General features: G+C 30.7%; 13 protein-coding genes and 2 long non-coding RNA genes across 20 annotated transcripts; 9 read left to right on the top strand and 6 right to left on the bottom strand.

The window, feature by feature from the left end:
- Positions 1–3,352: 3,352 nt before the first annotated feature.
- Positions 3,353–6,254, bottom strand: LOC126665761 (uncharacterized methyltransferase At2g41040, chloroplastic). The gene is made up of 8 exons (XM_050358659.2): positions 6,001–6,254; positions 5,779–5,879; positions 5,561–5,701; positions 5,198–5,279; positions 4,782–4,975; positions 4,586–4,697; positions 4,286–4,390; positions 3,353–3,697 (listed from the first exon to the last, which is right to left on the bottom strand). Exons 1-8 carry the CDS (start codon positions 6,169–6,171, stop codon positions 3,569–3,571), a joined length of 1,035 nt encoding a protein of 344 aa, XP_050214616.1. The 5' UTR covers positions 6,172–6,254; the 3' UTR covers positions 3,353–3,568.
- A 1,784-nt stretch (positions 6,255–8,038) lies between these two features.
- LOC126668491 (protein CHLORORESPIRATORY REDUCTION 6, chloroplastic) lies at positions 8,039–10,471 on the top strand. The gene is made up of 4 exons (XM_050361685.2): positions 8,039–8,294; positions 9,295–9,426; positions 9,625–9,833; positions 9,925–10,471. The coding sequence occupies exons 1-4, from the start codon at positions 8,105–8,107 to the stop codon at positions 10,120–10,122; spliced, it is 729 nt and encodes a 242-aa protein (XP_050217642.1). The 5' UTR covers positions 8,039–8,104; the 3' UTR covers positions 10,123–10,471.
- An 18,557-nt stretch (positions 10,472–29,028) lies between these two features.
- LOC126664673 (uncharacterized) lies at positions 29,029–30,753 on the top strand. 2 transcript variants are annotated; one of them, XM_050357179.2, is made up of 5 exons: positions 29,029–29,283; positions 29,377–29,423; positions 29,543–29,633; positions 30,210–30,277; positions 30,389–30,753. In XM_050357179.2, exons 1-5 carry the CDS (start codon positions 29,214–29,216, stop codon positions 30,572–30,574), a joined length of 462 nt encoding a protein of 153 aa, XP_050213136.1. In that variant the 5' UTR covers positions 29,029–29,213; the 3' UTR covers positions 30,575–30,753. The 2 variants fall into 2 exon arrangements, with proteins under 2 accessions (XP_050213136.1, XP_050213135.1); XM_050357178.2 differs by having other exon boundaries at positions 29,041–29,283; positions 29,377–29,438.
- Positions 30,754–34,837: 4,084 nt separating this feature from the next.
- LOC126653844 (ubiquitin-like domain-containing protein CIP73) lies at positions 34,838–45,959 on the top strand. Its single transcript, XM_050347817.2, has 16 exons — positions 34,838–35,047; positions 37,272–37,415; positions 38,197–38,314; positions 39,086–39,166; positions 40,287–40,396; positions 40,482–40,556; positions 40,944–41,096; positions 41,191–41,260; positions 41,377–41,552; positions 41,821–41,985; positions 42,079–42,150; positions 42,250–42,379; positions 42,474–42,893; positions 44,031–44,422; positions 45,013–45,090; positions 45,617–45,959. Exons 2-16 carry the CDS (start codon positions 37,293–37,295, stop codon positions 45,623–45,625), a joined length of 2,172 nt encoding a protein of 723 aa, XP_050203774.1. The 5' UTR covers positions 34,838–35,047; positions 37,272–37,292; the 3' UTR covers positions 45,626–45,959.
- Positions 45,960–48,610: 2,651 nt separating this feature from the next.
- Positions 48,611–50,878, top strand: LOC126677947 (40S ribosomal protein S11-like). 2 transcript variants are annotated; one of them, XR_007640655.2, is made up of 7 exons: positions 48,611–48,761; positions 48,863–48,963; positions 49,269–49,413; positions 49,484–49,573; positions 49,691–49,800; positions 49,919–49,983; positions 50,313–50,878. XR_007640655.2 is itself a non-coding variant. In XM_050372771.2 (6 exons), the coding sequence occupies exons 1-5, from the start codon at positions 48,709–48,711 to the stop codon at positions 49,779–49,781; spliced, it is 480 nt and encodes a 159-aa protein (XP_050228728.1). In that variant the 5' UTR covers positions 48,612–48,708; the 3' UTR covers positions 49,782–49,800; positions 50,313–50,878. The 2 variants fall into 2 exon arrangements, 1 of the variants encoding a protein (XP_050228728.1); XM_050372771.2 differs by lacking the exon at positions 49,919–49,983 and having other exon boundaries at positions 48,612–48,761.
- Positions 50,879–52,144: 1,266 nt separating this feature from the next.
- On the top strand, positions 52,145–55,741 carry LOC126665900 (uncharacterized). Of its 4 annotated transcripts, none has more exons than XM_056104330.1 (8): positions 52,145–52,347; positions 52,704–52,803; positions 52,901–52,936; positions 53,044–53,181; positions 53,413–53,499; positions 54,461–54,508; positions 54,588–54,664; positions 55,405–55,741. In XM_056104330.1, the coding sequence occupies exons 1-8, from the start codon at positions 52,313–52,315 to the stop codon at positions 55,553–55,555; spliced, it is 672 nt and encodes a 223-aa protein (XP_055960305.1). In that variant the 5' UTR covers positions 52,145–52,312; the 3' UTR covers positions 55,556–55,741. The 4 variants fall into 4 exon arrangements, with proteins under 4 accessions (XP_055960305.1, XP_050214792.1, XP_055960307.1 ...); XM_050358835.2 differs by having other exon boundaries at positions 52,148–52,347; positions 52,704–52,799; XM_056104332.1 differs by lacking the exon at positions 52,145–52,347 and adding an exon at positions 52,459–52,565 and having other exon boundaries at positions 52,704–52,799.
- Positions 54,074–55,407, bottom strand: LOC126665901 (uncharacterized). The gene is made up of 2 exons (XR_007637721.1): positions 55,122–55,407; positions 54,074–54,974 (listed from the first exon to the last, which is right to left on the bottom strand). It is a non-coding gene; the product is annotated as an uncharacterized LOC126665901 (long non-coding RNA).
- A 6,727-nt stretch (positions 55,742–62,468) lies between the features above and the next one.
- LOC126665421 (probable protein phosphatase 2C 27) lies at positions 62,469–65,451 on the top strand. Its single transcript, XM_050358229.2, has 4 exons — positions 62,469–62,831; positions 63,196–63,396; positions 64,231–64,442; positions 64,662–65,451. Exons 1-4 carry the CDS (start codon positions 62,682–62,684, stop codon positions 65,218–65,220), a joined length of 1,122 nt encoding a protein of 373 aa, XP_050214186.1. The 5' UTR covers positions 62,469–62,681; the 3' UTR covers positions 65,221–65,451.
- Positions 65,452–65,984: 533 nt separating this feature from the next.
- On the bottom strand, positions 65,985–68,520 carry LOC126665462 (putative glycerol-3-phosphate transporter 5). The gene is made up of 2 exons (XM_050358283.2): positions 67,014–68,520; positions 65,985–66,692 (listed from the first exon to the last, which is right to left on the bottom strand). The coding sequence occupies exons 1-2, from the start codon at positions 67,987–67,989 to the stop codon at positions 66,190–66,192; spliced, it is 1,479 nt and encodes a 492-aa protein (XP_050214240.1). The 5' UTR covers positions 67,990–68,520; the 3' UTR covers positions 65,985–66,189.
- Positions 68,521–69,220: 700 nt separating this feature from the next.
- Positions 69,221–74,594, bottom strand: LOC126653677 (110 kDa U5 small nuclear ribonucleoprotein component CLO). The gene is made up of 11 exons (XM_050347619.2): positions 74,504–74,594; positions 73,467–74,246; positions 73,065–73,133; positions 71,786–72,982; positions 71,558–71,656; positions 71,275–71,433; positions 71,078–71,163; positions 70,798–70,996; positions 70,538–70,648; positions 69,863–70,069; positions 69,221–69,656 (listed from the first exon to the last, which is right to left on the bottom strand). Exons 2-11 carry the CDS (start codon positions 74,217–74,219, stop codon positions 69,558–69,560), a joined length of 2,979 nt encoding a protein of 992 aa, XP_050203576.1. The 5' UTR covers positions 74,220–74,246; positions 74,504–74,594; the 3' UTR covers positions 69,221–69,557.
- Positions 74,595–85,811: 11,217 nt separating this feature from the next.
- Positions 85,812–87,766, top strand: LOC126679554 (uncharacterized). The gene is made up of 2 exons (XR_008789912.1): positions 85,812–87,297; positions 87,383–87,766. It is a non-coding gene; the product is annotated as an uncharacterized LOC126679554 (long non-coding RNA).
- A 744-nt stretch (positions 87,767–88,510) lies between these two features.
- LOC126664543 (uncharacterized) lies at positions 88,511–93,871 on the top strand. The gene is made up of 6 exons (XM_050356975.2): positions 88,511–88,723; positions 90,467–91,468; positions 91,877–92,050; positions 93,095–93,237; positions 93,319–93,429; positions 93,563–93,871. Exons 1-6 carry the CDS (start codon positions 88,607–88,609, stop codon positions 93,645–93,647), a joined length of 1,632 nt encoding a protein of 543 aa, XP_050212932.1. The 5' UTR covers positions 88,511–88,606; the 3' UTR covers positions 93,648–93,871.
- Positions 93,872–94,373: 502 nt separating this feature from the next.
- LOC126666195 (uncharacterized) lies at positions 94,374–96,690 on the bottom strand. The gene is made up of 5 exons (XM_050359194.2): positions 96,174–96,690; positions 95,363–96,091; positions 95,199–95,278; positions 95,049–95,120; positions 94,374–94,927 (listed from the first exon to the last, which is right to left on the bottom strand). Exons 1-5 carry the CDS (start codon positions 96,495–96,497, stop codon positions 94,597–94,599), a joined length of 1,536 nt encoding a protein of 511 aa, XP_050215151.1. The 5' UTR covers positions 96,498–96,690; the 3' UTR covers positions 94,374–94,596.
- A 4,827-nt stretch (positions 96,691–101,517) lies between these two features.
- On the bottom strand, positions 101,518–103,317 carry LOC126667742 (probable E3 ubiquitin-protein ligase RHY1A). The gene is made up of 3 exons (XM_050360806.2): positions 102,988–103,317; positions 102,760–102,875; positions 101,518–102,126 (listed from the first exon to the last, which is right to left on the bottom strand). The coding sequence occupies exons 1-3, from the start codon at positions 103,153–103,155 to the stop codon at positions 101,814–101,816; spliced, it is 597 nt and encodes a 198-aa protein (XP_050216763.1). The 5' UTR covers positions 103,156–103,317; the 3' UTR covers positions 101,518–101,813.
- Positions 103,318–116,194: 12,877 nt separating this feature from the next.
- Positions 116,195–116,689, top strand: LOC126675115 (uncharacterized). Its single transcript, XM_050369701.1, has one exon. The coding sequence runs from the start codon at positions 116,195–116,197 to the stop codon at positions 116,687–116,689; it is 495 nt and encodes a 164-aa protein (XP_050225658.1).
- Positions 116,690–121,530: the final 4,841 nt, after the last annotated feature.

Here is a 121,530-nt window from a genome sequence, read left to right on the forward strand (position 1 = left end):
GTATAATTTAGAGGGTTAGTTTGTTATATATGTATAATTTAGAGGGTTAGTTTGTGATATATGTATAATTTAGAGGGTTGATTTGTTATTTTATATTTTTTAGTTAGAAGGATTAAATTGTTTTTTGTTTTAATTATTAGGTATTAATTTATAATGTTTTAAAAGAATTAGGACCATTTTAAACTTTTTTCCTATCAAAAACCACTTCAGAAAACCGAAACCACCATTGAAATCAGATAGTGTATTTCACTCTCTTAGGTGAGAGTGGAGAGGGGGGTTTTTGTACCCATTTTGCCAAGTTCAGGGTAAAAGTGATCTCATTTTGCTAATTTGAACGTTTTTGATACTTTGTGCCAAATTGAGGAGGTAAAGTGATCCTTCAAAAAAAATATATGTCACTATAAAATATAAAAAATATATCATAGATCTATTAGTAGAATATATTTTAATTTTATTAGACTTTATTATTTACATATTAAGATTTTTTCATATCTTTTAATTATAATAAAAAGTGATAAATAGCAATACATGGTAAAAAAAATAAAATTCATTAATTTTTAATTAATTCCGCGCAAATGCGCGGGAATACGACTAGTTGTTAGAATAATTGGTATGCACCAGAATATACAGAGAGTTTGAGTCAGCGTTTGAGCCGCACGAGGGGATCTTTTCTATTTTATACCCAACCAAATACTTCCATCATCCAATTATCAACCTTTTTTTTAAGACAAAAGGCATATTTAGATATTTTATATTTATTTTATTTACGGTGTTTAAAATAATTTATTCATTTTCACCGTTAGATAATTTATTATCATCTATTAAAAATTAAAATTAAGACAATCAGTCTCTCAATTATTAAGACAAACAATCTCTCAATTATTTAATTTGTTCATTTACAGTCTTTTTACAGTTGAAACTACCAAAAAATGTCATCGTTTTAATTACATTAAACGACGATATTTTATGCCTAAAAGAACCATATGTGTACAAAATAAATAGTTAAAGGATCACTTGAATATTAAAAATTTATCAAAAATCAAGTGAAATAAAAAGTTGTAGTGCAAAAACTTCATGATGAATTTAGCCTTTTTTTTCGAACCCTTTTCACTTGTTCACTAATTACTATCAATTTCTAAATTTAATTTAATTGCTATTTTTTGTTTAAATTTTTTAAAATCAGTTCTTTACATGAAAAATTTAATTTAATGTAATCGAAACTCTATGTCAAATGTACTAATTTCACTTATCTAATATCTAATAAAAAGATTAAAAGATAAATAATAATTTTAATCTAATACCAAAAGTTGATAGTACGTAATTATCTATTTTTTCTTTACATAAACTTAAAGTCATTATTAGCCCTTACCGATCAACATCTCTCTAGTTTTTCAGTTATTCTTTTGTACCCTATTGTCAAATTCATGGCATAGCACATATTTAGATTTGTGCACTTATTCTGCTTTTGGCATTTGAATTTCTGCATTTTTATTTGTCGACATAGACTTTTTATATTTTAAATTTTATAAATATTGGGTCCCTCTATCACAAAAAGCATTAACGGGAGACCAAAAAAATATAATTTTGGACTTAATAATAACAAAAATAAAAGTGTAGGGAATAAATTTTAATAAAATTAAAGTATAAAAACATATACAAAATTTATCTCAATTGCTCTAACGTGAAGTAGACCTACTTCATTTCCGTGATATAGAGGGGCCTAAGGCCTACAAAATTGAAAGTGCAATGATTTAATGTTAGATAAATAAAAGTGTAGGGATCCAATGCCAAAAGCAGAATAAGTGCATGGAGTCAAATATGCATTCTGCCCAAATTAATGAAGTACTAATACTTAACCATGTGAGGTTATTACCTAATGAATATTTATTTATTTGTATGCATGCCATTTCTATTTCAAGATTATCTTGCTTCTGTTCTTGCTATTATTAGACATTTCTCAAGAATGACACCTTAAATTACTAATAAACTTATCAAGATAGGCATATTATACACGAAATTTTGTCTTCTATTCCAGCTTGCACATGATGGCACTTTCTAGTTTTATCGGTTCTAAGACCCAAATCTATCATAGTCATTCAGAGTTGTGCATTCGATTTAAAGCGATTAACTTTTTAGTTCGGTTCAATCTTTTTTTCATTCGATATGACTCATACAAAAGTGAACTGAAATTTGTTGATTCCTAATGGAATTGATTTTTTTTATATATATAATTTTAAACCATACCAAATTTATCGATTCAGTTCGATTATTGGATTTGATTCGGTTTTTTGAACACCCTCGCATGCAGGGCTGAGCATTCGGTGCTTTCGGTCGGTTTGGTTGACCGAACCAAATAAACCGAACACCGAATTCATCCAAAATCCAAAACCAAATTGAACCGAACTTAAGGTTCATAAAAAATCAAACCGAACCAAATTTTTTTGATTTGGTTCGGCTCGATTCGGTTGAAAATCAAAATTTTTTCATTCTTTTATTTTAAAAAATAGAAAATTATCAACTAATATTTTGTGTATATGTTTATTAGTATTTTTTTTCTATTGTAAAAAAATTATTAACCTATATTGTAAGTATAATTAGAAAATAAAGAATGAAAAATATAAAAAAGTATATATATAATAAATATTTTGAAAAAAAATATTTTTTTAATTCGTTATTCGGTTTTGCGGTTAAATCGGTTTTCAAAAAGTTAAAACCAAATTAAAAACCGAATATCAAATTTCTATGTTGGTAGAAACCAAATCAAACCATATTAACCTAAAAAACTGAACCAATATTAAAATTTCGGTTCGGTTCGGTCGGTTTTATTTGGTCGATTTGATTTTTGCACAATCCTACTTGCATGATGGAAAAAGCTTGTAATTTCTATTGCGGTGTAGCTAATGATGTGCATTCAGTGCAAACTGAAGAAAAATTCTACTCTCTTTTTTCAAAACTGAACCGAACTGAATTTATAAAAAAAAAAAGATTTTTTGAAATCAAACCAAACCATACCAGTCAGTTCAATTGGTTTTTCTGGTTCGGTTTGTACTAGAATTATATTATATCTACTACGGAAGCGAACCAAATTTGATTATTCACCTTGGTTTGATTTTTGCACACCCCTAGGTGTAGTCTTTAAAGAACATGAATGATGCGGATTAATATGACGGGAGGAGGATATAAAAAGCTTAACTAGTGTTGCCAACCTGATATCTGGTGTTAAGATTCAAGTTGATCCAACTTGCAGAACGAACCAACGATTCATTCCATGTTTGCTGAAAAACTTACAATGATTGTTTACTGATTTCATGTCATTTTCAAGTTGATCTACAGTGGAAAGCCTGGCCAGATGTCAACGAACATTGATTCTGCTCTTAATTTTCTTCTAAAAATTACAACCTTTAGTAATTTATATATTTATAGTAACCACGGAACATTACATTTCTCCAAGTTCTCGACTATTTTAAATGTCTATACAATTACTGTGTGTATTATAGACAAATTTAGTAATTAATATGTGATCGCGAATTCGTTCACAGAATGTTAATGAAATGTCATTCAACTAGTCTCAAGGCTTCTCTGCAGTGAACATGATGAAGTTTTTCTGAACATCGCATTTGTAGTTCGTAAGACCACATGATGTACACAGGTCCGCAATTTCCGGTTCGGTGTAATAGGTATAGTTCCTCATAACAATCTGCCATACATATTAAACAGATTTAAATGCAACTTATGGAATACAAGTATACGGAATCATGGACAAAAATATACAGACTGTACACGCACTTAGAAGTTCATATGCAGTTTTCCGAATACAACGCGGTATGCACTATTTTTTCTCACATTGAGCTTACATTAATTATTCGAGTTTTATAACCTGATTTTCAACAAACAAGTAAGCATTTTTCTAGTAGCTCATCCAGAGAAAAAGTTAACAGAAACGAACATCAGTTTATGGCTTTTCCTGTGTAACTTCATGACAATGTTAACATAATTAATTTCTGGCATAAGATACTGAAATTACAATGGCAATAACTAGGATTTTTAAGTTCAATGGGAAGTTTATCGAGAATACAAAAAAAAAATAGTTTCCGAGCCAATCACACAACATTTTCCCTGCTGGGGCATTATTCAACAAGTTAAAACTGTCGGGTAGCTGAGGTTAGTGCTTCAGATTTAGACATTCAACGGTGTGATCCTTATGTACAAAAATCATTCCGAAGAAAGTTTTATATAAAAGGGTAGCATTAATCAATGGAAATTTTGCTTAAAAAAGGACTATTACCGTACGGAAAGGCCGCTCTATCCATGGAGTGGTTGCACTGTATCGAAGAAAAGTGGTTCCAACAAAAACTCCACCACTTCGCAATACACGGCAGATTTCAGCTATCTAAAATGGGTATATGAAGTCATTAGTCTAGAAACAACCTTGCAAAAATAGGTATATCCACCTTGCTCACCCAGTACACAAAGTGCTCCCCCGCCATTGCTCGGGGATAGGGGAGAGTGGGTTCTATCAAACAGTGAGAGAACATAAAAATATTCCAAACATAAGGAAATTTTTGAAGGAAGAGACGTAACTTACAGCATTTGAAGGTGATGGCCAGCAATGTAAAGCAGCACCTGCGTGAACCGCGTCAACTGAACCCGACTCGAAGGGTAGTCTTGAAACATCTGCTCGGACAAGAGCGAGACTCCTTCACATCAAATGAAGAAAATTGAATTAGTTCTTGCCCTGCCCTATAAGAATTGCAAATATTACAAAAGTTAAATAAGCTCACTTGTTTGAGATTTTATCATCTTTCTTAATGAAATCATAGCACTGGCGAAGCATGTTTTCAGAAAAATCAAGGGCAACAACTTTTGAATAAGTCCCTGATCCAGCAAATTTTCTTGAGAACAATCCACTGCCGCAGCTAACATCTACTAGGAGGCCACCTTCTGCTGGTTTGAAGTACTCCTGGGCCATTTTGAACTGCATATAACAGAATGCCACATATCAAAAGAACTTAGCATTACATCAATTTCCTTAAAAAAATTCCATCTTACACAAGCATGCTTTCAAAATTACTACAGATTTCATTTACCGTACATGATAAACTAGTCTAGAGCTCGTAAATTTTATGTCCTTAATGAGATTTCAACCCTAAACTAAAGTATTTGAACCATTAAACAAAACCAAGGAAAGACCACTTGCCTCTTCATCCAGACCAGGAAATCCACTTCCCTTAAAGTTTTGACGCCATCCTCGTTCATATAAGAATGATACTATTGGACTCCTATAAGGTCAATAACAAAAATAAGACAAGGTAAATTATAAACAATTTGGAAAAAACAGAAATTGTATTTCGAAAAGCAATGGTTTCTAAGCTATTCGAGTTCAACAAACAACAAGCAACTTCCGCTCTGATCAACAAACAATCAGATTTAACTTAAACCGCAAAACAAGTTATAATCCATGAGGTTTAGTACGGAAGGTTTTTTTTTGTGAGAATGCAATTCATCCAAACAGTGCCTTGTCTGATATCAAAAGAACATTAGGATCAATCCAAACATATACCTGAATAGCTCCGTTGAAGCAGGTTTGACTTCCGTAAACTCCTTCATGGAGGCAGTAATGGTAAGGTCCAAATAGTTGTCCTTGCTGGAGTATGTTTTGTCGCAATTCTTACACTTGAAACCAGACCTATAGATTGCTGACCTGCAGGTTATAATGTTAAACCCTAACCAAAGCTTACAAAAACAAGAATCATACAAAATTAAGAGCAACCAACTTACAAATTAAAACCTGAAGGTCCTTTTCTAATGAGAGGCTCATAACATACAGGACATGCAAATACATCATCTTCAATAGTTTGAATCTGTTGTGTTCCTAATTCCTGCAATAGCAATTTAATTATTTCAGATACTCACTGTTCTCAGTTAAATTCAAATATATAAGATTTTTAAGCAATGAAAACAGAAAAAGAAATGCAGAGAGTATTATAGTGGAGAGTGTACAGGTTGAAGAGCAACTGAAGAAGAGGCGCGAATTGAGGAGGGAAGCCGGGAAGAGGAGAACCTGAGGAGACGAGGATGGGAAGTGCGAGAATTGTGAGAAAGAGGAGGGTATTTTGGGCAAAACAAAGATTTATGAAGTGGGTATTGAAGAGAAGTGGAAGCCATAGCCATGAAAGATTGCTGAGCTCTTCAAATTCAAAGCTTTTTTTCTCTTTTGAATTCTTTTTTGTTAGTTGGCCTCTGTTTGTCCGTTAGTTTTTGCGGTTTATTTATAATGAAATTTTTCAACTTTTTGTGGAAATTGGAGGGACAACGTTGCCATCAAATTTTCATTCTATTGTTTTTCATTTTATTTGAGAAAGGCTATTTAATTTCTTTTCTTTTTTATATAATTTTAACTATTTTTTGAATAAAAGGCAAAAAAAAAAAAATCACAATTTTAGGACTAGTAATCGGTTGCTGTCTTTGGCAAAAAAAAATTGGTTGCTGTCTACGAAATGATACTTAAAAAATTATATTTTTATAAAGTATAACAATTAAAATAAAACATTAAAAGATAAAGGAAAATTTGGTTAAATGGAATTTTTAAATATTTTAATTTCTAGCATCAATTGTTTCCTAGCCATATGAGTACTTTTTGAGCAGTTTTTAACTGACACATAGTGTTCATTTGTGTAAGTTTCATTAAAAAAATTAAAAGAGAAAATTTTATCAAAATTTTAGGTTATTTTCTTTAATGCATATATGCGTAGAATTGTTTTATAATTTAAATTAGCTTATGTGTATAATTTATACATGCATTAAGTAAAAGAAATTATAAGTGACAAATAAAATGTTTAGTTATGCATTCAAACATTATGTAATCATCAGTTAGATTGAAAAAGAAAAGGACTTTTATACGGCTGAAAGTGTACATATAATGTGACAAATTAAGTTTGCATGATGAACATAACATTGAGTGTTGGTAATTGGTATGTTTATGTTTGATATGAAATTCATCAAACTGAGTCATGCAATTGACAGAAAAGTTGAATGAAAAAATAAAATCAAAGTTTTAGTGTTATGTATAGTTTTCTTAACTTTCACCATATATCCTTTTAATTTGATACAGTATAAGATTATGGCTATTTTTCTTATAAGTAATTAAAACTTCATTAGCTTGCTTCAACATTTAGACAATCCACAATAATATTTGTTGCTACCATATTCGTAGCTCCGAATTTTTTTTGTCCAAACAGTGGATAAGCAATTGTACATAACAAATATGCTACCATATTATCAGATCAATGAACAAAATACACTAGAACATGTTTAATAGTAGATAACATATGATAAAAATTATCCATAAAGAATATTAAGTAGTCAGAGTATAATCAAATTTTATCATCTCCCCCATTTGAAGGCAATCAGTCTCCACTGCCATTCAAGAAAAGCCACGAGAGGGCTTCTTTGAATCGCCAGGCTTCTGCAACGAACGATGATTAATAATATGGTGTTCGACAGTCCTCCCCGCTAGCGACCTTCTACTTCTCTAAGAATAGCAGCCATGCCTGTAACCTTGCAAGAAGAAGAAAAATTTTATATCTAACGTGTATTATAACTTCACTTTTTTAAAAAAATATTAACATTATTTTGCACAAGAAAATCAGATCTCAAAAACATGTAAAGACATTTCATACACATCTCAAAAATTAAATAATTGAATAGGAATGTATCTGAATTGTTTATAAGATGTATCCAAGATGTATTCAAGATATATCTCTAATGTATGTGGCGTGCTGAAAAAGCTAGGGCGCTGATGCAAGACTGACACTTATGTAGGACTGACGCATGCCACATGTATCATTTTTTATTAAAGGAATACAAATGTAAAGTAAAAAAGATAATGAGTGAAAAGAATTTAGAACTTAAATTTCTTTCAAAAAATTAAGCATATCTAGTAATTTTTTGTTAATTGTGAATTGTATTCCATATTAAGGCCTGTGTCCAAAGCTGAAGCCCATGAAAAGGCCACACAATAAATAGCAACCAAAAAACAAATCCAAAAAAAAGCAAATGGCCACAAAAGAGTAACAGATAAACCATACAACACAGATTGCCTGCCATGGCTGCTACTATAATTAAAACTTTAACTCCACATTTTGTTTCACCAAAACAGATTCTACTCTCAAATTATCGGAAGCCCATTTCAGATTCAGTTTCATACTTTGGTAGAGCGCAAGGACAAGTTTCAGTTTCTGTTTCTTTCAATCCGTCGGGCAATTTTGACGTTTCTTTATTTGATGATGAAGAAGGTAAGTAAGTAATTATGGTGTTTTATTCATTTAGCATCTTTTTTATGCTATTTCTTAATGGTTGGTGACGAACATGAAATTCTATAAGAGTCTTGTTACAGCTAGAAATTGCTCATAATCATAATATGTTAGCTTTTGCCTCATATTTATATATATATATATAGAAGTGGAATTGTCCGTCAGTTGTTGAACAAGACCTTTTCAATTTGCTTATTTATCTGACTCGCATGGATTCTGCATTTTAATTTATTTAATAAATGTTTATGGTGCCTTTTCTTCAAATAAAATATGTATAATCTGGTAGGGATGCATATAGTTCTAGGAAGCGCCCATATGGGCAGGGGCGGAACTGAAATTCTACAGGTTGGCTAATTTGTACAAAATAAAATTTGATGGAATAATTGTATAAATATTAAAATTAAGTAACCATATTCTTTTAAAAAAATGAAACTTGAAGGGTAATTTTACAAAAGAATAAAATTTGCGGGGACGGTGGCTACCTCAGCCAAGGGGCTGGTTCCGCCCCTGGATATAAGTACGTGAAATGGCATTTTTGGAAAAAAAAAAGTAGGACTTGGGTACAGCGGGAACACAACAAATTCATTTTCAATATATATATATATATATATATATATATATATATATATATATATATATATATATATATATATATATATATATATATATATATATTATTCATATGAAAGCTTTAAAGAAGCAAAACCTATGAATAGATTGTCATAACTTGCATATTTTATCAAAAAGGAAATTTTTTTTTTTTACATTCGTAAGAAATGCCGGAAAGTTGGTAAACCATTCACATAGAACTGTTCTATTAGAACGGTTAGCTTGCGCAAAAGAATGCAATTCCCTTGCTAAGTAGCAGTTCTGTAGTAGTGCAGTCCGGTTTTTTAATTAGTGGTTTAAACTTTGCCTTTCTGGTTTTATTACAAATTTAATTTGGGTTTGCCCTGCTTAAATAATCCTTCTTAATCTACAGATTCACCAACTATGGAGCCTCCAATGCCTCCAACTCAGGGTAGATTGGATGTTGTTATTGATAATGATGTTATTCGTAATCTCGATTTATCCCCATTTAACAATGCAACCGGAATTACTTCACCCGCATCAGGTAAGATCATCAAAGCTACAAACGTTTAAACACATTATGTAATTTTCTATTTCATAGCCTAAACTTAGTGACATCACTTCGGATCTGATAGTATCATGTTCGAACCATCCTCTTCCGGTTGTATTTGACTGATTACGCCGTGCTAGCTGCATTATTAGCCCGAGTGCCTGACAAAGTTTTATCATAACTGTGATGTAGCCGAGCCTAAAGATTATCTTGAACGAACAATCGGATTTACCATAAATTACACGAGAGAAGATCCCCGTGATCCTCGAGAATTATCGGAATTCCCTGATATAAGGCTTTGGTTCGTGAGGCTTGATGCTATGTATCCTTGGTTGCCGGTATTGTTAGATTGGAGAGCAGGGGAGCTTGCTCGTTACGCAGCCATGTTAGTACCTCACCAGGTAGTAATTCACCTATCGTCCGATATATATAGGTTATCGAGAATAATTTGATTGCCTGACTAATTTTGGAATTTGTTTGTGGAATGAGCAGATGAATATGAAAATGGGAATCGTATTTAATCCTGAGGCAGTGGAATTGTTTATAATGAAGAAAGTGTTCATAGTGTATAATTGGTTGAAGCAGAATAATATTCCAAAGGCTAGATTAAAAACTAGTGACATGGCTAGGATGCTTGGATTTGGGATTGGAGATGAACTTTTTGACTTGATTGATTCGAGAGCTGAGTGAAGCCGATCCGAGTTAGCGCGTAAAGATATCATATTCTGATGATTGATGAGTGTGAATTGAAATTAATTTAGAGAAGGAGCTGCAAGCAAAATGTTTCATGTCAAGACTCTGAGAAGCTGCATTGAAAGGTTTTTCTGAAGAAAATTCAGTAGACTTCAGAGCCAAATTGTGCTTCAATATAATTAGCAAGTTTAAAATTATGCTTTCTAATATCCATATTTTACTGATCAAAACACATTAATACCATAATAAAATATTAATATTGGCATGAACATAGAAACTAATAAAATTGCATAATGTAATGTCAGTTATCCTTGCTTCATTAATGTTAAAATTATTTTGTTTATTATATTGACTTTTTATATTCTCTTAATTGATTAAGTACTATATTTTATAATACAAAATTAAGATACATCAAATATTATTAATTCTTAATTATTTTTTTAATTTTTATTGAATCTGAGTCAAGCTCGAGTAGCTTGCTTATTGTTCGAGTTCGGAGTTTGTGTAACACGCTCGAGCTTGACCTAACGCAGACTCGGCTCGGCCCATTTACATCCGAATTCTAATAAATTTTAGGAATTAAACATTTAAACATTCATTTACTCAATTGAATTTCAAAATTTGAAAAATAAATGCAAAAATGCACTTAACATTCAAAAACTCCTTATCCCAGTTCTTAACTTACATATAAATATCAAAAATAATAAAAGTTTAATCTGAAAATAAAAATAAATCATATGTAAAAATAATAAAAAGCAAGCTTGGCCCAAAAGGGACGAACATTTGCCATTTTCAGTTAAATTAAATCCAGAAATCGTCTAAATAGCAGACTTCGTACTTCGGCATAATTGCAAAACTGCCGATATCCAATAATCAATACATGAAGAATTTCTGTTTAACATTCTCTATTGATATCAATGTCATTATTGTTGGAACCATTTCAAAGTGGTTATCTTTCTCTCTCATGCTTTCACTCAAATAGAATATCCTAATCGTCAATAAATTTTTTTCTTTCTCTTCGACTGCCATCAATATTGTATTCTTGTCGTTAACAGTAGCCATTTTTTAATTGCTTTATTTATATAGAATAAAATAAATAGCCGACTCCTCTCATCTTTGTTTTTGGTTGTAAATATATCAACGGGACACATCAATTTCAATATATATACGAATCAAGAATTAGACATAAATTAAGTAGATGAAATCATTTAGAGATTATATTAGTTTTTTTTTTGTTTTTTTATTAAGGTTGTCTTTCTTTTTGAAAGTTTTGTTGCTCTTTTTCCATGAAAGATTTTTTGTCCCCTTTTTATGAAGGGTTGATGAGTCTGTTAGACAACAAAGAATTGGATTCTTATTATGGTAGAGCAGGTATGTAATTTTGATTTTTATTTTTATAAGACGATCTGCGAATAAGGATTTGTATATTTTTATTAGAAAACGGTTAAACCATTTCCAAATTTTTATATTTGTTATAATTGTTCGATATTATGTAAGATTATTTTTATGTCAAAACAAAAATTTGAAACCATTTCCTGTCACCTATCACATAGTTTGCATATAATATTATTTATGATTTTTTGCACATAAAATTCTAATCTTTCATTTTTGCGATTTAAATAAAAAATTAAAATTTAATATAAAAAGTTCAACTTTTATTTGACAGTTTCTATCAACAAAACATTTTTCTTCATTAAACGATTTTGTTTTGGCACTTCCATTGAAACAACACTGGATTGGATGATGACTTCGGCTATACAATATCAAAAAAATAAAAAGTTGAACTTTTTTGTTTAAATTTTAAACAATTTACTTAAATTGCTACAAAGGTACTTCGCAAACACTTTGGGGTATTCAATTTTATTATTATGGATTTCAAGATTCTGGAATATGATGAACAAGATTTTTCCCTTATGTTATTTTATTCATTACATTCTTATTGTAAGTAATTTTGTAAACATTTAATATTTGATCAAGATACGCTTTCTATTTGGGGAGTTAAATCTGCCCTCTTTGCCAAGGAATTTATGGACAAGGAACTTATGCGAAATGCTAGTCAAATTTTTAATTCTGCCTTTAGAATTGATACTAGCATGAAGAAGAAAAATTATGATAACAAGAATTTGAAAAAAAAAAACTCTTCTTATAACTATTGAAAAAAGAAGGGGCATCTAAAGGTTGATTTATTGGAAAAATCTAAAAAGTAAAAACTATCAAGAGCATACTGTTAAAGCCAACATTCTTGAAGATGAATCAAATGAGGACCATGTAAAAATTTGGAATTTTCAAGTGTTTACAGAGTGAATTGAAACTACAGCATGTTCTGCTTAGAGAATTGGTCAGAAAACCCAATAACAACTAAAACTGGCAGAATGGTAAACTGGTTCTATAGCCGGTTCAACCCGATGACCCGAATGCAAAATCGATCAAGAGTAAAGATAAGAAAGTTCTACAACTGATTCAGTCTAGTGAACCGGCTGTATAACCGGTTTAGGTATAAACAAGAGTACAATATTTTTTATTTGACATTTTAGGCAGATACATGTTGTTTATATCACATTTGTGCCAATTTTGATTAGTTTTCTCACTACAATAAAGTTGATAGTTGAGTTGTAGCTATGGGCAACAGTTGTATGTGTAAAATTTAAGATATTGGTTTAGTTAAGATTTAGATGCATGATGGAAGAGAGAAAATTTACCGGCGTTTGACATTTTCTGAAATGGGTAGGAACCTCATCTCTCTATTTATTTTAGAAATTTATGGGTGTGAATTTTATGACATGAATAGGGTTTTTTGAGATTTTGAAAGACGATGTGGTGATATTGAAAGCTCATAAATTTGGTTGCTTATATGAGATTGATGGACCTGTTACGACTTAGTCGTACTAAGGTTTTCACACCGAGTTGTGGTGCATGGTTGATCGATTTGTTTAAGTAATGATATGACTCATTGTAGCGTATAATTTGCTGCGGAAATAAGGCAATGTTCTGCTTCAGTTGATGATTTAGCAACCATTATTTGCTTTCTTTAGCCCTAAGTTATCAAATTTTAGCTGTGACAGATGCAAAAGCTTGTTCTAGATTGATCACTAATGGAATTGGCCTAGTCACTATCACTATAAGTGGAGATTAGAGGTGAACTTTCTGCCCGGATGTAGATGTCATAACTAAAACTTGTTTGTAGGTCTCGCGATATTCCTTGATAGCACCCTGATGTTCATCAAGTGGATTGTGCATGAATATTGATACCTTATTAATTGGGTATGAAATACCATGCGAGTCAACAATAATTATTGCATACCTTTCACGAGTCTAGAGTAAAGAAATGAGTTTGACAATGCGGTTTTGAACTAGAAATCCATGTTTAGAGTTCGCCGGTGTAGAATTAATTCCTTTTGATGTGTCTGTATGCTTTTGTCCAAAATATCACAAGGGGCATTTCTCTCTCATGCGGATAGGAAAAAATTTGGAACGAAAGAGCGACCAGTTGGAGAGGAGTGGAAAGTCAAGATCGTTTAGTAAGCAAGCAACCAGGCACGCCAACATGGTCAAGAGCCTAGCTTTCGAGACAACTCCCTTCTTCCAAAATTACGTGAAGACCAAAGGAGCCGGAAACTCCAATTAAATTCCATTCAGGTCATACTTATCTTTATCGAAAAATTAAAAAAGTTATACAAAGATTTTGTCAAGTCGGCTCAAATGGTATTCATTCATAGAGATCTAAACTAAGTTATTCTATAACTGGGGGCCATAGCAAGTTAGGTTAGGGTATAGAATTGTAAGCACGATAGGAGGTATTTGTTGAACTTATATTATTAAATATTTTATTAGTTTGTTGTACGAATGATTTGGCGTAACCGTTAAAGAGCGGACTAATATCTAACTAATTAGGCAAATTCCATGGTCGGCTATTGGTAACAATAACAATTGCTGCTTGCCGGACCATTCTAACCCTAAAACAAACATATGTCGACCATGGTAGGAGTACTCATGCCCATGTGACGATGTACACCAACGCATGTGAGAGCCTCATAACACGCAAGTATGGGAAGCCATTTATAGATGGAGCAAGAAAATGATGGTGGACACCACATTTCTAATTTTCTGTCTACTATGTCTATACTTTAACACAAATGCAAAATTTATATAGCGATGACAAATTGCAAGAACTTTCAATGTCTGTTATGGATTTTGTTTGTATTACTTTGTTTTCATGACAACATGTCTTTCTAATCTATGCGTTGACAATCTTGTTCAAGTTGCATCTCCTTCGGGGACCTTTGCTTGTTGCTTTTTTAGAGGTAAAGCTATTTAATCTATAAATTTTAGGTTTAATGCAATTTAAATCACAAAATTTAATGTAGAAAATAAAATATATTTTTTAGAAATTAGTGAAAGTAGTTATTGATTTTCAAACTTTGACATCAAAACACTGGCCTATTTTTTATTTAAAAAAAATGCCAATTTGAACATAAAATATATATTACGGCGATAAATAAATAAGACAATCGAGGCTATTTTTTTATATATAGTATATACATAACTTTTTGTTTGAAAGGTGCATGTACATAATTAGGAGTGTGCAAGACATGACCGTAACCGATTTTATAAACTGAACCGAATTGAAATAGTAGTTCGGTTATTATTGTTATTCTATTGGGTTCGATTTTTTATTATTAAAAATCCGAATTGAACCAAACCGAAAACCGAAGTTAGTTTATATATGCTATCTGTTTGAGATATCTTCATACTTAATTTTATCATGATGGTTAAATGCCTTGTCAACGCGTCCGAAGACCTACGTTCGAAATATTAAAGTAACGGTAAATTTGACGTACTATCCACTCCTTTCGTCCCAATAGAATTGTCCATTTTGAGAAATTTTTTTATCCCAAAACTCTTGTCCACTTCTAAAAAAATAACAATGTTTAAACTTAATTTTCTTATATTACCTTTATTTAAAATCCACTAATAAAATTAGTAAGTAAATTGAAAGTGAATCCTACATTAAATAAAGATACGATAAGAAAAGTAGAAAAAAATTAGAAAATTTGTAATAATAATTATAACTGTGCGATAAAGGTAAAGTGTACAATTCTATTAGCACAAAAGTAGTATCTGTTTTTAAAAACTGCAAAACATAAAACTGAAATCTTTGAGTTTCAAACCCATGAACTTTCTTAAAGATGCTTGGCGCGTTTCCCACTGACCAAAAGAATGCTAATCTATATTTTTTTTACATTATCTGTATATTTATATAATTAAAATAATCACATGAGCATTCTTACAACTCAAATAAAATACTACATAACTATTAATTTGAAAGATAATTTTTGTTAGTTTTTCAACTTGAATAAAATATTTAAATTAAAAAAACATTTTCATGAGTTTTAAATTTAAATAAATTGTTTATTAAATTTTTAAAAGTTATTATTAATATATTTTTCTAATTAGTTTTCTTAATTAAATAAATTATTTATTTAACTAATTTAATTTTTAAAAGCTTTTTGACATTTTTTTGTATTAATATTCAAAATTAAATTATTATTTAAATTAAATATTTACTTGATTCCGCGTAATTGCGCAGACTTACGACTAGTTTATTATAATCTATTTTCCAATAATTTTGATTCCAGAAATCCGATTAGTTTTAGATTTTATGGTTGGTTCAGTAACCGAACCGACTAATTGTAGTACATAACTTCAACATTCTCAAAAATGAATAATACAACTTGAATTACTTTTAGGGTACTTGGATATTAATTTTTTTTGAATTCCGATCAGGTAAAAGAATTAAAATTTCAAAATTATTTTGTAGGTCAAACCCATCTTGAAGTTCCTGAATATTTACAGTTTGTTTAATTGACCCTTTTTGAAATGGTCTCTATTTAATTCCTAAACTCAATTTATTTTGCATTTAATTGACCGAGTAATTTGCATTATGTTTTCATTTTCTCTCTCATAATTCTCCTTGTTTTATATTTTCTCTCACTTAAAAAAGTTATCATCTAGCTAGCGATTTGAAAGAAAGATCAATCAAATTAAATCTGTTTCAAGTTTATGATGTTTATTTCAACTCGTAATTAATTCTAACCAATTAATTCAGCTATAGATCTAAAATATTTGCAGTAAAATAGATTTCATCTTGATAACTGGATTTCTAAAGAAAAAATATGTAAAGATATTATCTACTATATATCTTTATTCTATTTATTATTCTTCTTAATATAAGACTAAATTATTAGTTTTACATGCAGTAGTTATATGAATATCTTTCATAGTTGTTTCATAATAAAGTTTTATGAGACAGTTTATATGAATGCATTTCATAATTATTTTTATAATTGTATTATAAAAGTATATAACGCATGTTTAATGAGACAATTAGATAAATTTATTTGGGATATTATATTGGTACAATTATAAATTCGTCACTAAATTAGTTTTTCATCGCTAAAAGGTTGAAATCCATTGCTAAATCGAAATTTTTCCTTCGGTAGTTTGTTGTTTTCTAGTAGTGAGATGGGGATAAAATTATAAATTTTTTGGACAACTGAATGGAAATGATAATAAATTTTAATACTTGAGTGGAATAGATTGAAAAATAATTTGAATTTTGTGTACTTGATTTAGAGCTAGGTTTCGTTTTAGGGTAAAAGGGAAAGAGATGAAAGAAATAAAAGTGAGGCTGTTTTAGGTTGTTCCCACAACAAATGAAAAAACCTAGGTTGATGTTTCTTTTACTTTGGTTGGTTAGGGCCAATTTTTTTCGATTTTTTGAAAATATATTCAATTCATTTAAAAGTTATAAATTTATCCAAATTTGACATCGTAGTAAATTTATCCATTTTATCAAAATTGATTTAATTATACCTACAATAGCAATTGAATATGTAAAGTATTTTCAAAATTGAAAAGAAAATTGTCAATTACGATGCCATATGATTCTGATAAATTAATTTCGAAAAAAATCAAATCGATTTTAAAATATTTGATAGATTTTCAACGAATTAGTCAAATTTGGATAAATGGATAATTTTTTTAAAAGGTTTGAATTTATTCCCAAAAACTCAAAAAGATTGATCATTTTAATACCATTTGGCCTAAAAAGAAAGGTTTATATCTAACATTTTGAGGTTTGAATGTAGCAATTCATATAACACATTTTTGAAATGCACATTCATGCTTAATACATGCATGTAAATCTGTACCAATCAATACATATATATTAATAGATGCTGCACACTTTTGAACTAATGAATCTATAGTTTATCATGAGCCGCAATTGATAGAACTGCAGTGATTTTCAGTTCTGAGACATAGAAGTCGTAGCATTAGAATGATGAATAATTAAATATTTATGTGAAGTTAAAACTATATATTATATCAAGTAAACACAAATAAAGGGAAAAGTGGCCATTAAGAGATTGCATTGTTTAGTTGTTACCAGACATAATATCATAAAACGTGTATATATCAATCTTAATTACATTATATTAATAACTGAACTGGTCCACCTTCCTCTAGAAAAATGTGGTGTCCATATGTCGGTCCATCGATTTTAATTTCTTCACTTTTAGGTATATGTCTTTTAGATTTATTCAATATTAATACAGTTTGTTAACCCAGAACAAAAACATGCACTTTACATTATGAAAATAACACTTAGCTTTTTGTTTTATTATTTTTTTTAAGGCCAGAAATCTTATAAATAGATACGATATAGATTCATAATTGTTTTTAAATAGTAAAATTCTCCAAGACAATTTTGTTTGTATTGATATCTGATTATCTTCTCTTTAAATATAAAGGACAAAGATCATTGACATATTCCACATATTGCTCTAAATTCACTATGAGGAGCTTCCAAACATTAAATTATGTAGTTCTAAACTTAAGTGATATTGTCTAATTTAATTATTAAGTATAATTAGCAACATAATTAAGTGGCTCTAAAAAATGTTTTAAAAAGGTGAGTTAGCACTGTTTTTTTTATTTAATTATCCAATATCCTAATTATATTAGATATGGCCAAATGTATGATTTATCATATTAGGCTCGGTTAACTTGAATTTAAAAAATATATTTAAAATAAGACCTAATGCCTTAAAAACTCCGACCTTTTAACCCCTTTTCAATCCTACCATTACGTTGAAAACTGGTCAATTTTACCCTATTTCGTATTTTATCGTTCAATTGTACCTCAATTTTTTAATTTTTGTCAATTTTTGTCAATTTTTTTACCTAAGTGATGAAATCATTCAATTAGCTAAGTCTAAAGGTAAAATTAACTTCATTTCCATTCAAAAAAGTACAAATAAATCTTTTATTTTAAAAACTAACTAAAAAATCATAATCAAACTAAAACTAATTTAAATTCTTAATTAATTTAACTAAATCTAAATAAATTTTAAACACGTACAATTAATATATGCTAGACATGGAAAATGTTTTTAAATTTTTTCCAAATGAAAAATACGTCAATTTAATATTTTAGGGTACAATTAAAATACAAAAATACGAAATAGGGTAAGATTGGTGATTTTTCAACATCAGGGTAGGATCGAAAAAAGACTAAAAGGTCGGAGTGTTTTAAGGCATTAGGCCCCAAAATAATAACTTACATTGTTAAAAATAATAAAATGAATCATTCTTACTAATGTGTGCGACTTTTGATATATATGTGACATTTTATTCACGTTGAACAAATATAAACTTAATGTTATAAGAAAATATATATAAATTGAATCTTTTATCAATGGCATATTGTGTTGTCTACGTCAGCACGTAATTGATAACGAAACAATTAAAATTTATTAAAAGATAATCTATTTGTCATTTTTAATGACGTAGGAATCATTTTATTAAAATAAAAATATTTCATTAAGCCCTAAATTAAAAATCGAATCAAATACAAAAATCTTATTCCATTATATACTGATTAACTGGCGCATCAGCAAATTTGATAGCTCATTTGTTAGCTCGGGCATCGATTTCTTACCCTGATTATTTTGTGTGGGATGTTTTACCCCCAAAGTTTATTTGTAACGCTCTTATAATTTCTGAAGCTTAATATAATATTCTTCAGTTTCAAAAAAATTTATTGGTTAATCTCTATTTGAGCATGACAAAATTATATTATTAAAAAAATTAATTAATTTTTGATTAAATTATAATAATTTTGTAATTTTAGTTCTTGGGGATAGTCATATCAGTTTTTAATTTAATTCCAGTTAATACATAAACATATCCATGAAAATTTATGAGTTTGTTCCAAGATTATGATACTGATCATACGAGCAAATTGCAATCCAGTTGATAGTTACAAAAAGTGTTTCAAAAAGTAACATCATGATGTCGGTTTTGTATTGCATTTGTTTTATCATATACTGCTACAATTAGCAAATACTCAACCTAGGATATTATAAATTAATCAATCTCCAACTTCTTTCCTCAACCTAGGCATTAAATGATGGATTAATTAAGGAAACGTCCAAAAAGTTAAAAAAAATTAACACGAAATTAGTAGTATGATTTTTCAATATATGTACTTTGATAAAATATCCACATAATTAGGGGTTATTTCATTTTATAATTAAATTAAGATCAAATCTCAAGAAACAATTGTTTAATCAATCTAAGCTAGAATATCTCTTCATGTTTAAGAGACATTTGCCATGACCAATAATAATATAGCACAGAGGTGAAACAACCTTGACAACTTGAAAAGTTACTATGTCCAACAGTATTAGAATAGAATAGAGGCTATGTTTGGTTCATGGAATGAAATAGTATGCAATAGAATAGTCATTCCATAAGTAATGGAATAGCCATTCTTTAGTTTTTGAGAGGAGTACTTATTCCACAAAATCATGGAATAGCAATTCCGTGAAATACCTATTCCGTGAACCAAAGCAAAGAATTTTCTTTCTATACGGAATAGCTATTCCATTCCGCACCTATTACATGAACCAAACATGGCCAGATATCTAAGAATACCTGAGATATCTATAATCGAGTTTTTATATTGTCGGGATACAAACACCTAAAAATAAACAGACCTAGGATTGTGTTAAGAAGTCAAACCTACACTTCAACTGAGATTAAACTACACCTCACCGAACTAAAATAAAATCAAAATAAGAATAATCAGACATTACTTATCTAACAAAACGACCTGATAACATATACAAAGTGTTTGCACCATTCATATCTACAATGGCGTAGCCAGAAATCAAAATTAAAGGGGGCAAAATATAATTTTTTTTTTATATAATATACAAAATTTGAAAATTTGTTAAAATTAAGAGGGTCGATATATAGTAATTGTCTAAATAACATGATAATTTTTTTTTAAATTACTTAGAAAATCTGTCTTTTTGAGAAAATAAGAGAGGCAAATGCCCCTCTTACTCTTTATGTGGCTCCGCCACTGCATGTCTATCACAAATTTTTGTGTGAACCAACTTCGCCACATAAGATTATGAACTATACACTCATCATGTGACACGTGATAATAATAAATATGATAACTAATTACTAAATATTATATTAACTAATCATATTTTAACTATATATTAATGTAGTATTTAATGATTAGTTATCACATTTATTATTACCACGTGTTATACAATGAGCGAATAGTTCATAATTTTATGTGGCAAATTTGGTTTACACAAATATTTTTATTAAAAAAATAACACAATTATACGGCTCGATAATCACTTTGAAGATTGTAAAAAAATAATTGTGAGTTATAACCATATTATATAAAATATAAATCCTTCCTAAAATAAGATTCTAACTATTTTTCTTTTTTATATTAAATTTTTGTCTTTTTTTTCCTCTTATTGACATGAGTGTTGAAGTGAACGGCTCGAATTTTTTCGGTATTTTTATGACCTCTGTTTCTTTGTCTTTCAGATTATTCATTAAAGCTTGGTGATTTATAACCAAAAGTAATTAAGACATACTTAGGCAAAAATACCTAATCTTGACCTAATTGCTTCTAGTCGACATGGTAAATTACTGTGGTTCTTATTGTCTGTATTCCGTGACAGGGTAAATATTGTTTTTGAGTAATTATCTAATGCATTGGTTGTGCCATATCATACTTACAACAAGCCAATGAGCATTTGCGATAGAGAATTTTTTAATTATTGTTTAATTTTTTTATCTTAATTTTTCCACATGGCTAACGCATCATTGGTTTGTTGCACGGATGACATGCCGCATCGGTTGTGTACAATAATTTTTCATTGTTTTTTCTTGCTCGCCGACGGTTAAGCATACCTCGTGGCTAGTTGCAATTGGGCCTTGGCTAGTTCAGTTATTGCAAATTAACTAAATCAAAAGTCAAAACCTTTTAATTAAATTTATAATCAAAATATTTATATAATTGAATTTAACCAAACAAAATGGAGTAATTGTTAGAAAAATAATACGAAATAGCTTTGAGGCGTACAAGATTTGCACTATCTTGAGTGTAATATTGCCCAATGTGAAGCAATTTACCCCAGGATACAACAAAGCACAAAACTCTCTCAACGAATATGTGAAGCGATTATTTTCAGTAATTAAATTTGCACAAAAGCGTTTGCTTCTTATAGACAATGAAGAGGCATTATCAAAAGTTATCTTTTATCATAAAAGGTTACGTTGTTTGATCGTAACTTTTAACTATGACAGTTATTTATTTCAAACAAATAACTGTTATAAAAAGAGATTAAAAATAAATAAACAACGTTTATATGCCAAATCAAAGCACAAGATGCACTAAAGGTCCAAGTGCCTAATTATAATTGAACTATCAAAATAGTTTATATACAAACTATCCAACAATCCCCCACTAGTTTGTATTATAAACTCAGCTTCACTATAAATATAGTGCATAAAAGAAGGTATCTCATCGATTTAAACCTGCTCTTAGTGAAATTATTTCAAAAAATTCTAATGAAGTTAATGGTGTCCTTAGATTAAACCATTACTCCTAATTATTAGAATTAAAAATATTTCACACACTATATTTAATTTACTCAAAAGAGGTTTTTTAACTGCCTTAGCACTATTATGGCCATGTGCTAATCAATCCCAGTTTCGTGAATATGTACAAGAATAAAAACCCTTAAATTCTTGTTGAAGCGGCACCACTTTATATTCATATAGGTAGAGTATCTCGACTAAATTGTGTACTTGAAACAAAACACATCTTATCAACTCTATTAAGAGTGTTATATACTCATCCTCAAATGTATTTGAAACACTAACCTGTGCGTTACAAATGGAACTCCTTTAAATTAGTGTTTAAAACTAGTACACACCAATAACTTGTTATTACCCCTTAAACTTTAAAATTACTCATGATAATTTAAAGTAGGGTTGCTGTTATTTGTACTTAGTGGGTTTGAGTTAGTCCCATTGCACACGTTGTTCTCCAAACTAAGTCTCTTGGAAGAGGTTTAGTAAGGGGATCGGCTAAATTATCTGCAGATTTAACATATGTAATTGTCACTACACCACTAGCGATCAATTCTCTGACATACTCATGTCTTAAGCTTATATGTCTAGATTTTCCATTATAAATGTTACTATAAGCATTTGACATAGTAGCTTGACTGTCACAGCGTAAGGAAATAGGTGGCATTGGTTGTGGCCACAACTCAATTTCTAACAACATATTTCTTAACCACTCTGCTTCCTTACCTGCAGCAGCCAAAGCAATAAATTCGGCTTCCATTGTGGAATGCGAGATACAAGTTTGCTTTTTAGAAGCCCAACTAACAGCACCACCAGCCAATGTAAAAATCCAACCGGTCGTAGAATTATTATCACTAGCACTGGTAATCCAACTTGCATCTGAATATCCTTCCAAAACAATAGGAAAATCTGAATACATCAGATTTAAATTTATAGTCCTTTTTAGGTATCCGAATACCCTTCCAATTGCTTTCCAATGATCAACATTAGGACTACTTGTAAATCTTGAAAGTTTGCACACAGCATAAGCAATATCAGGTCTAGTACAATGCATTGCATACATTAGACTACCTATAACACTAGCATATTCTAATTGTTGTATTTCTCTTCCATTATTTTTTATAAGTTTTACACTAGAGTCAAATGGAGTGCTAAATTCTTTGAAATTTAAATGTTGATTTTTACTCAACAATTTGTCTATATAATGCGACTGACTCAGCATATATCCTTTATGATGTTTGGTAACTTTAATTCCCAAAATTGTATCTACTTCACCCAAATCTTTCATTTTGAATACTGAAGTTAGATACCTTTTGGTTTCATTTATACCTTCCATATTTGTACCAAAAATGAGCATATCGTCAACATATAGACAAACAACAACTCCATAATCTCTTGTAAACTTAGTATAAATACATTTATCAGCTGTATTATGTCTAAAATCAAAAGACAAAATTGCCGAATCAAATTTCTCATGCCATTGTTTAGGAGCTTGTTTTAGACCATATAATGATTTAACCAGTCTGCATACTTTATTTTCATTTCCATGTAGTATAAAACCTTCAGGTTGATGCATATATACTTCTTCTTTTAAATCGCCATTTAAAAATGCAGTTTTTACATCCATTTGATGCACAAAAAGTTTAAAAATGGAAGCTAATGCAAACAAAATTCTAATAGAAGTTATTCTTGCAACAGGTGCATATGTATCAAAATAATCAACACCTTCTTTTTGTGTAAAACCTTTAGCGACTAATCTAGCTTTAAAGGTTTGTACACTACCGTGTGTATTGTGTTTTTTCTTAAAGACCCATTTACAACCTATAGGTTTAGATCCCTTAGGCAAGTCAACCAACATCCATGTATTGTTAGACATTATTGAATCCATTTCGTCATTAATTGCTTCTTTCCAAAAAGCTGAATCTCGTGAAGCCAATACTTCAGAAAATGTTTTCGGATCACTCTCAATGTTTAACAATAATGGAATTTTATTAACTACTCCATATCTGCTCCCTTCTACAAGAAATATTAATGATTGAGAAGATATAAAGTTAGGATCAATTATTTTTTCTTTTCTAGATCTTTCACTTCTTCTAGGTTCAAAAGGTTCACTTGGTTCTTTTCTTTTTTCTTTCTGGACTAGAGTATCTGTTACTTGAATATTTTGATGATATGAATCTTGTCCAACATTATCATTTATGAATCTGTCTTCAATAAATGTAACATGAATTGATTCTACAATAACATTAGTTTCCAAGTTTAGAAGTCTATAAGCCTTTGAATTTTGAGCATATCCAACAAAAATACTCTTAATTCCTCTAGGACCAAGTTTTTCTCTTTGGTTTGGCATTTTATAGAATGCTAGACACCCCCACACTTTAAAATAATTTAGATTAGGTTTCCTTCCATTCCAAACTTCGTATGGTGATATATGATTTCTCTTTGAAGGAATTCTATTATGTATATAACAAGCGGTAAATAGAGATTCACCCCATAAATTTAATGGTAATTTAGCATTCATTATCATTGAATTTACCATATCAACTAGAGTCCTATTTTTCCTTTCCGCCAGTCCATTTTGTTGAGGTGTAAAAGGTGCAGATCTTTGATGAATTATTCCATGTTTTTTACAAAATTCATCAAAATCAGTTTTAAAATATTCGCCACCTCTATCACTTCTAAGTATTTTAATTTTCTTATCCTTTTGGTTTTCTACAACAGATTTGTATTCTTTAAATTTTTCAAAAGCTTCATCTTTTGTTCTTAATAAGTATACATAGGTGTAACGTGAATGATCATCTATAAATGTTATAAAATATCTTTTTCCACCTCTTGTTAAATGTCCATTTAATTCACATAAATCTGAATGTATTAAGCCAAGAAGTTTTGTTTCACGTTCTACCTTAGGAAAAGGTTTCTTAGTCATTTTTGCTTGAATACAAATTTCACAATTTTTAACATAATCACGTTTGCACAAAATATAGTCATTATGTGACATGAATTTAATCTGTGCATAATTTAAATGACCTAATCTAGCATGCCATAAAGATGAAGACTCAACAATATAAACAGAATTCATATTTATTTCATTATTAATACTAAACTTGAACATGCCATCACAAGAATATCCTTTGCCTATAAATACACCATTTCTAGAGACAATAACTTTATCAGATTCTAAAACAATTTTCATTCCCCTCTTGCACAACAAATTTGCAGAAATCAAATTCCTTCTAATTTCAGGAACATGGAACACATTTATGAGAGTTAGTTTCTGTCCAGAAGTAAACTTAATCTCAATAGTTCCTTTTCCCACAACTTTTGCAATATTTTGATTTCCCATTAGCAACTCTTCTTGATCTTTCAACTCTTGGTAGATTTTAAATAACTTCCTGTTATTAGAAACATGAACTGTTGCACCGGAGTCAAGAAACCAGTCCACATGTTGTATTGCAGCAGCCATGTTTAACTCAGTAATCATTCCAATATGCAATTCTGAAACCATAGCAACAAGTTCCTTTTCGCTGTTGTCTACCAAATTTACTTGACCAGAATTTCCAGCACCATTTGGTGTTTTTGACATGTTTAAACCTGTGAGTCTTGTTCTGCATTCTTTTGCATAATGACCTTTCTTACCACAATGAAAACATGCCCTATCTTTTTTCTTATTCTTTTTAAAAACACCAAATTTTTTCTGAATTTTAAGATTATTATTTTTTCCAGAATTGCTACTAACAAGATTCACATCAGAATTCAACTTTGAATTCACTTTTGAATTCAACATCAAAGCATCACGAATACGATTTTCACTTTCAATTTGAAGATGTGTTTGAAACCTTTCAATTGTGAAACTTTCCGGAGAATGTAAAATTTTCTTTCGAAATTCATTCCACGATGGAGGGAGTTTAGACAATATAGCACCCACTTGAAGAGAATCGGAAATTTTAATGTCTAAATCCCTCAATCTGGAAACTAAAATCTGAAGTTCATGTACTTGATCAATGATGGGCATGTTGTCAAACATCTTAAATTCAAAATAGTTAAGAGCAAGAAATTTATCTGTACCTTTCTTCTCATGTTGATAATTAGTTTCCATTGCAGCCCATATTTCTTTTGGTGATTTCAAAGTTGAATACAGATCATATAATCTGTCCGTAAGAGAATTTAAAATATGACCACGACAAACCAATTCATCCTCTTCACGCTTTTTCCTTTCTGCCTTAATTTCTGCAGTGTCATCTTCCTTTGATTCTGGCATTGATTTCAATTCAGGATCCAGAACATAAAAAATCTTCAAAGCAGTCAATAGAAACACCATCTTATCTTTCCATCTTGTAAAATTCGTTCCATCAAAACGACTCAATTTCACATCTTGATTGTTGAATAGTTTGATAGCAGCACTTGAATCCGCCTCCATTGAATATTACACTCAAATTGTTAGAAAAATAATACGAAATAGCTTTGAGGCGTACAAGATTTGCACTATCTTGAGTGTAATATTGCCCAATGTGAAGCAATTTACCCCAGGATACAACAAAGCACAAAACTCTCTCAACGAATATGTGAAGCGATTATTTTCAGTAATTAAATTTGCACAAAAGCGTTTGCTTCTTATAGACAATGAAGAGGCATTATCAAAAGTTATCTTTTATCATAAAAGGTTACGTTGTTTGATCGTAACTTTTAACTATGACAGTTATTTATTTCAAACAAATAACTGTTATAAAAAGAGATTAAAAATAAATAAACAACGTTTATATGCCAAATCAAAGCACAAGATGCACTAAAGGTCCAAGTGCCTAATTATAATTGAACTATCAAAATAGTTTATATACAAACTATCCAACAGTAATTTTAGCTGGTCTGGTTATCCCATTTTTCCAATAACTAAATAACTTTTAAACAATAAAACAATGATTTATTATTAATTGCTCATTATATACAAATTTATAAAAAAGTTTAACATTTAAATACTATAAAAAATTATAAAAGTATTTTTAACTCCTAAAAAATTATATATTATGATTTGATTAGCTTAAAAATTTAAATTAAAAATCAAATCTAAACAAAAATAAACTAAGTTTAAATTTTATTTTATTTCAGTAAAATAAATTAATTTAGTTATACACGAACATTTCACAACCCTAACTATAGTTCACAGGCGGTGGCCGACGTGGCGCAGTATACATGTCATCTGAGGTTAAAGTAGGACCAAAGATGTAGACGTCCACGTGGAATAGCCGACCAATAAGACAATTGGGCGACAGAAAAAAATAAGCAAATGGCAATACATTACACTCCGTCATGGAGTGACCTTCAACGTTGTTTGTCATCAACATCATATTTACTCTTCTTGTTCCCCTATGGTCCCACTTTTCTCTCAATCATTTTGCTGATGTGGCGGCATCCTATTCCTCCTTCTCATTTAATGCCACAACTCCCTCTTCTACTACTTGTTTTGTTTTTTTTGCTTCATTTTCTTCTCAAAACCATTTATAGTAAATTTAATATTGATTTTATACTTGAGATGAACTTAAATACAATTATTCTAAAAAGAAAAAAGAAAAAAAAAACTTTAAAAGTAATGGATCTGAATGTGGTGCTTGTACATATATAACTTTAACATAGTTATGATCCATGCAATGTTTTGAACGTATAATGTGATCAAGATAATATGAGAAAAATTACTAGGTTAATTACATCTTCATGTTTTTGTAAAGTAAAAAGTTGACAAGAAAACAAAAGGGGCAATTGAGAATTTATTGGAGAAACTATATGCATATCAATGATTAAAGAACCGGATCGAACCGGCAAGTAATTCAATTGATTGAACCTATGACGGACACTTGTACGGTCCGAAAGTGATATAAACAATCAAAAATTTGGTCCAATCAGATTGGACCGGATTAAACTGATGATTGAATGCAAGTTGCGCCATGAACCATAAAACTATATCCAATTTAATCTTTTTTTCATTTTACTCAACCAGTGATCAACTAGCGGTTAAACTAAATATTGGCAACCACACACCAATTTGGTTTTCACTATACTGATATATATATCAATGCATATAATAAAATGGGAATTAAAAAAAAGACGACAAAAGGGAGAAAACAATCAGTAACATAAAGAAGAAAGACGATATGAGACAATTAAAAGTAAAAAATTAAATAACGCTAAATAAAATTAATAAAATTTATGGTTAGAAGCACCCGTCCATTTATTATTTTGGTTCCATATATATAAGATTTGATTTGTCAAGGAGTCCCATCTCTCCTTTTACAATCTGCCCCACCAAAATTCACATGCTATATCATAAGAGTAACAACATAAATTTATCTAATAGCAGTCTGAATTTGATTAATCAGTAAGAAGGTAAAGACCCTATATATATATATATATATATATATATATAATTGTAGCCATATATATGATATGCTTAGTCTTTTAAGCCAAAAATGGCAATTAGTCAAGAGAAGAGACATACAAAATCCAAAAGGTTGATGGTACATGAATGCATATAACCAATAAAACTTTGATAGGTTTCATATCAATTGTCTAATCCAAACCCAAACCCAAGACCTAGTATCTCTTATATAATGTTGAATCAGACAAACTAGACATTGCTCGATCTCTCTCAACTTCTAAAGTTGCTTTTGATAAGAAGTACAAAAAGAGAAGCAAATGGAGTAACTAGCTAAAAATATTTCTGTATGTTTTTCAATTAGAAATCTCATGATAGCCTTTTTTGAACTGCAATCTATTCATTAAATTAGCAAAGACCCACAGAACTCTTTTTCCATTATTGAATAATAAGGAAACCCTAATGAATGAATGATTAGTCATTTCTTATGGACAAAATTAGAAAGACAAAGGAGAAACACAAGAAAGTGGAAGCAAATCCCCCTCTTCTTAAAGTTCATGTTGGCTGAGAGTGGGCCCTATAAACCCTACTCTTATTCTTATATTTATAAGGGTCATCACCTCATTCTAATACATTCATATTCACAATCTCAATCTCCTCAAGATTCAAATTTTTCAAGAGAGTTACAGTCAGAAGCATAAAAAAAATAGAAACATATTAGAGTACCTTTGTAAAATCTTTTCTTCAAATGAAGCCTTCTTTAGTAGTTTCTATAATCTTTTTCTCCATTCTTCTTCTTCTCCTTCACCAAGTTAAAGGTATGCTATAAATTTATACATTTCAAGAACATGCAAAAAAAAAAAAAAAACCGTTTCGGGTTCTGATATGTATGTTTTGATCTTTTTGTATAGGGATTCGATTCGAAAAGGGATTTATGCAAGTTGATCATCAGAAAGAAGTACCACTCAATAACGTTCGTATTATATATATACTTTCTTGAATTTCTTTATACTAATTTCATTTTTTCTTGTTCTTGAAATATTGATGGAATATGGTGCTTGTTTTCTATCTATGCAGGATGTGGAAGAGAAGAACTCGTTAATAAAAAGAAACAGTGGTGTTATTAGTGGAGAAGTTACGATCTGCAAAGACGGACATTGTAGTACAGGTAGCTTGAAGACAAAAAGCTTATCAGTTTCTAGAATTTCCAAGAAACCTCATCACCATTGGTTACATGAAGATTACTATGGACCTAGACACCATAAACCTAAGCACCATTAATATAGTTTTTGATCCAGTTAGCTAGGATGATTGTCTAATTACTAGATTAATTAATGTTTCTGGACCATGTTTGGTTGTTAGAGAAAGTTAGGAACTGATCCAACAGTTAAAATAAAAAAAGTTCAAAATGAAACTATTAGAATAGTTGTTGTATTTCATGCATGTAATACCAGCAAGAAAAAAAATTTGTTCCCAAAGAAACTGATCCTTATTACCATTCTTAACAAGTTTTTAATCACTAGCGGATCCATAATTTTTTTTAACTCAGGCTTAATTTTTAGCTTAATTTTTTACCTTTAAGCAACCCGGAATTAACCTTTATCTACCTCTGAATTCACTCGTAGTTCCGCCCCCGGTTTTAATAGATAGTTAAAAAAAATTGGGACTTTGTTTTTGGTTCGCTTTTGAAGTTCAAATATAAGAATCAAGAAACTGAAGTGGTTTTTGATATCTATGGTTGCAGGAATTAATAGAAAACTTACTACTCTGACTGCCTCTTCTTCTACTTCTACTTCCACTGATTCCTCGAAGGTTGGTTACTTATAAATTACTACATTTTTTAAAAACAAAAGACAGAAAATTACTGAAAAGCTGTAATTTGTTCAAATTAATTAATCAATTAATTTTGTGATTTACTTACAGAATGGGGAAAATGGAAGAAATATTAAAGCTAAGCCAAAGAGCAAAGGAATTCATGAAGAAGAAGAGAAATTAAAAATAAATTCAGCATCAAATGGTGAGCAACAGAAGGTGAGTGATCATGATGGTAGCTTTGTGGATATTATGGATTACTCTCCGGCAAGAAGAAAGCCACCAATACATAACTAAAGTTGGAGACAAGGAAGCTATAATAGCTATAGAGAGACGGGGGAATTCTTTTTATTATTTTAGGAGAATAAGAAATGAGATCAACAAAAAGTTGAACAGCATTACAGAAATGCTGCAGGTTTTTTTGTACATACTTTATTTTATTTCCATAATCTCTAATTTTGATGGTTGATTACTAAGCTTTTTTTTTTTGGAGTTCGGTAGTTGCTTTGGCGAACAAAGAATCAATTCACCCCCTCAACTTGTCACGAAATATCAAATGAATCATTTTAGAAGAGTTTGGGTCAAACGAGCCCACAAATTAAAAAAACCGGATCAATTCAACCTGCAACTTAACAAAACCGAATCAAATTCACCCTTCTGACACAAAAAAGGAGAATGAATTACCTAATTATAAATAATTAATCCTAATTTAATACTAATTAAATTTAATTAAAATTCGAATTAAATCTAGTTATTCTAATTAACAAATAAACCCTACTTAGAAACATATCTTCTCTACCTCACCACCACCATCATTCCTCTACCTCACCGCCACTGGCGGCTCTACCTCACCACCGCCGCCGGTCCTCTACCTCCACTACTAGAAAACTGTGTTTTAGCAACGGATAAATCCGTCGCTAAATGTTTTTAGCGACGGATTTTACTAAAATATATTAAATTTAAACAAATATTAATTTAAAAAAATATTAATTTTTTTATTTTAAAAAATAATTAGTTAAAAAGAAAAATAAAAAAGTTTATTACAAATATTTTTGAAAAAAATCTATTTATTATGAAAAAAATAATTATTTTAGTACGCAAGAGTAAATATTTTTTCTTTTTAATTATATTTAAATATAATATATATAGATACAAAATAAGAATTTTAGTTGGTTAAGATGGAGTTATGCGTGGGGAAATTTCAGGGTTAAAGAGGATTGAAGGGGAGCAATGGAGGGGATGAGTGACCTACTGGAAAGTTTGCGAAAATCATAGGGTAGTGACGCTGGGTGACCTATCGCGGGTGGATGGATGACGGTGGCGAAAGATTAAATAATATAATTCGATTTACGATTTAATTAAAAAATTATTTTTTTATTTTTTTTAAATTTTAAAAAATTAGTGACGAATTCAAATCCGTCGCTAAACTCCATCACAAATTTTTAAAATTCTGTCGTTAAATTATTTAGCGACGAAGAATTTAGCGACAGATTTAATTTGTCGGTAATCTGTTGCTAAACATATTAGCGACGGATTTTGGTCATTTCCGTCGCTAAATGACAAAATTTTAGTATTGCTCCACCACCATGAAAGGTAAAAAAAAATAATATCAAAAACAACATTTGATTAAAAAAAACAACATTCATATCCACAAGCTTCCACTTAAACATTCAAAATCTAACACAAACTTAAAAAATTCGTAATTGATTTGAAAAGTTTAAAATTGTAAAAAATTAAAAGTTGGTATCTTAAAATTTCTAAAATTATAAATTTGAGTTAAATTTACGAAACACACTAAAATTTATATTTCTTTTAATAATTAAACATTCATTTAATATTATGAAAATATAATAAATTTATGTATTTATAAATATCGTAAACCAAAAGAGACAAACTCCTTTTATCATTGTTAAAATGTAAAAAAACATTTGCATGTTCGAGAAGTAATATCATTTAATTATTTGATCAACTTTAAATATTTTTTATTTATTTCTACCCTTTTATTTCTAATTTATATTGTCGTCAACAATTTACGAAAATATTATTAAAAAAATCATGTCATTGTATATAAATTAATTTATATACTTTTAAGCATTTATTCTAGACATAATATGGTTGAAAATTAAATAGTTTTATTTTTGAGGAGGTTAAACGGGTAAAAATTAAAAGTTTAAATGTGCAATAGGCAAAAAAAATAGTTAAGGGGTTAAATAAAACAAATAGTATAGTTTAAGGGTTAAATTGAATAAAAAATAGTTAAAAGGTCTAATGGAATACGAAATTAGTTCAGAGATCACAAGGAATAAAATGGTAAATTTTAGGGGTTAAATAGACCAAAAAAATAGTTTAGAGGTCCAATGGAACAAAAAATTAGTTTAGAGGTCGCATGGAATAAAGTAATAAAATTTAGAGGTTAAATAATATATTAAGCCGTAGTTGAATGAATGTCTAGTAGAGTTCGAATAGGAAAGTGATTCTTATTTAGTAGAGTTTGAGATTGAATAGGAAAGAGATCCCTTATTGAAGTAAAAGTCTTATTCAGAAATATTTTCATGAATAAGTTTATATTCGTAAATTGGAGTTTCTGTCCGAATAGGAAAGATCTTCCGTAGATTCGATTTTTGGACGAATCCCTCATGCAACGCGTTTTATCCTAGTTTTCAAGAATTCTGGCTCATCCTGAAAATTCGAATGATTCTTCTTTTGATCTACCGCCGATATTGTTTGACTCTTACCCTTTGGACGAGAGCTGATATTCTCTTGGAGGTGTATCTCGTGCGACTCATATCCACCGTAATTATGACAGGATTTGGTATCTATCAATAATTATTCAAAAACTTATACTCTATAAATCTTTTTAAATGAATTTAAATAATTTTATTTATATTTATTTATAAATTTTAAAGATCTCATTAATTTTGAATGAAATTACTACATTTATTCATTTTAGTTTTTTGTTGACGATAAATTCATTTTAGTTTATTAAAAAACAAATCTACGCAAACTGAAATCATAATTAAAATGGAAACAAAACTGTAAAGAAATGTCCCGATTCACTTGAAACTTTGATAGCATTCATGAGACAGAATATAATTCTACTATACGTTTTTTTTTTGTGGAAAATAATGCTACTATTTGTTGATTTCATTCCATTTATAGATTATTTATCTAAATATAGCTGGGTCTATTTTATGTCACAATACTCTATATATAGTAAAAATTGTTCCATCAATACATTTGGATCTAAGCAAATTTAAGTTTTTTTTTAATTAAAAAAGTTAATGAGTATTACATAAGGTTTATTTTTTATTTAATTTTTTTTCATTGAAAGCGTGAATTCATGAATAAAAAGAACCGAGAAAAAGAAAATGATACTCGGTTTAGCTCATTATTTGAAATTTGTTGCTACGAATTAAAACATTATTTAAAAAAAAAAACTTCTTTTGTTTCACCATTAAAAACACTTTCATCATCGTATTTTTTTAATTTATAACAATAATTATACAATTTTAATTATGTTATAATAAAAATCAATGCCATTAAAACTTTTTTATGAGACACTCCCAACTATTTGTTAAACGATTAATTATTATACGCTCTATAATTAGTAAATAGTATTCACCAAATGCTGAATGAAAATCTATTGATTGACAAATGGGGGATATTAAACTCTCTGGGTCACTGAGTTATTCCAATATTACAAAAAGGGTATTAAATTTCAAATCGTTAAAAACTAGTCACTAAGTTATCGAATTATTTCTCAAGAAAGTCACTGTCTTAAAAGAAGATCATTAAATTTATCGCAAATTACAAAACGGATACTGAATTATACTATTTTGTTAAAAAATGATACTGAATTATATATCTTTTTGTAATTATGGATGCCACGTAGGATAAAACGCAAAACGTTTGGTGCGTTTTGCCTCGAGTGACATTTCGTGAAATAATTTTATAACTTAGTGACCATTTTTTAACGATTTGAAACTTAGTACCCTTTCTGTAATTTTGAAATAACTCAGTGACCTAGGGAGTTTAATATCCACAAATAGGTTCAATTGACAAATTTCAATATTGTTATTAATTTTTTAATCAACATTTAATAACATATCATTTTTACTTTAAAAATTCATTATTTTTATTAAACCGAATTAATATTAGTTATGATCATAAAAGGTAAAAAATTATATAGGATCATTCTCGATGACTTGACAAGAAATAAGAAACACTTGTCGGAATATGTGCGGCCTCGTTCGCGTATGTTGTCATATATTTATACCACACAACGCCACGTGATATAATTTCGACATCACAACCAGCGTAACGTTAATACGGGAATCACCTGATTTTAATATGTATCAATAATATTATATAAATTGAAAAAAAAATTATTTTGCTATTTAGATAGATGTTCAATTAATCGTCATACAATTAAAAATTAAATATTTTAAACCAAAAGAAATAGAATTTTTTGATGCAATAATTAAAATTAAAATATTTTATTTTTTATAAAATATAAATTGAAAATGTTAAAAAAAAGCAGAAATTTGACATTTGCCTCCTCCTCGTCGTCTTACTTTGAAAAAAGCAGTGGTATACACAAATCAGGAGTCAGGTCCGTTTGTCACCCAGAGATAGAGAGAGAGAGATAGAGATCAAAATTCACAGCACAGTCAAAATTTCTCTACTTCACCATCAAATACCTTGCTTCTCTCTCTCTCTTCTCTCCTATTCAATTTTTACTGTTTTTACATTTGTATTTCTTGATTTCAGGTAATTCTTTTTTATGCCTAATGTTCTTCCGATTCTCTCAATTCGCACTGAATTTTGCAACTTTTTGGTATTTTGTTTTATGTGATATTGATGATTGTTTAGGTTATATTGTTCAAAGGCTCTGGCTTGTTTTAAATAGTTTGATTGTGATTTCTTGTATGCCCTAGAGTTTTTATGGAAAAGGTTTCATACAATTAAGAACTTCTGTATCATTGTTTTTCTGTTTTTCTTGATAGTAAATTGTGAAAAGTTGTTGTTTTTTGGGTAATCATTGTGTAGTTGAATTTTTACTTCTTTCTGTTTTTATCACCTGTATGTAGGTAGCTAGTCTTCTAAGTCTACAGTATCACTTCATGTGTCTAGTAAAATTCTAATGTTGCATTCTACATAATTTAGTTGATTTTTGCTGTGTGGAGCAAATTGCAGTTTTGTGTTCATTCTTTTGATGTGAAAGTCCCCAAGTCATTGCTAGACTCTTTTACTGGAGTATCCAAAGAAGGAGAATAATGGAGTTGTAAGCTTATTATGTAGAGCTGTTGGGATTTTAGTTCATGAGAGAAATTTATGTATGCGTGGGAACTTAACCTCATATGTGTTGGATAGAGGAGTTAACATTAGGAGACTAGAGAGCGGAACAAATCTGTTGACACTTACTATTGCCACTACAGGAAAATGGAAGTTATTTGTTTTCATTGGCAATTAGTAATGATACCAAGCTGCAGAATTTTGGATAATCGTCGTCTGGTGGTTATTTATACTCACACATTTAGTACTTTCCGCCTAATGAATTTATAACTCTTGTTTGTTTGTGCCTCCTTGAGTTATGATTGCGATTTTATAAGATTGATCATCACATATAAATTACAGTGATTGCAGCTGCCAATTACTTGTTGATTGCTGAAGTAAAAAGATACAATATTGTTGTTAATTGAGAATTTAATTGACATATGGTATTAATTCTTCCAAGACCTTGTTGAACAAAAATATGCTATATAAGTTAGTTATTGGGTAGTCACTGCCAAATATCAGCATTTTTACCTTATTCAGCTGATTCCTCAATCTGCATGCTTTAGAATTGAAGATAAGTGAGAATCTTGTTGAAGTTAAAATTAGATGATGTATTTTGAGTTATGAGGTATGGGAAGTGAGTGGATGTGTTTGTTTGTGGTATGGTTTTGCGTACAGAAGCTATCCTATATCTGCTGGAAAATGCCCTTTAAAGATGCTCATTTTAAATAGATTGGCCAAATCATCTATATTGATTGTGAAAAAGCTGTGTCAGCTTCATAGCATATTGTATCTGTTAGCAGTGGCCAATTTTAGAATCAATATGCAGGCAATATGCACGCCGATGCTTTTGAAATGTTATCAGCATGTGTCATTTTTAGGAAGTTAAAAAATTGTTACATATTGTTAGTTAGCCAGCATGTGAGACCATGTTGGATTAGGGTACTGTTTGACGAATTCATTCTCGCAGCCAACACTTTGTAATCTATGGCAACTTTTTCATCCTCGTCTCTTACTAATTCTGTCTATTTATCTTTACAACTTGAACAATAGTATCTTAAGAGTGCAACATAGTAAATTGCATAACCTTTTTTGTTTGGTTTGATGCACTTTTGTTTCTTGACAAAGAAAAGAATTTAATTATGCCCTCATTTTAACTCTGATAGTTAATCTATTCCACAAGACACATCTATATATTACAGCAGGATGCATTTGCCTTTCTAGGAAGTCGTATAAATTATTTTGTAATTTAGTGAAACCTTATTAGGTAGGTTTCTTTTAGTTTAATTACTTTCTTGCGGTTGGTTTAGTTGTTTAGAGTGCTTATCGACTGCTACCTCATGCGAGTATTTGTTTCCAAGACATTTATGGATCATACAATATTTTTTTGACATATAAGTCGATATATTCTTGTAGAACTTAAATCTTAATTGAATTTCTTACATTAATCATATTATGCGAGAAGAGGAAGTACGTATTTATTTCCCTTCATATCTAATTTTTATTTCCCTTTCATATCTTTAAGCAATATTCTTATAACTTACCTTTTGTTTCGAAACATTTCCCCTTTATATTTCAGTGCTATACATCTTATTATCTTATTATTTTTAATCATTTACCAAATTAGATATGTTTGGCTTGACAAGTTTTTTGTCTCCACCCTGGCACGACCCCCTGAAATTAAAAGTAATTACTGCCTTTTTATCTTACTATGCAGTCAGTTATCATTTAAAGGAGAATGGATAGTGACGGCGCTCAGAAAATTTCTGGGGCAGATCTGGCTGAAGGTTCAGAGACGACTATTGAAATAAAATTAAAAACTTTGGACTCACAAACCTATACTTTAAGGGTGGATAAACAGGTGACTCCCCTGATGTTCCCTTTGTCAATTCTTTACACTTTCTCATGAACCAAAATTACATCTTATAGCTAGTATTTGAACCGGAAAGGAGGATCACTATTAAATAGACTGCATTAAAAGAAAAAAGCTTGCCAATGGAGGAAGTAGAGAATTTTGACAGCCATGAACTCTTTCTCGATAATGGCTGGGAGAGTTTATGACCTCTAGATGCTGTATTTTTTCTTTCCCAAGGCTATGGAGTTTTACTACTTGCAACGGCAGGTCTTCTCTTATTATAAACAAAGAATAAAAGATGCAGCATAACCAAATAATAGAGAAAGACAAAATGCCCTTGAATGCTGTTGAGCAGTACTTGAGGACACTCTTATGAGATCCAATCTAAGAAAAAACCATCCAAAACCTCCTTGATTAAAAAAAGATAATAAGATAGTTCCTAAAAAGCTTGTAATTTGAAAACCCAATTGAATTCTGTCGTCAAGCATGGAGAAATGCTTCTTTCCAATTCCCTTCATCTCTTGCTTCCCTTCTTTTCAGCTAGGTCTTAGCTTAAAATGTTGGTAAAAAATAGTGAAGAATGTATCTCGAGCAACTTATTAGAGCAATAGTAAATAATGACAGATCTATTTATTCAAGCTATATTCTTGTTTGCGATATGATCATTTCTTTTATTACTTTTGCAAGTCAGCATGTATAGTTAAGAATTTATATGTCAAAGTTCAACCCTTGTCGTTAATGCATTAACTTTCATACCTATTCTTCTCTTGGTATAAACTTCCTGCAGATGCCTGTTCCTGCTTTAAAAGAACAGGTTGCCTCTGTCACTGGTGTGTTATCAGAGCAACAACGTCTAATATGCCGCGGAAAAGTCTTAAAGGATGATCAACTGCTCTCTGCTTATCGTATCCTTTAAAGTGCTCAATTTTTTGAGATCTTTCCTTATGATATCAAGTAGGATTGAAAGGCTTTGTGTGTGTGTGAGCAAGTTTTTTCTCTCATATTTTTCATCTCTTTGGACATATATTATATATTTTGAACTTTTTCTTTAAAATTTTATTCCTTGTATTGTTTCTGATCATCATGTTGTGTACTGCGACTTAAAACAGATTTTTTCCCAGAGCATTTTCTGGTTGAAACTATGAATGCGGAGATATAAAGGAAAGAAAGACCACGAGGAGGTCAACTGATATGTGATGTTAATTTTTTATGTCGTTCTTGGCTTTGTGCTAGCTGTTATGGACATACATGTAGGTTTTATTGGTAAAGATTTGTTTTTAAGATAATTTGTGTTCTGAGTAGAAACTTTATCATCCATTTTGATATTTTGATATATGTTGCATATACTGATATACATAATCCTGCCTCTATCGAACTAGTCTTTGAGGCAAGTTATGTCATGTGTCTTTCTTGTTCAACAAATGGTTCATGTTAAAGTGCATTTTCTTTCTAGTAGACACCTTTAATTGTGATTAAAGGTTTCTAATCAAAATATATATCAATTTTTTTACCTTTTACTGAAAAAAGTCTACAAAACTAGGCTGTTCAGGAGTAAGAATTTGGACGTGTTCAGGCCTTCGCTCTATATTGCAGCATAATTTCTGTTGCACATCTCAAGCTTAACTCATATTCTACTGTCTCTAGCATCCTCATTGTCATACTTAAATATGGTTTAGATGTTGAAGATGGGCACACCTTACATCTGGTGGTCAGGCAACCTGCAATTGCATCATCCGATGGCTTACCCAACCATTCAGGTTTGCTTCGCTCTATATCTGTTTATCTCTGCTTCTTGGAATTATACTATTTATTTACAAATCATGTGTTTGATTTAGTATGTGTCTCTGAGGGGCAGGGTAGTGTTTAAATATTGTAGCCTGAAGTTTGCAGCTTCTTAACTAGGTACTAGCAGGTCTATGATTTGAGTATTCTGGGAGGTATATCCAATTTCACTAGCAACAACTGTTCCATCCTTTTTACACTCAGAAAATTTGAGTTCAACCTTCTTTGTGTGCTTTTGGTGGATTAGGGTTCATTTGGGATTTGAAAGTGTGTTTGGATCAATGTGGTTGTTAATTTTTCTTAACAAAATTTGAAAGAAATGAAGAAAAAAGTTTAAATTTGCTCTTAAGAAAAAAAATACAAGAAGAATAAGAGCAGTTAGGATAGGCAGTGGTGTTGGCAATATTGTCTGTGAAACAAAATTAAGTATCCACATCTGCATTATAATAAGCCAAAAAAGAAAAAAAAGGCTGTGTTGGTATTTAAGATCGCAGAAAGAAACCTTGGTGGCTTATATCAGCAATGTCAAATAGGAATTCCTTGTTGAAACCTCAAATTTCAAACTAAAAAGTACTATTTTTTTTTATTTACAATGTTAAGAAATCTGAAATTAGATTTTGCTATGACATTGAACACCTCAATTAACAACTTCACGGAGTAATTTTAGTTTTGTTTCTTTTCATGCATGATTATAACACTTCCTGATGAAATTTTTACCTTCCTTTTAAGTAATGTGATTTTTTGAGATGGCATGGTGTTATTCTCAAATCTAGTTTCCTTTGTATGCTTCAATTTACTTGTTTAACTGATAAAAAACATCAATGAAGGATCTATTAGTTCATGCGGGATGAATATACTGCAGTGATGGTGGATCTAACAAATCATTATGCAGTAATGTTGCGTACTAGCTGAGTTTCTTTGCCATCTACGGGACCTAGGAATCTCCTATAACTTTGTACTTCATCTTAATCTCATGGCTGCATCTGATTGTGAACATTCTGGATTTTCCATTTTTAAGTTTATCCATATCATGCTTGATGTTTATGCACTCACACAAAAATCGGGAAGGTTAACAAATGCTTACTGATGCTGCAGCAAGTGATCCTGCTTCAAATGCAAGCCGCGGTCATGTGGCCCCTAGTGTTGTTATAGAAACTTTCAGCATGCCTGACCATGGAGATAATGTTCCGCCAGAAATCAGTAGGGTGAGGCGACAACTGGATGTTGAACTGAGTGTTTTAGATTTGCAGAGTTTAAAAAGGTCGTAATTTATCCTTGTATGTGGATCAGATTGTTTCTGCTGTTCTCGGTTCTTTTGGATTTTCAAATTTTGGAAGTGGCAGCGAAGGCATTGATCTCTTAAGGGTAAATCTCAACTTGAATTCCAGAAGCTATTAGCAGTATGTTGTCTAGTCATCTTGTACAGCTTACTTTTGGCATGGCAAAGAGGAATTATTTTATTATAGCCCCCATATGTTTACCATCTTCCCTTCTCTCTTGGCATGCACACAATGAAAAATAGATACATTAAGAAAAACATCAGACTTATATGTCCTTTACACTTGAGGATGTTAGATAATGTGTTGAGATTTGATGCTTCCTTAGATATGGTAGATAAATTTGGTGATTATACATATACACACTCTTAGGGCGTTCCTTGCCGAATTAATAATGTCACTTTTTAGAGTCTATCTAAATCTTGAAACATATTGACTTATTCTTTGTGGTGGCGTTGGAAATTGGATATGGTAGGAGCGTGCCCAACATAGATCAACAGGTGCTGGTGGTACACCAGAAGTGGCCCAAGTACAAACTGAACAAGCTGGCAGCAGGGTTCAGTCTGATGGATCACAAAGTGCTTTTGGCCTTCCAACGGCAGTTTCTTTGGGGTCTCTACATCCACCTGTAAGTTATATATTTTGCTCCTTGAAATGGGATTCTGGCTCTTGTTTATTTTTCAGGTTTCAAAGGTTAAATATCATAATCATGGTCATTGCAGGTCATTCTTGATTCCTTGACAACTTTGTCACAGTACCTGAATCATATGAGACGCGAAGTCATTGCTATTGGTCAGTTTAATTCTTAATACATAATTTGTAACAGTGTAACTTGATGTGTATTAGTTGCTTCTTTAATACTGGTTGCTTGTTTCATTGATGTAATTTTGAATCATGATTTATGGCAGAGACAGGCGGAGAAAATATTATTCAAGGAGATGCCGCGCAGAGGACTGAGCAAAGAGATAATTCTACATCAAGATCAGGAACCGTACAAGAGAGGCTACCAACCCCTGCATCCTTGGCCGAAGTGATAATGTCCAGTAGACAATTCATGAACGAACAATTTGCAGAGTGTTTACAAGTGTGTTTTAATAGTTACCTTCATGTTATCATTATTTTCATTCTGCTCTTACTTATTGTTAAATAGTAGCCTATTCTAGATTATGTTTGCTATTGAAGTTTAGTTTTTGAATGCCATAGGAATTTGGATTCTGTTTTTAGTTTATTGGTTCTTCATTTTAATACAGTTGCCATCTTTACCTTAAAAGTCTTATGCCCGCCTTTTAATTCTTCCCGAAGTTAAAATGCTGTGTCTGTCATCACCTCTTATGTGTTCTTTTTATTGGCAGCAACTTGCGAGGCAACTTGAGAATGAGGTAAATGTTACTGATGCAGCAACACGGTTGAGCACTCAGTCTGATGCTTGGAGGACTGGAGTTCAACTTCATAATCTAGGTGCATTTCTGCTTGAACTTGGACGTACAACGATGACTCTACGATTAGGTCAAGCACCGGTATGATTATCTCAAATTTATCATCTTTGACGTTTTATTTCCATCGTAAAAAAAATCTGATGTGTATGTTTCACTATGGTTAATTTGGAACAGTCAGAAGCTGTGGTTAATGCTGGTCCGGCAGTTTTCATAAATTCATCTGGTCCTAATCCTCTTATGGTTCAGGTAATAATGTCAGCATTTTTTTATTTACTTTGAAATTGCTTTTTTCTTTTTCCTACTTTTACTTATATTTCTAATGCTGCTGAAAATCTGTGCATGCAGCCTCTCCCTTTTCAATCAGGAACTCACTTTGGTGCCATCCCTGCGGGATCTGTACAGACTGGTTCTGGTATGGTTAATGGTATAGGTACTGGGTTTCTTCCAAGGCGCATTGATATCCAAATTCGAAGAGGTATGCTGCAAATATGTTAAGTCAGATTATCAGTAAGCATGATTTCCTAAATGTAAATCATGGACCTTGTTATTAACCAAAGTTCTTGCTAAAGGTTCTTCAATGGCTTCACCAAATATTACTCGTGATGAACGGGGTGATACTCAGCAGCCTTCAGGGCAGAGAAATCCAGGAACAGATTCTGGCGGTGAAAATCTTGGTAATCAAACAACATCGAGGGCCACCGAGATTTCATCTCTTGCTGGAGAGTCTGGAGTAAGGGTTGTGCCAATCAGGACTATGGTTGCAACAATGCCAGGTCCATTCAGCCGCCTTCCTTCTGATTCTTCAAGTAATTCTATAGGATTATATTATCCTGTTGTTGGAAGATTCCAACACGTGGCTTCACAAGTGACTGGTGCGCGGGGATCTCAAGCACCTGGTGAGCACAATCCTGCTGGTGTCCAAACTGAGCTGCAGTCAACTACTGAACCTGCTGTGCAGCTGTCAAATGCTGAACAGCGCACAAGAGATGGTAATATACCCGAATGTTAGCTTTTCCACCAGGTCCCATCAGTTTATTTAGAAGTTATATATACTGTTCTGGTAAAAAGCTTAGGAGGCTTTAGCTCATTATTATGTTAAATTTTTATATTATTTTTTCTTACCTCTCTTCCTCCCTTTTTGACCTTTTTAATTGTCAATTTTAAGTCTCTAAATTTGCTTATTTATCTGGTTGCTCATTGATAATCTGCATGTTATCTGCTCAATGCTTATGAAGCTCAAATTGAGCAAAAGATAATATAATTTTTTCCCTTCGAAATATATGACTTCAAACAAAAGCTATATTTAAGAAAACGTTACAATACACATACATTTATGCACGCATCCACTTTGACCGGAGATGAAAAGTTAAGAATTTATGTTTAGTGCTTTAGCCAAGTGATGATGCTTATTACTGCTTCATGAATCATAACTTTATTGGCTTAACTCCTGAGTTATTTCTCGTTAGAGATAGGATTCTCCTAATTGAGCAAAAGAATAGTTTACTATTTACTATTTGGCATTGTGATAATGTTTTCATGTTAATGCTTTAGGTGCATGGGCTGTATGGTTATCTTGAAGTAAAAACAATTATTTGATCAATGTCATTGATCTCTAGTTCTCTATCATTTCTATCTGATTAACAATCCCATTGAAAGTTTAAGAAAGATCCATCTTTGTGAAAATTTTCTGTATGAAGTATATGGTTGTTATCTCTGTCTCTGTTTCATAGAGAGGCAGGAAAATGATGTCTGTTTTTGTGTTTTTATTCTCATTTAAAAGTTCTTTCAGGCTTTTTTTCATTGAGAAAATTGTCAATCTACTGATGTATTCAAGTATTTATCTCTTCTCACTATCTAATTTATTTACTGATATTTGAAGTTGAGTTGGGGGACTTGTTTGGGAAGGATTCCTTGGCATCCTCTTTCTCTGCCTCAATCTCATCCATTTCCCTTCCTTTTTCGCTTTGAGATTTTTTGCTTTGAGATTAAACATGACGTTATTGCATTGTTCTATGTGAAACTGATTCGGGATATTATGTTAGCCGGTCATTATACCTTATTTTAATATTTGATACAGAATTGGACATCTGCTATCAGTTGACCAGTTAATCTTTCTATTCTTCTAGGATCATTGCCAAATTCCAACTTAAGACAACAGGGACCTTCTAGTACTCGCAATATAAATATCAACATTGTGGCTGCTGGTGGGACTCAAAACAATCCTGAATCCGAGAGACAAAACAGTATTTTGCAGCTTCTAAGGAATCTCCTGCCAGGTGGGGAAATCAATGTGGAGGGAGCAGGTCTACAGGGAGCAGCTGCCGGTTCAAGCCCTGGCAATACAGAGGCATTCACTGCTCCTGCAGAATCACAATCAGCCCCTACTGATGAAGGGATTTTTTTGTCTAATTTACTTCGTGAAATTATGCCCGTCATATCTCAACGTGGAGTTGCAGAAGCACGTGCTAATTCTGAACATGCTTCTGATCATCAAATGGTTCAAGACTCTTCTACCCAGGTAATGTGCTGCATCCCCTGCTCTTCCGCTCGCTAGATACATTTGTCTTGACAAGTTCTGGATGTATCTTGTGGACTATAAACTAATATTTTAGGACTTTATGAGTATAAACTAATAGGGCATGGAGTTATAAATTGGGCAGTTAGCCTTATACTCTCTCCAGCCAGCTAGGGGTGCACAAACGGTCAAACTGAATTAACTAGTTTAACTGATCTTTTTTGGTTAATTTGGTTAGTTCTGTTAATAAAAATTTCGGTTCTGTTATGGTTAAGAGTTTTAAAAGTTCGAATTAACCAAATTTTTATATAATTTTTTAATTTCTGTTTATTTTCAATTTTTATTCTTTATATTTTATCGGTTTAATCAAATCAACCGACGAATTTGGTCAGTTCAATTTTGTATTTTTAAAATTTCATTCAATTCAGTTAAATTTGTTTTAAAATTAATAATTTAGTCGGTTCGGTTAAAGAAATATAGCAATTTGGTTAATTCAGTTTTTATTAAATAGGCTGGTTCCTAACCAAATCGACCATTTGCTCATCTCTACAGCCAGCAGTCATAAAGGCTAAAAGGTGTATTTTTTTTTGCAGGCTGAAGCCTCTAATGCTGGGTCAACTCGTCGCCATAGTGATACTGAACCTACCTCTCCAAATTCAAAACGCCAGAAGGTAATTCCGTTTTCATTACAACTGTTGTGAGTTGAAATTTATGGATAAACTTTGAACATATTATTAAAATATATATTGTTCTTGAATCTTGATAAACTCTATTATGTTTTAGTTCCCGTCTTGGCAAGAGAGTTCTTACTGGGATACATTACTTTGCTTTCGTGGATTATTTTGTACATCCCACTTTTGAACAATTATGCCAATTATTACATGGCATCTGAAGGGTCAGATGAGACATTTTGCAAGTGATTTTGACCTTGTTGGAATTTCGGAAAGCTCCCAAGAGTCTCTTAGTCTTAGGAAGAAGGCACAAAAAGTTATCACAAACATGCATGCTGCGCTAACTATTGAGAAACCTTTTGTTATATCTTGTGTGTATTTATTTGTTAAATTATAATTCATTTACGCATGTCCAGATTCTGAAAATGCTGTCATTAGGTTTCAGCAGAAGCAATTAATTTATGAAATGATTCTTCCGCTTCACATGCTTTAATATTTTTTAATATCGCTTTCTTTTGGAATGCAGAGAGAGTAAGTTGACATGAAGAAAACAAGTTGAACAATACTTTTGTGATTAATGATGGCAGAGGGCTCTATAGATAATGCATTTGTTCTACAGGTGAATACCAGATTGTCTTATATTGTCAAATGTAGTGTATTCTGTTTACTGGTTTTCATTTATTTTTTAAATCATCGCAAACAGGAAGGCGTGAGATATCATAAGTTAATAGGCATTTTCTTTGAGAGGAAACGATTGTTTTCTTCTATAAATTGTATCATTCTAGGCTTTTAGCACTTGCATTGCGTTTGGACTGGATTCTATCTTCTAGAGGTTTACATATATTATATTGAAGATTGCTTCTTTCTCCTGTTTACTTCTGTCAATACGAGCTCAATCCATGGAGTTTGGTAAAATTTAAAGTTAACCAAACATTGCTCATATCCTTTTTGATAATTAGAGAGGGGGGAGCGCTTGTGGGGAATGGCTGTGAACGTTCTATAAATGTGGCATGTAGAGTTTGGCATGGTTTTACTTTAAAACTATTCTAGATTGAGTGTAACAGTGATATTTCTTATTAGAAATTATCTACGGAAACTTGTGGAGTACTATGTTTTGGCATTTTTGTTTCCTCGCAACATGGAAAATTATCAGAAGTTTTCCCTTGATTGTGATTAGCTCTTGAACATTAAGGAAAAGACGGAAGACATGTATTATTTTACTTCGGCGCAAGTCGAATTGAACTGCATCTGAATGCATCGAGTGACTGCAAAGCAATCAAACTCCAGGTTGCACCTTTTTGTCTTTCAAGTCATTGCTGTTTTCTTGCTCTCATTTTGGCTGTAAACATAACATATGAAACTCAGCTCAATTCTGCAGGTCTTTTATTTTTCCACTTAAAAACAAATCTTCATATCATTGATGCTTTTTTTTAATAAAGTAATCTAACAAGGGATAGGAAAGTGGAATTATTTATTTTAAGTAGCGGTAAAAGGAATATCATAATATATTTTAAAAATAGATAAGATAGAGGGTCATTTTGCCCATTTTCAGTTCTCATCAGGATTGTAGAAGTCACTGCTTGCTAGTTGCTACAGAAGAATTCCTTTATGCAAAGCTATATAAAAATGCCCTGTGAACAAACGGGAAGAGCAAACACATTCGTACACGCAAGCTAAGATGTGAAACAGTAATACAGCATTTTCCAGTTTTATTTATTATATACTGCTTTTGAGATTGCAATAAACTGGGGAGATTATCTTCAAACTATCTTATTTTCAGAAAGTTATTATAAAATTTTGGGTCATTAATTGATAATTGCATTCGTTACTCAGTTCCGTAATTTTTTTTATAAAAATATATTTTTTTACCCAGAATTTACTCACTGTAAATATATCATAAGTATACTATATAAATATTATGAATACACCATAAAATGCACTATAAATATTCTGTAACTACATAAAAACACCTACAAAAATAAAAAGCATTTTTAAAATTAAAAAGATAATTTGGAAATAAAAAGATATGTGATGCAATTCTTTTTAAAAGGTGGGTACCGTACCGCTGTAATTAAAGTTTAAAAAGAGGCGTCTTAGAAAATTTCCCAAAATTGAGTATTTGATTCATACAAAAAATACGGAAAAAAAATACAGCCATAAAGTATTTCTCATCATTTAAAATATATTAAAAAAAGGCTTAATTACTTTAAAAAAACCCACCTTATAACATTTTTTTTTTCGTTTATACCCTTACCTTACAAAAACTTCATTTGTATCCTATTTTCGATTTTTTCGTTTTCAACTGTACCTCAAAATTAATTTTTTGACAATTTAATTAAAAGATGAAAACATTAAAAATTAAATAGAAGGGTTACATTATACTTTTTTCTATTTGATTTCAAATACAAACAAATTCTTTGACTTTAAAAATATTCAAATACATATTTAATTGTACTCTTTCGATTTACGAATCTGTTACCAAAACCTGATAAATTTTTTTACAAAAAAAAAATATTTAATTTTTTCGGGATGTCAGGCGGGGAGGAGGAGGAATCCTCATCCTTGCCTGAGAAGAGGAGCACTCCTCCTCCTCGCCTGAGAAGAGGAGTTACTGCTTGTTGCTCCGCTCCTCGCCTGAGTCAGCCGAGAAGCAGCTGCTCCTCGTTTTTCCAAGGAGTAGTGCCTGACTACTCGAAAAAATGAGGAGCAAATCTGCTTCTCAAGCGAGGAGCAGCAACTCCGAGGAGCTGCTGATCCTCCTTGAGAAGAGGAGCAGTAGCTGCTCTTCTCATGCAAGGAGGAGGATTTCCTCCTCCTCCTCGCTTAAGATCCAGAAAAAAAAATTTAAAAAATTAACGTAATTTTTTTATGTAAAAGATATTTATTTTTAAATTTTTAAATTTTTAAAAATTATTGATAATTAATATAAATTAAATTAAATAAATTATTATTTTTTTGAGAAAGGAGAATGTGTTTTTGTATAATTAATAACCTTAATGTTTAATTAGAATATAAGTTAAAAGTAAAGGATTATTTTAAACTTTTTTTTCAAATAAAAAGGTCATTTTAACTCTTTGGGTACAGTTTAAAACAGAAAATCGAAAATAGGGTACAAATAAACTTTTTTCTAGGTGATGCTGTAAATGAAAAATGTTACAAGGTGAGGGTTTTTTAAATAATTAGACCCTAAAAAGAATTACTTCAATATTGTTATTATTTATACTTAATTTGAGATCATTAAATTTTTTTTAATAATATTTTCAATTATCTAATTTTTAAATACTAGTAATAAAGAAGAAAATATTTTAAACTACAAAAAGCAAGTAATTGTTCATATTATATATATATATATATATATATATTTTTGTCAAAGATGGTAATCGACTATTTAGAGTCTCAATTGTTAGTTTGTTAGTTACCGAGACGTGATTTGAACCCACGACCTTTTGATGCACTTATAGATGTCTTAGCCCTCCAAGCTAGGCCCACATTGGCAATTCACATTATAATTGACATTTGTGAAATCAGCAAATCTAGGGTTTAAGAGTTATCTCCTGCGCTGACTTAACCTTTCTCTCTTAATTTGTGTTGCGTTCCACAGAAACAGAGGTTTGAAGCATGGCAGAGCAGACTGAAAAGGCATTTCTGAAGCAACCCAAAGTCTTCCTCAGGTTCCTATTTCAAAATGGATTCATTCTTCTAATCACGGGATTGAATTCTTTATTTTGGTTTTTTTGTGAGCTTATTATTATTGGTTACAATTTAAATGCAGTTCCAAGAAAAGTGGAAAGGGGAAGAGACCTGGAAAAGGTGGCAATCGTTTCTGGAAAAGCATTGGCTTAAATTTTAAGACTCCAAGAGAAGCTATTCAAGGTTTTTTTTTTTATGCTTTAATAGTTTTATTTCTAGTTTACTTGTAGTGTTGGGTTTTATTACAAAATGCACATTCAAAGTTGTATGCTTATCGAGCGGTTAATCCAGTCTCTGTATTTGGTTTTGTTGCTGCTAAATACTCTCCAGGAGTGATCTTGGTGAGCCATGTACTTGAAGCATGTCTCTATGCTTATTTTGTGCTCCACCTTGACTTCTAAAGAAATGGGCTCTAGTGCTCGTAATATTTCTTTTTTGAGTGAAAATTGATGTTTACTTATTCAGTTCCTTGTAAATGTTTCTTGCAGGAACTTACGTTGACAAGAAATGCCCCTTCAGTGGAACTGTGTCCATCAGGGGACGTATCCTAGCCGGAACTTGCCACAGTGCCAAGATGATGAGGACCATCGTTGTTCGCCGGGATTACCTTCATTTTATTAAGAAATACCAACGGTATACTCTGTTTTTAATGCTTTACATTTCTCATATGGAAACTCACATTTTCTCCTTCCTCTGCCTTAAGATACGAGAAAAGACATTCAAATATCCCAGCACACATATCTCCATGCTTCCGTGTTAAAGAAGGAGATCATGTCATTATCGGGCAGTGCAGGTAATTTCAAAGAAACTAATGTTCTGATTCTTTTTTCTTTTACTATAGATTTAATATGTGATTACCAATTTGATCTGTATCCTCAATTTTTCCGTAATTATTTTCTGACAATCCCAGGCCATTGTCCAAGACTGTGAGATTCAACGTGCTTAAGGTGGTTCCTGCTGGCTCTTCCGGGGCCGGGAAAAAGGCCTTCACTAGTATGTGAGACATTCCTAGGTTACTGGGTAAGCTAGTTATGCCGCTAGATGCCTCCTTTTTTTTGTTCCAATTCAGATCATTCATTCAATATCAGATTGTTCAACAAGCCCTGTTCTTTGATTTGTTTTCTTTTATATTCAATAGTGGAAATTCAATGCTTTAAGCATCGTGTTGTGTTCCTGAAGTGCGATTACCGTTTGGTTGGAAAGGTATTGATCATTTAGGTTATGTTTAGGAAAGTCTTTAGATGTGCAAAATCTGTCAATCTTACGGTTCTCTCACGGGGTTTTCATAATTTTTTTTTTTTTTGGTAAAACTCTATTGGATGCAATTTTACCATCAGTTGAGTGCACATTTGCGAAATCATAATCTTTGAATTCACTTGCAATCAATTAACCATTCCGATTGAAATTTGTCAAATTAATGATTAAATTATGCTGCTATGTTTCTCTTTAAATAATTATGTTTTCCTTTTTTTTTTTATGCTTTCTGTTTTTGAGTACTACGATCTTGTCTTTCATTCTTCAATTAAAAACAGAAAGCAAACCCTAACATAATCAGCCATGCGGCAACCTCCGACGCAATAGCTCCGCCATCAGTGAAGCAGACAAGAGGCAACCACTAAAGCAGCCACCGTCTGACTCAGTGTAGCCGCTCTTCGCTCCGTTTTTGCTTCCGCTCCATTCCACCCCTTTTGCCGCTTCTGTTGCGTTACGTCGTAGCCGCTCTCCTATTTGTGTTTATTTTGTTCAAGTTATTGTTGTGGATTTGCAAGCTGCCGTGAGTCTTGAAGGAAAAACGGTCGTAGATGGAGGACCTGCTGCCGCCATGACGAACAATTCGAAATCCGAGATAGAATCAATATTTTCGGTGTTGGTTAATCCATTTTTTGTTTTTCTTTTATGAACGACGGTGGTGATATGATGGTGGTTCGATTTTTTATGTTACACAGTCTGCACTCTTAAGTGTTTGAAGAAATGCTTATGAGAATTGTAATGTTTTGGGTGTTGGGTAATCAATAGTTAACATTAGGTAAACCGTCAGGTAACTTGTAATAAATTTTATTTTGAATATAATATTAATAAAATAGTTAATTAACTGTTAGTGAATTTATTTTGTTGCTATTTAACCAATGGTTTACTAATGGTACACTAATGACTTTGTTTTTAATACACTATTGGTTAACGAATGGTTAACTAATGGTTAATAAATAATTTTAGATTTAAAAAGACGATTTAGGTTTTATTTGACGGTTGCTCTTGCGGTGATGAAGGCGGGGGGTTTTATAATAGAATTTTCAACTAGTTTAATAGAAATGGAGGTTTGAATTTGTAATAGTTTGTTGTTGGTTAACCAATGGTGTTAGTATACCGCTGGATAATCAAAATTGTATTTCTGAGATTAAAAAAAATATGTTGAGAATAATAAAAGTTATTTTTTCAAAAATAAGTACACATTGTATTTAAAAAAAAAACAAACTTTGAGGTAGTATTCTGAAAAATATTTTTTTTTTAGGAAATTGCACCATTTACCAAAAAAAAATGAAAATAATTACAAAACTACATGTTGATTTTTTTTATTTACAAAAATCTTAATTTTTTTACAAAAGTATCAAAAAATTAAAAGTAATTACAAACATACGGTGTATACTGTGAGTATAATGTCAGTATACTAATAAACTAACATTATATCAACATTATACCAACATTATATCAAAATTATACCAACATTATGCATACTGAGATTTCATTTAATAAAAATTTACCAAAATTACATCAAATTGTATCCTAAAAATTAAATTAATAATATACTAAAATTATACCAACAGTATACCAAGAGTATACACATCAAAATATACTGAAAATTTTATTATTACACCAACATTACACCACATCGTATACTAAAAATTAAACTAACAACATACTAAAATTATACCAAAAATATACAAATTCTCTAGTTTATTACCAATTATACTGAAAAATACATATAAAACAATTATACATGTTATCAACTAGAAAATATATATAAAATTTTATAATCGATATACCGAAAATATACTGAAAGTATACCAATAATAAACCAAATACTATTTTTAAATTATCCGATTTATAGTTTTAATATTCTGAAATTATAACATAATTATACCGACATTATACACATCGTACTTTTGTAAATAATTTTCATTTTTTGATAGTTTTGTAATTAATTTTAAATTATCGTCTTTTTTTTTTAATATTTATCTAAAAAGGCCTTGCTCTAATTTTCGGAGTCAGCCCGTCTACTCAATTAACCCAAATCCAATTCCACTCATTTCTCTACTGACAGTATTCTACTTATTTTTCCCGATAAAAAATCATTTTTTTTCCTCTTTTAAAATTTTATTTTCTAATTGAGAGTTCCGGTCTAGAAGATATTGAAACATCATAAATGCATAAACTTATATGATGATTTTTCTCAGTTTCTCTGCGATAATTCTTGTTCATTTTAATGGGTTTTGGTGATAATTTCAAGCGAAGAAAACAAAAACAATGAAGATTGATGTTTTTTAGAGTTCAATCCGCTCCTAACCTAAGGTATATATATATTTTATTTATTTCAGTTTATTATTACTTTTTATTTATTTATTAATTTTTCAGTCGAGGTGTTTATTTTATGTTGTAAATCTTGTTTCTTTTCTTGCGGAGGGAATGGTTGGTTAGGAGTTTTGTGTTACAAACTTAAAGTTGGATAATTTTTGTGGTTATGATTAGAAATGAAGGATGATTATATGAGAGAAGAAAGTTTAGGAATGGTTAATGAAATTTACCTATATTATATATTGCCATATACTATAACAGTAGCTTCATTTTAAAGCAGACGTACATGTATATAAAAATCCGCAAGTTCCTTTGTCAACACACTAATTTCTAGCTTAAAATTCTTTGATCAGCCATTCATTCATTGTTAAAAAATGCAGCAAGATTTTCACACTCAACGCCCTCTGTTTGGAGGTGCAATCACTAGCAGTTTCCCTCTTAGATTTCAGGTTGGTGAGTCCTTTTTTATACTTGTTTGTTTCACCATTTTATTAACTTATTTGTATAGACAGACTCCTCAATTCATTCAAATTGGTCACCAAATGTGCAGGATGTGAGCAATATACGCCAAGTTCCTGATCATCAGGTTTTTTTTTACCTGATTTTCTTAAGTAATAGTCTGAATTTGTTAATAATCTTAGTATACTTCTGTACAAGCAGTGTTGATTAATGTTGTATTGACTGTGTGTGAAGGAAGTATTTGTGGACCCTAGTCGCGATGAAAGCTTGATCTTTGAGCTTTTGGATTATAAACATGAAGTTGGAGATAATGGAAGTGCCACTTGGTTTCTTCAAGACCTTGCTAATGAACAAGATGCTGAAGGATGCACGGTAATATATATTATATCCAAGTCTTGTGATTTTTTGATTATTTATAAATCTAGTGTTCACCATTCATTTTGATTACTGAGGAGGACGGGAGTGCAAACATTTCTCCTAAAAGATCTATGCTTTCAATTCCAAGTGGTGTTGCCTTGTTATTTTTAGCCAGCATCCATCCGACTCTTTGTGGGATTTTTTGTTTCTCAATTTTATCCTTTTTCCTGTTGCTATAAAATGCAGCAGTTTGAGCAGTCAGAAGTAGTTGAGACCCCTGGATTTCATTACAGGAATATTCCGAGTGTTATTTCTACCGCTGTGGGACAAATGGTACGTGTGTCAAATCCAGCCAAATAATTTTGCTGCTTACCAAATCTTTGCTTCATGTTTTCTCCATAATTTGCCTCCTAGTTCTGCTAAGAAAAGCGTTTTAAATTCACTGTACTGTTTATATGTTTTTTTTTGGTATTGTTAGACTGTTAGTTGCGTCCTTCATATGCTCAGCGTATGTTCATACAGTTTCCCTCTTTGCAGTCTGTACTTCCACAAAGTATTTGGCTGGTTCATGTCGACACTAATCTTAATGACAGACTTGAATCTTCTGAAAGTGTGAATCTTTTTCGTACTATGACTTATGAGCATGAATCTTCTTAGATGAGTTAGTTTTTATTGGGCTACTAGGCTCTTAGTGTTGTGAAGCTAAGAAATAAATGTTATGTGGAGGCAATTTTATCAAACAATATGGAGAGGGGGAATTTATTTATATTAAACCAAAATGAACAATTTAAAAAGGGAGATTGGTATGGCGGGGTAGCACTGTAGCGAACTGTCTGTAACTCCAATACTGCTGAGATAGTACATCATGTTCAAGTTACCTTTGGTTACAAATGTGAGAGTCACTGAGGCTGTGGAAGTAATATATTTCTCTGCTTTACAATTCATCACTCTGGCTGTAATCGATGAAACATTGCAGTGAATCTTTATTTGTTTCTGAAGCATATGTTTGTGATGATGATGTGTATGCTTTAACACCATGACCATTCACATTAAGCATATGAGTTTGTAGTAAGGCTAGCGATGGTTTTGTATTATAGTTGGGTTCCTTAACTGCCTTATTTAAGTTGGTAAAAAGTTTCTGGTGAAGGTTGTGTTTGGGATTTGTTAACTGCCTGACTTAAATCAGAATGAAGTTTACAGGGAATTGCCTTGAAGTTTTTTTTTTTTCCACTTGAGCCTTGTGATCTGTTTTTGTTCGTCTTTTGCTCTATTTCTCATTACGATATGTACACAGAATATTTCCAAGGGGCGACAAGGGAGAGAAGCACAAAATATCGTTAGAGTAAGTATTTACATTTTCAAACTCCCATCTTTAATTGTTTGAAAATGCTGACTCTCAATATGCTGGCCTTTGCACGCAGGTTTATTTGGCAAATATACGTCTTAAAGGAGTTGACACAGATGTGCTAGTGACTGCATATGAACCAGTACTAATAAAGTAAGTCTAGACAACATGCTGCTTAAAAGGAACTTTCCTGTTCTGCTTTTGTAGGTTAAGAATTCATGTCCATGACACATTACTGAAAGTCAATAAATCTGCCTGTATTAGATATTAACTCTATCAGATTATATCTCTCATTCAAGCCATACTTTTGAAAGTAAAAGTACCTGTATCTAATTGGTGTACCAGCCGTTGGTTCTTGCTTAGTTTTATTCTGTAGTCTTAATAGCTCAAATTGCTTGCAATAATTTGGTTAAAGTTGGCGCGTATGATTTTTCCAACTGTAAGCCAGTTTGACTACCTTTAACTACGAAGAAAATGAAAACGCATCATAATACTGCTCAAGAAAATAACTTTTAGATGAAACTGTAGTCATGCTATGCTTGTATCATTGTTGGCTGTTCGCCTATTTCTCACAGATGATGCTCTGCCATACTTTTGAAAGTAAAAGTACCTGTATCTAATTGGTGTACCAGCCGTTGGTTCTTGCTTAGTTTTATTCTGTAGTCTTATTAGCTCAAATTGCTTGCAATAATTTGGTTAAAGTTGGCGCGTATGATTTTTCCAACTGTAAGCCAGTTTGACTACCTTTAACTACGAAGAAAATGAAAACGCATCATAATACTGCTCGAGAAAATAACTTTTAGATGAAACTGTAGTCATGCTATGCTTGTATCATTGTTGGCTGTTCGCCTATTTCTCACAGATGATGCTCTTGGTTTATTTTGTGTTTGCAGTCCTTTGAGTGAAAGTGCTACAACAGTTGGCGCTGGTATGGCGGTTCCTGCAGCACAATCTGGCTGCCTGGCCATGTCTGAGGTCTTTAAACTTGCTGTCTCCACCTTCAAAGTGATTGACTGGAACCTTTTTAGCAGTGTTTCTGCCTGAGTTTCGTTTGATGGGAAGCTACACCACAAATCTCAAGTGTTATTGTCCTTAATATTTTACATCTCTCTCTGTTTCACATAAGTGTTATTATTCATATAAAAACTATATATGTAATAGGCATCTATGATGGACCCAGCAGAAAAGTTTGGTAAACAGGAATACAAATGGAAAAAAAAAATTCAAAATGTGCAATTTTTTAAGAAAAATTGATTTAAACATGGAAAAAGGTGTAGAATGCCCTTAATTTTTTTAATGAAACAATATCTATGCCTCAAATTATAGCTTGTTGCAGTCGGGAATTTAAATTTACTGCAAATAACTAATAAGGATAGTCCTGTAAATTTAGTTTGTATTGATCATCTTTTTAATTTGTGCGTCTGACTCTAAAAAAACATATGATTAGAAAGGGAGGGAGTATAAAATTCATTAGACTAAATAAATTATATGCGGACCAACTAAGCAAATAAATTAAACATATTGTGTTTTTACAGTTATATATGATTTAATTAAATTGGAAAAAAATATGATTTAATTAAATAAAACATATTAATTGTATCAAATTTATATAGTTTATATTTAATCTATTTAATTCAATAAATTTACATGCTTTAACATGTACATATGTTGCATTCATAAGTAAAGTCTTGTGAATGCAAAAATTTCCATCGACAGACTCACTAATCATGTCAGGTGCGCGACGCGGATCGGATCCGGATTAGTCAGGATGGCCTTGTAAACCGGATGAGCTAAAAAAATTATATTGCATTCATATAGTTTTTTCAAATCCATTTAATTAAATAATTATATAAATTAACGTGTATAATCGTTCAAATTTTGTGTCGTAATTAAATTGATACAATCGATAAATCGATTGGGTTTGTCTTCACTTTAATCCTAGTATTAGTATGGAATGCGATCAACCAACTAGCTTGTCCTAAATCTCATGGTAATGATCATCAAGAAGTTTTGACGAACCACATATTGCCACGTTATTCCAGCTAGAGTACTTGTTAAGATGACGTGTTAAGCAACTTGAAAATGTTCCAAAACCAATAATTGTATAGTAATCAAGAAGTAGCCTTTTGGCAAAAAAAAATCAAGAAGTAGCCTCTCTTCTTCTTGGCTTGACCATTGAAAGTGCATCATGATTCATGACATGGGTTAAGTTAAGATATGTGTATTGGATGGAGTGAATCTCAATTCATATTAAAATTATTTATGAAGTTATGAGATTTAGGTTTTAATTTTTTTTTTTCCAAAAATAAAAATTGTTCGTTAGTGTAAGATGTTTATGACGTTAGATTAGCTTAAACTGGCTATAATCGAAGTCTCAGAAATGCACTTGAAGTTTATGCTTCAATTTCCGTTGAAATCAAATAAAAGATATTGAGAAATATCTTTTTACCATAACAAATATAAATTGACATTCTGTTGAAAAGAAGAGCATTTTTCTTGGAAAAATCTTAAAGTTTATGTTACAATTTAAATAAATGTACATCTTTTTCATCTCAAGATAAGAGCAACCGAAATGTATGGAAATAATCTAAAATACTTTAATATGTATTCAACCACAAATATTGTGAGGCCATTATGGTTTCAATTTTCCTCCAAGAAGTCTAAAAGTCCTCTTAATATAAATTAATAAGAGGGTCTCACCAAACTTAGGCCTTAGGGGAAAGCAATTAGTAGGTTCAATAGCTCATACTAAATCAATTTACTTTTTAGAAAAATAAAATTGATTAAATTAAAATGATTGTGTTCTTTTTTCAAAGGTAGATGAAGATGGATAACTCAAAGAGACATAATTCAAGATTACTAGACAGAGAAAAAAAAAAGCTTCAAATTGTGAACTTGCTTATTGAATTTCCGATTTACCCAACTGAGGTGGCACTAGCAGTGTTCAAAGGAGTTTATAAAAAGCCACATATTTTGATAGATTTTCTAACTCTTTAAAATATTTCGTGTTAAATTTCTCTGAAAGTTGGGAATATCATAATTTCAGGATTCTAAATTTCTACCAATATTGTAAAAAAAAATTCCAAGACACCTTCCTTCGCGTGGTAAATAGTGGCGGAGCTTGACTATAATTTTTGAAAGAGGCAAAAATGTTTAAAAATATAATTTAAACACAAATAAATAAAATTATAAATGCAAAAATTAAATGGATTTAGACATAAATTCTAACCTTTTTTTTAAAAAAAAAGACAAATAAAAATACAAACTTGCTCGTTTGTATTGGTTTTGGATGGTAATTAGACTCAGTGTCAATGAAATTTTTTGGATGAATTAGGGTTAGTGAGAATGGAAGGTTTAAATCAGTACTTGGTTACTTTTAAAAATTAAAGAGTCAAGGTAGTATTTAGTAATATTTTGAAAATTTACGGGGGACATTACCCCTCCATGCCTTCAAGAAGATCCGCCACTGGTAGTAGACCGGGCGACGAGTGCTTAGGGCACTACAATGAAGCACGGAAACTTCGACAAAGTTGCGTGTCCCGTTTCGGAAACGTTTCAGAAACCGGAAATTCTCAGAAACTCTCGGAAACTCATAAGGAAACGTTTCGGGCCGTTTTTATAAATAAAAAATTTATATAATTATAAAAAAAACCTAACAAATCCTCAATAAATAATTTTTATGAATTAATCACTCATATATTTTATTATTTACTTTATATATAATATAGCTTATTTTCTTATTTTTGTTGGATTTAATTTAATTTGATTTATTTTATTAATTGACATAAATATATAAATAAAATTTAATATATATAGCATTTTATAATTTCTAATATTATAAATATATCCTTATATTTTTATTATTTACACGTTTCCCCCACGTTTCGTGTCCTTCATTTTAAAAATTTGCCGTTTCTCCGTGTCCGTTTCGTGTCGTTTCCGTTTCTCGTTTCCGTTTCCGTGCTACATAGGGGCACTATCATAATTGATTTTGATCAAAAACTTAATGAAGTGAGTTTGATACTGCAAAAAGTATGTTTAAGAAGGTGGAGGAGATAAGAAAAGGAACTCTCCCAAAAAGAGGTCCGAACACAATATTTTTATGGGTTAAAACCGAAAATAAAATAAAATTTTAATTTAATTTAATTTAATTTGATTCAGCCGATTAATTTGGTTTTAACAGAAAATTATACACCCGTAATCGAGACTGAAACTTTTCATTTCAATTGCAAAAAGGACCATCATGACAATCCAAGAAAAGAGGATGTTTATTGAAGATTAATTGGCATTTTGGCATTAATGGGAAGGAAAGATATTTAAACAAAAAAGAAAAATGATAATATGTGACGAATCACACTAACTTTTATAGAAAGCAAAAGAGAAATTTAAAGTTATTGTCTTGCATCACCCTCCCATTTCATCAAAATGTCCTCCAATTCACATTAGCCACCCAATTTTTATAAAACTATATTTTTCAAATCTTTTTGAACAATTATTACTTAATTAAATTAACCTGACCATACGATGCAGCAATTAGCATAATTAAAAAAAGAGTAATTTCGTGAGCATTGTGATCTTTACTATTATGTTATCTTGGTTACAATCATTAACAATCTAGAAAGTGAATACGAGTGATGAAAGAAAATTCTAGAGATTTTCTATTTGTAAGTTTCATGAAAGTGGAGTTTACCAATATTTAATTGCTCACTACATTACAAAATAATAAGTCTATTTTCATAAAAATAATTGTCCTAATCATAATATTTTATTTAAATATTATCAATTTATTTATTGATTTAATAATTCAGTCATTCTAATTTAAAATTACAATAAAAGTAATATTTAAAACTTATGAGAAAAACAAAATGAAACACAATTTTATCATTTCAAAACACATGCTCTTCAATGCCAATATATTGTTTTCTTAAAAAATAAGTATTAGACAAAGAAAACTAGATTTATACATTATGACTACTTTGTATGCTATGAAATATGAATGTCAATGCACCACGATTTAATTATAAACACTATAAAACATTCTACTATTCATTTTTTTTTAAAAAGTATATTGATTTAAATAATTAAACCTCTCTCTCAAAGAAAAACATCTCTCTTATTTCTTAAAAAAAAATACAAATCAAAAATCATAATTTGCGGAGGTGATTTTGGCCGGAAAAACACCTCATGCGTCCTTTAAATTTTACTTTTTTTAATAAATCGTATCTAATTTTTATTCAATTAAACTCTATATTTGAAAGATTCTCTTATTTTAAATGGTTGAAGGATCCTAATTTGAAGAAAGAGGTTCAAATAGCCGGAATATCACATTCTAGTTTTAACTAGTGTTTTTTTTATTTTTAAATCTGTCGGTGGAGTTTTTCTTCTCTTATTTTTAAGCCGGTTTGAAATATATTTACTCCGATCAAAAAAGTTGAAAAACTCTCTTGATCGGATCTAAATTGCAACTTTTAAAATAGTGTGATTGTTTTTTTATTATATTTTTTGACGCTTGTGCTTGTGTTTTTATTAGATTTAATTTTTAAATTCATGTTAAAGATGAAATTTAAAAAATTTGAAATATTAAAAATAGAGCAGTTTAAAATTATATTTTTAATATTTGAACCATAAATATTGATGACCCGTTCGATGATTAGATAACCCTTAATTGATGATTGTCTTTGCAGATTTTATCATCTTTTATAGTATATATTTATATGTTAAGTAATTGTTTATTTATATATATTTTGTTAATTTTAAAATGGAAAATTTAGCCTGTGAAAAGAAAACATTTAGCATGTGAAGTGTTCAATCAAATTAAAGTTGCAATTACGATACATAATATTTCTTTAGAATACTTAAGAAAGTTCACAAAGTAAACGTGTGGTTGTTGCAATACGACTTAGTTCACATTGTATTAGTATTTGGAGTAAAAGGAATATAAGAAAAAGGATTTAAGTAATGATTTGAGTTGGAAAATTTAAATAATTTTAAAGTTAGTGTTAATAATTATAAATTACGCTAAACTTCGTGATTTAATTTGTAATGTGTCAAATTACATGAAAAATACTGATTATTGCAATTCCTACTTCCAACTCACCAAAAATGTCTCAGAAAATCGGTGCATTTAATTGCCAAAATTGCAAAATCCGTTGATGACATTACTAAATTTAAAATTTTATATTGTAATTTCAAAGTAGGGTATAATTAGCCAATTTATTTACAATTAATCCTATTAATTATAACTAATACTTTCGATTTTATTAATTATAGCTCATTTAAGCTTTAAAGAATTTAATTATTGACAAATCTTCCTAATAAATGAATTGATTATTCTATGTCTCTCCGAGAACTATGAAAACTCTTTCTATTTTGAGTTGTCCTAAAATATAGAAAAGTTTTTATTTTTAATTATATTTTAAAGGCCAAATATAAAAAAGGCCAAATCTTTCATGAAAATTTCACAGAAATCGAAATCTTTCAATTTTATCTAATTTATCCTGAAACGCATGTTTTCGTTTCTATTATATCCAACTATTCAGTTTGACTTATATGGCGCTGATATGTGGCATTGCCACATCAGCGCCATGCAGGCGCCGCATGAGCAAAATTACGTAACTGGACGTTATTGAAACGAAGTCACGTGTTTCATGACAAATTGAATAAAATTAAAAAATTTGAACTTTTTTTCAAAAATTTAACTTTTTTTGGTCATTTGGCCTATTTTAAATGCACTTATTTTGTTTTGTAACAAAAATATCTTATTATTATTACGACTATTACTGATTAAAGTTTGAAATTCCAAATGCAATTTAAATAAAGGTTCATTTAATCCCTTTAATTTAGAGGATTAAAAATAAAGGTTCATTTAATCCCTTTAATTTAGATAAAAAAAATCAAGTAAAATCAAATTCGTGGCTTAAAAAAAACGTATTTGAACTGAACGTTTTGAACAAACAGACACTAAAAATAAGTGTTTTGACTTGTTTAACTCCTCCAACTTCAAACGGTCCCGTTCACACTACCTCATTAAAAGAAGTAAAATGAGTTAAATTAAGTGGACTACTATTTACCGCCCCAAATTACTACCTACCGCCCAACTTTTTACCAAAATACCCCTAGCCATTTTCAGTTTTTTAAAAAAAAAAATCAATTCTCTCAATTCAATTAAAAACCCAACGAATACCCGAGCGAATTTATAATAAAAATGTCAAAATCGACTAAAAATAAAAGGCGGAACATCCGGTAAATAATCGGTTTTTATTTATTTAATATTTTATCTTTTTTTATTTTTTTTTATTTTTTTTAATGGACCATCGCCCTCATATGGCGATGGCCCATAGGGGTCATCGCCTCGATTTGGCGATGGACCCATAGGGCCATCGCCAAATCGAGTCGATGACCCCTATGGGCCATCGCCAAATCGAGGCGATGACCCCTATGGGCCATCGCCATTTGAGGACGATAGCCCATTAAATTTTTTTTAAAAAAATTAAAAATTTAAAAAACGAAAAAATTAAAAATCGATTAATTATTAGAGGTTATCGTCCTCTAATTTTAGGTGATTTTGATATTTTTATTATAAATTTGCTCGGTTATTTGTAGGGTTTTTAGTTGAGTTAAGAGGATTGAGTTTTTTTTTGGCTGAAAATGGCTTAGGGATATTTTGGTAAAAAGTTGGGCGGTAGGTAGTAATTTGGGGCGGCGAATAGTAATACCCTAAATTAATCAACCAGTGATTATTTTTGCTAAAATTTTAAATTTGTCTTAAATTAATATTTTGTGCTAAATTGAGGGATCAAAGTGACTTCTGCTGTCAAAATAATAGAGATGTATTTTTGCTGTAATATAATTTGTTTTATTAAATTGTAATGAAATGACCTTTAGAAAGCGGGATAGAGAAGGGATAAATAATAAGAAATGAATAATGCGAAAATATTATTACGAACAAAAATAAAACACGACAAAGCCAATTTAGAGCCACGCTTTTTGCAAGAAAAATCTGAAAATGAAACGGTTCTTCCACCAAAAAAAACACTACAATCTGTTTCTTTATATTCCCAGAATCTTCTCTTTAATCCATTTTTATTTGTCTCTGTTTTAGTTTTGCTTAGGATTCCCTCCTATAAACATAATAAAGTACTCAAAAGAAAGAGATTAATTAAAGAAAATAATGTGTGTTCAGGACACAGAGCAAGCTAGTGAAGAAATCTCGAGTGTGGGTGGTAAAGAAGAGCAGCAGTCTTGGCCTTTACATTGTCAACTGTTGCATACCCACATGGATTCCACTGACACAATCACTACTGTCGCCAATTCTTCTCCGGTGAGCTTTTCACTTCTTTCCTCTAACACCCACTAGTTTTTTTTGTTAGAATTTGGGTTCTTGGTATCTCTTTATTTAATCGTTTTGAAGTTTACTGTGAAATTTTTAGACTTTGTTTTGTGTTTGATTGGTCAGTTATAGGAAATTATTTCTGGTTGATGCATATGGGAAAAGCTGGACATGATTAGATTAATATTTTGTTTTGTTATAATGAATTGTAAGTTCTATAAAGGAAATTCTAGGTTGTTATGGAAACTTATTATGGTTTAGTTAGAGTCTAGGTTACTTAAATTGCTTCTTTTTGAGTTATTTGTGACCTTGTTCTGTTATATCAACTAATTGTTTGCCTTTTTTGGCCCTTCAGCTAGAAAGTATTTCTGAGGATAGAGTGGATGTGGAGAGGAAACAGAATCAATTAGCCAATTTCGTCCCGGTTCTCCGCTCAGGAGAGTGGTCCGACATTGGTTGTCGGCCTTATATGGAGGATACACATATTTGCATCAGCGACTTGGCTAAGAACTTTGGTTATGGTGTGCTTAGTGGAGAATCGATCGCTTTCTATGGTGTAAGTTTTTTGGCCTATACTCTTATTTAGAAGTTTTTTAACTGCTAAGAAATTTCTGTTAACAGTTATTTCATTTCAACTTGTAACTTCTAAACATTTAGCAAGACTTCTAGTTTCTGAGTCGGCTGGTTTTAGGGTTGAAATTTTCATATTAACAACTTTGAAGACAAATAGCTTACTTGCAAAGTACAGATTTACTGCACAAGTCTTAAGGAGTTTCTATCAATAAAATTAATTAAGTTTAAACAGATGAGACAGACAATGAGGGGACTAAAATTTTATTTTAATGTCTGTTTAGTGGCATTTATTTTTTAGAAACTGTATAAAATCAGTCTGAAAAGAGGAGTCATCATTAGTCCGTCTATTATAGTAATTTTCTTGCTCAACTTTAAAATTGGAGAGCTTTCTATGAAACGTAGTATAACAATTTGCATACTTTTAACTTTGTTACTGTGTCATGCTTTGTTTGAATGGTGCTATTTTAGATACCTCTGCATCTTTACCCTGGCTATAATATAAATGCTAATAACAACACGCAAAAGCATGGAAATGAGAATTGTTTTATTTAGTAATCTGCCTTGCTGATGGATAGCTGAGGTCTAGGCTCCTTGCAGTTAGGTTTTTCATCAAACGGTAGTTAAACTGCATTAGGCTAGAAACTTAGCTGTTTAGCCGAGATACCTAAAATTTCTTGATTGGAACATCACTCCAATAAAAATGAGCTTATTGTGATTGTTTTTCTTAAAGTACATAAGCAAAACATAATTACATAAAATCCAAAATAACGTGGGCCTAGTTTTGGAACTCAAATTTCGAAATTGTTTGAAACAACAGGTATTTGATGGGCATGGGGGAAAGAGTGCAGCACACTTTGTCCGAGATCATTTGCCTAGAGTCATTGTCAAGGATGCAGATTTTCCCTTAGGACTTGAGAAAGTGATCACAAGGTCATTTATTGAGACTGATGCTGCTCTTGCTGAAACATGCTCTCTTGAGCCTGCCCTGTCTTCTGGTACAACTGCACTCACTGCCATGATATTTGGGAGGTAAGTTCCTCTCATTCCCTTTTTGTTTGATCAAACGGGCCTTTTAGTCCTGTGCCTTAAAGGAAAATAAGTTAAACAGGAACATGCTTTCTTGCCGTGTTTTTGTCGCAATATAAGCTGTAGGAATAAAAATGAAGAAAATTACCGGGGAGAAATACAACTTATTGGTAGATGTCTAGCTTAGTGAGTTTTATCTGAATGTGCTGTTATATCGAACAGGTCTTTGCTTGTGGCAAATGCTGGTGATTGTCGGGCTGTATTATCACGGGATGGAATTGCTATAGAAATGTCAAAGGACCATAGACCTTGCTGCACTAGGGAAAGGAAACGGGTCGAGTCCCTAGGAGGATATGTTGAAGACGGTTACTTAAATGGTCTGTTAGGTGTTACCCGAGCATTAGGCAATTGGCACCTTGAAGGGATGAAGGTTAAGGGCATGGGCGGTCCATTGAGTGCTGAACCTGAACTAAAATTGATTACACTAACCAAGGAAGACGAGTTTTTGATTATCGGAAGTGATGGAATATGGGATGTATTTTCCAGCCAAAACGCAGTAGCTTTTGCTCGGAGAAGACTTCGGGAACACAACGATGTAAAATTGTGCTGTAAAGAAGTGGTAGAAGAAGCAATAAAACGGGGAGCAATTGACAACTTGACAGTGGTGATAATAAGCTTTCACTTGGAGGCGCCGCAGCAATTGGCTGTCGAGAGAGGAAGAGTTAGGCGGAGCATTTCCGCTGAAGGACTTCAAAGTCTCAAAGGTCTCTTACAAGGATAATGCCGAAAAATTGGGTTTCTTACTATTTCTACCCTGTGTAGTAGAACTAGCGAATAATGGTAAATAGCTACATTGGCTGTTACTGGAAAAGAGTCTTCTGTGTACATAATTCAATCCTGAGACAAGGACTGATATTCCTGCCTGTATTATACTTGCTGCTGTGCTCAGGCACAAGCTATCTCTGATCTTTAATTCCTTATCCTATTGATTATCAATGTATTTTACTGTAAATTATTGCTTCTTGGAGACTGATAAGAACAAAAACGTCTACTTTTCATTCTCCCAGCTCCGCATAACATGAATGAAAACATGTCGCATTACATCTTAAGTCGATAAGTATCTGTCTGAAATATTAAGAAAGATGTCAGCAAAATACAGAAACTGTTTCTCCAGAGGTTATTCTGATGGTTAAATTAGTGTGTAGAAAAAGTTCATACTAATTTCAAACTTGATGCTAAGCTGCAATTAGTTAGAGTGGACCATCAGTTCGTTCGGTATGATGAAATCTTTTTTTATTTCAAGTTTTTGTTTTTTGAATTATCTTATTCGAGTTTTATTACAAATTTGTGTGTTTCGAATTATCTTATTCGAGTTAAGGTTTCTAACACTGATAAAGTATACGTAATACTTGGGTGTAATACTCGTATGTCGTAAGATATCGACGTTTTATGTTAAGATGCAGAGGATGCCAATAACACAACTAAATATGTTTAGTGTTATGTGAAATATGTTTAGTGTCATACAAAATATATGGTATTGACGAATTTAGCCTTTAATTTTGTACATGTATAACAAAACTGGGAACTATCCTTGTGTAAAGAATGAGATACAAAATATACACATCAGTATACTCCTCGAGGATATTTCTGCATCATACTGTATTCTTAATGGAAAAACCCTAACCTAGTTCTACTGCCATACAAAGCCAAAGGCATCCTCCATTTCAATTTCAAAATCCATTTCCCTTAATCACCTACTTCTAATCTCAGCTCTTACAACACTAACCAACAGCAGAATCGCCAGAGAAATGGACAATATGAGCATGCCGAAGACACTATTCCACCCTCTACTGGAAATAAATCCAGCCAATAGTGGACCAAGAGCAGCCCCAACTGAACCTGTACCGTCTATAATTGCGGTCACAGTTGCTAAGGCGCGAGAGTTTCCCCTAACCACTTCCTGCGTACCAAGATCAGCTGCAACAGCGGTAGTGATTAGCGAGTAGGGGCCATTTACAAGTAACCCGGAAAAGAACATCAGAACAATATTGATAGCCATCGATACACTTCCATAAACCCGGTATACAATAAGGGCTGGGATCGATAGCAACAAGAATGCCATTGAAGTTACTGCACGTGCTCCAATCATGTCAGATATGTATCCTGCTAAAACTCCACCAAAGACACCTCCAATATCGAATATTGTCGAGAGATTCCCAGCGGTTTTATGTGACAGCTGCACGCCCGCAACAGCTACACAATGCAAATCAAACTTGTGACCAGTATCCAACATCAACACATTCAATCTATAATTCAATGTACAGATGCACCTACGTAATGGAGCAATTAAATAAAGGTTGAGCCGTGGCCGAAGCAACAGACTAAAATGAGTTTAATGAAGTTTAAGAACAAGCGCTGAGCCTCAAAGTTTAGAGGTTAGTTAGTGGTAATCTGGCATAACAGCAAATTTCCAGCATATCAAGGCATGCATAGAAATTTAAGCAAGAAATTGCTAATAATGATTCTGAAACAATATTCTTAACAAAATGTTCATACGCAAGAAGAATCAAGTACCTGTGTGCCTTATGTAGAAGGGCAACCAATATAGAAAAGTATAAGCCACCAGCTTCGAAAAAAAGAGGCAGAAAGCAAATGGAGCAACGCCAGGTAATTTCCAAGCCTCAAAGAATCCAATAGCAGCCAAAGAATCTGAATCATTTTCTGTCCCAATAAGCCCTGCTTCCTCTGATTCATCTTTCGCTGCATTCTCCTCACCATTCACCTGCACATTCATTTCCACATCCTCTCTCGGAAGCTCAAATCCAACATGTTCCGGGCTGACTACAAGAAACATAAACACCAAAACCCCAACTAAAATCACCAAAACGCCAGGCACCAAAAATGACCAACCCCAACCGTACTCCAAAACAGCAGAAGACACAACTGAGCCGACAATGTTCCCTACCGACGTATGTGAATTCCAGATTCCCATTACCAATCCTCTCTTTGCTTTACCACACCAATTCCCAACCACTGCCACCACACAAGGCCACCCTATTGACTGAAACAAGCCACACAATATTTGCACAACCACAAAAAACCCTAATAAATGTACATCAAACCAATAGCCTAGCCCAAAAATAATAGTGAAAAGTCCACTACCCATCATCCCCAAAACAAGAAACAATCTCAAATCAATCCTGTCACCAACATGTCCTGCAAAATACATCCCTACGGAATACGACAGCAAGAATGCAAGATCAAGCTCACCAAGCCGGCGAGTCCCCTCAGGGCCATTAAATGGGGCCCAACCAGTATCCGTAGAACTCCAATTGGGGTCTACTACATTCAAACCGGATTCACTTAGCGAAGAATTTAATTGAAGATTAGGTCCAAGAACACTCTTGACAATGCTTGGCGGTTTTCTTGAGGCATGGAAGGAGGCATAAGCAAGAAATGTGACAATTAAGACAATAATTTTATGGAAGAAGATGGTTTTATGTGGAAAGGGGTTAAAAGGTGGAGGCAATGTTAGGGTTTTGAGCTGCATTGCTGACTTATATGATGATCAACAATCAAGCATCATATGACTTATAACATGATTAATTAAATACCAATTTCGTTTCATCAAGAACTATACAAACACAGAAATCATAGAGAACAGATTGAAACCGAATCATAAAAAATAGAGGGTGTGAGTGGAAGAAAGGATTATTAGTTGAAATGCAAGATTTTGAAATGGGTAAGAAGCGGAAAGAAAAACATCAAGCTTACACCATTGTTTTGCTCTCTGATTCCTAAGATCTGAATCTCAAACAAGAAAGTTAAATACTGGAGATAACCTGAACGGTGGGTGACCGTATCTTGAAGAGAAGAAAGAAACTGATGGGTTGGTGAATATGAGAATTGGTGACTATTCTTTGATTTTCTTTTCTTGTTTGAACTTTGAAGTAGACAATTCTTAATTCTTATGTCTCAGCGTGTCTAGTAATTGACTTTGACTCTATTAAAATTTCTGCATTTACCGAGTAACACTTTAAATTTTTTGATTGTATTTGTGTCGTGTCGATCCTTTCTGTTACCGCGACTAGAACTAATACGAACACGATAATAATTTTAACATGAATACCATACGAAAATTAAATTAAACTATGCGTGTCAATTCATATAATTTAATGGACCGATTATGGATAACAACACGGTCACTTTTAACACATTTATCAAAAATGAATTGAAATGATGGATATTAGCACGATACATACATTTAATTTATTTTGAATAGATCGAATAAGAGACTTAATAAGAGGAAACGTTCCATTTTTTTTATTTAAATGGATCGAATACGGATACCACTAACACGAAAAATTTAGCATATTTATTGGTAATGTGTTGGATCGTATTGACACGACACAATATGTTTTAAATCGTATCATAATTGGATTAATGAGTTTGTATGTCAATTCGGACATGATACATTTTAAGTCATATCAAAAGTACATTTAACTTCAGTTCTTATCCGTATTATTTTTTTAAATTCGGCAAATTGTGTTAGCATGTTATGCCTTATTTTGACGCCCTGTTGGAAGATCAAACAGTTAAAAGTAAATTTTTTAAGTTCAACCAGCTTACAATACCAAATGGGACCTTAGTCATTGGCTATCATTCTATTTGGATGGCCAGATTTTGCCATCTATCACAAAAATCGCCATAAGACTCTTGGCTTACTGAATATATCTTCATTTGGATAAATGAGAATGTTGCACCCTAATTAGCCAAAAAAATTCACTGTCCAAAAATCTTGGACTAAAGGAACTAAAATAAAGTAAATATTATGTACTACAAATTTTGACAAGCAGGAATATAGAGCTACATATAATAACATCCAAAACTGTTCGGTTCTTTCAGGTATCTGTGTAACACGGTAAATCCCAAAGAACTTCCATATCACAATCATTAGATGACAAGTTGAAGGGTGGTTAGCATTAATTCTAAATTAACAGATAAAGATTTCACATCCGACTGCAAGATCATTCCGGATCCAGGAAGTGCTAAGAAAATGATATGCAGCATCTTTTCCGATGAATTTCTGCACCGACGCGTGCACACGTATAGGAAAAATCATATCATTTGTTGATGAATATCGGCTGCTTGCTGTGCAAGCTCGACCACCATAGCTTCATCGAAGAACTTGTTTATGCTGACGTCTTCACTCATTCCCTGATATACCAAATTCAGAAGAAGAGAATTACCATGTTGTACTGAAAAATATCCAACTCTATGAAGCATTTACATGCAGCTCGAACAAAAATAACGACTATATTAAGGAAAAATCCATTCTAAAATTTCAAGAACTAAAAATTCAACGCCGGCTACTTTGACAGGGAGGAAAAAGAGGTGACAGAAATAGAGTAGTATGGTTATACCTTACGGCGCCTTGTCTTCACCATAAATTCACGAGCAAGGTGCTGGATTGGTGCTGGTTCAAGTGGCCGCAGAACTATGCTCTTGTCGAGGGGGTCCCCAGGGACAATAGCCCAATGGTCAAACACTGATTGGCAAAATGCTTGCCCTTGGGTATGGTACCTTAAGTCTGTCTCAAAACCAAAGGACTCTATCACAGGTATAAAAGCCTGCAAAAAGTGCAAGAAAAAGAAAAAAAAGCATCAAAGGACTGAATAAATTAAAACTTTAAGCAGGCATAAGTCTTTATAAGTGAGTGAATGAACAAACATGTTTACTACATATGAAAGCAGTAAACCGAACAATCACGCGGTTTAGCATCTGTAGGTGCAAGATTAAAATAAGCATGTAGAATGAAAGGAACCACAAGCTTTTCAGGAAATAACCTCCCCCATTGAAGAAAGTACAGAATTTAAACCACAAACAAATATCAAGATGGGAAAAAATGTTGTTGAAAGAAAAGAAAAAAACAGCTCATTATTCACAGCCGGCCGAACTTTGTGAATCCTCAAATACCCCTTTTATACTTCTAAATTTTTTGCCAAAGTCAACAGCAACTGTTCAAATCATGGCAGTCCCACAAATAACAACTATCACTACTCATATGTAGATGCAGACAAAATTTAGCAGCCCCTTACCTTCACAATGTAAGCTGGAGTTCCAGGCTGAGGAACATCTGCTGTAACGTGTCCACGCCTGCGAGATAGCACAGTGTATATCGCAGATAGACAGTCGATTGGTGTTTCTATCTGAAACAACAGCATGGCGAATTAATAACAGAGACAAAACAAGGAACTATGTTCGTGAGAATGTCATCATGATAAATTGATAATGCATTAAAAGAGTATCACATAACAGCAAATGGCAGCTTAATATAGTCTAAGATGTATGTACTTACCTCCACATAATATACTGGTTCCATGAGACGAGGGGTTGCCATCAGAAACGAAGAATATGCGACACGACGGGATGTGGGAATAATCTGACCAGACCCTCTATCCAGTGGCAATTGTGCAATCCTCGCATTAACTATTTTGAACTTAACGTTTCTGATTGGTTCATCACATAGCGGCCCTTCTCGTGCACCCCACTGAAAACTGGCAAAAGAAATAAAAAACATTTAATTGCAGCAATAAAATGAAGAAAATGAAAAATAATGAAGATAAATTTCAGGTTACCCTTGAACAATGGAATCCTTGACAGCATTCAGTAATGATTTGTCAACCTCACTTGATAGTGTGTCATCCAATAAAATGTTAGGCCCCTGCCAGCATCAAATTTGTCAAACATCATTCCAACAAATGACTATAACACCCAGAATATGAGCCAATTATGGAAAGAAAAAACTGCAGCAGGTTGATCAGCAATACTCTACCAGCTTATCGGGGCCAAATGCCCATATTGATCTCGCTGCAAGCAAATCCCAGCTATACTTGGTTTGAAAGAAATCCCCAAGCGCTCTCCTATTCCAGTCGATGCTTACAACACCATTCTCAATGTCTTCAGCAAGCCCTTTCTCCAATGGCTCTGCAATCTAGATATTGAGGAGTTCAAATAATGACATACTACAAATTAAGTTGACTAAGAATCTAATCAAATGCACCTGAAAAGCACTTTTAATGGCACTGAGGTAAGACAAAATAAGCCAACTTCCTTACCATTGTTATTTTATTCTTCTTGTTGGGTGTTTCAGCAAAACATTTCATTGATGATGACTCCACCACTGTTTCACAGAACGAAACAACAGGATCCGCTACCTAAAATTCAAGTCCAGCATTAGAACTAAGGGATGCAATCACATAAATACTGCACAACAATTTAAGAAAAAAGTATCACATGCAAATGGTAGAAGTATATTAAAATAATGAGAAAGGAAGCATGCACACCTTGACTTCTACTTCAGAGTAGAGCTCTCTAAGGTCCTTCATAATGGAATCCAAATATAACTCTCCAGTACCAAGAATAGTGTGCTCCCCAGATTCCTCGACCTTTGTGATGGCTAGAGGATAGCTTTTACTGATCTTCCTTAAACCCTCCACCATTTTTGGCAGCTCACTTGGATTGAGCGGCTCAGTAGCAGTTTTCACTACTGGAAGAGTGTTGAACTGAAGAGGGCGGAATATGTAGACATCTTCATAGCTATAATTCACATTACAGAGTGTTGCAGTCTTCATAATTGAAGCATCCACACCTTCGATGAGAACCCAAGAGCCAGGAGGAGCCGAACTTATAGGCAACCTGTACCGAGCTTGATAGACCCATAATTTCGTCACTTCTTTTACAGTCATGTCCTCCTCATCATCTGGTGAATAACCTTCTCCTAGTACTTTTACAGACTGCCCTGTCATAATTGAACCACTATAAACCCTACCAAAAGCATCAAAGGAACTGCAATCGGACTTGGGATACAGTTTGGTCACATTAACCATTAAGGGGCCCGAAGGATCACAATTGGTCATTGCATTATAAATCCTGGAATCTTTAGGACCTGTGTATGTATGCTCAACCTTCTTAGCTGCAGCATTCTTAGCAGAAGGTATGTGCTGAACCAGCATATCAGCAAAGCCTGAGGCTGAACCGAAAACTCTGCTGCACGCCAGCCTCAACAAAGGCCTAACATTTAATTTATAAGCTGCATTGGGAAGAGTGACACCAAACTCAGAAAGAGTAGCCTCCACACTCTTCTTATGTTCTCCAATCACTTGACTATATATTTTATAAAGAGGTTCCAACACAAATTGGACAAAGGATCTTTCCCCTCCACTTGCAGGGGGTTTTTTCTTGAAAGCCCTGGTATCTGGATGATAATAGAAATCTCCCCAAAGACGAGATGCAAATTTATCAGCATCAAATGGAATGCCATGGAGCTTGAGATATAGTTTAGCAAACGAATGTAAAGTGAAGGACCACCCTGCCGTAGCACTTGCAAAACAGATGTTCCCAGCTACAGGATCTATAACTTGCCCATTTCCAGCAGTTGAAGAGACAGCACTTATGTGATTATTGATAACTTCTATAGTATGTCTAAGCTTATGGTAAGCATCCTTTGGAGGCAACTTAAGTTCTGTGATTAGCCTGTCAACCTTCAAAGAAAACAATATAAGTCATGCTAAGATATAAGAATTGAACTGGAGAGATCAAACGAGGGGTCAGTCAACAAGAAACCTTGTTGATAACTACTACAATAGGCAGGCGATCCTGGATTGCGTGGCGTATGGCCCTCTCTGTATTTACCTGCACAATCAGATACCAAAATTGCAAATAAAAGGATGTATAACATGTTCAAATACAACTCGTATATAATTAAAATAATATCTCAGATAAAAATAAAAATTAAAAAGAAATCCTTGTCAGAATGTCAGTGTAAATAACCAAATACAAACTACAGCATGTGTAACCATATGGATATAAAGAACAGTAAGAATAACAAATAAATGCAATTCACTACCCATGAAAATTTGTAAAAAAAATAAATTCACAAATTATATCAGCAGAAGGGTAGGTGAATATGAAGTCCATACAGACTACCTAATTTATCAAATTTATTTTGGAAAGAATGCGACTAACCATAACTCCTTCTGCTGCATCCACGACCAAGACAGCACCATCAGCAAGCCTAAGAGCAGCAGTCATTTCATCGGAAAAGTTAACATGACCAGGGGTATCCATAATGTTACAAAGGTATGACTTTGAATTACTATCTTCAAGAACAAGAGACATTGGAACTGCCTTTATAGATATCCTCCGTTCTTGTTCGTCAATCCTTGTATCAGTGTACCTTGTATGCTTCTCACTCATAGCATCAAAAGTAGGCATATGATGCGTTTGTTCAACCAACATATCCATAAACATCGTCTTCCCATGTTGTAAATTACCCACAAGAGCAACATTACGAACCAAAGAAGGATTGGACATTAAACCAACAAGAAACTGACTAGAAACATAAGTGGAAGAATCCTTAACCCCAACCTCAAACTTAATATTCCTAACAGGCTTAATAATCGGTTGCTCAAGCGTCTGCTCATCTTCATCCATTACCAAAGCTTCCACATCTTCACCGTAAACCTCTTCAGCAGTGGGATAATACTTCTTATCCTCAGCCAGAACAATTTGATTATCCATATCGACATCATTATTAGTAGTAAGCCAGCCATTTAAACCATTAACTCCCTCGTCACCATCCGACATCACATCACCACGATCCTCGTGATGTTTGTCCTGAAGATCATCATCATCTTCCTCATCGCGGTCACTTTCTTGGTCAGACTCAATTTCCGGACCAATGTAGTTTCCAAACTCATCGTAAAGATTATCATCCATGGTAGCTTCTGCTGTTTACAATTAAATCTGTAACCAATTCAGCAAATACAAGTAATAAATAAGTAAGCTAATGCAACAATTCACTCAAAGACGACTAAAAATTAAAAGAAAAATATTTAGCCTCTTCTTAATGGAGCTAGGTTTTGTTGAACAGCAAAAAACTAGTAAATATTACAGAACTGAGAAATGGAAAATAGTGATAACAGTCAGAGAAAGTGAAACAAGTAAACAAATAGATTGAGATATAGAGCAAAAAATAGAAAGAGAAAAGGAAAAGGCGGTACCTGAGCAGAGAAGACGAGTGGTAGTGAGGTTTAAAGAATGGGGTTTTGAGGAAGTAAGAGAAAGGGGGGGATTATATTTTCACTCTTCTGACCCGGCCGATCCGAATTGTGTTGGTTTTGTTAATTGGGCTTTATCTATGATTACCACCTGTTTACGAAAGATGGGCTTTTTGTGTGGGTTTCTTTTGTTTTACATTCCAAAATATAAGGGAAATTACTAAGGGTGTAAACAAACTGAGCTCCTCGTGAGCAGCTCGGTGTTCGGCTCGATAAGAGCTCGGTTCGTGTTCGTTTCTATTGTAAACGAACCGAGCTCATGAGCAGCTCAGTGTTCGGCTCGAAAAGAGTTCGGTTCGTGTTCGTTCGTATTATAAACGAACCCAGCCCGAGCTTGATTTTATATTCGTTAATTTAAATAAGCCGAACATGAATTTAGTAGTATTCAGCTCGTTCAGGTTCACGAACAACTCGATTAATGGTTCGTGAACTAGTTCGAAAAAGTTCACGAACAAGTTCATGAATGAGTTCAAATAAGAGTTTATGAACAAACTCGTTTAGAAATTTGATTAGGTGTTCTCGAACTGACTCATAAATAAATCAATTTACACAAATATCTTATATAATTATAAAATTACATAGATTTAACAAAACTATATTTTTAATATAATACATTAAAATTATGTAGTGTTAATATAAAAAATTGACATAGTTTTGTGCTTGCGAATTTTATATGTTTTAGTTGTTAAACGAACGGGCTCGTGAATGGGCTCGCGAACATGCTCATTTGGTACTTATCGAGCTTGTTCGTTTAATAGTTAAACAAACGAATACGAGCCCGAACACGAGCACTATAAAATCTAAATGAACCGAACATGAACACCCTGTTTAAAGCTCGAATGAACATGAACCGAAAATGAACACCTTATTCGCTAAATGAACCGAACATGAGCACTCCAAAGTTCGGCTCGGCTCGGGTCATTTACACCCCTACTAAGTATCCTCTATACCTCATGTTTTTAAAACTTTTTTAAAAATATTCCTTTTATCTCAAGTCTACCAATGAGTTATCAGTAATATACTAATAAAATACCAAAAAGGGATATTTTTAAAAAAAATTCAAACAATGAGATATTTTTTAGAAAAGCCTAAAATATAAAGGAATAATTACAAATTTAGTGCCGCATCTATTCGAAAGTAACAATTTAGTGTTTGAATAAATATTTATGTCAATTTGGTAACTGGATAAAAAATAACAAGCGAATATTTTTATCAGATTACCTTTAGATTGCCGGTTATAAACCTGATGAACTTAGAATAAAGGGTCATTTTACCTCCTTAACCTAAAAAAAATATCAAAAAACATAATTTAAACGGTAACTTTCAATCGGTTTGGTTTGTTTTGATTTGGTTGTAATTTTGACAAATGAAATTATAGGTTATTGGGTTGTTTTGAAATTTCGATTAGTTAAATTAATCGAACCGATCGAATTAATTGCAAAGTTGAGTTTTTAAAAAATTAAAGTTTACTTGTATATTTTTTTGTTTTAACTAAACCTACTGAATTACCGATCTGGTTTGATTTTGATTTCTTTTCTTTTTTTTATTTGGTTGGTTCATTTCGGTTAAAATTCCTTTTGCAGCCGGTTCGGTTTTGAGCATTTGGTCAATTAGTTAATTCAAATTACAGATTTTCTGTTCGGTTTTGATCGAACCGACCGGATGCTCACCCTCTATACTATGATATGGACTAAAAAAAGAATAAGTAAAAACAAAAATATTTAAAAATATAAAACTTGTAGTCAGTTAATTAATAGAATATAAAATATAATAGAATATAAAACATACTCATGAATAATTTTATTAAAATTATTTAACGTAGTGCAGTAACACATACTAGGAGCATGGTATGAGAACCAAGCCTAAAATAACTTAGCAACACAAGTAATTAATCGTCACATGCATGTGACTTTTATTTATGTATCTATTTTACGCATAGTATATTATTCAATGGTGGTGGTGAGTGGGCGTAGGCCTGCGTGGTTCAGGCAGGAGGACCTGGTGGAGGAGCACGGGGACCTGGTGGAGGAGGAGGAGGAGGAGGCTCGTGATGCGGCCGACGTTGAGGCGGTGCATGGTGCTGGGGTGGTGGGTGGTGACCTGGTGGTGGAGGCGGATTATGCATCTTTGAAGTCGTCTTGTTGGTCTTGTATCTTGTGTGGTTATATATATGTGATGAAGTGGTGTGTCTAAATAGACTAATTAAACCTTTCTTTTCTCTCAAAGCAAACCCTAGCCGTCTAGAGTTTTTTTTATTATTTCTTCTCCGGCAGCCGTCAATGGTTTGATTTGCTGTTGACGGTAGCCATCCCTTTACATATGTTAATTTAATTTTATAGATATAATAAATAGCCAATTCTTTTCCATTTTTTCTTGATAGATTAAGATTTATCAACGAAGCGCAATTCAATTATCAAGAAGCGGAGATAAATTGAAAATCATCAACAACAAAATGAAATCGTTTATGAGTTATATTAGGTTTATTTATTTTTCATTGTTTTGTTTTTTTCTGAATGTTTTATTTTGTCCTTTCTTTGTGAAAGATTTGTTGTCCTTCCTCTGTGAAAGGTTTGCTGTCTCTTTTTTATGAAGGAGTTATCAAGTGGTGGTTGAACCGGATGATGTGAGTTTGCGGGTAATGGGTGATGGATGAAGTTTGATCGAAGATTGATTGAAGACTGCACTTAATTAACGAAACAGTTAATAATTAATTTTTGCTTTCGTAAGTAAGATCTGCGAATCAGACAGTATGTTGTCTGTTCCATGTCAGGTCATCGGGTTTCGTTTTCGAATTATCCCGAATTTCTTACAAATATAACTGTTTCATATTTGATTTAATGTAATTTGATGAATTCAAAAAAAAAAAAAAAACTGGTGTGTCTAAAATTTTTGGCTGCTCAGTTATTCCCATTTGCACATGTCTACTACCAGTCAAACCACGTTTTTTGCTTTTCGTTAGGTTAGATTTCTAACTGAAATTCAAAGAATTAGATGATGAAAATGTGGGCTTGCATTAAGAATTTATTTGCATATCACATTTTGCATCGTATTTTTTCACTTCTGTTGAACTTAAAAGGGATAAAGAAATTAAGGATTTAATGACGGTAAAATTAAAATTATTTTCTATAAATTTTGATTAATTTATTTTATCTCGATTGCACTAGCAGCCTTGAATTACATGTACTTCATTTTTTAAGACAAATGGACAATAATATTTATAAAATTAAAAGTGTACGCAATATTAACAAATGAAAATATTATAGGCACCGTTTGGATTAAAAAAATTTAAAATCAATGGAATGTGAAATCCATGGATTTATAAAGTCCATTGTTTGGAATGTATTTAAAATCCATGGATTCATAAGGATATATATGGAATAATTAAATGTTAGCACGGTCCATCATTCATAAAAAATGATGGATTTTAACTTTCCCACCTACTAGGTGGGAATTTAAATGAGGGATTTTGGAGTATGAGGGAATTTAAAAATCCATGGATTGTCATGTTATTTTTTTGGATTGGGATTCCCTCAAGTTCATTTTCAACTTGAGGGGGTCATGTTCAGATCTACACCGTTCATTATAAAATGAACGGTGTAGATCAAAAAGATACAATTTTAATTAAATTAATCTACGCCGTTCATTTTATAATGAACGGTGTAGATCTAAACATGACCCCCTCAAGTTGAAAATGAACTTGAGGGAATCCCAATCCTATTTTTTTATAACAAACAATGGATTTTTGCGAAATCTATGGATTATGTAAAATCTATGGATTTTGTTCCTTCAAAATTCCTCAATCCAAACGGTGTCATAGATTTAATGAACAAATATAAATATCCAAATATGTATTTTTCTGGATTAATTAATAACATATCTCATCACATAGTCTGGTGAAGGAGCCTTTCAACCGAGTAATTTAAGATTTAATTATATTTTCCCAATAAAAAAATCAAGAAGACATCTTTAAGATAATATTAAATGGTTTAATCAATATTTTCTGCTTCCGCCTTTATTTACATGACATATTTTCAATGAAATAGTTTTTTTAAAATATTTAGAAGTTAAAGTTGAGATTTCATTAATTTTAAATTGTAGGCGTAAACTCTATGTCATGTAATATATAGTCGGAGTGTTGTTTATCTCTAAATTTGAATTAATTTTTTGATTTGATGAGTTGGTTTGTTTAATGACATGATCTAAACAATATATCTAACATCATCCTATATATGCAAAAATAACACAACATAGTTCTTTAACCTTCAAGGCTTCAATTTTATTATTTGTTATAAAATTCATTAAATTTGTTTTGATTCTGTACAAAAAGGAAGAAATTATACTATTAAACAAGTTCAATGCAAAAAATAAAAAATTGTAGCCTCTACCATAAGTAATTTAGAGTCGTGGAGTGAAGAAGCTAACTTAAATTTGCAGCAGGTTCCGGCAAATCAAAGTCAACACAGCAGTGGCTTGTTCTATAATTCTTAGAATATAATTTAAGAGTGGTACGTTTCATCTTGATCTAGCTATTTAAGATCAACAAATTTGGTGGCAATTATTAATCTTGAAGAATTCATACTCATTAACATAAATAAATTCACTTAGCCTTACTTCAACATTTACATGATTGTGACTTGTGAAGATTAATTTTATGTAATTTTTAGCTCGATAAGAATTTGATATTAAGAAAGCTACTTTGTGATGACCCATCAACATAATAGCTTCATTCCATTTTTTAGATTAGCTAGGTGACCAATAGTAATACAAAAATTTATTTATTATGAGGAAAGTGTAAATTCACTTACTTTCTAGCTTATTTGTTAAATACTGTCAATTTTTTTAAGTTTAATTGCAAATTAATACACAAATTTTACCTGATTTTGCAATTACAACACGAATTTTGACACTTGACAAATTGGTACACCAACTTTCAGTTTTTTTAGCAAATTGGTATACCGACCAATCATGTAACAACACGTGGTTGTATATTATAATGTCCACGTTAATGTTTTTCTAGTACGGTGTACCAATTTGCCAAATAAATGAAAGTTGATATACCAATTTGTCAAATTTTAAAGTCCGTATTGTAATTGCAAATCAGGATAAAGTTCGTGTATTAATTTACAAATAACCATTTTTATTACGCTTTCTACTTTAACTTTGAAATATATTTAATTTATCTTTATTTTTTATTTATATTTTTATTTTAAAATGGAAGGAGAAATGGTCCGGCAGACGCTGTCCAGCCATCACAATATAGTCGATCGGCGGTAATCTGATGGTAATACGTTGATTGTTATTTGGGGTATTTACAAAAAATGTATAAATGTAAATAACTCTCCGTGTACGGTAATTTTGTAATTAAGAAGTTGTCCCTGTATTTTTGTGAACTAAATTGAAAAGTTGGTTATTTTTGAAAAAAAAAGCCCATATAATTATCTTTGACAGAAAAATATTGTTTATAAATTTAAGACAATATTTAAGAGGAATTTGCACAAAACACTCCTTTTTTTAACTTATTTGTTCTAAATGCCTCAATTTCAAAAATTTACTTTTTACTCTATTTTTCTATTGTTTTTAGAGAAAATAACAAAAAAAGTCATAAATCACAACTGCTTTTCACCAATTGCCATCTTAGTTAGAGTTATTTTTTTGTTGCCATTATTATTTCAATTAATATCACAAAACTCATTTAGTTTTCATCTAGTACCATCTTCCTCAAGCTTATACATGTTCAAGAATAAACACATGTTTTTTTTATGTTCACCCATTACCATCCTATCAATAGTCTACATGTTACACAAATTAAATTTGTAAAGGAGACCGTTGAAATTAAACAAACGATGGTAGAGACAAGACACTGAGTACAATAAAATGATATTACCAAACTCAAATGGAAGATGATTTGCCACGCGCTTTTTCTATATACGAATGAAGATGCTTTGCTTAATAAATCACACGTTCCTTCTTCACTTCTTTTTCTGTTACCTGCTGCATTTAATCCCCTCTCCTCTCCTCCTCTTTTTCAACAATTCATGTAAATTAACATTTTTTGTCATTTTTTTAACACACAAATGATGTAATTATATATTTATATATTTAAAATATATCAAAATTTATCTATTATATAAATTTCAAAAACAAAACATAACACTAATTTTAATTTTAAAATATAAATATATTAAATTTTTAAAATATAAAGGTACAAGATACACAAATGATATAATTCTAAAAAATATAATTTTATAAATTACTTATCGGATACATTCTTGATACATATCGAATCTTCTCTAAAGCATAAATAATATATTTATCATGTATAAATTATGTATAAGTGATGTATTTATCAAATACATTTAAAATATCATTGTAAAATATAAAAATACATTAATAATACATACCGAACACAAGTTTCATACATAAATTATATATATTGAAGATGTATTTATTAAGTACATTTAAAAATATATCTATCATGTATAAATTATGTATCATCGATATATCTAATACGAACATTTGAAAATTTATAGTTAAAATAGTAATTATACATCTTTGATACATATTATATACAACTCACAAAACAAAAATGTATCTATTATGTATAAATTATGTAGTAAGAAATGTATCTATCATGTATAAATTATGTATCAACGATGTATATATAAAGTAGATTAAGAAAATGTATCTATCATGTATAATTTATGTATCAGAGATGTATAAATATAAAACAAATTGGTCGATTGATTCAATTACATCGATAAAAATAAAAGATAACAATCAAAAAATTTAATTAATTTGGTTAGTTAAACTTTAATTTTACTATATCTAATTCACTTTTTTGATTCAAGATGTTGGAAAAGGAGAAAGTACCCACATACGCGTTGTTAAACTATTTATTTGTTAAAATAATAAATCAATAATTATCTAATACATTTGAGATGAATCAGAAATGTATCTAAAATGAATCAAAAATGTATCTGAAATGTATCCACTCTAGAATATCTACGTTTAATTTCATATAACTGCTTTTTGCAATTTTTAAAACATTAGGGGCATATTTGAACCAATCATATGCCCGCACAATTGAATCAACCGAATAATTCGACAGGTTCATTTATATATTTATATATTTTCCGGTACATATTTTAAACATGATAGATACATTTTTAAAATATACTTTATAGATACATCATGATATATATATTTATACATGATAGATACATCATAATATATAATTATACATAATATAAAAATTAAATAATTTATAAAAATTGTATTATTTGTGTATTTATGTATTTTAAAATTTAATAAATTTAAATTTTTAAAATTAAAAGTAATATTATTTTCAAAATTTATGTTATATAAATGAATTATTTAGACATATGGTGTGTGTGTGTTTGTATAAGAAAGGGGGACCACGTGGTAAGAGAAAAAAAGAAAGAGAAACACATGAGAGAGAAAAGGATAAAAAAGAGAGAGAAAAAGGGGGGGGGAGACCACGTGATAAGAAAGAGAGAAAGAGAGAAAGGGGACACATGAGAGAGAAAAGGGGACCACGTGGGAAAGAGAAAGAAAAACCACATGTCTTTTTCTTATTGGAATGGCATGAATGTAAAGTTTTGGTGTTTTGTGGTATGAATGTAAAATAAATGAGCTAAATGACAATTAGTGTAACTGGAGTCCAATTTTTGGCATTTTTGTTGTTTTCTCTTGTTTTTAGCTGTACCTCAATTAGCAAAATAATTTATTTGTATTTTTACTCTCCTACTTTTAAACACATGCATATCTCATTTTTTTTCTCTTTACTCTTTCTCTTTTTTTTTCGTTTTTTTCTTTTGTCTCTCCTTTTGTCTCCCCTTTTTCTCTTTCTTCCTTCTCATTTTTCCTTTTCTCTCTCTTCTTTTTCTCTCTCTTCTTTTTTTTCTCTTCTTCTTCTTCTTCTTCTTCTTTCCTCTGCAACTTTTTTCTTCTTCGTTTTTTTCGAATCTGCTTTTTCTATTTTCCACATTACACAAATGAACTCTAAGACAAAGAAATTTGAATAAAAAAAGAGTTTAAGAGATAATATGATGGTGATAGATAAGAAAATTCTTCTTCTTCTTCTCTTCTTTTTCTTCTTATTCTTCTACTTTTTTATTTCTATGTTGTTTTAAATTATTGTAGTATCGTTTTTTGGAATTTTTTACAATTTTTTTTGAAAAAATCGTAATGTTCTTCATTAATGATATTTTGATCTGGTTTTCAAATGTTTTAAATTAATTTTAGAAATCGTTTGAAACTGTTTTCTCAAAACTGTTTTATACTGTTCGAAACCTTTGTAAACTGTTTTATACTGTTTGAAACTGTTATTTTTTAAAATGTTTGAAAGTATTTTTTAGAAATTGTTTTAGACTGCTTGAGATCTTTGAAAACGGTTTGCAATTGTTTTATACTGTTTGAAACCTTTGTAAACGGTTTAAAACTGTTATTTTTTATGTAAACGGTTTGAAACTGTTTGATACTATTTGAAACTGTTATTTTATAAACTATTGGAAAGTATTTTTTAGAATCTGTTTTAGACAGTTTGAGACCTTTGTAAACGGTTTGAAACTGTTCGAAACTGTTTTTTGAAACTGTTTGAAACTGTTATTTTTAGACTCTTTAAAAGCGTTTTTTAGAAACTGTTTTAGACTGTTTGAAACCTTTGTAAACGGTTTGAAACCGTAATTGAAACTGTATTTGAAACCGTAATTGAATTTAAGCGAATGAAACAGTTTGCAACTATTATATAATTTTTATTACGTTTTAAACTATTTAAACATCTCGAAAATCTTTGAAACCTAATTAAACATACTAAAACTGTAAAATAATTCGATTGAACAATTCTATATCCTTTTTTTACACTGAATCCACAGTTTTTATTGATCGTAATGTATGAATTTGAATAATGAAGCATTAATTCGAAAATATCTGACAGAATATTGAAAAAAAAAATAGTGAAATTTGAGAAAATTTGAGATCTGAAAAAGAAAATAAAAGATGAGATGAAAATTTTGAGGAGAAAAAAGAAGTTTGTTATGATAAAAACAGGTGGAGTAATTTTTAGGTATAAACACAAATAGGATAGGATATAAAAATAAACGGCTGACACGGATAGGTATGTAAGTCAAGTCCAAATTTTATGGTAGATAATTGCTAATACTTTTCTTATTTAGGTAATTCTCTAATTCTCTCAATATTTAATTCATAAAATAGATCATAGTTTGTGTGGAATAACTATTTATTTTCATAAAATGATTATTCCTTCTTTTTTATGGAACAAGTTAAGAATGTGTAACCAATGAGTTATAACTCAAATGGTATAAGCGCTAAGCAGTAAACTGCTAGGTCGTGGGTTCGATTTCTCCCACAAACGCTCTCCCTCCCCAAATTATCAAAAATATAATAATTAAGAATGTGTAAAAACATACTAAAACCTAAAATTGACTGATAAATTTGGTTCAGTTTGATATTATAATAAAAAATTAATTTCATTTGATTCAACTTTGGATATAAAAAATAGTTTTATTTTAATATAAAGTGACTGAAAATAATCAAACTAAAAAACAGCTGAAACGACCGGTTAATTCAAAAAATTGTACTTTTTAATTTTTTAATTTTTTTAATTCGGTTTGATTTTAAAAAAAATCTCTTAAAAAGTAAAACATAATCATTCTATGTGTATTTCATTTCACGAATCAAAAATAATGTAAGATATAATTGTCATTTAAGTTAAAACTTTAACAGAGTTGTTTACTCTCGTTATCACATAATTTAAAAAAAATAAAAACTAATCTTATAGATTTTTATGTTATTTTTTAAATATATTTTTATTTAACAGAATTATTAATTTAGATTAAGATGATATAAAAAATTTAATTTTAAAAATTATTATTTATAAGAAATGGATAAAAAATTAAGGTTAAAAAATAAAATTGAAAGTATTAAGACGAGGGAGTGTTAACTATTGCACATGACATTTTCAATAAATTATAGACCATCCATTGTTATTTTATTTTTAAGGGTGATATTTTCTTTATTAAATAAGGTTGAGGTGCCATATAATGAGAATAAAATAATCTAAATTGATAGTATAAAACTGAACCCAAAACACTGTACATTGAACAGTGTTTTGGGTTCAATTTTACTGAAAAATCCTTACTTCTATAAATAATTTCAAGTGAACGCATATATGACAACAGCTTTATTTTGTCCATTTTTGTAAAATCAAATTGCTTTTGAAAAGAAAGACCAACATCTTATATTTAATTACAAAGCAACCAAAGCAATTAAATTCTTTTATTTGTTTTGTCCTTTTGACAGCTCAAATAGATAGATGTCACCTGCATTCAAGAAACGTGATACTCAAGTTTGTGAACTTGGCCTGCAAGTAGAAGATATAATCAAAATTACTATACTTGCTTTCAGGGGCGGAACCACGTTCAGGCTCGGGTAGGCTCGAGCTCGGGCTGCCGTCAGAATTTTAAAGGTCCGAGGTGTAAGCGATGACTGTTGGCATGGAGTTACAGCAGTTCAGCCATGGCTGCTGGCTGAACAGAGCCTGCCTTTGAAGAAGATGGAGAAGGAAGACGAAAAGAATTTTATTTTTTTAGTTAAAAAGGGCAAATTTGGCCCTTCTCTTTTTACTTAAAATGTATTTGGTCCCTAGCTATTAGTAATATTAGGAGCAGATCAACGGTTACAATTAAAAGTTTCAAAATAAAGCTGTATGTTGTCAGACCTCACTTTTTACACTTTAAAATGATTGAACTGACTAATATACCCTTTACTATTATTGATACTAGTTGAATTTTAAATTAAAATATAAACTAATTATGTAGAAACAATTTCCATTTTAATTATATATAAATAAACTATCTTATATTCCTAGAATTTTAGCAGTGTTTTTTTATGAATTCAAATTTTCAAACCCAGTATCCAAATACCCGGTCAACAATTCTCAAATTTAATTATTAATTTTCTATGAATTTTTTTTCTATTTTTTTTAAATTCTAGATTATAAATAAATTTATCATAATAATACTAAAAAATGTCAACTCTGATTAGATAATTCGGGAAAATTTTAACGCAATCAAATTAATTAGGTGTCGTTTAGCCCGGGCTGAAAATATTTCCTGGTTCCGCCACTGCTTGCTTTCCAAGTTTAGTAATTTTTTTGTTTATATAAAGAAAATGAGTTGGAAATAAAGAAACATAGAGAAAACTTCTTTTAGTCTGTATTCTGCAGCAACCACAAATGACAGAGCAAATAAGAAGCAACAGATGCGTCTATTCTGCTTTATTTTCTCTCCCTTGCAGATCAGGTTTTTTATGAGTCGACCTATGTTTTATTGATTCTAAATATGTACGTATTTTGTGTGTTCAAAGCTGGATGTCTCTTTATTTTCGTTTCTGTTTTACAAAATAATTATATTCATATCGATGGTTATTAGAAGTAAACTGCAGTATTCTTGTGATTTATGTATATCAGTTCATATTATAAGTTGTTTTATGCATGTATACAATTGATATTATAAGTTATTTTATGCACGTATAATGTTTTCTTATGGAAACAACTGAATAATATCCGATGTGAAAAAAAACATAAATTTGGCAAATAGCAACACTATTTGAAACTGTATAGCAAAATAAATATTTGCAAATTTTTTAGAAAAAAATTAAATTATTTAGTAAATTAAATTCATTTCAGTGATTTTAAATTCTAATTATTTAAATATAAAAATAAATAGTTTCAGGAGGGATATGTTAATTTTGTTTTGAAATATCAACATTTTTTTTTGGATAAATGATCATTATATTAGCATAACCACAAAGGCGTGGAAGACAAAAGTCTTTACGAAAAAGACAATCTAGACATAATTACAGAAAAAAGATAAATCATTTTAAAAAACATCAACATTTTAAAATGGTTTTCTATGATATCATTTTAATTTATTTGATGTAGTAATTTTCTTTTATTGATTAATCTAAAAATAATAGTTTCAGAAGGGATATGTTAGTTTGTTTTGAAATATTTACATTTTAAAATGATTTTCTATGATATGATCTTAATTTATTTTATTTAGTAGTTTTTATTTTTTTATTGGTTAAATCTTAGTAAGAATAATCGAGGGTCTCTTTTTTAAAACTCCTATCCTTGCTAATAATTTCGACAAAACCAACTATACTATTTGATCTCTTTTAGTAATTTTTTTTTATTTCTGATTAAAAAGACCAATTTTTTCAATCTATTTTTAGATAAAAAAAAAACAGTGCTAATTTATGCTGTTTTTATTTATTCTTCACACTGACGTTTACTAAATATTAAAAACCTTCCTTTATGTTTTATTTACGCAGAAACCTTTATGAATAATACATTTTTAGACCTCTTTTAGTAAACGCTGTAAATACATTAATAAAAGATTTGCATATGAATTTTAAAGTTATCTTATGAACTTAGCCTCCAAGTCAAAGATAAATATGCCTACACTTACTTGCAAAGTTTAGCAGATAACAATATACGTATGCTTGCTGGCCAAGTTAAAAGCGTAATCTATTAATATACAAATCAGTTGTATGGCATAGAATATGTTTATTTTTTACCATGTGACTTCTATTGAGTAGCATTTTTTTTTAGCCATGAAACAAATCAATTTTATCAGAGCTGAGGAAGAAGTTAAGTTGTGATATTATAATTCCCCAATCAGTCCGAACAAAGGGTATGGTATATTTTGTTCAATTATGGTTACCGACGCCTACTTAAAACAGTGATTTTTTAATGGTCTCCATGTTCCAAAATTCCAGTTGAACAACAGAGAATGCTGCTGGTCTACCGGTTGGCCAAGATTTACATGGTCTCCAAACTTATAGACCTCGCTCACTTTCCATTTTCAGTCATGTTTGAATGCACGTTGACACAGAATTCAAGAAGATGTCTAGACGTTGAATGATCTGTTAGATTGGGTGTGGATGGGACATTTCGGCTATTAGAGAGGCAAATATCCTACCAGTTGAATATGCGGTTGGAGTTGAATATGCGGCTGGTGGTTGACGGCAGCAAAGGCTTTGGTTTACTTTTTATGTTTAGGGCAAATGTAAATTAAGCTATAATATATATAAGTATATAACTTTGTTTGGACAATTGAAATTCTATTTAATAGGAATCAACAACTCTGATTAATAATTTAATGCATGAGTGTGATTGTTTAGATCAATTATTCAACTGCTCATAATAGTCAGTTTGTTGGTTTAATATTACAATCCTTTTTGATATTAATTAGTTTTAATAACTGTTCTTTTTTATTTTAACTTAGTTTCTTTCATTTGAAATTAATTAGTACTTTTTTTTTCAAGATAGAAAAATTAATACCAATGAGCTATAGCTCAAATGGTATAAGCACTAAGCAGCAAACTGCTAGATTGTGGGTTCGATTCCTCCCACAAGCGCTCCCCTCCTTAAATTATCAAAAAAAAAGATAGAAAAATTAGTTAGTACTTAGATTATAGTTTTAAAATAGCATCATTTTTTTGGCATATTTTCTACTACCCAAAGCTAAAAGAAATAAAGCTTCATGTCAATTTTAATATTAAATAAAATATATCAAAGATACATTTATATTTACAATAGCTTATCAGGTTGGTTTTATGATAATTAGATGCCCATTATAATATATTAAATTGTATATAGATGCCAATACTTAATTCAATAAATAAAATATTTAGATTTATCATTTACCTATTAACCATATATTGATCTTCATTAATTAAAAATATTATGAAATTTAATTATGCATTTCAAATATTATTAATTAAATTTATCTGGTTCCGAAGCGAAGCAAGGATTTTTTTACTAGTAATAATAATAATAACAGAAAATAGAGACAAATAATTGAATTTGAAATTCAATTATATTCAACCAAATTTCTGTCACTTGTGAGTCTTCCTCTTTCTTCTAAATTTTGAAACAAAAGGTTCTCTCTCTAAAAAATCTCTTCCTTTATCTCTCTATAATCTTTTTATTCTCTCTAAATGGGTTCGGGCAGTAGCCGAATGGGTCGGCGCCCATCACGCATCCGACCGAACCGCAAAAGCAGCTTCTTCTCTTCTCTAATTTGCGGCGGCTCCGCTTCTTGCTCTTCTTCTCAGGTAATTTAACAATAAAAACTAAACAATATTTTTCTGGGTTCTTCTTTTGTCCCTTTGTTGTTTCTGTTATTAGTTTTTACTGTTTTCTTACTGCAAATGAATTATAACCAAATCTTTTGTAAAATTTAATTAGTTTTTGCTGTTTTGATAAAATCTTGAAGCTTTTATTTATCTAGATGATTACAGGTGATAATCTGATGCTCAAAGTTTTGGTCATTTTCTGGTAATATATTGGTTTTTCTTGTTTAGCTGAAATTTCTGAATTGTAACTTCAATTATTTGCTGTCAATCTTGAATTCAAGATAAAAAAAAAATGATTAATTGAGGCAAGACACCCTTTGAGTTGCAATTAGGTTTCTTTTGTTGATCATTTAATACTAATATTACAATTCCACCATTTAATACTAATATCTACAAAGATCATTATGTTTAACTGATAGTTGAGCTGTTACTGTACTAGCTAGTTATTAGCTCCTTTCAATTGAAGGAGCTGAAATTAAAATGTTATGTATTTAATTCTATACCATTACTAAAAGTAGATTGCAATGACTTTGTCAACTATTTATTAGTCTTTAGTTGACTATAAAGGTTGGAGATATATAGTTTATCAGACAAACTAATTAGTCTTTAGTTGACTGTAAAGCTTGGAGATATAATATAGTTTACTAATGCTGTCTGCTTTGTTTTAAAGATTTAAATAAAATTGGCTGTTCTGTTGGTAAGCATTTGGTCATTTTTAGGATATCTTAACAGCTTGGTCTATCCATTTCAAACTAAAATATTCTTGCTTGAAAGTAAAGGGAAAAAGATGGACATGATTTGCTTAACAATAATTTGTGAAAGAGCATCGCGATGGTTTTTTTTTAGCTGGGCAGTGCACTTGCTGATGCTGTATCCCATTTGCTAACTCTTGCAACTTCACTTTCTAAATAATGTGCTAATATCTTTGTAATTTATTGTATATTCTGGATTAATGCTGTAATACTAGCTATAGAAATGAATTCTGGTACTGGAGAAACATAGTTTTTTCCCATTAATTGATATGTTATATTTTCTCTGCATCTGACAAGTTTTGAAAGCATTACCATGGTGATCCTCTTTATGAGTTATTTTAGGTTGGGAATACCGTTTCCTTTTTGCGTTTCGATCTTTTTGGTCTTCTACATGTTAAATTCTATCATAAGAAAGTAAATTAAAGAAAATAAAGAGAAAAGCGAAAAATGTATTCTTCGACAGAAACAATGTTCAGTTGTTCTCAAGTAATGAACCTTTGCCTGATTGCTGCAATTTGGAATAGCTTTCTATGACTGTTGTCTGGTATGTTTTATGGATCTTTGATGCAGCCTGTTTCTTGCTTCATGACAGAGTTTTTTTGAATTTTTTTGATTTTTTCAAATTCCCAATTATGAAGTGGAAAACACAGTAACCACCTGCCTGTTATCTGCTGCCCATCCTTTGATGTAAAACCAGAATTATCGTAAGAGCTAGAAATTTCTGCTGCTTCCATCTCTGGTGGTTAGGCAGAGTAATAGAAATCTACATGCTTCTCTTTCCCAACAAGAATAGGAGGTGGTAAGGTAGCAACATTATGGCTTTTGTTCTGGTCCTTCTGGATGTCTCAATCAATGTACATGTAATTGAACTTTGGGATAAGAGCTGTCTGGAGTTATTTGTAATTGTTTGTAGATGCAGTTTGTAGAAAAAACTTATATCTATATGCATATAAATTTGTATTTTTTACAGATGGAAAATTCTCCAGATGAGATTCAAGTTAATTCTGGAAAGCATTGTGCTCTGATCACCCATGAGATTCGGATTCCCACAGAAGATTCTTCTTTCATTTCTGGCGCGGGTACGGGGTCTATCAGCTCTGCTGCTGATGATGGAGGTGGAGCATCACCCGGAAGCTACAGTGCAGTCAACGAGGGAACTTCTGCTGCTGAACATGGTTATAGAAATACTGAAACGAGTATTAATGGAAAATGCTTGTCTGAGAGTAAGGAAATAGTTGCTCCATGTCAGGTAAGTGATAATCATAGTCGTAGTGAATTTTTTAGGAATAGAAGTAGTGCCGAAGCTAGTACTTCATTTAAAGATCAAGAATCTTCAGATGTTGTCTCTGTCAATGTTTCCACTAACAAGGATGCAACCAATGGCCTTGACAATTCAGAGAACAAGGGTGTATCTCAGATCTGTCCCCGTAACATACATCCAGGCAGTTCATCTTCACAAGGGCCGGGAGGTTCTGGTGTTGATGGCTCATCTGTTGGGAATCTCGTTGAAGAAGTAACAAGCACAGTTCATTCTGGTCACATTTCTCGTAGATCTGATGGTCCTGCAACTTTTCTAGGAGATGGTTTACAAGAAGCAATACCTTCAAGTTTCGGACTTCTCATGGCCAATAGGGAAGAAGGGCAGGGAGATGAAAGTGTGGTGCATGTAGATGTGGTTAGCGTCTCTTCCAGCATTTTGTCCGGTAGCAATTCTGATACAAATAATCGTGAAGCCAGGCGAAGCAGTAGAAGACTGTTCTGGGATGCATTTTCAAGGCGCAGTTCCAGAAGGCATCTGGATTCCCCAACTATCGTTTTCTCAACGGATAATACTGATGATTTACTATCTCATGACAGATGGCTACTTGATTTCAGTGGTGATATGTTTGGTGATGGTATAGGCAGCGACTCTGGGTACCTAAGCAGTAGAATCCACACCTTGAATGGACGAAGAAGACACTCGAGATCTGAGGTGTTATCTGAGTGCTATGGCTGAATGTTTGTTTTTCTTTGTTTCTCTATCTTGATATAGGGTTTTACGCTTTATAATCACTATTTTCCATAGTTAAATCGTAAATGGCCTCTTGCCCTTTAATTTTCTTGTTGAGTAGGTTTTTGAAAGGGAAATACCATGCTTCTATCCTCCATCATTCCGGTTTAAATGGCTATTCTTAGACTGCAAAGCAATGAGTCGATGACCTCTTGGTCGGAAGCCAACAGTATCCCATGTAGTTTACATTGTTTTACTATATTATTATAAGTTTGACATTTGCCACAGGTCGTCTTTTAGTCTCTAGTAGCAACATAGGAATAATTGTTTTTTTTAACTATTTCACTATCATTTGATCCTTATGAACTGCTTCTGCACCATTTTTTGCAGATCTGGGAAAGACTTCGTGGTGGCCTTGACGAGCATGGCCGTAGAACTACCTTTTGTCCATCTGGACTCCATCTTGATGGTATGTGCTCATGTGAATCGTTCTCAACAACTGAGGAGACTAGTACTCGTGCAAGCATATCACGAATAGTCATGCTTGCAGAAGCTCTATTTGAGGTAGTTTTCCTTTGTCAATTGACATCTGGCTCATCCCAACATGGGAACTTGATTTCCAGGTGGATATTGTTTGAAAATTGGAAGTGCATGCTTAATGGTGTTAATGGTTATGGCATTAAAATGATGGAGAAAATATAATTTTTAAAGATCCTTTTATTTCTCTTCCTTTCTTCTTTTGTCGATAATTTCTGAACCAGTTTTGCGGATTTCAATTTTTAAGTTATTGTACATGAAATGACTAGGTAAATAGTTAATATTCATATTTAAATTACTTTGTGCTTGGGGCAGATGATGTTACAAGCTGTAATATTATTATTAAGCATTGTTGTGTGACGTTGGACATTTTTGTCCTGCTGGTTACTGTCGTCGAGTTCAATAATTCCATTGGTTTCCCTCATTTATTCATTCTTATAACTTCCATAAATCTTGTTTCTTGTACTGGGAATAGAATACAATATTCTATGTTATAGTTGAGTGACATTCAAAATACGAAGGATGTACATATGAGAAAGGCGACATTCAAAATTGCTATAGGTGGTGCCATATTAGCATATTAACTGTTAGTAGAACACATTACATGCTGAGCATCTTAGTGAAACATTAGTAAGAATTGTCTAGTTGTGAATTTTTTACTTTTATATGTTAATTGAATGTACAGTTTGGTGTTCAAATTTCAAGATCTATGTTAATTGTGTGATGTACATAATATATAATTATTATATATCATCATTGTTGAAGGTGTGCATGTCCAATAAGATCTGGCTGGTGCAGGAGTCAGAACATGTATTTACAACGCAGATGCCTGTGCTCTATTTTAGTAAAATATATTGTTTTTGTTTTCATTATGCTAAATTCAGTGGAGTTGCTGTCCTCTAATTCTAAGGGTTTCATCATTTAGTATTTTTACTGTAAACTACAGCCTTGTAGTTCACCGCCAATTAGATAATATCGAAGCCTGCTCTAACCATGTCATGTTCTATGTGGATTTGTTTGTGCATTGGTTGTGGCCTGCATTAGCTGTTACTAATAATTTTTTGCTTGCAGGTTTTGGATGAAATTCATCGGCAGCCACTCTCGCTTTCCCTATCGACAATGTCACTTCCTGCCCCAGAATCTGTTGTTGATTCTTTTCCTCTTAAGAACCACAAAAAGGAGAAAAAGGTAGAAGGCGGTGATGATGATGAACAGTAAGTTCCTGGATTATATTTTGTAAAATGAAGAAGCATAAGGTAAACCTCATGTTACATCTCACGCATGCGTCTGTGCAGGTGTTACATCTGTCTGGCCGAGTATGAGGAAGGAGACAAAATAAGAGTTCTCCCCTGCCAGCACGAGTATCACATGTCATGTGTCGATAAATGGCTTAAAGAGATACACGGGTAATGTCTTTATGAATCTTTTCTTCTTCACGACTCGTATTCAACATATATTTTTCCGTTTCTTTTTCTTCCCTTTTTGTTTTTGGTTGATTTACTTGGCAATTTTCTCCTTTCTGCTGGTGCACCACTACAGCATATGTCCACTCTGTCGAGGAGATGTTCGTGAGGGTGCCAATGTTCCGTCTGCTTCTTGCAACGATTTCTCAATACGTCCGTAATTCAAAAATATCACCAGTTCGATGAGGAAGTGTATATATTTTTGTAAATAACCTGTTCTTTTTGGCCCCACTTTTCCCTCTCTTCTGGCTAGACTCTTAGCTAAATGTTGTAACATCATATGTAGGATTTTAGTGAAAGCAAATAAAGAAAAGCAAGATCTTTTTGTTGTAGCTTTTACGTTCTATATTATGGTTTGCCTAGTGGCAAATCCAATTTCATTTCATTAGTATTTTTTACGCTCATAGTTGCATGAATCTCGCCTTCATAAACAGTCTATATCTAGGTGGTCTATTATGATGAATATATAGTCTAATATACTCTCTCTCTCCCATATAAGACGTCCCATTGTTATTTTTTTTGTCCCACTTAATAAGTCTCATCGTACCTTTTTAGCATAACTTTTCATTATTACCCTTTATCTTATATTAATAGTAAAGCTAATTTATAAGGCCATTGATGACATGCATAATTCAAAAGCACGATTAATGAGGGCAAAACAAGGGGGGAAAATAACAATGGGACTTCTTAAATGGGAAGGTGGGAGTATATTTTACGGATACTTGTCAGGTATGCTGGGCATTTCATTACTATGTTTGGAAATGCTTTTTAAATTCTGTAAGTTTATATTTATAATATATTTTTTTAACAAAAAATTGGTTGGCCTTTTCTTTTTTGTTTCAGTGTTTCCACTCTAGTGCAACATTTTATAGTTTCTGTGAAACGAATTTTCTAGAAATTATAGATGAAGTTATAACATACATAATAAAAGACAATTTTTTTACAACAAGTGCATGCGAAAATTTTACATTTCTGCATAGACTAATTGAACCTAATGCTAAAGAAGAACAGTGTTCTTCTTTATGCCTTCATACATGGCAAGATTTGCAAAATAGAACAGGTAAAGATACTGGATAAAGGAAATAACAGGTAATGAATATTCTTTATGGTTCAACCAAACAAGGAAGAGCTGTGCCTCGGTGACCAAAATGGATTCTGATATTCGGATCTGTGCTTGTTCGCAATGCTTTCGCTGTGATCATCGTAAAACGGATTGTTCTCGAAGTTCTTACTGCTGCTAAGATGACTATTGTTGCTGTGAGCAAACAGGTTCGGGTGGCAATTCTCATAATCATTATCTTCAAATGTAGTCCATCGCTTGGAATTGGTGTTGTGATTCTCTCTAGAAGCATTTCTCATGTTCTCCATTTCTCCAACATGCTCTTTGAACTCTTTCTTCACCACATCCAATACCACGTCACCATATCGATCACACCATGACCTATAACACAGATAAAACAAGTAGCTGCATAAAGATGTGTTCAAATAGTTTACACATTGTATGGAAATTTGTCGGAGTTCGTTTCAGTATTTATGTTTATGTGGGAATTAGGATGACTTACTTGGGAAAGAACTGCTTCAGATGAGCCTTCTCAACTGGAAGCTTGGTGGAAATTGCTTCCATTTGATCATCCCTGTAATACATCATAAATGCAAGCGTAAGACATTAAAGCAGATTGAATAATTAGTAATCATTTGTCGACTTCGCTTACGAGAATTTTAGATTGGGGTTTGTAGTGCAGAGTTCAGTTTGAATTCTTGACAGTTCTTTCTTTATCTTGTCACCTAAAACCTGCATTAACATACATAATCGACATAAGCCATTACATTAAGATCAAACTTGAAGAAACTTAATGGAAATCATCAGAGATCAAACCTTATCAATGAAAAAATCTGAAGCAGAACCATCGGAATGCAGCTTCTTCTTTATCAATTTAGTGTCTGGTCCTTCTCTATAAGATCCATAATCTGATCTTTCATTGTTGAGAGGCAAAGGATTAGTCTCATCATCAGAATCATTTTTCTTACTCCATTTCTTAAAACCCCATTGTTTCTTTGCTGATTTTGACAGTTTCTCCTCAGATTTAACACAATTCTCACCACCACCACCATCATGAACATGATCCTTCATGATTAGATTCCTAAAAGGTTTTCTCTTTATCTTGCCATTACTTCCATTTTCATTTGCAGACTCATTTGGTAAGCTTTGTTGCATCAGAATTGACTTAGTTTCACTATATCCAACTGGGTTCTCTGCACCATTGGCTTCAATGTCAAATATACTCTTCTCATCTCTATGCTTTGTTAGCTTATGAGATGATCCAAATCCAAAAACAGAGACAGCTCCTTTGATCTGCTGCTTGATTACTGAGTTAGGGTTTGGTCTGTTCTTGAATGGAAAGTTTTCTTTACTAACCAAACTTTTCTCATCTTTTAAATCAATAATTGACCATTTTTCTTCTGGATTCTCTTTTAAATCTTTTGGGCCAGCTACAAAAACATCTCTTGCCTCAATTTCCGCTCCTTGAACTGCCAATCTCTGTAACAATGGTCTTTTTGAAGAATGGTACTCATCTTCTGATATACATTTTGCATAAAGCAGCTCCTACCCAATACAAAGAAAACAAAAAAAATCAAGAAAATGAAAAAAAAAACATAAAAAAGTACAGATTATTTAAACTTGTTACCTGCAAGAAAATTAACTTGTCTTTCAAGATGAGAGGCTGTTCATGTTCAGGTGGAGAAGCAATTAGGGTTTCAAGCAAATGAGTTCTAAAAGCTGAAACTTCATTCTCATTTAAAATCCCTTCTTTGTGAAGACCCATTAAGTTCAAGATTTGATGGTAAGAGTCTTGCTGCCATTTCAAGTTATCAGATTGAAGCTTTGATAATCTGTGTTCAGCAGCAGGTAATCTTCTTTTCTTGAAAGAAAAAGGAAGAATATTCTTGCAAAGCGAAGTGATTGACTCATGGATTGTTGAGTAGTATGTAGGTGTGTATGTGTACACCATTTTTGATGATGACGATGATTTCTTGGTTTCTTGATATGAACCAGTGAATTTGTGATGATTCTTGTAAGTTGCCAGAGCTGAGTCTTCAAGATTTTAATCGTTTTCTTGAATTTTGTTCGGTTGGTGAAGTTCTGGTGTGAATGTTTTGATTTGGATTTTACATAGATTTGAATTTTGGGCGTTTAAACGGTCACTTGTAAGAACTAGCCGTTGGAGTGGTGATGTAAAAGGTATGCAATAAGAAAAATTATTGCACACAACCGTTGCGCCATGTCATTTGTGCAACAAACCAATTATGCGTTAGCCATGTGGAAAATTGAATGATAAAAAAAATAAGTAATAATTAAAAGATTCCCTATCGCAAATGCTCATTGGCTTGATGTAAAAATGACGTGGCGCAACGGTTGCATGGGATAAACACTCATGCAATAATTGAACTATAAAATGATGTCGTTTTGTTAATTCATGTTATGCCATGTCAGCAGCTAATAAAATGTCAAATAGTAAAGAAAATTATTTTGAATCGCTTTTATTCAAGTTTACTCAGGTCTTTTTTTCTTTACTCAAGTATGTTCCATCAACCTAATTTTCTCTCCCAACTTGTAAATAATGAGCAATTAACAAATAAATTAATTTTATGGATAAATTAATCACGAATTTGGTGATTATGAACAATTAATTACATTTTGACAATTTATTCCGTTAATTTATAAGCTAATTGTTCCCTAAATTGAAAATTTGCCCCTTAACTTATAAGATAATTTGGCATAATGGAATTATTTGCCCATAATCACCAAGTTCATGATTAATTTGTTCATAAAATTAATTTATGAGTTAATTGTCTATTATTTACAAGTGTTGAGGTCAAATAGCTACTTAAGTCATGTTCAATCTATCTAATTGGAGCACTCAATTGATCTATGTATGACTTACATAATATAAATTTACATTCCACATGCTTTAATTGATAAATTATTTTAATATTTGTAAAAATTATGAAATTTTAAAAGAGAAGTTTTCATAGAAAAAAATTGTACAATTACTTTATTCTCGGATACACTGCAGTGAGTAATAATATATTAAAATGTAAAATGATTTTGTCTATTCATAATTTTTCATCTTTTTTTTATATCTTGAATGTAATTATAAGGATTCGTAAAATTAATAGTTCATATGGTTAAAATAATTTTTAGTATTTGTATTAATTTTTTCATAATTATACATAGATAAAACCATTTTACTTTATTAAGAATATGAAACTTTCATATTGAAATTCCTTTTTTTTTTAGTGGAAAAACAAAAGTAGGCATATTTTTCCCACATACAACAAAGAAGATGCAACGAATGAGTAGAAAAACACTACAATATTATTGTCTATATAAATACTATTTAACCTATTATTTTATACTATTTTTTTTAACCCATCTTATGTGACAGTATTTAATTCGTCCAATTTCCTTCTAAAAACATATATTTCAAAAACAACTTTAAATGTATCTACTATTTGATTGTCACATCAGGTGGGGTGAGTTAAAAAGAAAGGTTATATAGCATTACTCGTTTGTATATAGATAGTAACACCACAAAGGATATTGACAAATTAAAGAGTATTTATAACATGATTCTTACCACATAACTTTAGTTCTATGACTTATCAATAAGTTGCCAAATGCGTCACTCTACATCCTGATCCTATAGGCTATAGCCACAACATCACTATTTTTAGTTATTAAATATTTGAAATAATTACTATCAACCTTCTAAAATCAAAATAAAAATCAATATAATTTTAAATTTTTTTCTTATAAATATTTTTTCAGTTAAATAAAATTAAATATAATATCATATGAGAAATAATAATCTCTTTAATTAAAAGTAATAATTTTAATTTAGTGCTAATAATCACAAATGTTCCCTAATCTTTGGGGGTTCGATCATAAAATTCCCTGATGTTTAACACCAATCACAAAACTCCATGATTTTTGTGGCGGCGCTCACAAAACTCCCTGAGAATAAAAATACTCATGGCGCCGTCTTTTTTGGTCAACTGACATTTTAAAAAAAAAAACTGACGACGCCATATCAGTTGACACGATATCAAAAAACCCTCAAAATTTAAAATACTCAAAATACTCTTAAAATAATTCGTTCAGGTGGATGTCATTTTATACCAATAAATAAGTGTCACTTCAATGTCGGGTATGAATTTGAAAAAAAAAATATAGTTCGTGCATGAAAGTGACAAAATTTAGATTGCGTGATTAAAAGATAAAAAACATATAAACTTCATAATTGTTTTTTAAAATTAACTCAACTATAATTGATAACATCATATTGGCCCACTAAATAGACAAGATGGGTGCATTATTGAAACTTTAAATTCAAAATGGAGCAATTGGATAGATAGATTATGATTTGTGCGCAAAACTGAATCACAAAAATCACAAGTGCTTATCACTCATACTCACCTCCTTTATTTTCTTTGAATTATTGGAATGCACAAGACTTAGATTCAGGAAATTATTCTTGATTTTTTTTTTAAATTATCTTAATATATGAAACTGTGTTCACAACAGTATTACATTTGATGTAAAGAGGTGATGTGTTTTGCCGCAAGTTTTTTTAGTAAAAGATATAACTTTTTTTAAAGTTATTTAGAAAGAGCACATAAGCTCTTTCAAATTTTTTTATCGCTTGTACCTTTAATATTTTTAGATCTAGATGATCCAGATATCCCCACGCTTAAAAATAAACTATAAAAGAAAAACATGTGGGACTAATTGTCAAGAGCGTAAATGAAATAGGTTTAAGTGTTCTTTCTGAAAAGTTTAAAGAGTTTTTTACAACGTTTAAAAACATTAAAGGATCAGGTGGTCAAGAAAAAACGAAAATGATTTATCTGCTCTCTCTCTCAATAACTTGAACGATTTCTTTTACATTTGACCAATATTTTTTTTTTGATACATAGGTGTCTACACATATGATCTGAAATAAAATTACTTTGAAAAAAACTTATTCTTATTTTCTTTTACAAAATATAAATTCGTTCTTAATTTTCTAATGTTTTTTTTCAGTTTCTTGTTCAACAAAGTTAACTATTTTTATTTGCATTCTGATAAAAATTGACTATTTTTATTTCATTCTGATAAAAATAAACTATTTTTATTTGCATCCTCTAGTTTCCATTTTGATTTTATCTTTATTTCTGACCTTAAATCAAAGGGATGAAAAATAGGTATAGTAATTTTTTTATTGGAGCTAGTGATCTCAGAATGTATTTTCAGCTATAAATTGAGCATAAACTAGGTACCTAAGAAGTCCCAAAAAAACAAACAAAAGAACTAGGCAGGCAGGGTAATATTTTCTGGTTCGTCTTGTTAATTTTTTCCTCCCTATCTTAGTCCCTATAATTTGATGAAATCCCTTTTTTTGCCTCGAATGGTAAATTTGCACATAAATAAAAACGGCAAACCTTTGCGACTTGTTGCAATTATATCCAAACCTTTTAAATTTTTGCAATAATATCCAAATTGTATTTTTTTTGTTGCAATAATATTCAAATTGCATTTTTTGTAGCAATAATAGTCAAATTGATGGCTAAACTTGTTGTTTTCAATTAAAATATTAGACTATTATTATGTTTTGATGTATAATAATATAATAAAAGTCTCAAAAAATGGTAAAAAACTCAAAAAAATTCACATAAAAAATGCAATTTGGATATTATTGCAACAAAATAATGCAATTTGAAAATTATTGCAAAAATTAAAAAATTTAGATATAATTGCAACAAGTTATAAAGGTTTGGATTTTTTTTGCCATTAAGCCAATAAAAACGCATTTATTTTTGGAAATTTTCTTAAAGCAACTCTTGCATATTAGGAAATATTCAAAAAGCAACTCTTGCATTTTATTAGGAAATATTCAAAAACAAATTTGAAGGTGGACATTGACAAAATCCAAAAACATCAGGATAACGAAGATAAAGATTCATGTATGTTTTGTATTAGAAACTCCTAATAATAATAGAACCTAAATAAGTAGCCCAAATAAGGCGCGATTTAAATATGAACCTAAATAAGTAGCACAATTCACAACCTCTTAAAGCATCACACGGCTTCTCTTCTTCTTTACCGAAAATGCATGTATCATGAAAATTCTATTTTAGTTCTGATAAAGTGGCACTATATTAATGCCAAAAGTTCATTATGATTGGATGCAATTTAATTCATATAATAATATTCAAAATCATAATTTATTTTGCATTGGCCGAGTCAGTATGTGTGTGTATGTGGCGTATTCAACATCACGACAAGTTCAATAAAAATTTAAAACATTAATATATTTAATAACATTTGAGAAAATGATAAATCAAACTGATCAAAATTTAAAATTATGGTACTTAATTTGAAAAAAATTGTGTATATTTTGATGAGTTATAGTTGGAAACTGTATTGACTAATGGTATTCATAGTAAAAAGGATAACTATAATATGATATGAAGTTTAAAATAATTAATATAAGTTAATTTTTATAATACATTATGACTTTTAAATAATTATATTACGATTGAGTGTTATGAGGCTAGTCACTACACAGATTTAGTGACAGTGTAAGTACCGGTATTTTGGTTTTGGATTTAAAATTTCAAAGTTTTAATTTTTAGATTATAAATAGTCTAATTGTAATTTCTTTTACAATAATGTTGGAGCTATTCTGAAAATTTTGACAGTTGAATTAAATTGATTACATATTTTTCTTTATACATAAAGAACTAAACATAGTTGAATTAAATAGATTATGAACTCATTAACTTTCTCATAATTTCAAGAATGGTACATAATAAAATAAATAAACCCATTTCCTTACGAAGATGATCAATGATCAATCAACGAGAGTATGTTCATAATCATAGCCCGCATCTTCTCATCATTAAAAGAATATGTGCGATTGAGTGTACTAAGAGTACAGAATCCGGCACAATTCTATATATACATGTAAACAATATGATCAAGTGACGTAGTCAAAAAACTTTATTAGAAAAGGCGAACTATAAAAGATAAAATTATAACATACAATTTCTTCATATCAACCATGACGGAACTCAGATTATTTTTTGAAAAAAACACGTTATATCTCCAATCAATTTCGACCAGGGCGGATGCACGAACCCGCTTGTTAATTACTCCGCCAATGGTCCAATCTAATCAAAATCATCCGACTCGAATGTAAATATACATATATACCAACGAGAACTCAAGACAATCTTATTCAACACCGAAAAGGATACTAAAGAAAAAATGAATCAATTTTGGACTATGAAAAATCGACATGAATTTCCAATCGACAACAAGGGCAATGAACACTGGTCTCTAGCCATGGAACCAAGCACTTGCAGTGGAACTTATGAGCACAAGGTAGGTGCACCAGGGTCTCTCCAGACTTGAACCTTTCAAGACAAATGGTGCACTCATCTTGCTCACCTGATTTCCAACTCAATTTTCCCCAACTAAATCTTCTTGACCCAAAACTATTACTACTATTATTACTCTTCTTTAATCCATAAACCTCTGTTTGCAACTCTCCCCCTGTTGCCCTTCCTTCTGCTGTACCCTTTAAGCTTCCAAAGCTGTTACAAAACATATAAAACAAACATTAATCTCCAGATTAACATATGGTGCGCATGTTAGCGGGAATTGTATAGGCTATGCTAAAGTGCGCCTAGATCTAATTATAAGGCAAATTGAGATGGTTCGTTGATTAATTCATTAATTAATTTCACCAAAAACATGCTTATGATAAATAAATCTCCAAATAAACATCTTGTGCGCATGTTAGCAAGAACCATATGGTTACGCTAAAATGCACCGAGGTCTAATTATAAAGCAAATTGAGATAGTCATGTAATTAATTAATTAATTTCATCAAAAACATACTTAACAATTAAAAATCTCCAAATTAATATAAGGTGCACATGTTAGCAAGGACAGTATTGTTATGCTAAAGTGCGCCTAGATCTAATTATAAAGCAAACTGAGATAGTTTGTTGACTAATTAATTAATTTCATCAAAAACATGCTTAACATAAATAAATCTCCAAATTAACATATTGTGTGCATGTTAGCAAGCGATATTTAGCTGATCGATTAATTTCATCAATAGCAACATACTTACTTAACAGAAATAAATCTTTAAATTAATTTAAAGTGCGGATGTTAGCAATAACCATATTGATTATGATAAAATGCGCCCAGATAATTACCTTTTGGATGATGATGTCCTTTGTGTTCTTAATCTCTCATCCAGTCTCTCCTTGGCTTGTCTTGCGACTCCTCCAAGCTTCTCATCTTCGTATACTTTCTTTAATATGCTTCTTTGCTAATTTATATTTTCAAGAAAAATTAACTCAAAAACTTAAAATCCAATAAAATCATATATAGAATTCAAGAAAAGAAAGGAAAAATATATATGTTTAAGTATAAATATATACCAGAGTTGAGTTATGAGAAGCTGTATCATGGTTGCTAGTATACAAGCAAAAGGATGACCTTCTTGTAGAGCCGGAGCCACCGTAGGAGGCGGTGGCAGTCACTGCATCACTGCTTTGATGAAACCTTCTTCTTCTAGCACATTCAACTCCAGGTAACATACCAGCCATTGATACTAGCTAGTATAAAACACCCAACAAATTTTCTAAAAAAAAATACCTACAAAAATAATTATTCAGGAAAATGTGTATTTAATTTTATGTGTATATGTTTGTGTTTCTGCCTCTTTTTAGGGTACTTGAAATAAGAAAGAAAAAGCAATTATAAGAAGGAAAAGATATAAATAAATAAAATAAAATAATGGGTCCTTTATAAAGAAGAAACAAAAACAGTAATTTAACAACAACTTTAAAGATAGTGGAGAAAACAACACTAGAATTCTTTATTTAATAAAGTAAAGAAAATTTATATAAAAATTCTTTATCAATCATTGTCATATATAATTCATCTTCTATGAAATTATATGACTTTTGAAAATGGCATTTAATAAAAAAATATGAATAAATAAAAATTTGGTAAAGATAAGAAAAGAAGGGAAAAATAGAGGGCAAATCGATTTTGATAGGTCATTTTTTAAAAAGTTTTTCATTTAATAGATCCATATATTTTACAGGTTTGATTTAATATATTTTATTTTGAATAGAATTACTACAGATGTGTTTAAATGTCGTTATTATCATCTGAAAAATGATAAAATGAATTTAAATTAATGAGTTAAATTTTATTATTCAATAAATTTATGTATTGTTTTTATTTTTATATATTAAAATTTTATTTTTCTGATCTTTCTTCGAATTTGGTCTTGCTTGTGTTTCACGATGAGTGCAGTGTGTTTATTGTTTTTTAATCCAAAGAATAATTTAAAAATTTTAAAAAACTTAAACATAAAAGTTAGATGAAAACATAATTTAAAAATAAATAGACAGACGAAACGATAAAAATACATAGGTTTCTAAATGGATTTGGCCAGAAATGAACTTCATGTCATCAATTTAACATTTACACAGAGAACAAGTATTATTACTTATTTGTGAAAATTGGAAGATGATGAAATGGATATAAGTTACCAAACAACATTGCACTTGCACATGGCCCACGTGACTAACCAAACATTGGAGAGAACGTTTTCTTGGGTTTTCTCTCCTTTTTATTTTGACTTAATTAGACAAAACACAGGCTTAACTCAAAATAATTAGACAAATACGCTGCTTAGTTTCATTTTAGAGAATTACATTTCCTTCCTTTTTTTTTTTGATTTTTATGCTTTCTAAATTAGACAAATACGATTTTAGCAGTATTCTCCATTTCTTCTTCTTCCTCGGATCAGCTGAAGAGAAAGACCAGTGCCGTGCCACCATACATCGCTGACAGAGCAGAAATCGTTGTAAGTCCGCCTCCTACGGCAGCCCTCCGCCATCATTGGAGCAGTCAAGCGGCAACCACAGAAGCAACCACCTTGAATGTCGCGTTCTCCCTCTTAAACAATCGTCACCAAACCATCGGCGCCGTCGTAAGTCTGCTGGCATCGCCGTTCATGAAGAGATTGCCTATGTTTCCAGAAAATTACAAATGTTTTTTCCACAGCAGAATCATTAAAAATGGTGAAGGAAATTAGGGTTCATGGGCGGATCCGAAGTTTGATTTCAGTCTAATCCTTTGTTAATGTGAATATTTTGGGTTAATCACATTTTGTGTGTTGTTTAATACATTTTTTTATTTTTATTTTGTGAACGATGTTGTTGATGAATGGTGGTTCGATTTTTTTTGTGTTGTACAGCATGTTGCACTCTAAGTGTTTGAAGAAATGCTTATGAGAATTGTAATATTTTTTGGGTGTTGGGTAACCAATGATTAACATTGGGTAAACTGTTAGATAACCTGTCATTTTTGTTTTGAATATATCATTAATAAAATCGTTAGTAAACAGTTGTTGAATTTTATGTTTGTGGTTCGATTTTTTTGTGTTGCACAATATGTTGCACTCTAGGTGTTTGAAGAAATGCTTGTGAGAATTATAATATTTTTGGATGTTGGATAACCAATGGTTAATATTGGATAAACTGTTAGGTAACCTGTAATTTTTATTTTGAATATATCGTTAATAAAATCGTTAGTAAATAGTTGCTGAATTTTATGTTTGTTGCTAGTTAACCAATGGTGTACTAATAGTACACCAATGACCTTGTTTTTAGTACCTTGTTGGTTAACAAATGGTTAATCAATAATTTTAGATTTTAAAAAGACGATTTAGGTTTTATTTGACGATTATTCTTGCGGTGATGAAGGCGGAGGGATTTGTAATAGAATTTTCAACTAGTTTAATAAAGATGGAGGTTTGAATTTGTAATAGTTTTATATGTTGGTTAACCAACGGTGTTAGTATACCGTTGGATAACCAAAATCGTATTCCTGAGATAAAAAAGATATTTTTGAGAATAACAAAAGTTATTTTTCAAAAAAAAAAAATACAGATTGTATTTTTCAAAAAAAACATTGAGGTAGTATTCTTAAGAATATTTTATCTTTTTTTGGTATTTATCTAAAAAACCCTTTTATTTTTTAATTTACTCCTGAGTACAGGGCTTAAGGTTAAAACGAAGGATTAATTCCTAAAAAAATCACAAACTTTACACGAAGTTTTATTTTAATCGTAATCTTTAAAAGTTTTCATTTAAAGGCACGAATTTTCATTTTATTTCAAATATATCACCAAAGTAAAATTTGATGTATTTTATCTGATTAAAAATTTCTAATTCTAAATACTCTAACTGAAAGATAATAAGATTTAATGTTGATTAATAACTTGGGTTTTTCATTAATGATTTAGTGAAGAATTTAGTCAATAAAAATACATTAAAATGATGAATTTGAAACAATATAAAAATTCGTTCCTTTAAATGGCAACTTTTAAAAGTCATGATTAAAATGAAAATTTCATATAAAGTTCGTGATTTTTTTAGAAATTAACCCTAAAACGAATCCCTAAATTCAGGTGTCTTCTTCGAGAAATTGTTGGTTAATTAATAATCAACCACTTATGTTTCAATCTTCTATCACCAAACTTTTTAAATTTTAATTTAATTATGAGATTAATAAACTTTTTTTTTGAGAATAATGAAAATTTCATTAATAGAGAAATAAAAATACAGTTTGATCAAATATTGAATAAATCAATACATTTAAGAAGTGCAATAATAGAACATCAGTAAAATAACAGAAAATCATATCTAATTTCTTCAATCGAATTGACGGAGCTCTTTGAATATGCAACTCGGCGATCCGTCCGCTACACTCGAAGGTTATTTTAAACCACAAATCGACTCTTTGATCTTTGAATGAGTCCGATTGAGAGAATATTAAAAATAAGATTTCTACTGATAGCACTTCAGGTCTACGCTCCGTAGATAATTCCATCAAGGAAATAGCAAAATCCATAAAGGGTAAGAGCCAGAACTCCACAAAGAAAGACAAAACATCGATAAAGGAAAAAAAAACCCGACAGATCTCAGATCTATGATTATTGACGCAAAATAAATTAAATACGAGATTTGAACAGAAAACGAGAAGGTAGGGAGGTGATTTTAAACCAAAAAATGGCCAAAATCACCTCCCTCTTGTTGCAGGTAGGGTTTCTGAAAAGAAAAAGAGAGTTTAGAGAGATGAGAGAGGAAGATTGGATTAATTAAAAAATAGATTAATGAACTTTTCGTCGTCTACTTTTTGACACTGTTAAAATTGACTAATATGTCAGATCAGTAGTCAACAAAAATATACTTAAATTTTATATGGTGTAAGTTTTTTTAAAAATTAAATGTTATAATTTTATATAATAATTTTTAAAAGTTGTGTTTAAAATAAAATTAGATATAAAAATTGTAACTTTTTATAAAATTAACCTATAAAATAATACCCCATCATAGCCTACCAAGGACACCATATACTAATTTTTATTTTATTTTTCCTTAGTTTCCCCCCTTATACCATGACACATTATTATCCGTAGACATATTTGAATATACAATACACTATTTTTGAGAAAGAATATACTATACATTATTAAGTAGTACTGTTTATTAGAAAAAATTGTATGTATTACTGAATTAGACATGTTAATACATATATAATATAGTTGTAAAGCAAAATTGTACAATCATAACCCACAATATCATATATGAAATCTTACCAACATACTTTAAAAATTAAATTATTATTCTAACAATATTAGTGCAATTCCAAATATGATCACATGCACCTAATTGCTAACTTTTATTTTTGTGTGTAAAATCTTGACAATAATGTATATATTGTGAAGTGATGCTCATGAGATGTCAAAATGATAATACAACTTTCCACTATCCCAACATGCTATTGGTCTATTGGATGGTTTTATCAATAATTGATGGGCAATACTTTATATAGTAACAAAAGATTATTGAAATAATCTTATCCAAAATGCACTTTTATGCCCAAATTAATACCATAATCCTTGTCTTAGCTGGACCATTATCATTTTGAAAACGATAGTATCAACAGAATCTGATTAATATTTTAAAATTGCATTCCTGAAATCATATTTGGGCACAATAATATTAGCGCACAATATACCTATCATTTATCTATAAAAAAATATTAGGGCACAATAATAGTCGTTTCGCACGGTATTTTCTGTACAAACATTTTCTCCAAATTGCTGTATTTTTTTAGCTAAATCTATCTAGAGGCTTTTATATTACACCATTTCTATTCTGAAAATATTTGTACTATTTTTTTATTCTTCCGGTTCCTCTATTTGTATCTAAAAATTGGAGTTTGCCAAGTATAGGAGTCCGAACATGAACCTCTTGAACAAAACCGGTAAAATAAAAAGGTCTTCGAATGAATTCTGTTTATTTTTTTCTCAAAAATTTCTTACACCTTCATAAAATAGTATTTGAAGAATATTTTCTAACAAAGAATCTCAATTCTTTGTTTTCTTCTTCTTCAATTGCTTCTACTACAAGTCAAGGCAGTTTAGCCGATAAACACACAAGGAATTCATGTGCTGATGTGTCAAGAGTGTGAGCTGTGTATGAGCTGTCATCTAGCTGTATTTTTATATGATGTAATGTGTGTGTATGAATTCTGTTATGATAAAACAGAATTCAACTGCTATGAGCAGTATAAATACCATTTTGTATTTTCATTCTTCAATTAATGAAAATAATTTCTCAAGTTTTCTAATATTTTCAGCTAGTTTTTAACCAAAGAGCTGCCTTTTTCTACTTTCCTATATGTACTAATTTTTGGTTTACTAGGTTGTTTGTTGATAATAATTATTTTATATGCAAATTATACTGAGATTTCTGAAGTATACCATAATTAACAGTTTGATGTCTTTTATTTTAAAAATTTATTTAATGGTCTTTCAGATTTAATTTCGTTAATTGAAAGATCCTTTTATTAATTTGAGGGACCAAATCGTATAACGGAATTGAAACTGAGATACCAAATCGTTTAATAAAATTAAAAGTGAGAGATCGAACCGTTTACAAAATTAAAGACGTGGTACCAAATCGTTTGAAAGTAAGTGTCGAAATTAAAGGGACTAATAATTAATAGAACTAAAACTGAGGGACTATTACGTAGAATTTTAAAATAAGTGATATCAAATTGTTAATTATGACCTTTTCTCTTATTCTATTAATAGAAATAGAAATACAATTTGATCAAATATTAAATAAAAATATATTTTTTAGAAGTATAAAAAATAGCTTTAGTTAAATGATGAAAGTTATATCTGTTGTCCCCAATCTCATTGATATAACTCTTTAAATGTCAATTTAATACATTAAAGTACAATTGAAAGTGAAAAATATAAAGTATAGTAAAGTTGGTGATTTTATAAGATTAGAATGTAATTGAAAAGGAACTTAAAGATCAATGGTTTTTGGATGGTTTTGCCTAATAGTGATTAAAATTTTAATTTTTATTACTTTTAACCTAATTTAAAAAAATATTTTATAAAAACATTTTATTATAGTTTATAATAGGCCTAATGCTTTAGAAAACTCCGACCTTTTAGCCCATTTTCGATCATATCCTGACGTTTAAAACTGGTCAATTTTATCCTATTTTGCATTTTTGTGTTTCAGTTGTACCCTGAAATATTAAATTGACGTTTTTTCATTTGGAAAAAAATTCAAAACGTTTTTCATGTCTAGCATAAATTAATTGTATGTGTTTAAAATTTATTTAAATTTAATTAAATTATTTAAGATTTTAAATTATGGTTTTTAATTAGTTTTAAAAAATAAAAAACTTATTCGTGCTTTTTTGAATGGAAATGAATTTACTTTTATCTTTAGGTTTAGTTAATTGAATAATTTTATTATTTAAGTAAAAAAATTGATAAAAATTGAAAAATTAGGGTATAATTAAAACAATAAATTGTAAAATAGGATAAAATTAACTAATTTTTAATGTTAGAAAATATTAAAAAGGGGCTAAAAAGGTCAGAATTCTGTAAGAATTAAGATATTAGGCCTTAATAATATTCATACTTGAGATGAAACAGATTCAACACAGCAATCACATTATCAAATTTTACAATTAGACTAAAATTAAAAAAACTTGAAACCAAGAAGGAGTAATTAAAATCAGCAGGCACCCAATTAAGCGAATTAGACACAGCAATCTCTGTTTGCACTTCTGATTCTTCGCATAAATACATTACAGATCTCAGTTTAATATATCTAAAAATTGTTGATAAATACATAAAATTAAGCTAAAATAAAACATGATTTCTACAAATTGAAAGCAAATTTAGAATATTTGTGAATTAACTAATCATCACCTTTTAAATAATGATTTGTTTTGGGTTCTCAATTTCTCATCTAATCTCTCCTTTGCGTGTCTGGCTACCTCTCCCAATTTCTCATCTTCATCATCATCATATGCTTCATTCACTAAGTTTCTTTTCTGTTTATTAATTTCACAAAATAAATCAAATTAATTATAAACACACGCAAAAAAGACTAAAATGAATATAAATTCAAGAAAGTGAAGAAAAAAAGAGAAAAATCGTACCAGAGAAGAGGCTGAAGAAAAAGAATTGTCATGGTTGGTTGTGTAGAGGCAAAAAGATGATCTTCTTGTGGAGAAAAAATTGGAATCATTGGTTTGATGGAGTCTTCTTCTTCTAGCACATTCAACACCAGGTAACATACCAGCCATTGATAACAATACTAATTCAATCTGATCCACACAAAAATAAAAACCTCAGAAACCCTAATCTGTAATTTTTTTGCAATATTTTTCAGGGTGATGAAGATGGAAGGAGAAAGAAAAGGAAGTAGAAGAAAAAGTAAGTAATGAGCTTCTAAGAAAGTGTATTAATTTTGAAAATTGACTAAAAAATTGTATTTAGTGGACAGCTAATGGTAAATGAAAGAGACAAGCCAGTTGTAGGAAGCTTCATAGCAATTGAGTAAGTTTAGAATGAATTTCATACAGCAATTAAAAAAAAAGCATTAAACACTAATTTTTTTTATTTCCGGTAGGTGAAAATCTGATTATATCAGTAATTAGTAGTTAGATGTTAGATAGATTTTAAAGAGTAAAATTTCCCTGCTACCTAGGTAGCAGGAGTTTCCTGCAAACCATGAGGTGGCAGCGTCTCATGCTGCCACTTCACAGTTTGCATCTATTTACTGAATAGGCTAATAAGCCATTCAGTCCTAGTTAATTTTTCAATTTGGTTCTGGTTAATTAGCTTGTTTAGTCTGAGCTGGCTATTAGCCAGGACCAAACAACTTACTAGCCTATTCACTGTTTTAAAGTAAAATCAAAACAACAGGTTAAAAAAATACTAAATATAAGAATGATGTATAACATCTTTCAAATATTTATGAATTAATCTACTTTAATATTAAATATGGTAAAAAGACAATAACAAATTTAAATAACAAAACTTTAGGTCTTAAAAAACAACGCACTAAATTAAAATGATTTTTTTGAATAAAAAAGTTAGAAACTTTATTTAATACAATTACCCAGTTCTTCAATTTTTATTTTTTAAAATCATGTCATAAATTAAATTCATAACAAATTGAATTCATAAAAAAATCAACTCAGTAGGTATTTAAACGTCAAGGTTATAAAAAAAAACTCAAGAAAATAGATTAAATTTTTAAAGCCGTGTATGTTTTGATTTTACTCAAAAGCACTAAGGCTAATTAGTTGTTCAATTCTGGCTAATTAACCAGAACTGAATTAGCAAATTAGCCAGGGCCAAATAGCTTATTAGCCTATTCAGTATAAAAATACAAACTGTAAGATGGCAACCTGAGAGGCTGCCACGTCATGGTTTGCAGGAAACTCCTCCTACCTAGGTAGCAGGAAAATTTTACTCGATTTTAAATCACTTGGTCTTACTGAAACTTGAGATTTCAAGAATGTTTAAAAAATTTAGCCGTTTGGGATAGATCTCGCTGATAAAAATAAATATTTATTCATAGCCATTATAGTATTTTCTTACACTTTTACAATAATAATAAGTTAATGGTAAAGGAAGGGAAATTTTTGACGTTTGTGTGAGAATTTGGTCCACCAGTTTAGCTAAATGGTAGGAAACCATAGTTTATTTGTTAATATCATATACCTAAAATTCTAATTAATTTAGCATTTTAATTTATAGTTAAAGTAAAAAAAAATTACAAATTTTACACGTTTTCTCATTTTAATCACGCAGTTTTAATTTTCTCAGTTTCATGCACGAACTACCACTTTTTCTCAAATTCATGCACGGTGATGAGGTGACACTCATTCATTGGTGTAAAATGACATCCATCTCAACGAATTACACTAATGGAGTCGTGACACCTCAGTACTGTGCATGAATTTGAGAAAAAATGGTAGTTCGTGCATGAAAATGAAAAAATTTAAACTGCATGATTAAAATGAAAAAACATGTAAAGTTGGTGAATTTTTATGACATTGACCCTTTAATTTATTTGAGGAAATCACACGGAGCACGGCTAAACACCATAATAATCTCACTATTACGATCCCGCGTGTCTCGCTATAAAAATACATCAATCTTCTTTTTCCTTTCTTATTTACGATTTCTTTTTATGTTTCTACCATTTAATATATTGAAGAATACGACTTCTTCTTCTCAGATAGGTAATTCGCTATTCTTATGATTTTGGGAGTTTATTTGAACAAATATCTCTTATATGGATTTGTTCTATCCATTTTTTTGTCAAAAAAGATGAGATATACATTTTCTTCTCTGATTAAACATGGAATTGATTTTATCGAGCTGAGTTGCTCTCTCCGTCAACAATCGACTGTAACAGCGGCAATGATTTTGTCAATCGGTGGTGGAGACGGCTACAACGATGATAAGTTTGTCAATCGGTGGTGAAGGCGGCTACGGCGGCACTGGGTTTGTCGATCGGTGGTGAATGCGGCTACGGCGGCACTGGTACGTTTTCATTTCTCACAATTTGTTGTTCGGAGTTCTAATTTGTCAGCTACAAAGTTCAGTGCATTTGTTAACACTAATAATTTATATGCTCATTTTTATTTAGAGATTGTTGAATTTTGTTAAACTTTCATTGTTGAATTTTGTTTAATTGTGTGTTCTTTGTGGTGTTTATAGATGTATCAAGGAGGCAATATATGTCTGCTATCTGTTTGATAGAAGTTCTCAATCAATATTTTCAAAATTAAAGTTATAATAAGCTTTTTGATGATTCTTTGCTAATGTACTGCCAATAGACTAAATTTATTAATTGCTTGTAAATTGTTTTACTATATTGTATTTTCTTTTATTTTTATGATAATTGGTAATGCTCATTTTTGTTTTGGATTAACGGTTCAAGAAATAGTAGGACTTTCATCTGTTTCAATTGCTTTTTTTTTTGTTCAGTTACAATAAGACTTCAAGTCTTGTAAATTGTTTACTATTTTTATTTGTTTCTATGTTTCACAAAAGTTTGAGCTCCATGGGTTTACTTTCTTAGTTTATTGATTTGTTTTTAGTTTAGCAGTTATTTGAGAGTGAGGAAAAAAAGAGATTGATGGAGCTTTTAGTTGTTGCAAAATCATGTCTTGTAAATTTATCTTTCGTAATCTATATCTTTGAAGTGAAGGGTTGCCTAACATTCTTTCACTTTAACTCACTCTTTCATGTAGGCAAAAATTAAGAGTATGAAGTCACAACTCAATGAAACTCTTTGTTCCAATGATGCTACAACAGAGAAATCCGAATTGGAAAAAAAATGAAGTCTTCGTCCGAACGAAAAAAAATTGAAATCGTTATATTTTGTGATCTTATTTTGTAATTTATGATTGTAATAATTTTATTGTTGGTTTACCAACGGTTTACTAATAGTAAACCAATAATTTTAATTTTAGTAATACCGTTAGTAAACCTTAAGTTAACCGTTGGTAAATTTATAATTATATTTTGATGATACTCTTGATTTTTTTATGTAATTTTGTTTTTCACTTGTATATTTATAATGGTTTTATTGTTGGTTAACTAATGGTTTACTAATGGTACACCAATTATTTTAGTGAATTAAGTAATAATTCATTTTAACATTTTATATTTTAAAAATAAAAAATAATAATTTGATTTTTAAGTAAACTGATAGTTGACCATTAGAAAACTGTTAGTGAACTAACAGTAAATAGATGTTTAGTAAACTGTTAGTCTACTGTTAGTAAATTGAAATCGTATTTTAGTAATACTATTAGTAAACCTTAAGTTAACCGTTGGTAAATTTTATAGTTATTGTTTTTATGATGCTCTCAATTTTTTTATATAATTTTTTTTTCACTTGTGTATCTGTAATATTTTTGTTTTTTGGTTAACCAATGATTACTAATAGCACACCAATAATTTTAGTAAATTAAGTAATAATTCATTTTAGCATTCTATAATTTAAAAATAAAAAATAGTAATTTAATTTTTAAATAAACTGATAGTAGACCATTAGTAAACTGTTAGGGAACTTATAGCAGACTGTTAGTGAACTTATAGTGAATAGATTTTTGGTAAACCGTTAGTAAACCGTTAGCAAACTGAAATCGTATTTTTGCAAATAAAAAAAGTATTTTTATAAAAATATTTGGTCAAACCGTAAATTTTAACTAATTTTGGTCAAAAGGTATTTTTGAGAATATTTAGGTGTTTTGTAGGTATTTGTCTAAAAATCCCAATTTATTTTAATATGTGTTGAGTATTAATTATATTTATTATTAGTTTTTGGGTAGGAAAAGAAAGTCTAATTCTATTAGGATTTTGACTCCTTATATCTTTAACCTATTTTGATCTCTATAAATAGACAAGTTCCATGGCTGATAGAATTTAAAATTATGAGACAAATTAGTACATCCAAACCATTATTTGAGTTTATTGTTGGGCATTAGAAAAATCTCTATCGTTCTTTTGTAATCTTCATCTATTAGTGAATAAAACTCGTTCACATAAATTTTATGTTTGTTTTAGTTCGATTATATATTTTACTATATAAATTTAATTTTCTAATTAATTTTAAACTTTTTCGCTGCAACGAATCTCACGATATCATAGGTAATCAAAAGAGAAATACATTGGCCTGTACAGTGTACACAATCGTTGGTTTCAAGTTTGAATTTTTGGATATAAATGTCCATAGTTTGTCAATTTTGAACTATTTTATTCCTTTTACAATAAAAATGACTTTGATATTTTTGGATCTGTGTACAAAGTTTAATTAAAAACAGAAGTTTAAATCGGCAAGTAAAACCAAAATAATTTAGTAAATGTACGTACCCTGAATTTAATCAACTAAATATTTGAATGATGTCCGAACGAGACAGTCTTTAATGGAGGGATGGATATTCTGACCATTAAACAGACCGATTTGTAAGCGCCCATGGGCCAAACATTTACATTAGATGCGTATGGACTTTGAAATGAAAACTTGATATCAACATGCCATTAAAAACAAAAATTCAATTAGTCATAATTGTGCTGATTCTCAGTTCTCACATGCATAAAATTTGGCAAAATGTATTTTTCTATAAGAACCATAAAACTTTTGGACTTTGTTAAAAAAAAAAATGCAAGTATCGTCCAATATTTATGAAATAGTACCAAATAGGCAAATATATCCACATATGTCAGTCAAATAGTTTAATTTGTAGAATATAGAATATAATTTAATTCCTTAAATTATTTTTTAGAAAATATTAATCCACAATCAAAAGATTCTTTATAAAAAAATTCAAAAATAATCAACCTAATGTTTTTCAAAATGTTTTATTTAGGTATAATTTAGTCATTAACAACTAACACTATTTGTATAATTTATTAAAATTATTAAATTATTGATTAATTTATTTTTGTAATTGACTAATACACTAAATTATATTTTATTTTAGTAACTAGATCCTTTGACAGATAAATTAATATATTTGATACGAGTTACGAAAATATTAGCTAGCCAGACAATTTTTATAAAATAAAATATATATGACATGACAAAAGACTTTTTTTTTGTGATAATTGGGAAGGGAGAGCACTTGTGAGAGGATTCGAACTCACGCCTTTATTAATTTATTGTTCAACGCTTATAGCATTTAAACTATAGCTCGTTGGTAAAACAAATTATTTGTTTTTGGTAAAAAAAAAACTTCATTTTTTCCTTAAAATTTTAATAGGTATTTATTATTTTAAATTACACTTAAAAATTTAGCCAATAGTTAAAAAAAATCTTTTTAATTAAGTACAATAAGAAGAAGATTCCAACTTAAAATTCTTAAGTTGGAAAGTAATGCTCTTTATCACAAGCAGTACAGATAATTAGATTCATTTAAAGACAATTATAGACTAAATAAACCATGATAACTAAATGTGATTTTCATGATCACTTATAATGATGGCTAAAAAAAACGATGGCTAATAAAATCCAAACCCTAAAAAAACTTCCACATCCCCTCAAATCCGGCCACAAATCAAAACCACCCCCTCTTATAACCGCAATCTTCTCTTCCTTTTCTCTTTTCACTTATAAAAAAAACTTCTCCCTCTACTTTCTTTTTAATTTTAATCATCAATCTTCAAATTAAAAAAATTATTTTCATCAATCCTTCATAATTTTCAATTGCTTAACCATGGAAGAAACAACAAGCACACCAACTTCTCCATCATCTGCATCCCTAAAACAAAGGCTAAAATATAAATACATTGCATGTTTACATTCTTCTTTCCGGAAAAACATTACTCATCGTGCTTCCGCCGGCCCTCCACCTTCTTCCGGCGTCCATAATGACTCCGACGATTCGAACACAATTCCAAAACAACCTATTCTTAATCGAACCTTCTCCATCGATAAATGCAAGAGTTTCATTACGCGTATTGGTCGAAATGCACAAGGACTTGCACATGGACACTTGCCAAGCGATGGTAACGGACATGGGAATGGGAACGGACATGGACGTGGACACCGGAGGCGGCATTCGCTTTCTTCCGATTTTCGGTATGATGCGACGAGTTATGCTTTGAACTTTGATGAAGGAAATAATGATAGTGTTGAAAATGAGTATCGATTAAGGAGTTTCTCTTCAAGATTGCCCCAATCTCCCAAAAGGGAAATTGCTTGTGGTTGAAGTTAGGGTTTTACAATTTAACTTGAATTTTTCGCCCGAGTTTTCTCCATGGCTATGGTTTTACAATGGTTGTGGATATTAGCCGATTAGATGGAGACAGCATTAACGATGATGATAGATGTAGTTTTGTTATAGTAGCATCGTGGCAATATGTAAATATAGATAAATGTTAAATGTTCTTTTTATATAAAAAATGTATATGTATATATGTTGGATAATCCTGCATGTTATCTTTTCTTCTTCATTATTTTGGTCATGAAATGATCAAATTATCACATAGTAATTGATTTTGATTCTAGTAAAATAAAAATTCAAGATTAACATAAGGGGTGTTTCTTGTCATGGATATGGTTCTTCTTTGAGTTTAATTTTAAATGTTTTTAGAGTTATTTTTATTTTTATTTTCAAAGTAACTTTTTGTTTTATTAAATTTCCTTAAAATACAATATTAGTCTAATAAAATAATATATTTTTATATATTTTTCAGATAATGTAAATTTCTGTATTCTACAATTTAATTTTTAATAAATTAAGTCTAATAAGAAATGCTTATAAATATTATAATCATTACACATGATTCATATTAGTTAACAACAAAATATAATGAAAAAACTATTGCTTTCATTGAATAAATCAATTGTTTCATAAAATTCTAAGAAAGTACACTTTTTATTTAAAGGTAAAATAACTCTTAAATACACATTAATTTTAATACTTCCTCCATATACAATTGTCCAATTTATATTTTCATATATTTTAAGAAAATACAATTACTATTATAAATTTTTTATTACAATTTAATTTAATATAGTCAGCAATTTCAATTTTTAAACATATTTTAATAGATAGCAATAAATACTGATTCATTAGTAAATTTTAAATAAAAATAATAGAAAAATTAATTTTAAAAATCACTATTTGTTAATAATAATAAAAATTAGAATAAAATAATACAAAATATGAACAATTTTATTGAGTAAATAATAATAGATTACTTGTTTAAACTCATGCACATCCCTAATTTTAAGGCCTAATGGTAAAAAAAACCTAAACCTTTACGACTTGTTGTAATTTTATCCAAATTTTTTAATTTCTGTAATAATATCCAAATTGCATTTTTTTGTTGCAATAATATCCAAATCGCATTTTTTATTGCAATAATAGCCAAATTGATGGCTAAATTTGTTGTTTTCAAATAAGATATTAGGCTATTATTATTTTTACATGTATAATAATATAGTAAAAATCCCAAGAAATGGCAAAAAACTCAAAAAAATTAACATAAAAAGTGCAATTTGGCTATTATTGCAACAAAATAATGTAATTTGGATATTATTGTAGACATTTAAAGGTTTGGATAAAATTGCAACAAGTCGTAAAAGTTTGGATTTTTTTTGCCATTAAACCTAATTTTAATCTATAACATTTTTTTTTTGAACATCTTAAAGCATTTCGATTTTATCTTAACATCCTAGAACATTTAGATTTGAACAATGTATACTACAGTTTAAATTACACCTGTTGGATCGAACACCTATAACAAAAACTGTTGGTCCAAGTTGAGCGCAATGTATGGGAGAATACATTCATGAGGCCCAGAATGTGAAGCATATAACCGTGGGCCGGACACTACATTAAACCCAAAACCCTAAGGTAATGGGTTAGGTAGTCCATCCCACTTATATATTCCACATTCTACTCATATCTTTCCAATGTGGGATTTCCATCACACTTAATATTCAACAAAAACCCTAATTAAAGTCAACTGTATGCGTCATCTATATATATATATATATATATATATATATATATATATATATATATAAATATATAAGCAATGCAATTTTCACGGTTATGACTCAGCTAACCTAGCTACTCCATAAACAGTTGAATTTTCTTTAACATCATTAACAACTAGCAAAATAGCCAAGCGTTGCTTTGACTTTTTATTACTAATAAAATTAGGATTAATATTATAAAAATTTATCAATTTTATATGTTTTCTCATTTTAATCACGTAGTTTAAATTTTCTCATTTTCATCCACGAACTACCACTTTTTTTTTAAATTTATACACGGTACTGAGGTGTCACAGCTCTATTGGTGTAATTCGCTGAGGTGAATGTCATTTTACACCAATGAATGAATGAGTGCCACCTCAGCACCGTGCATAAATTTAAGAAAAAGTGAGTGCATGAAAATGAGAAAATTTAAATTGCGTGATTAAAATGAGAAAACGTGTAAAATTCGTGATTTTTTTTGACATTAACCCATAAAATTATTAGTATTATCTGAAATATAAAAAATTGTAAGTGTTTCAATTTTTTTTATTAGACATTATTAATTTTTGAAGTTATATTATTTTATTTAGATATAATTATGTGTTGCCTTTTCTCTTAGCTTCTTAATACTATTTTCATTCAAAAATAAAGATATAACAATGTATCTAAATAAGAGTTTTATATTTTTATTAAAAAAAACATCAATATTGAATTACAAATAATAAAGTAAATTAAAATACGCAAAACTAATATGAAATTATCATTAATTTAGAGTAATTTGTAGTGAAAATAATTAGTGATACAATTTGCTAATAATATATAAAAAAATCATACTTTTTTTATAAAAGAAATTAATATTTAATTATAATAATTTATTTAATACTTTACATATTACTATGTAGGAAAGCATTTTACTTAATTATTTAATTTTTTTACCTGCATAGAAAAACATATAATTATTTTAATTGTAATATTTAATATTTTTAAATCTTGTTATATATAAATTAATAACTATATTTTATAGAATGATATCATTGAATTATTTTGGACACAATGATCTTTTCTTATTTTGAAAAGTTAAATATCTATTTAAATTAAATTTTAATGATCATATGCTAACTAAAAGAGACTCACAAACAAAAAATACAAAACATACAATTTTTTTTATAAAACTTTAATTTATGATAATGTTTCTTATTCTGACTGTAATTTTATTTTTTCACTTTCATTTTTAATATGATGAGAATTCATAACTCAAATTTAAAATATAATTGGAACAATCAAATCAATTATAAAACATTGGCTAAATTTTTAACAAAATAATGAAATTAGATTATAATTGTAAAAATTAATTTAAATAATATTACAACAAACTGTATAATTTAGTAATAATTTTTTTATTCATAATTAATAAAATAAAATAATCATATAAGAAATTATTTTTAAACTTATTATTTTATTCTACTGTAGTAGAAAAACACATGTATTTCAATAATTTAATAAAATATTATTATTTATCAATTTAATTATTTTTTAAAAATATAGGTAAACATTAAAAATATTTAAGGACCTCGGTATAACTTTCAAAACACTACATGTGTTTAATAATTTAATAAGATATTATAATTTATCAAATTAATTAATTTTTAAAAGTAACTGAACATGGAAACTATTTAAGGACCTAATGTATAACTTTGAAAACATATAAGTAGCAAACATGTTACTTTTTGATATTGTTTGACTTGTTAGGCGGCAATGTTTGTCTTAACTCATTGAGTCTTGCATATACACAATGCAAGCATTTAACCCATTATGTCGTTTAGTTTACTTATTTTGCTTTTTGTTTAGGATACGGCAATTATTATAGGTATTTAGCTACCGTCGTTGTAAATTTGATGTCGTTTTCTTTCAGTTTTAATGTATAGTATAATTAGTAATTGTGAGGAAACTAAACTAAATTACATTTGACATTTTTCTTTTCTTTCTTAATGATTAAATGCAAATGATGTTTCCGATTTTGGATATAGTCATTAGCAATTAACGTTAACGTTGGACATCTGCTAGAAAAGTGACATAAAATTATACTACTACCCTTTTTATGAAAAGCATTCCTCTTGAGTTTTTGCCATGTTTTAAAAATATGGATAATTCTTGACAAAATATGAGATTTTGAAAATATAGAACAGAACATTATGAAAGACAAAAAGATTGACAATTAGCACAAAATTCAAAAACTGCACAAAATAAATAAATAAACAAATATAAAAACTGTAGGCACAATAAGTAATTTATAACAAAATACTTTATGTTGATAATATTGAACTTCTCAAGTTTTTTTCAACTATTTTGCAGCAAAATGTGTATAGACAGTTAAGGTGATGGTGAGATTTTCAAGTTGAACGTTCACTTGCAATTAGGATGTTAAGATAAAATCTAAATGTTCAAGAAGCTTAATCTGCTTATCTCCAGACGCTTGCTCTAGTATTAATTAAGATGTTTAGTTTTAAAATCATTTAAAATCAGAAGATTATTATTTTAATCTTTTTGTTCGTTTTTTTATATATAATTTCTTGTTTTTACTCCTCTCTCACCTCCCGAATCATAAATTACTTCATTTCTGGTTATATCCGTTTTATCCATATGTTTGCCGTCCATGTTGACTCGAACATTGTTCTTTTTTCTAATTTTAAAAATTCATACTGCCCATGCTACGTTGCTAACTAACTATATCCTCATCCAAGCTTTGTATATACAATTGATTATTGCCTCTCCCCGCGTTCAATAGTGCAATCTTTGCTCACCATTCACTAAATCAATAGGCTAAACCCATACGGGATCTTGCATTTGTCAATTTTTATATTTGCCATTTTTATATAATAGGCTTAATTATTGAAAAATATCTCATAGTTTTGATTCCCATGATCCTGAACCGTTTTTATCTGGGATTGCAAATCCCAAGTTTGTCTATCTTTTTTATTCTTTCCAAAATTTAAAATCTCAATTTAATTTAGCTTACTTTCAGTTTTTAATTTCAATCAATAACCATTTCTTTAAATTGAA

Source organism: Mercurialis annua, linkage group LG1-X (assembly GCF_937616625.2).
Source record: "Mercurialis annua linkage group LG1-X, ddMerAnnu1.2, whole genome shotgun sequence".
Lineage (NCBI taxonomy): Eukaryota > Viridiplantae > Streptophyta > Magnoliopsida > Malpighiales > Euphorbiaceae > Mercurialis > Mercurialis annua.

Bases quoted from the DNA above. Each gene is read 5' to 3' on its own strand.
- LOC126665761 (XM_050358659.2), bottom strand. From the start codon at position 6,171: ATGGCTATGGCTTCCACTTCTCTTCAATACCCACTTCATAAATCTTTG. The intron at 5,880-6,000 runs GTACACTCTCCA...TTGCTATTGCAG, and splicing joins CTTCAGTTGCTCTTCAACCT to GAATTAGGAACACAACAGAT. The intron at 3,698-4,285 runs GTAATAGTCCTT...TATGTATGGCAG, and splicing joins TAGAGCGGCCTTTCCGTACG to ATTGTTATGAGGAACTATAC.
- LOC126668491 (XM_050361685.2), top strand. From the start codon at position 8,105: ATGGCTGCTACTATAATTAAAACTTTAACTCCACATTTTGTTTCACCA. The intron at 9,427-9,624 runs GTAAGATCATCA...ACTGTGATGTAG, and splicing joins AATTACTTCACCCGCATCAG to CCGAGCCTAAAGATTATCTT. The intron at 9,834-9,924 runs GTAGTAATTCAC...TGGAATGAGCAG, and splicing joins CCATGTTAGTACCTCACCAG to ATGAATATGAAAATGGGAAT.
- LOC126664673 (XM_050357178.2), top strand. From the start codon at position 29,214: ATGAAGCCTTCTTTAGTAGTTTCTATAATCTTTTTCTCCATTCTTCTT. The intron at 29,284-29,376 runs GTATGCTATAAA...CTTTTTGTATAG, and splicing joins TCTCCTTCACCAAGTTAAAG to GGATTCGATTCGAAAAGGGA. The intron at 30,278-30,388 runs GTTGGTTACTTA...ATTTACTTACAG, and splicing joins CTTCCACTGATTCCTCGAAG to AATGGGGAAAATGGAAGAAA.
- LOC126653844 (XM_050347817.2), top strand. From the start codon at position 37,293: ATGGATAGTGACGGCGCTCAGAAAATTTCTGGGGCAGATCTGGCTGAA. The intron at 38,315-39,085 runs GTATCCTTTAAA...AATATGGTTTAG, and splicing joins TCAACTGCTCTCTGCTTATC to ATGTTGAAGATGGGCACACC. The intron at 40,557-40,943 runs GTAAATCTCAAC...TGGATATGGTAG, and splicing joins AAGGCATTGATCTCTTAAGG to GAGCGTGCCCAACATAGATC.
- LOC126677947 (XM_050372771.2), top strand. From the start codon at position 48,709: ATGGCAGAGCAGACTGAAAAGGCATTTCTGAAGCAACCCAAAGTCTTC. The intron at 48,762-48,862 runs GTTCCTATTTCA...ATTTAAATGCAG, and splicing joins CAACCCAAAGTCTTCCTCAG to TTCCAAGAAAAGTGGAAAGG. The intron at 49,414-49,483 runs GTATACTCTGTT...CTCTGCCTTAAG, and splicing joins TTTATTAAGAAATACCAACG to ATACGAGAAAAGACATTCAA.
- LOC126665900 (XM_056104330.1), top strand. From the start codon at position 52,313: ATGTTTTTTAGAGTTCAATCCGCTCCTAACCTAAG. The intron at 52,804-52,900 runs GTGAGTCCTTTT...CCAAATGTGCAG, and splicing joins CCCTCTTAGATTTCAGGTTG to GATGTGAGCAATATACGCCA. The intron at 53,500-54,460 runs GTACGTGTGTCA...ATATGTACACAG, and splicing joins CTACCGCTGTGGGACAAATG to AATATTTCCAAGGGGCGACA.
- LOC126665421 (XM_050358229.2), top strand. From the start codon at position 62,682: ATGTGTGTTCAGGACACAGAGCAAGCTAGTGAAGAAATCTCGAGTGTG. The intron at 62,832-63,195 runs GTGAGCTTTTCA...TTGGCCCTTCAG, and splicing joins CTGTCGCCAATTCTTCTCCG to CTAGAAAGTATTTCTGAGGA. The intron at 63,397-64,230 runs GTAAGTTTTTTG...TTGAAACAACAG, and splicing joins AATCGATCGCTTTCTATGGT to GTATTTGATGGGCATGGGGG.
- LOC126665462 (XM_050358283.2), bottom strand. From the start codon at position 67,989: ATGCAGCTCAAAACCCTAACATTGCCTCCACCTTTTAACCCCTTTCCA. The intron at 66,693-67,013 runs GTACTTGATTCT...TGCATTGTGTAG, and splicing joins CTTCTACATAAGGCACACAG to CTGTTGCGGGCGTGCAGCTG.
- LOC126653677 (XM_050347619.2), bottom strand. From the start codon at position 74,219: ATGGATGATAATCTTTACGATGAGTTTGGAAACTACATTGGTCCGGAA. The intron at 71,434-71,557 runs GTAAGGAAGTTG...CTCAATATCTAG, and splicing joins AGAAGAATAAAATAACAATG to ATTGCAGAGCCATTGGAGAA. The intron at 70,997-71,077 runs GTAACCTGAAAT...TTCTTTTGCCAG, and splicing joins AAGGATTCCATTGTTCAAGG to TTTTCAGTGGGGTGCACGAG.
- LOC126664543 (XM_050356975.2), top strand. From the start codon at position 88,607: ATGGGTTCGGGCAGTAGCCGAATGGGTCGGCGCCCATCACGCATCCGA. The intron at 91,469-91,876 runs GTGTTATCTGAG...CATTTTTTGCAG, and splicing joins GAAGACACTCGAGATCTGAG to ATCTGGGAAAGACTTCGTGG. The intron at 93,238-93,318 runs GTAAGTTCCTGG...GCGTCTGTGCAG, and splicing joins GGCGGTGATGATGATGAACA to GTGTTACATCTGTCTGGCCG.
- LOC126666195 (XM_050359194.2), bottom strand. From the start codon at position 96,497: ATGGTGTACACATACACACCTACATACTACTCAACAATCCATGAGTCA. The intron at 96,092-96,173 runs GTAACAAGTTTA...TGTATTGGGTAG, and splicing joins ACAAGTTAATTTTCTTGCAG to GAGCTGCTTTATGCAAAATG. The intron at 95,279-95,362 runs GTTTGATCTCTG...ATGTTAATGCAG, and splicing joins CAGATTTTTTCATTGATAAG to GTTTTAGGTGACAAGATAAA.
- LOC126667742 (XM_050360806.2), bottom strand. From the start codon at position 103,155: ATGGCTGGTATGTTACCTGGAGTTGAATGTGCTAGAAGAAGAAGGTTT. The intron at 102,876-102,987 runs GTATATATTTAT...AATATAAATTAG, and splicing joins CTTCTCATAACTCAACTCTG to CAAAGAAGCATATTAAAGAA. The intron at 102,127-102,759 runs GTAATTATCTGG...GTTTTGTAACAG, and splicing joins AGGACATCATCATCCAAAAG to CTTTGGAAGCTTAAAGGGTA.
- LOC126675115 (XM_050369701.1), top strand. From the start codon at position 116,195: ATGGAAGAAACAACAAGCACACCAACTTCTCCATCATCTGCATCCCTA.